General features: G+C 43.3%; 3 protein-coding genes across 3 annotated transcripts; 2 read left to right on the forward strand and 1 right to left on the reverse strand.

Moving 5' to 3' along the window:
* Window positions 1–30,916: 30,916 nt before the first annotated feature.
* Window positions 30,917–50,794, forward strand: LOC139418792 (sodium/hydrogen exchanger 9B2). Its single transcript, XM_071168502.1, has 13 exons — window positions 30,917–31,328; window positions 35,744–36,141; window positions 41,678–41,858; window positions 42,509–42,679; window positions 44,233–44,375; window positions 44,794–44,921; window positions 46,566–46,741; window positions 47,225–47,331; window positions 47,519–47,668; window positions 48,192–48,300; window positions 48,467–48,603; window positions 49,067–49,250; window positions 50,048–50,794. Exons 2-13 carry the CDS (start codon window positions 36,040–36,042, stop codon window positions 50,104–50,106), a joined length of 1,647 nt encoding a protein of 548 aa, XP_071024603.1. The 5' UTR covers window positions 30,917–31,328; window positions 35,744–36,039; the 3' UTR covers window positions 50,107–50,794.
* A 5,503-nt stretch (window positions 50,795–56,297) lies between these two features.
* On the reverse strand, window positions 56,298–60,848 carry LOC139418794 (CDGSH iron-sulfur domain-containing protein 2A). The gene is made up of 3 exons (XM_071168504.1): window positions 60,610–60,848; window positions 57,948–58,162; window positions 56,298–57,416 (listed from the first exon to the last, which is right to left on the reverse strand). The coding sequence occupies exons 1-3, from the start codon at window positions 60,710–60,712 to the stop codon at window positions 57,327–57,329; spliced, it is 408 nt and encodes a 135-aa protein (XP_071024605.1). The 5' UTR covers window positions 60,713–60,848; the 3' UTR covers window positions 56,298–57,326.
* A 2,752-nt stretch (window positions 60,849–63,600) lies between these two features.
* On the forward strand, window positions 63,601–84,742 carry LOC139418795 (succinate--CoA ligase [ADP/GDP-forming] subunit alpha, mitochondrial). Its single transcript, XM_071168505.1, has 9 exons — window positions 63,601–63,694; window positions 67,294–67,394; window positions 69,099–69,215; window positions 69,375–69,587; window positions 69,782–69,839; window positions 71,168–71,251; window positions 74,369–74,520; window positions 81,131–81,319; window positions 84,248–84,742. The coding sequence occupies exons 1-9, from the start codon at window positions 63,661–63,663 to the stop codon at window positions 84,272–84,274; spliced, it is 975 nt and encodes a 324-aa protein (XP_071024606.1). The 5' UTR covers window positions 63,601–63,660; the 3' UTR covers window positions 84,275–84,742.
* The last annotated feature ends 59,437 nt before the right edge of the window (window positions 84,743–144,179 follow it).

Raw genomic sequence — 144,179 nt, forward strand, 5'->3', positions numbered from 1 at the left:
TAAACAATACACCAATAATAATAAGAAACTTGCTTAGGCCAAGAATCACGAACAATGGACATTAGACCGGTGGATATATGTTAACATTTGTTTGAGTCTTTGTGAGACGCGGTGTGGGTGAACGGATGATCTCCGCATGTGTATTTACCACCATAAAGCATGGAGGAGGTGTTATGGTGTGCTGGTTCTTTGCTGGTGACACTGTATGTGATTTATTTAGAATTCAAGGCACACTTAACCAGCATCGCTACCACAGCATTCTGCAGCGATACGCCATCCCATCTGGTTTGGGCTTAGTGGGACTATCATTTGTTTTTATACAGGACAATGACCCAACACACCTCCAGGCTGTGTAAGGGCTATTTGACCAAGAATTAGAGTGATGGAGTGCTGCATCAGATGACCTGGCCTCCACAATCCCCCGACCTCAACCAAATTGAGATGGTTTGGGATGAGTCGGACCACAGAGTGAAGGAAAGCAGCCAACAAGTGCTCAGCATATGTGGGAACTCCTTCGGTTGGAAAAGCATTCCAGGTGAAGCTGGTTGAGAGAATGCCAAGAGTGTACAAAGCTGTCATCAAGGCAAAGGGTGGATACTTTAAAGAATCTCAAATCTAAAATATATTTTGAATTGTTTAACACTTTTTTGATTACTACATGATTCCATATGTGTTATTTCATAGTTTTGAGGTCTTCACTATTATTCTACAGCATAGAAAATAGTCAAAAATAAATAAAAAACCTGGAATGAGTAGGTGTTGTCAAACTTTTGACCGGTAGTGTATGTCGATCATTATTTTAATATGTTGGTAACCCGGTGTATAAAAGTGATAATGCCCTTGAAGTCGGTGTTTGTTGAATATATTGGCACGGTTTGCCTAACAACACCCAAGCTAATAAATTTTAAAAAAACAGTCTTCTAGGGCATCAACTCTTAAATATACCACGGCTTCAGCTAATCAGCAATCAGGGCTCAAACCATCCAGTTGAATACAGCATTTTGTTCATGCTATTCCACCACATATTGTCAGTATCAGTGAAAGCATAAAGGACATGCTACATAATACACATAGATGGCAGGGACAGAGGAGTTGAGGGATGGAACGTGTAGGATTCTATCACTCGACTACAGACAAGGTAAGTTGGGATGCATTTTGAGTGGAACATCGTAATATCTTAATATATCTTAATTATACAATTACTTTGTAACGATCTTACTTTACTTACTTTGCCGTAAAATGTAGAGGTAACGTGCTGTACTGCAGTGTGGCGAGTAATGTCCATAGGCATTGAAACCTTTTCTAGGTCAAATGCAAAGCATTATCCAGTCTTGTCGCCATTGAGAAAACGGGGGGGGGGGGGGGGGGGGGGGGGGGTTGTTTTTAGTATTGTAGTGTTCCCTTTAAAAATATATATATAAATAAAGACCCAACAGCCATGTAATTATCTCACAACAAGGAAAGATGACAGCATAACTTAGAATTCCACCTAGCCCTCTTTACCATATTTCCATGGCTGTGGTTCAAGGGGCCAACACTAAGAGGCTTGGCCGAGGCCAGCTGGACTAGAGATTCTCTCCCTCAGGGTACATAATAACTCCTCTGAAATATGGTTCGGAATAGAACATGAAAAAGATGGGTCTATAGCTACACTGCCATTTGAGTGGAGGAAATACTCTAATAATTTAAACTCCAGCACTTTAACAATAAATTGTGTCTTCTTATACAAATTGTGAGATGGAATAATATACAATATAACGCATTATTGTTGTTCACAGTTCACTTTTACACTAACAATGAACTAAATTGAGCCTATTATCATCTGAATCAATCAATATAACTATAAGAGTGTAGTGATTACATGTGTTACGATCTCGATACTGTATGCTTGTTCAGTAAAATGTGTCATGTTTAGAACACAATGAATAGGGGTGTCACGTCCTGACCTTAGTTTCTTGTTTATGTCTCTGTTTAAATTTGGTCAGGCGTGAGTTGGGGTGGGCATTCTATGTTTTGTTCTTGTGTTTATATTTCTATGTGTTTGGCCTGGTATGGTTCCCAATCAGAGGCAGCTGTCAATCGTTGTCTCTGATTGAGAACCATACATAGGTAGCCTGTTTTCCCTCTTTTGTTTGTGGGTGGTTATTTTCCATTTCAGTGTTTTCACCATACGGGACTGTTTCGGTTTTCCTTTATTCTCGTGTTCGTTTGTATTCCGTGTTCAGTTTATTAAAGGTATCATGAACACGTACCACGCTGCGCTTTGGTCTACTCCTTCTTTCACCAACGAAAATCGTTACAAGGGGCCATCTTCAGAAATATAATAGCACTTGAGGGTGATCCATGCTAATTCTGTCCCTGTGAAATGTGAGCGATGTCTCACAGGGTTCCAATCAAGGTGTAATTAAATCAATCGCAGGGGATCTGATTAATTAAAGAGGGGGGACAATGCATCTTTCTATTCTATCATAACACCCACACCATCATACACACAAGCGAGCACACACACACCTTTAACATCCCCATTCCAACTTGCTGTTCAGACCTCCTTCTGTGATTAAAAGCTGCATTGAAACTTCTGAACAGCAATTTAAACATTGTCACACAGAAGGGACCAGATGCCCACTGAATTATTTAATGGACAGCGGCTTTGAATAGACACTATTTGTTCCAAAGTCAGGTAGTTATTTAAATGATAATGCTCAAGAAACAGGTATTTGGAGGATATATTGGCACTGGTGTTGTTAGGCCTGAGACATGCCAATATATCCTCCAAACACCGGCTTCTAGGGCATTATCACTTTTATACAACGGGTTACCGACATAGTCAAATAATTATTAACATATTTTCATTTAAAACAGTATTCTGATTAATATATTCATACTATTTCATCCTTTCACAAGATATAGTCCTAACACAAATCTAGGGTTGCTACTACCCAAGCTAGCTAGTCGTTTGTTCTATCGGTTTGGTTGCCAGAGAAGTGACCCAGCCGTTACGTCTTTTTGTTCTGTATCTATGGAAGCAAACCAGTCATTCGTTCTAAATGTTTCATTGCCATACTGGCTGGCAATGTTCTTATCCCATGCTTGCTAGATAGCCAACTACGGCTAATGAGGCAAACTTTTGCCTGGCATAGGAAATCAATTGAAATGTCTTTGTATATATCCATGACAATATATGGGCCAAGTCGTTCGATCTAAATGTTCCATTGCCATGATGGTTGGCAATGTTCTTATAACTTTAGCTAACAGTCTTTTCAAACAGTGCAGCTATAATAACAGCAAAGTTGTTGCATTTACGTTTGTTTAAGCTGTTTTCTAGTGATTTTCTTTGGATACAACCATAACAATGAACTAATTATGTGTGATTTTTGCCTTGTATAAAACATTTGCTCTCTCGCCAGGCCACTGTTCAGAAGAGATAGCAAACTACACATCTAACGCAATGCCTTCAAACCGAAGCTGGAATGACAGCAAACTAGCTGCATTTCAGGTTTTTCTATTGACATTTCTTTGTATATATCCATAAAAATGATGTTAATTCATGATTTCGAATGGCTGAGAGAAGATGCCAGCCTATCTCTCTGTTCCGACTCCAGATATGTTCATTACCATAAGACATCTGGAGACTGAATTTCAATATTGAAACAATGTTGCAAATATCGGAGAGACAGACAGCAAGGTTATTACAAATCTCCACTGTTGAAAAACAAATGCTAACCTAAAAGAAAAATGGGATGTAATGTCTAGATGCTTTTTACAGTGTGGGTCTGGTTTATAAATTGCCTGGCTGGGCTGATGAGACAGGGGATTGCGCAGTCAGATGGAACAGAGTAAATAGGCCTTTCAACATCATAGATTTAACCGGTGGTAACTTGTGGAATACACACCGCCTGGAATGAGGTTTTAACCAATCAGTATTCAGGATTAGACCCATCCATTGTATAATTGAACATAACAAGGTCTAATCGCCGAATTGCTTTGTAAGCCATTGTCAATCGACATTTCTATAAAGCTTTTATACCTACCGTCTGCTAATTACATTGATTCTTTTTCCTTTTTAAAAATGTAATGGCGGAAATGCCTATTCAGTCCCTCGTGGATTTCACAGGGATTTTTTTGTGACATTTGCGGGCAAAAATGCTTGCTTTTGCTACAGCAATTTTTACATTTTGCATGGCTATATGCAATGAATTTGTCAAATTTGTTAAGTTTGTTAACGTGTGGTGATGGGTCAGATTTTATGAGATAATGTTGCGATGATTTGTGATGACTTGTTTCTACAGACAGAAGTTGACACATCGATCATTCGGACGATACAAATGCTTTTGTGAGAAGACCGATCTTCGTCCACCACAGATGCAGGAAGGCCGACATCAGCGGATGCGGTGGATTGAGACACAGCCCATGCACCTGATATCTCTAGCTTAATAAACCGACAGGTTTTTATGGGGATAAAAAAAAAAATCAAGTTATTTAGATTGATGCACGGGTGATTAATGCAAGATTAATGCAAGGAGAACAAAATCATTACAGTAAGAGTTTATTTTTACTCATGTCCCCGATAACAGACATTCAGTGTGGAATGATGTTCCAACTGTAGTGGCTGGTTAAGGTGAGGGTCTTCTGAAAGTTAAACATATGTGTGTGCACGTGTGGGTGTGCGTCTGACAGTGCAAGTCCATGCTTGTAAGCGGTGTGTTTCCTTAACATTTTTTAAACACCAGTTGCAATACAATTTTGTTGCGGAAATGTAATCGATTTTTGGTCCGCCCCCCTCAAGTAATAACACAGGGCTTTTTTCTCAATGAAGCAATTACGAAAATGACACGTATTAATTCATACTCCGTCCCCTTATACAGACGTGATGGAACAGCTGCTCCAACAGTTCTCTATGGATTTTCAATTTCTTCTCTCTTTGCATCCACCTCACAGCATGTTGTGGCTTGCACTAACAGCAATGAATAAATGTAAAAACGTGTTTGAATCCAAGAAAATGTACTTTGTAGAAAGGCATGACAGTCAGCTTGCTTTGAATGAATGAAATGGCACCCTGTTGCACTTTATAGTGCACTACTTTTGAAAAGGGCCGTAGCCTATGGCGTCAAGCCATCTACTCATCGGTTTGATAACGGAAGGGTATACCCTGTTTTTCACCACTGTCGTTCATCTGTGTCACGGCCAATGATGTTGCATGTCAACTGGCGCCTCTGTCCTTTTCCCTTTCATGTATTTCTTCCCACTGTTTCATTAGGTCCCCTATTAGGGAGTCACTAAAATTGATTGGGCTGCAGAGCTCAAGACTATGAATGTGCACCTATGACGTCGTAGGCATGACAGGCCTGTCTTGTGTATTTAGTCTTGAGTTCAAGAGGGCACTTAGGTAACTGACCATGTTCAGGAGATGAACCATTTCCTTCTGTGATGGAATTTTGTCCTTTTAATGCATATACTTTGGTACTTCCTCTATTTTGACCCCGATAACACAAGTGGATATGACGTCTGGTCCTAGCAAACTATACACCAAATATCCTCATCACAAAAAAAAAATGTTTAAACAGTTTGTTATGTTTAATCTGTTAACGTGATTTTGAGTTTGTATAAGAATAATATGACATTTAAAATGTTAAAGTATGTTGAAACCAGAGAAGGTTGAAAACCACCATTTGTATTAACACCATTTTTTAAAATTCTTTGATATTCTCTGGTACTTTTGTATACTTTTAACCAGGAGTTCTGAAAGTAACCCCACAAGCCAAAAGTGGTCCCCGAAAATTGTGTACTACACCCCTAACTAGCAGATATGAGCACCACGTCATTGCTCTTTCTTTCGCTCAACGTGTTTTCATCTTGCTTGCATTCAGTCAGATAGCGAGGGTCGTTGTCTGGAACTCGAATTGCTGGGGGCTGGCCCACCTAGGGGTTAATGTAGGGAAAATGGTGCCGCACAGATTCCAGAAAACAATCGCTTTCAAACTAGGGATTTGATGGGAATGTAGAAAAAGGAACAGGTCAGGCAACTACCTCTGAGGCAACTCCTGTCCTGACAGCTCATAGGTGAAGTTTTCCATAGACACAGATCTAGGATCAGCGTCCTCTCCCCAGGGTAAGCTGACACCAGATCAGTATCTAGCCGTAATTTCACCCTACAACATCCTGACATTGACATTAAACTTGTCAAGTCTGGTGTCTTGGCAGAGCCTATGTAAGTTGTTTCAAGTCCTACAAAGTTATTTTAGGCCTGTCTAGACGTATATGATTCATGCAAATGAATGTTAAACATTCATTCATTGAAAATGTAAATTTATCTTCCTTGCACACACTTTACTGCAGATCAAAATAATGCCTTTGCTTGCAGTGACAGTTTGACAAACTGAATAAGTGAAATAAAACTTTTGATCTTATTTACTTTTAAGTGAATAGAATTGAAAGTGTTTTGAAGTAGAACTGTGTGGAAATGTCATGGTAGGCTAGTAAGTAAAAAGAGGTGAGAGCTTCTGAAAACATATGGCTTCAAGGGTTGTCAAAGCATTTATTCAGTAAGCCAGCCCTTCACAGATTAAATGGAACTTTGATGTGGTATGTCTTCGTCGTGACTTTGTCATGAATGATGGCACTTCAGTGGCCAGAGTGTTGCATAGTCAGCATTGAGGCAAAGATGAATGGAGCAAAGTACAGAGAGATCCTTGATGAAAACCTGCTCAGGACCTCAGACTGGGGTGAAGGTTCACCTTCCAACAGGACAACAACCCTAAGCACACAGCCAAGACAAAGCAGGAGTGGCTTTGGGACAAGTCTCTGAATGTCCTTGAGTGGCCCAGCCAGAGGCCGGACTTGAACTCGATCGAACATCTCTGGAGAGACCTGAAAATAGTTGTGTAGCATCGCTCCCCATCCAACCTGACAGAGCTTGAGAGGAATACAGAGAAGAATGGGATAAACTCCCAAAATATAGGTGTGCCAAGCTTTTAGTGTCATACCCAACAAGACTCGAGGCTGTAATCGCTTCAACAAAGTACTGTGCAAACGGTCTGAATGCTTATGTTAATGTGATATATCAGTTGCTGTTTTTTTAATTAGCAAACTTTCTTTCTTTTTTTTATTGTTGCTTTGTCATAATGAGGTATTGTGTGTAGAACCTAACAAAATGTGGAAAAAGTCAAGGGGTCTGAATACTTTCCAAAGACACTGTAAAAGATGATTGGGCAAGTTGGTCCATCGTGCATCCATCGTAACAAGCCCAGTGAAGACAGTCTCCTGTGTTATGCTACTTATTGTTTCATTAAAGTCACCCAAAGTGATGTTCACCTCCGGATTCTTCATATAAAGCATAACACTACAACAGGGAGAGGATCAGATGGCTGTATTATATCGCTTGCAGATCTACCAGTATCTGCTCATATGACAGGGAAGGTCTTGGAGATCTACTTTTCAGGCTTTCGTTCCAGCCCAGCACGAATACACCTGATTGATATAATCAAGGTCTAGACTGAAGACTATGTTAAAATAAGCTACATGTTAATTTAGAACAAGCCTTTATTTTACCACAACAACAACATCAACTTCACCATACTGACTGCGATTTTTAACAGTAATAATAATAATAATAATGTTGTTTTTATTCATCCACAGTATTACCATTTGCACAACCACATTTCATACACAATTATTTATAGATGATATATTTTCTGGCTTATAATGTTCATTCATCTTCCCTGGTTCTTGTTGTGAACATTTAGGCCCTTTAGGCTGATTCCTGCTATTACTGTACCCTCTCCGCGGGGAAAATATGGAGATAGATAACTGGTTTGTTCAGGATGGTAGAACCAACACAGCTTTCTATTGTAAAGGCTGGTGTATACTAGATCTACTGACTGCCTGTAGACATATTCTAGTGGTCTACAGACATGTTGTTAGAACAGTTATAAACCAGCCTTAACTCAAATAAATGTTAGGCATATGTCACTTTGGTGAATGAATTGTTATTTCTGTACATGGGCTCCACTATCCTGACGTGCACTCTCTTTTTCCATTGATGAGCACTCTCTTTCCATTGACGTGCACTCTCTCCCTCGCCAAGCCCCCGCAGTGTGTGTGTGTGTGTTTGTGTGTTTGTGTGTCCAGTACCGACAGGTTTGTTTGTGAGGGTTCCTATCAGCCAGAAACATGAGCAAAGTTATGCAAAGCACTAGAGTTTACAATAGTGCTGCAAAGTGAAGTGTCTATTTATTTTTTTAAAGTCCTTATTTCTAAAGTTATGGAACGAGTCAAGTTCCCAACGACTAATAAAGTCCAAATTTGCTTAGCCGGTACTTAGCTTACAGCTATTGAACACACGTAGTGTAGCGCTGTAGCCTCCGTGGAATATTATAAAGGCAATTGAAACCAAGGCCTTGCAGCATCTTACCATGACATGCTACCTCTTCAGGGATCTCAAGCTACAAAGCTGTATATTTTCAGAACAAAGATTATCTGCCTACCAAATAATATCCTGTAACACTTCTCTCCAGACTCCACACTCTGCTTGCACATTAATGATTAATTACATTCATCCAAGAGTTCCTGTGGTGCAATGTCTTGCCAGAAAAGAAGGGCCTAGCTTATAGGTAATTAGTAATCACTGCTGGGATTGGATCATATTGCCCATGTCTTGATTGGGTTCTTTGAAGCAATGCTTCTTGAGGGGTGTGTGTGTGTGTGTGTGTGTGTGTGTGTGTGTGTGTGTGTGTGTGTGTGTGTGTGTGTGTGTGTGTGTGTGTGTGAGGTAAAAAGCCATTACATTGAACACACTGAGAAGAGTGAGGGAAGGAAAAAACCTACGTACAGTCTCCATCTGTCACTTACTACTGACAAAGTGAAGAGATCATACAAAAGTAAAGTCTTTTTCAGGAAACACTGTTCTCAAATGGTCTGCTTTATGGCTAATGATGCAGCTGAGGCCCGAGGAGATGAAGGGATTTGAAAGGGGAATGGATTTGGATGAGAAAGGGTTGAATGTTGATGTATTTACTGTTCTTTCTCGTCTTGATAAAGGGACCTTTTATGCAGTCATCGTGCATTTGATATCCACTCTACGAGTTGTACAATCTACGTCATCACGTATTCATGATGTGTGGTATAATATGCTTTCATTCGAACATTTTACCGATATGTTGTGTGGAAAATCATGATCGTCTATCTTTATACATTGTAGGCCTTTGTCAAATAGTGAACCCAAGCTACAGTAACAGATATCCATGTAGATTGAAGGAACTCAATGGCCTCCCCAGTAGTTTCTTATGGTTTACTACTGCCATCTACTGGGCACCTTGAGAATGAATGAGTGCCCCTTGTTCATATGTAAATGATGTTTATTAAACCGATTTGAATGGTTCCCAGAACTACCCAATGATGGTCCACTAACTATATGCCTAACCGTGGCCCTTAACACTAAATCTAATCCTAACCTATCTCTAACCTTGACCACTTTTATGATTTGAGAGCAATTGACTCACATTAACACACTGAGAGTGTTAAACTCATTCATGCTTACCTCTCAGGGTAGTAGAATACTGGTGTTTTCAAAGGCTGCATAAAAACACAAGTCAAGGCTTTATCTCTTGCTAACCTCTTTCTAACCTCCCACCATACATTTCTGGCCTCAATGTATTTCTATGACATGGTCTATGATCATAGTAGTTTGTAGTCCACAGCCATACTGATTATCTAGCGTATAGATCAATGGTCGTTCAATAACCATGCCTAACGTATATATAGACTAGATATTCCTCTCAGATAGTACGGTCCTACTGCTCTTTTCCGTGCATGCTCCTCTACCCAAACCTACTAATCTAGGCACAAATGTTAATCCTGCAATACATCCCCCTATGACACATCTTCTTGTACTAGGTTGGGCTTATTGAAGCTAATCACATGTTTATGTAGCCAGACTAAACGCTGTGCTCACCAGCATGCAGTTTGGTTTAACTGATGTGTATCTAAAATAGCTATCGAGACCAAAGTGGAGGATGTGACCAAGAAGGGCCAAGTGGAAGGTCTGGCCATGGAGTTTGACCATGTCGAGGTATTCTTCAATGTTGTTTCAAGTTGAGCATTTGATTTGCACCCACTGTCCCTAAATAGCTATGGCACTGGTGTTAATCATTGTAAACCTACAGCAACAACAACTGCTTACATGTTTTCATCTGCACAGCACCTTGCTCAGGCCCTGTAAATAACCACTCTTGTCTCCCTCAACGTTGATACTGGTCTGGAAGTGGAAGAGGGTTGACTTGAATGAGAATTTGGTGGTGCAATGTCTGGTACAGGTCAACAGGTAGATGGGAAAAGGTGAACAAGAAGCCTTTGGTGGGGCTCCATGTCGTCCTTTTATGCAGTTATATTTCACACCTAAAGAACCATATTAATATGAAAGCAATCTAAGATTCACAGAGCAACTGCAAAAATGACAACCTGGAACACTGCCATTTTGGATCATCAAATTGCCCACCACCCATCATCATCCTCTCCCAGGTTCGTCCATTTCGGCTCCAAACTGGACTCAAACTGGACACCATGGACGCCAATGCCTGCAGCATATACCTCATGAGCAGGGCTTCCTGCCCAAGCTGACCCCCATCATCAACCCCATCTCTCCACTGAGTACACTCCACATGACCTCTGACCTAAGGATTACAGGAAGACATATGTCCATTCGGCCCCTGTTGTTCCCTGATTATCCGATTATCCTATTGTGTGTGAGAGAGAGAGAGAGAGAGAGAGAGAGAGAGAGAGAGAGAGAGAGAGAGAGAGAGAGAGAGAGAGAGAGAGAGAGAGAGAGAGAGAGAGAGAGAGAGAGAGAGAGAGAGAGAGAGAGAGAGAGAGAGAGAGAGAGAGAGAGAGAGAGAGAGAGAGAGAGGGGTGCTGCGATCAACATGTTGTTTTTCCTTCCTCTGCCCTTCCACCCAGATTAACTGCATTGCATTGAGCCATATGACACTAACTTCTAGCCACTCCTCTTGGGTTTAACCATAAACTGATCAAATTACCACAAAGTGTAGTCTTACTTAGCGCTCCTTAGCATACAATGCATCCCTCCACTCTGAAATCTCAGTCAATCATGAGTTGGTTTTTATTATAATCAGCTGTCTTTTATGTAAATTGGGAATGCACCAGCATCTTCAATTTAATAGTGAGTAGTTAATAGTTATTACTAATATCTGAATAATTTGGTGAAACACTTTTTGTACACAAAGTCAATAAAGTTCATCCTCCCACTCCCCTTCTTGATCAGCTTTGTAAATTCAACTCAGATCTTGGCCAAGAAGTCTGGAAAATATCATTAACAATGCATCAGTGGCCCCAAAGGTAAAGCATCAAAATCATGTGATTTTGTGTGATATGATATGAATAGACAGTATAATTCCTGGACAGCCACTGAGATGGGGCCACAGAGTCCATATCCACTCTATCTGATCGTCTTATCTCTGACCATGTATTTTGTCAAGCAAAACGTAGGCGTGACTATTCGCTGTGTGTCACCACATCTACCCTGAGTGTACAACATATTAGGAACCCTTAAAGTTGATATAGACTGACCAGGTGTATCCAGGTTAAAGCTATGACCCCTAACTTATGTCACTTGTTAAATCCACTTTTTATTTTTATTTTAACCTTTATTTAACTAGCCATTTGGGACGCATTCCTTCTCCATTTGAATCATATACTCTTCCATGACTCGAGGACAGCACATACTGAGTTAGATTATGATTTACTTTTAGTCCTTGACTTGACCCAAACATAGACATCCATCTCTTGCAGACCACCACGCAGAAGCAGAATCAAAAGCGCATCTATTTTGGTACTGTCAGTCTGTGGCTTGTTTTTGGAGTCAGGTCCAGGAATGGTTGTTATGTCATAATATCAGATCGCATTTGGACCTGCAAACTGTAATGTTGGGGGATTTGAAGGACCACAGTCCTTCAATAGGAAATATCATGTTTTTTTTGGTGGGGCAATTTCGGCATAAATGTTGCAGATTGGGAGGTTCAAGTCCCTAGTGAGACAACATGATAGAATGGAGGGATGTATTTGAAGAGGAAACGGTAGAATGATTATTTACTGGGAAAGATGGGTTGATATGTGGCTGTGTGAAGGTTTGACTGAATGATTGTGGGAATGAATGCATATACAAAGCATAACTGCGTGAGGTCCTCCAATCAGAGGTGAGGGTGGGAATGTGATTATTGTATGTTTTGTGTTTAGTTATTTATGTTTTGTGTTTGGGTTTCACGCTGTGAGCACTGTGTGTGCTGGTCCGGGTGGCGCATTGCCAGCGTCTACGGGTTGGTGATGAAAGGACACTGACCAGAGCACTCACTGAGGGGAGCGGCCATTCGTATTGTATTGCTGTTGTTCTAATTCAAATGATATATATATATATATACATATGTCACTTTCCATCCACTCATGTTATTCTCCATCACACAGAATTGTCAGTTCATTGTAACATATGAATTTCTTTCTAAAATACGGATGTGTTTGATTTCATTGTGCGTTTTAGCAGTGATGTAACGGCAGATTTCCTCCTCTTCGTCTGAAGAGGAGTAAGGATCGGACCAAGATGCGGCGTGGTAAGTGTTCATGACGATTTTAATAAGAAAAGCACTGAACACTATGAAATACAAATCAATAAACGATAACGTGAAATAAACCAAACCGAAACAGTACCGTGTGGCGAAAAACACTCACACGGAAACAAACACCCACAAACCAACAGTGAAACCCAGGCTACCTAAATATGGTCCTCAATCAGGTACAACAATAAACAGCTGCCTCTGATTGAGAACCATACCAGGCCGAACACTGAAATAGAAAAAACATAGAAACATAAAAATAGACTGCCCACCCCAACTCACGCCCTGGCCATACTAAATAAAGACAAAACAAAGGAAATAAAGGTCAGAACGTGACAAGTGATCTGTTTTCTTTTTCTTTCTTTTCTTTCTGGAATTTATTTTATATACAAGTAATACACCTCCATACACAAACACCAAAGAGAAGAGCATGCAACATTGAAAACATAACATTTTAGACAGTTAACAGAACCGATAACTATATTTACATATGACAAACAATCAAGTACAGTTGACAATAATTAAAAGCAATCAACAGTGGGGGTTGGGGGTAATCAAAACAAGTTGCCTAGGACAGACGAGCAAATTGGTAGACTTCTGAGAGAGAGAGAGAGAGAGAGAGAGAGAGAGAGAGAGAGAGACAGAGAGAGAGAGAGAGAGAGAGAGAGAGAGACAGTGAAATTAGCCTACATGAAAGGGTTGAATTGATTAGGTGGAGATGAAATTCAGATTAGCTAGTAATGTTTTCCAGAACGTACTCGGTTTTTGATAGGTTGTTGACATTGTGATTTGTTCCACGTGTATATATTCAATGATCAGTTGGTGCTAATGCTGTATGGAGTTATTTTTGTTTATCCAGTTTTGAAAGATGCATTTCTTCCCCAGAGCAAAATAAATACAGAAAAGTTTGTTTTGTTGGGGTAGAAGGTCAAAGTTGCCTAGGTCGCCAAGGAGACAAATGCCCTGTGTATAGGCTACCTGGCTCTAACATACATTCTTTGTCCTGATCTTGTCCACATTCTGATTGTGCCCACATTTCCAGACATGTGTAGACGAAATAAGCTGCCTTTACATAGGCAGCCCAATTCTGATTGTTGTTCACTAAATGGTCTTTTGACCAATCAGATCAGATCTGAAAAACATCTGATTTAAAAATATCTTATGTGATTTTTCAAAAGACTGTTTAGTTGAAAAAAAGATCGAAATTGGTCTGCCTTTGTAAATGCAGACTAGAAAAGATGTGTGGGAACTCCTTCAAGACTGTTAGAAAAGCATTCCAGGTGAAGCTGGTTGAGAGAATGCCAAGAGTGTGCAAAGCTGTCATCAAGGCAAAGGATGGCTAATTTTGAAGAATCTCAAATATAAAATATATTGTCATTTGTTTGACACTTCTTTGGTTACTACATGATTGCTGCATGTGTTATTACATAGCTTAGTTGAAATTGAAGCAGTGAGTTTTATTTCTCCCCATATGGCCTTTTGTTTCTGTTCTGTTCTCAGGTTGAAGCACATCCCACCCCATCACCCAGACAGATGTAGAACTTGGGCACCTCCAGTCCAGCAGGAAAATCACCCTATCCCAGGAGTTTAATCAGCAGTTTTCAACATCACTACTGTATAATAGAAGTAGAGACACACAATTGCTATGTGGTCTCCCGATTAAATGTCCAGATGGTGCAGTTGATGTAATCTGTCCATCTATATGAAAATTAACCTGCTTAATTGTCTAGTGATATTGCAGTTTACATATCTATTTATGGCTCTACCGACTCCAGGACATTCTTTTTTCAAGTAATGTGAGCAAAAAAATATTTCATTTTATATGGAATGGCAAACCAGATGAAGTTAAATGGGAATATTTTTATACGAGTTTGGAGGGCTAAAACTATGAAATATTAAGACATTAAACCTCTCTCTTAAAGCTTCTATTATACCGAAATTGTATCTAAATACATCCAACTTTTTAAAGGGGGCTCTTTGCTGTTATACAGATGAAAACGATTCATTTGATTGATTCTGGTTGATTGACAACGGAACCCTGTTTAAAGTATCCTGCTTTTTAAATGAAACGGTGAAATTGTCACACAAGTAATTAATCAAGGTGAAGGAAATGTATGCTCTTTCCAAAATTATAACCAACTCGTCGCAGCTCTGCCACAAAAAGGAAGAGGCGGTGACTGAAAAGAGAAAGCAATGAATTAGTTTGTCTGTTACCAATTAAAAATGATAATGGCTTAAAATGACCAATTTAGTGTACAAAAAATTAAGGACACCATCTTAATATTTAGTTGCATACACCCTTTTGCCCTATGAAAACCCTCAATTCGTCTTGGCATGGACTCTACAAGGAGTCGAAAGCATTCCACAGGGATGCTGGCCCATGTTGACTCCACTGCTTCCCACAGTTGTGTCAAATTGTCTCAATGTCCTTTCGGTTGGTGGATCTTTTTTTTTTTTTACACACAGGAAACTGTGAGTGGGAAAAATCAGCAGCGCTGCAGTTCTTCACACAAACCGGTGCACCTGGCACCTACTACCCCTACTACCCCATTCAATGGCGCTTAAATATTTTGTCTTGACCATTCTCCATCTGAAAGGCACACATTCACAATCCGTGTCTCAGTTGTCTCAAGGCTTAAACATCAATATTTGACTTGTTTCCTCCCCTTCATCTACACAGATTAAATTGTATTTAACAAGTGACATCAATAAGGAATCATAGCTTTCACCTGGATTCACCTGGTCAGTCAATGTCATGGAAAGAGTAGGTGCCCTTACTGTTTGGTACACTCAATGTAAATCGTAGAATGTATCAGTGTCACCTACTGTCAAGAGGGTTCACAACTATTTTGCATAAAATTCAAGATAGTTGGGAACAGATTGTCGAAGTCTCAACACCATCCCATAGGATTTATGAACTGATATACAAAACAACATTTGATGCATCAATCAGTGCTTTTCATTTTAAGATATTATAGAACATTTGCACTACAAACGTAATGCTCAGTATATGGTGCATTCAACTGTCATCTCTGTGCAGACCTCCACGCAGAAACAGAATCAAAAGAGCATCTCGAATGGTACTGTCAATCTGTGGCTTGTTTTTGGAGTCAGGTCCAGGAATGGTTGTTATGTCGTAATATCAGGTCGCATTTGGACCTGCAAACTGTAATGTTGGGGGATTTGAAGGACCAGTCCTTCAATAGGAAATATCATGTTTTTTTGGTGTGGCAATTTTGGCAGAAATGTTGCAGATTGGGAGGTTCAAGTCCCTAGTGAGACAACATGGTAGAATGGAGGGATGTATTTGAAGAGGAAAGGGTAGAATGATTATTTACTGGGAAAGATGGGTTGATATGTGGCTGTGTGAAGGTATGACTGAATGAATGTGGGAATGAATGCATATACAAAGTCTATGGTCCTCCAATCAGAGGTGAGGGTGGGAATGTGATTATTGTATGTTTTGTGTTTAGTTATTTATATTTAGTGTTTTGGTTTCACGCTGTGAGCACTGTGTGTGCTGGTCCTGGTGGCGCCCTGACGGCAGTATGGGTCAGGTGGGGACAAGGCACCCACTGACCAGAGCACCCAATGAGGGGAGCGGCCATTCGTATTGTCTTAGTATTGTATTGTTGTTTTAATTAAAATGATATACATATATATATATATATATATATATATATATATATATATATACAGTATATATAATTTTCCATCCACTCATGTTATTCTCTATGACATAATTGTCAGCTCATTGTAACATATGAAGTTCATTCTAAAATACAGAAGTAGGTCATTTCTTTCCCAGGAAACTGCACTCTGTGCACATTTGTATTGCTGCCCAGGACAAACACCATGTTCAACTATTCTTGGCCTACAATTTAAACCACAATTAGTTAATTAAATGAGGTGTTAGTGATGGCTGGAACAATACAATTACATTTATCCATATTCTTTATCTCTTAAATTTGCTGACTTCAAATAGTTATCTTAACATTGCTTATTTTTTGGTGTACCATCTCACAATCTTGCAGGCAAAGGAATACCCAATCACTTGGCAGAGTATGGATGAGGATGCCCTTAAAAGACTGGGGAAGAGTTGGTGCATTGCGCCACAGTACAGGCAGACATGTATAGGGAAGATGTGGGATCTACGTTGATCAGGGTATCAATCTTTGGGACCGATCCCTTCTCATCTGAAGTAAACAGTATTTATGTTGCAATAGTTTATGTGTCGGGGGGCTAGGGTCAGTTTGTTATATCTGGAGTACTTCTCCTGTCTTATCTGGTGTCCTGTGTGAATTTAAGTATGCTCTCTCTAATTCTCTTTCTCTCTCTCGGAGGACCTGAGCCCTCGGACCATGCCTCAGGACTACCTGGCATGATGACTCCTTGCTGTCCCCAGTCCACCTGGCCGTGTTGCTGCTCCAGTTTCAACTGTTCTGCCTGCGGCTATGGAATCCTGACGTGTTCACCGGACGTGCTACCTGTCCCAGACCTATTATTTGACCATGCTGGTTATTTATGAACATTTGAACATCTTGGCCATGTTCTGTTATAATCTCCACCCGGCACAGCCAGAAGAGGACTGGCCACCCCTCATAGCCTGGTTCCTCTCTAGGTTTCTTCCTAGGTTTTGGCCTTTCTAGGGAGTTTTTCCTAGCCAACGTGCTTCAACACCTGCATTGCTTGCTGTTTGGGGTTTTAGGCTGGGTTTCTGTACAGCACTTTGAGACATCAGCTGATGTATGAAGGGCTATATAAATACATTTGATTTGACTAAACAGAGCAAGTGCACTTTGCTCAGCAGTATCCTGACATGTCAGTACTATTTGATAATGCACTAAACTACAAAGATGGTCCTCTTCATGATGCCCTCTGATATCTTGTAAACACAACAGAGAGATCTGCTACTAGTTAGTGCTGCTGTGCGTTTTAGCAGTGATCTGTTTTATTTTTCTTTATTTTTGTAATGGAATGTATTTTATATACCTGTAATACATCTCCATACACAAACACCAAAGAGAAGAGCATGCAACATTGAAAACATAACATTTCAGACAGTTTACAGAACCTAGAACTATATTTTACATATGACATAAACAATTCAGCACAGTTGACAATAATTAAAAAGCAATCAACGGTGTGTGTGTGTGTGTGGGGGGGGGGGGGGGGGGTCATCAAAACAAGGTTCATAGGACAGACGAGCATATCGGTACACTTCTGTGAGAGAGAGAGAGAGAGAGAGAGAGAGAGAGAGAGAGAGAGAGAGAGAGAGAGAGAGAGACTGCAAACTGTATTGTTGGGGGATTTGAAGGACCACAGTCATTCAATAAGAAATATAATTGTGCTCTTGGGTAAAGTGTTTATTTTGGGGGCAATTGCAGCAGAAATGTTGCAAATGGGGAGGTTCAAGTCCCTAGTGAGACACATTGGTAGAATGGAGGGATATATTGGGATACAGTATATTGGAGGGAAATGGTAGAATGATGATTTACTGGGAAAGATGGGTTGCTAGTGGTTGTCTGAAGGTTTGATTGAATAAATGTGGGAATACATGCATACACAAATACACAGTATAACTGCTTGAGGTCCTCCAATCGGGTGTGAGGGTGGGAATGTGATTATTGTATGTTTTGTGTTTAGTTATTTATGTTTTGTGTTTTGGTTTCACACTGTGTGTGCTGGTCCTGGTGGCACCCTGCCAGCGTCTATGGGCGGGTGGGGACAAGCGTACCCAATGACCAGAGCACCCACAGTGGAGTGGCCATTCGTATTGTCTTTATATTGCATTGTATTATATTGTTGTCATTTTAATTTAAACTATATACAGTTTAAATATATACATTTCAGTCCACTCATGTTATTCTCTATCACGCACAATTGTCGGCTCAACGTAACATATGAAGTTAATTCTAAAATACAGACGTTGGTGATTTCTGTCCCAGGAAACTGCACTCCGTGCACATTTGTATTGCTGCCCAGGACAAACACAATGTTCAACTATTCTTGGCCTACAATTTAAACCACAATTAGTTAAATTAGGTGTTAGTGACATCTGGAACCAAAATATGACATTTGTCCATATTCTTTATCTCTTAAATTTGCTGACTTCAAATAGTTATCTTAACATTGCTTCTTTTTTGGTGTACCATCTCACAATCTCGCAGGCAAAGGAATACCCAATCACTTGGCAGAGTATGGATGAGGATGCCCTTAAAAGACTGGGGAAGAGCTGGTGCCTTGCGCCACAGTACAGGCAGACATGTATAGGGAAGATGTGGGATCTACATTGACCAGGGTATAAATCTTTAGGAGTGATCCCTTCTCATCTGAAGAAAGCAGCAAGTGCTGAGCAGCACTTTGCTCAGCAGTATCCTGACATGTCAGTACAATTTGATAATGCACAAAACTTCAAAGATGGTCCTCTTCATCTTGTAAACGCAACAGAGAGATCTGCTGCTTGTTAGTGCTCCTTAGCGTTTTATGAGTAATCGCACCTCTCTGATTCAGAGGGGTTGGGTTAAATGCAGAAGACACTGTCACGCCCTGACCTTAGTATTCTTACTTTTCTTTATTACTTTGGTTAGGTCAGGGTGTGACGAGGGTGATATATGTGTTTTTACCTGTCTAGGGTTTTTGTATGTTTATGGGGTTGATTCTAGTCTAGGTGTTTTTATGTCTATGATTGCCTAGATTGGTTCTCAATCAGAGGCAGCTGTTTATCGTTGTCTCTGATTGGGGATCCTATTTAGGTAGCCATATTCCTTGGATATTTCGTCGGTTATTGTCTATGCCTGTGTCAGCACCAGTGTTTATAGCTTCACATTAGTTTTGTTAGTTTAAGTGTTCTTCGTTTAATAAAGAGTATTCTCATCACGCTGCGCCTTGGTCTCCTCGTTACAACGAACGTGACAGAATACCCCAACAAAAAAGGACCAAGCAGCGTGAAAAGGAGGAGCAGCGTATGATGGAGCAGACAGCACGGACATGGGACGAAATACTGGACGGTAAAGGATCCTGGACGTGGGAGGAGATACTGGCAGGAGAGGATCGCCTACCATGGGGGCAAGTGGAGATAGCACTGGAGGAACGGCGACGATATAAGGGAACACAACTAGCACGGAAGCCCGAGAGGCAGCCCCAAGATTTGTTTTGGGGGGAAGCACACGAGGAGATTGGCTGAGTCAGGTAGGAGACCTAAGCCATCTCCTCGTGCTTACCGTGGGGAGCGTGAAACTGATCAGGCACAGTGTTATGCAGAGATGAGCATGGTGTCTCCAGTGCGCTATTCTAGCTCGGTGCGTTCTATTCCAGTAGAATGGGCATCCAGCCAGGAAGGAGGGTGCCGGCTTAGCGCTCCTGGTCTCCAGTATACCTCCTTGGACCAGGATATCCTGCGCCGGCTCTGCGTACTGTTTCTCCGGTGAGTCTGCACAGCCCAGTGCGTCCTGTGCCAGTGCCCTGCATTTGCAGGGCGAAAATAAACATCCAGCCAGGACGGGTTGTGTCAGCTCTACACTCCAGACCTCCAGTACACCTCCACAGTCCAGTACGTCCTGTGCCTGCTCCCCGCACTTGCCCTGAGGTGCATGTCCCCAGCCCAGTACCACCAGTGCCAACACCACGCACCAGGCTTTCTGTGTGTCTCCAGAGCCCAGTACTCCCGGTTCCTGCTCCTCGCACTCGCCATGAGTTGCGTGTCCCCAGCCCGGTACCACCAGTGCCGGCACCACGCACCAGGCCTACAGTGCGCCTCGCCAGTCCAGAGCGTCCGGCGACAGTACCCAGTCCAGAGCGTCCGGCGACAGTACCCAGTCCAGAGCGTCCGACGACAGTACCCAGTCCAGAGCGTCCGGCGACAGTACCCAGTCCAGAGCGTCCAGCGACGGGCCACAGACCGGAACCTCCAACGACGGGCCACAGACCGGAACCTGCAACGACGGGCCACAGACCGGAACCTGCAACGACGGGCCACAGTCCGGAACCTCCCACGACGGTCCCCAGCCCGGGGTCCCCAGCCCTCAGTGTAAAGAAGGGGGGCGGCGTCCAGAACCTAAGCCGCCACCAAAGTTAGATGCAACCCAGACCCTCCCATATAGGTTTAGGTTTGCAGCCGGGAGTCCGCACCTTTGGGGGGGGGACTGTCACGCCCTGACCTTACTGATCTTAGTTTTCTTTATTATTTTGGTTAGGTCAGGGTGTGACGAGGATGATATACAGTGGGGCAAAAAATTATTTAGTCAACCACTAATTGTGCAAGTTCTCCCACATAAAAAGAGAGGCCTGAAGAATTTTCATCATAGGTACACTATGACAGACAAAATGTGAAAAAAATACATAAAATCACATTGTAGGATTTTTTATGAATTTATTTGCAAATTATGGTGGAAAATAACTATTTGGTCACCTACAAACTAGCAAGATTTCTGGCTCTCCCAGACCTGTTTTTAAGAGGCTCCTCTGTCCTCCACTCGTTACCTGTATTAATGGCACCTGTTTGAACTTGTTATCAGTATAAAAGACACATGTCCACAACCTCAAACAGTCACACTCCAAACTCCACTATGGCCAAGACCAAAGAGCTGTCAAAGGACACCAGTGTCACCTACTGTCAAGAGGGTTCACAACTATTTTGCATAAAAATTCAAGATAGTTGGGAACAGATTGTCGAAGTCTCAACACCATCCCATAGGATTTATGAACTGATATACAAAACAACATTTGACGCATCAATCAGTGCTTTTCAATTGAAGATATTATAGAACATTTGCACCACAAACGTAATGCTCAGTATATGGTGCAATCAACTGTCATCTCTGTGCAGACCTCCACGCAGAAACAGAATCAAAAGCGCATCTATTTTGGTACTGTCAGTCTGTGGCTTGTTTTTGGAGTCAGGTCCAGGAATGGTTGTTATGTCGTAATATCAGGTCGCATCTGGACCTGCAAACTGTAATGTTGGGGGATTTGAAGGACCACAGTCCTTCAATAGGAAATATCATGTTTTTTTGGTGTGGCAATTTTGGCAGAAATGTTGCAGATTGGGAGGTTCAAGTCCCTAGTGAGACAACATGATAGAATGGAGGGATGTATTTGAAGAGGAAAGGGTAGAATGATTATTTACTGGGAAAGATGGGTTGATATGTGGCTGTGTGAAGGTATGACTGAATGAATGTGGGAATGAATGCATATACAAAGTATATGGTCCTCCAATCAGGGGTGAGGGTGGGAATGTGATTATTGTATGTTTTGTGTTTAGTTATTTATATTTAGTGTTTTGGTTTCACGCTGTGAGCACTGTGTGTGCTGGTCCTGGTGGCGCCCTGACGGCAGTATGGGTCAGGTGGGGACAAGGCACCCACTGACCAGAGCACCCAATGAGGGGAGCGGCCATTCGTATTGTCTTAGTATTGTATTGTTGTTTTAATTAAAATGATATACATATATATATATATATATATATATATATATATATATATATATACAGTATATATAATTTTCCATCCACTCATGTTATTCTCTATGACATAATTGTCAGCTCATTGTAACATATGAAGTTCATTCTAAAATACAGAAGTAGGTCATTTCTTTCCCAGGAAACTGCACTCTGTGCACATTTGTATTGCTGCCCAGGACAAACACCATGTTCAACTATTCTTGGCCTACAATTTAAACCACAATTAGTTAATTAAATGAGGTGTTAGTGATGGCTGGAACAATACAATTACATTTATCCATATTCTTTATCTCTTAAATTTGCTGACTTCAAATAGTTATCTTAACATTGCTTCTTTTTTGGTGTACCATCTCACAATCTTGCAGGCAAAGAAATACCCAATCACTTGGCAGAGTATGGATGAGGATGCCCTTAAAAGACTGGGGAAGAGTTGGTGCATTGCGCCACAGTACAGGCAGACATGTATAGGGAAGATGTGGGATCTACGTTGATCAGGGTATCAATCTTTGGGACCGATCCCTTCTCATCTGAAGTAAACAGTATTTATGTTGCAATAGTTTGTGTCGGGGGGCTAGGGTCAGTTTGTTATATCTGGAGTACTTCTCCTGTCTTATCTGGTGTCCTGTGTGAATTTAAGTATGCTCTCTCTAATTCTCTTTCTCTCTCTCGGAGGACCTGAGCCCTCGGACCATGCCTCAGGACTACCTGGCATGATGACTCCTTGCTGTCCCCAGTCCACCTGGCCGTGTTGCTGCTCCAGTTTCAACTGTTCTGCCTGCGGCTATGGAATTCTGACGTGTTCACCGGACGTGCTACCTGTCCCAGACCTATTATTTGACCATGCTGGTTATTTATTAACATTTGAACATCAATCAACGGTGTGTGTGTGTGTGTGTGGGGGGGGGGGGGGGGGGGGGGTCATCAAAACAAGGTTCATAGGACAGACGAGCATATCGGTACACTTCTGTGAGAGAGAGAGAGAGAGAGAGAGAGAGAGAGAGAGACTGCAAACTGTATTGTTGGGGGATTTGAAGGACCACAGTCATTCAATAAGAAATATAATTGTGCTCTTGGGTAAAGTGTTTATTTTGGGGGCAATTGCAGCAGAAATGTTGCAAATGGGGAGGTTCAAGTCCCTAGTGAGACACATTGGTAGAATGGAGGGATATATTGGGATACAGTATATTGGAGGGAAATGGTAGAATGATGATTTACTGGGAAAGATGGGTTGCTAGTGGTTGTCTGAAGGTTTGACTGAATAAATGTGGGAATACATGCATACACAAATACACAGTATAACTGCTTGAGGTCCTCCAATCGGGTGTGAGGGTGGGAATGTGATTATTGTATGTTTTGTGTTTAGTTATTTATGTCTTGTGTTTTGGTTTCACACTGTGTGTGCTGGTCCTGGTGGCACCCTGCCAGCGTCTATGGGCGGGTGGGGACAAGCGTACCCAATGACCAGAGCACCCACAGTGGAGTGGCCATTCGTATTGTCTTTATATTGCATTGTATTATATTGTTGTCATTTTAATTTAAACTATATACAGTTTAAATATATACATTTCAGTCCACTCATGTTATTCTCTATCACACACAATTGTCGGCTCAATGTAACATATGAAGTTCATTCTAAAATACAGACGTTGGTGATTTCTGTCCCAGGAAACTGTACTCCGTGCACATTTGTATTGCTGCCCAGGACAAACACAATGTTCAACTATTCTTGGCCTACAATTTAAACCACAATTAGTTAAATTAGGTGTTAGTGACATCTGGAACAAAAATATGACATTTGTCCATATTCTTTATCTCTTAAATTTGCTGACTTCAAATAGTTATCTTAACATTGCTTCTTTTTTGGTGTACCATCTCACAATCTCGCAGGCAAAGGAATACCCAATCACTTGGCAGAGTATGGATGAGGATGCCCTTAAAAGACTGGGGAAGAGCTGGTGCCTTGCGCCACAGTACAGGCAGACATGTATAGGGAAGATGTGGGATCTACATTGACCAGGGTATAAATCTTTAGGAGTGATCCCTTCTCATCTGAAGAAAGCAGCAAGTGCTGAGCAGCACTTTGCTCAGCAGTATCCTGACATGTCAGTACAATTTGATAATGCACAAAACTTCAAAGATGGTCCTCTTCATCTTGTAAACGCAACAGAGAGATCTGCTGCTTGTTAGTGCTCCTTAGCGTTTTATGAGTAATCGCACCTCTCTGATTCAGAGGGGTTGGGTTAAATGCAGAAGACACTGTCACGCCCTGACCTTAGTATTCTTACTTTTCTTTATTACTTTGGTTAGGTCAGGGTGTGACGAGGGTGATATATGTGTTTTTACCTGTCTAGGGTTTTTGTATGTTTATGGGGTTGATTCTAGTCTAGGTGTTTTTATGTCTATGATTGCCTAGATTGGTTCTCAATCAGAGGCAGCTGTTTATCGTTGTCTCTGATTGGGGATCCTATTTAGGTAGCCATATTCCTTGGGTATTTCGTCGGTTATTGTCTATGTATAGGGGCCTGTGTCAGCACCAGTGTTTATAGCTTCACATTAGTTTTGTTAGTTTAAGTGTTCTTTGTTTAATAAAGAGTATTCTCATCACGCTGCGCCTTGGTCTCCTCGTTACAACGAACGTGACAGAATACCCCAACAAAAAAGGACCAAGCAGCGTGAAAAGGAGGAGCAGCGTATGATGGAGCAGACAGCACGGACATGGGACGAAATACTGGACGGTAAAGGATCCTGGACGTGGGAGGAGATACTGGCAGGAGAGGATCGCCTACCATGGGGGCAAGTGGAGATAGCACTGGAGGAACGGCGACGATATAAGGGAACACGGCTAGCACGGAAGCCCGAGAGGCAGCCCCAAGATTTGTTTTGGGGGGAAGCACACGAGGAGATTGGCTGAGTCAGGTAGGAGACCTAAGCCATCTCCTCGTGCTTACCGTGGGGAGCGTGAAACTGATCAGGCACAGTGTTATGCAGAGATGAGCATGGTGTCTCCAGTGCGCTATTCTAGCTCTGTGCGTTCTATTCCAGCTCCTCGCATTGGCCGGGCTAGAATGGGCATCCAGCCAGGAAGGAAGGTGCCGGCTTAGCGCTCCTGGTCTCCAGTATACCTCCTTGGACCAGGATATCCTGCGCCGGCTCTGCGTACTGTTTCTCCGGTGAGTCTGCACAGCCCAGTGCGTCCTGTGCCAGTGCCCTGCATTTGCAGGGCGAAAATAAACATCCAGCCAGGACGGGTTGTGTCAGCTCTACACTCCAGACCTCCAGTGCGCCTCCACAGTCCAGTGCGTCCTGTGCCTGATCCCCGCACTTGCCCTGAGGTGCATGTCCCCAGCCCAGTACCACCAGTGCCAACACCACGCACCAGGCTTCCTGTGTGTCTCCAGAGCCCAGTACGCCCTGTTCCTCCTCCCTGCACTCGCCCTGAGGTGCGTGTCCCCAGCCCGGTACCACCAGTGCCGGCACCACGCACCAGGCCTCCAGTGCGCCTCCAGTGTCCAGTACTCCCGGTTCCTGCTCCTCGCACTCGCCATGAGTTGCGTGTCCCCAGCCCGGTACCACCAGTGCCGGCACCACGCACCAGGCCTACAGTGCGCCTCGCCAGTCCAGAGCGTCCGGCGACAGTACCCAGTCCAGAGCATCCGACGACAGTACCCAGTCCAGAGCGTCCGGCGACAGTACCCAGTCCAGAGCGTCCAGCGACGGGCCACAGACCGGAACCTCCAACGACGGGCCACAGACCGGAACCTGCAACGACGGGCCACAGACCGGAACCTGCAACGACGGGCCACAGACCGGAACCTGCAACGACGGGCCACAGTCCGGAACCTCCCACGACGGTCCCCAGCCCGGGGTCCCCAGCCCTCAGTGTAAAGAAGGGGGGCGGCGTCCAGAACCTAAGCCGCCACCAAAGTTAGATGCCCACCCAGACCCTCCCATATAGGTTTAGGTTTGCAGCCGGGAGTCCGCACCTTTGGGGGGGGTACTGTCACGCCCTGACCTTACTGATCTTAGTTTTCTTTATTATTTTGGTTAGGTCAGGGTGTGACGAGGATGATATACAGTGGGGCAAAAAATGATTTAGTCACCCACTAATTGTGCAAGTTCTCCCACATAAAGAGAGTCCTGAAGAATTTTCATCATAGGTACACAATGACAGACAAAATTTGAAAAAAATCCATAAAATCACATTGTAGGATTTTTTATGAATTTATTTGCAAATTATGGTGGAAAATAACTATTTGGTCACCTACAAACTAGCAAGATTTCTGGCTCTCACAGACCTTCTTTAAGAGGCTCCTCTGTCCTCCACTCGTTACCTGTATTAATGGCATCTGTTTGAACTTGTTATCAGTATAAGAGACACCTGTCCACAACCTCAAACAGTCACACTCCAAACTCCACTGTGGCCAAGACCAAAGAGCTGTCAAAGGACACCAGAAACAAAATTGTAGACCTGCACCAGGCTGGGAAGACTGAATCTGCAATAGGTAAGCAGCTTGGTTTGAAGAAATCAACTGTGGGAGCAATTATTAGGAAATGGAAGACATACAAGACCACTGATAATCTCCCTCGATCTGGGGCTCCATGCAAGATCTCACCCCGTGGGGTCAAAATGATCACAAGAACGGTGAGCAAAAATCCCAGAACCACAAGTTGGGACCTAGTGAATGACCTGCAGAGAGCTGGGACCAAAGTAACAAAGCCTACCATCAGTAACACACTACGCCGCCAGGGACTCAAATTCTGCAGTGCCAGACGTGTCCCCCTGCTTAAGCCAGTATATGTCCAGGCCCGTTTGAAGTTTGCTAGAGAGCATTTGGATGATCCAGAAGCAGATTGGGAGAATGTCATATGGTCAGATACAACCAAAATATAACTTTTTGGTAAAAACTCAACTCGTCGTGTTTGGAGGACAAAGAATGCTGAGTTGCATCCAAAGAACACCATACCTACTGTGAAGCATGGGGGTGGAAACATCATACTTTGTGGCTGTTTTTCTGCAAAGGGACCAGGACGACTGATCCGTGTAAAGGAAAGAATGAATGGGGCCATATATCGTGAGATTTTGAGTGAAAACCTCCTTCCATCAGCAAGGGCATTGAAGATGAAACGTGGCTGGGTCTTTCAGCATGACAATGATCCCAAACACATCGCCCGGGCAACGAAGGAGTGGCTTCGTAAAAAGCGTTTCAAGGTCCTGGAGTGGCCTAGCCAGTCTCCAGATCTCAACCCCATAGAAAATCTTTGGAGGGAGTTGAAAGTCTGTGTTGCCCAGCAACAGCCCCAAAACATCACTGCTCTAGAGGAGATCTGCATGGAGGAATGGGTCAAAATACCAGCAACAGTGTGTGAAAACCTTGTGAAGACTTACAGAAAACGTTTAACCTCTGTCATTGCCAACAAAGGGTATATAACAAAGTATTGAGATAAACTTTTGTTATTGACCAAATACTTATTTTCCACCATAATTTGCAAATAAATTCATTAAAAATCCTACAATGTGATTTTCTGGAGACTGGCTCCATTTTGTCGGTCATAGTTAAAGTGTACCTATGATGAAAATTACAGGCCTCTCTCATCTTTTTAAGTGGGAGAACTTGTACAATTGGTGGCTGATTAAATACTTTTTTGCCCCACTGTACACCTTAGCCAAATACATTTCAAATCGGTTTTTCACAATTTCTGACATTTTAATCCTAGTAAAAATTCCCTGTCTAAGGTCAGTCAGGATCACAACTTTATTTTAAGAATGTGAAATGTCAGAATAATAGTAGAGAGAATGATTTATTTCAGCTTTTATTTCTTTCATCACATTCCCAGTGGGTCAGAAGTTTACATAAACTCAATTAGTATATGGTAGAATTGCCTTTAAATTGTTTAACTTGGGTCAAAAGTTTTGGGTAGCCTTCCACAAGCTTCCCACAATAAGTTAGGAGAATTTTGGCCCATTCCTCCTGACAGGGCTGGTGCAACTGAGTCAGATTTGTAGGCCTCCTTGCTCACACACGCTTTTTCAGTTCTGCCCACAAATTTTCCATATAATTGAGGTCAGGGCTTTGTGATGGCCACTCCAATACCTTGACTTTGTTGTCCTTAAGCCATTTTGCCACAACTTTGGAAGTATGCTTGGGGTCATTGTCCATTTGGAAGACCCATTTGCGACCAAGCTTTAACTTCCTGACTGATGTCTTGAGATGTTACTTCAATATATCCACATATTTCTCCGTACTCATGATGCCATCTATTTTGTGAAGCGCACCAGTCCCTCCTGCAGCAAAGCAACTCCACAACATTATGCTGCAACCACCGTGGTTCACGGTTGGGATGGTGTTCTTCGGCTTGCAAGCTTCCCCCTTTTCCTCCAAACATAATGATGGTCATTATGGCCAAACAGTCTCCTTCCTGAGCGGTATGATGGCTGCGTGGTCCCATGGTGTTTATACTTGCGTACTATTGTTTGTACAGATGAACGTGGTACCTTCAGGCATTTGGAAATTGCTCCCAAGGATGAACCAGACTTATTGAGGTCTACATTGTTTTTCTGAGGTCTTGGCTGATTTATTTTGATTTCCCCATGATGTCAAGCAAAGAGGCACTGAGTTTGAAGGTAGGCCTTGAAATACATCCACAGGAATACCACCAATTGACTCAAATTATGTCAATTAGCCTATCAGAAGCTTCTAAAGCCATGACATCATTTTCTGGAATTTTGCAAGCTGTTTAAAGGCACAGTCAACTTAGTGTATGTAAACGTCTGACCCACTGGAATTTTGATACAGTGAATTATAAGTGAAATAATCTGTCTGTAAATGATTGTTGGAAAAATGACTTGTGTCATGCACAAAGTAGATGTCCTAACCGACTTGCCAAAACTATAGTTTGTTAACAAGTGGAGTGGTTGAAAAACCTAAGTGTATGTAAACTTCCGACTTCAACTGTAGGTACGTACTTCAACCGTAGGTACGTGGTTGCAACAGCATGATTTGCCAAGGCAGGATACTGCGAGTGCAGCCCTATCCAGACATCTGGCTGGTATTTTGGCCCATCTGATTAAATTCAATTTTCACAGAACCGCTTGTTGCGATTTCGATGAAGCTCTCTTGTTCAGATATCGGTAAGTGGACTGGAGGCAGGGCATGAAAGGGATAACGAATGCAGTTGTTTGTGTCATCCGTTTCGGGAAATTACCTGCGCAATTGCGCACCTGACTCACTCAGGTGCTTCGCTATATCATATTTGACATTGTCTGTAATGATGGAAAGAACTGTGTGTTGTCCTTGTTAATGCAGACAGAGAAGAGCTCCAACTTCATAATCATAGCCTCAATTTTGCCCCGCACATTGAATATAGTTGCGAAGGTTCCCTGTAATCCTAGATTCAGATTATTCAGGTGAGAAAAAACATCACCCAGATATGCCAGTCGTGTGAGAAACTCGTCATCATGCAAGCGGTCAGACAAATGAAAATTATGGTCAGTAATGAAAACTTTAAGCTTATCTCTCAATTTTTAAAAACTGTTAATACTTTGCCCCTTGATAACCAGCGCACTTCTGCATGTTGTAAAAGTGTTACATGGTCGCTACCCATGTCATTGCATAGTGCAGAACATTCATGAGAGTTCAGGGGCCTTGCTTTAACAAAGTTGACAATTTTCACTGTAGTGTCCAAAACGTCTTTCAAGCTGTCAGGCAGCAAGAGCCTCTCGGTGGATGCTGCAGTGTACCCAAGTGGCGTCGGGAGCAGCATTGTCCCAGCCATATCCGCGGCAGCAGGAAGAAATAAGTCCTCCACAATAGTATGGGGCTTGCCTGTCCTAGCCACTCGGTAGCTCACCATATGAAATGCTTCTAGCCCATTCCTATTAATGGTATCTGTTGCTATACATTTATTACTACTCAAAAGTCTTCTTAATTCTTGCTCAAAAAATTCCTGTGGCTTATTTTTCAAATTGGCATGTTTTGTTTGTAAATGTCTTCGCAGGAGTGAAGGTTTCATTGAGTTGTGAGATAGTACTTTTGCACATATAACACACTGTGGTTGAGGAAAGGCACTACTCCCAATATAAGTGAACCCCAAATCAATGTAATTCTCATCATATTTGCGCCTCTTTAATGGTCCAACGTCCCTGTCTGTTGTTTGGTGCTTTCCCGGGTAAGGGGGCAGTAGCTCTTCGGCTGCATCAGATTCACAACTGTCAATGTCCATGCTGGCTGGGCTAACAACAAATGTAGAATTACTGATGCTAGCATTGGATGTGCTTGTGGAATCAGAACAACTTGTGTTGTCGTCAGGTGTAGTACTGCTGGTAGTAGCAGTACTACCAGTAGAGCTGGAATGTGTCTCTATGGACTTACTTTTTTTAATCATTTATCTATTTTCGAGCAAATGGAATGAGCAACATCTAAGTTTGGCTACATACGGACGGTTAGTGGAATTCCAACGAGAGAGTAATGGTTAATGTGATTGGATGTTAATTATTTAACTAGGCTACCTGTTTTTGACATTGTGTTGTTATTTCGCTGAACACTAGATAATAACATTTTCATTTTTGGCAGTGAAAGGAGGCTACTGATGCGAGAAAAAAAACTCACCCAAATGTATAGCCCTGTTGGAAAATATAAATGGACTGTTTGAAAATGTGAAGATTTTTATATTTTTTATTAAAAATAAAAATGTGAATTTGGCGTACCCCCGACGGCATTGCGCGTACCCCAGTTTGGGAATACCTGGTTTAGCGTGACACATGGGAGTAAACTACGGCTGTACCCTAACCAGGGGCGTGGCCACATTTAGCCACGCCTCTCCGTGTGTATTTATCCAGTTTGTAGCCACTGCTCTCCACGCCTTTCTGTTATTGAGGAACAATTTGTGGATGAGATTAGAAAACAATGGAAATTCATATCCGTCTTCGATGTTTAAATTCGGATTTTGATTGAACGAACAGTATACGGATCCGATCAATAGGTCCAACTACTATTGCTATGTATGTTTCTTTTTTTAAATTATGTACTTTTTATTTTATTTTGTTGCTTAGCCTTGTAGCAGTCAAAATACTGAATTAAAAACGGTGTGTTACTGTAATAATACACACTGATCTCATGTGGATGGTCTTGTCAGCCCTCCTGCCCATCATCACGTACCAACTCCGTGCAGGAGTGGACATCACTAATCCTGTGGAATCCGTTAGCAGGCACACACAGTTCATACAATGGGCATGGCAGTTATTGCGTTTTGAGGTGAGTGACAAGTCATTGTGACTACTTTATGGTGTGATTTATAAAACAACAGTTGGTAGCTATTTTTCTGAAGGTTTGCGCGCGGTAATTCAGTGCGTTTTTAGACCGCCGGGGCATAATAGTTAGCCATAGTGTTAAGTAGTTATGTTTTAAGCTTCTACGGGAATAAATACTTTTTAAAGGCCGTCGATATCAATCATGTGAATGTAAAGATACGATGAAGCCAACTAGCTAGTTTGTTGCTAATGCGCGAGACCATATGCCATAGGCTTGAGAATAACGTTAGCCAGCTAAAGTAGCTAGGTTCCAAAAGATGCCATATGGGCTCGCGTTAAACCTAGCATTGATTAGTGTTTTCTTCTTCAAAATTGGATTAACTAACGTCGGTCAGTGTAGTTTACTGGCATAAACAACGTCATATATTTTTGGCGGTATTGGTTATAATTTTCACTATCCCGATGGCTGCTTTGCAATAATGTGTCTGTGTGGTAACTTTGCAGTTTGACGTCGAGACTCGAGGACGGTTACATGCACACAACAATAGTTCGGACATATAAAGTTTGCATGTGAAAACGATTTCTAAAACGTATACTTCCCGTTAGCTCGAGCTACCGGTGCTGGCACATGCGCATATCAATTACAGTGCTTGAACGCCAATTAAGCGTTAACGTGCCCTAATAATTCCAAAATTTGCTTAGAAAACCCGGTGTTTTAATCGGTGTATGCTTACTTCGATTTTGACGTTACGCCGATTTAAGATGGTCATGTAAACACTTAACGCCATACTCGGCCTTCTCCTATAATCTGTTGAATATCAAATTATTAGTGTTAATGAATGTATGAGCGCATGTTTATTTTGATTGGCGATTTTCTGCTTTATTTTTTTAAATCCCATCATGTAGCCTGATTTCAAATGTGTCCATGTAACGTTAAACAGGATTATTAGCAAAATCATTATTCCGGCAAAACATGTATACGTTTTAAACTAACTATTATATTAATCTGATGATCCACAATAATCGTACTATTGTGTAAATATAACCGTACTTGGTGAGGTGAGGCAAGGTAACTCGCGTGAACTAACGTTATGGAATCACTTTCTATACTGAACAAAAATATAAACACAACATGTAAAGTGTTTCATGAGCTGAAATAAAGGATTCCGTAAATGTTCCATACAAACAAAACGCTTATTTCTCTAAAATGTTGTGAACAAATTTGTTTACGTCCCTGTCAGTGAGCATTTATCCTGATTTTTAAACAGCATGATCATTACACAAGTGCACCTTGTGCTGGGGACAATAAAAGGCCTCTGTGCAGTTTTGTCCCACAACACAATGCCACTGACGTCTCAAGTTTTGAGAGGGTGTGCAATTGCCATGCTGACTGTAGGAATGTCCACCAGAGCTGTTGCCAGATAATTTAATGTTTGTTTCTCTAACGTAAGCCACCTCCAACATCGTTTTAGATAATTTGTCAGTACGTCCAACCGACCTCACAACCGCAGACCACGTGTAACCACGCCAGGCCAGGACCTCCACATCCAGATCCTTCACCTGTGGTTGCTTAGGTTTCTTTCTGTCTGGGAAGACTGAATCTGCAATAGGTAAGCAGCTTGGTTTGAAGAAATCAACTGTGGGAGCAATTATTAGGAAATGGAAGACATACAAGACCACTGATAATCTCCCTCGATCTGGGGCTCCACGCAAGATCTCACCCCGTGGGGTCAAAATGATCACAACTACGGTGAGCAAAAATCCCAGAACCACACGGGGGGACCTAGTGAATGACCTGCAGAGAGCTGGGACCAAAGTAACAAAGCCTACCATCAGTAACACACTACGCTGCCAGGGACTCAAATTATGCAGTGCCAGACGTGTCCCCCTGCTTAAGCCAGTTCATGTCCAGGCCCGTCTGAAGTTTGCTAGAGAGCATTTGGATGATCCAGAAGAAGATTGGGAGAATGTCATATGGTCAGATGAAACCAAAATATAACTTTTTGGTAAAAACTCTACTCGTTGTGTTTGGAGGACAAAGAATGCTGAGTTGCATCCAAAGAGCACCATACTTACTGTGAAGCATGGGGGTGGAAACATCATGCTTTGGGGCTGTTTTTCTGCAAAGGGACAAGGACGACTGATCCGTGTAAAGGAAAGAATGAATGGGGCCATATATCGTGAGATTTTGAGTGAAAACCTCCTTCCATCAGCAAGGGCATTGAAGATGAAACGTGACTGGGTCTTTCAGCATGACAACGATCCCAAACACACCGCCCGGGCAACGAAGGAGTGGCTTCGTAAGAAGCATTTCAAGGTCCTGGAGTGGCCTAGCCAGTCTCCAGATCTCAACCCCATAGAAAATCTTTGGAGGGAGTTGAAAGTCCATGTTGCCCAGCAACAGCCTCAAAACATCACTGCTCTAGAGGAGATCTGCATGGAGGAATGGGTCAAAATACCAGCAACAGTGTGTGAAAACCTTGTGAAGACTTACAGAAAACGTTTGACCTCTGTCATTGCCAACAAAGGGTATATAACAAAGTATTGAGAAACTTTTTTGTTATTGACCAAATACTTATTTTCCACCATAATTTGCAAATTCATTCATTTTATTCATTAAAAATCCTACAATGTGATTTTCTGGATTTTTTTTTTTTCTTCTCATTTTGTCTGTCATAGTTGAAGTGTACCTATGAGGAAAATTACAGGCCTCTCTCATCTTTTTAAGTGGGAGAACTTGCACAATTGGTGGCTGACTAAATACTTTTTTGCCCCACTGTACATATATCTATTGCATCTTGTCTATGCCGCTCATCCATATATTTATATGTATACATTCTTATTCCATTCCTTTTCTTAGATTTGTGTGTTAGGTAGTTGTTGTGGAATTGTTAGATATTACTTCGCTGTCGGAACTAGAAGCACAAGCATTTCGCTACACTCCCAATAACATCTGCTGACCATGTGTATGTGACCAATAAAACACATTTTGAAAACAAAAATAAACTACAGGAATGGTGGAAGTTTAATGTGAAAGGCTCAGCGACATTAGGATTTTTAAAGTCCACCCAGTTTAACCCATTTTAAGGAAATCCACAATTAGTTGGCTAGTAGCTCACTGGCCAGGTAGTAGCCACTATCTACATTTTAATAATTTAATTAGCCTCCTAAATGCAGTGGTCAGTGGCTAAACTAACTATGAGTTGAACATATTTAACCTAGTTCGTTTTCATACATTGTTGCCATCATGTCTAACCAGGTGGCTATTTTAGGCTATTTTAGTTTGGCGTCCACTATTAGCTAACTGTTAACTAGCGAGATGGCTTCTGCCTGGCCCATGTGAGCCAGCATGCTACAATTCAATCAGTAGCTATCCTTCTAAATGTGGTGATCACTGGATAAACTAGCTATGAGTCTAACATTTTTGTGAAAACGAACTAGTAGACAGTTGTTGCCCATGGTGGAATCATATCTAACCAGCTGGCTCCTATGTGACATGTCTACTATGTGCCCATGAGCTCCTGAGTCTAGACAGTCTAGCTAGCGTTGCTAGCTGAGCTGTTTAATAATAAAACGTCTGTGGTGACTCAAACCCTGTAGCTAGCTAACAAGCCCTCCTCGGCGACAATGTTATTGGGGTGCGGGAATATTAGATAACTGTCATTGAAGTTGGTCGTTACTACTGGTTTTAGGGTTGTCACTTGTCAACCAAGTTTTAGATAAGAGGGGAGAGAGATTGTCCGCCATTGTTTTGGTAAGGGCTCAAAGTGATGTCACGCCTTCAAATAAGGCTCAACTAATCACCCGATGGATAAGAATTACTTTGGATCTGGTTATCCTATGAAAGGAAGTTCCGCGTGCGGGTAGGCTTGTCTACATGATGAGAATATTTGTATTTTTTGTCGAACTGCAGTCAAGCACCGATCATCATGTCACCAGAATAAGGCCCAGGATATGTATTGGAAAGCGGCATCAAGCGCATCACCGTGCATTGTCGCCACCCTGTGAAGTTCAAAAAGATCCAACCATGTTGAACGAACAAATGATCTGTCGGCATTTTATAAAATTGTACCGAAACTTCCTGTTTCCATCACAGCTGTCACAATTTATTTTTATTCAGTACGACTTTACTCGCATAAAAACTGGGTGGAACGTGTTTATATAAAGTAATTGAACTTCAGCTTGGTTCCGATAAAATGGATACTGCTGTAGTTGAAATGATTAATAATTATATTGACTGCCTTTATCATAGGAGAAGGAGATTGGTGGCAATGTAGCTAATAACATAGTATGATTTCTATATGAAGTTAGAGGAAATTCTTAATTCATGCATTGATGCCCTTTATTCCCAGTCTCAGTCCATACTGATAGAAGAATGCTGAAATTTGAAAACCTCAGTCTTTATTGTCTGTTTTACAGTTACTGTTTACCTTCACCTTTGATTGCTCCTGCATTTGGCTGGTTTCCACCTCCTATCTCTACAGCCGTGTTTGCCTCAAATGCCTCTCTGGCCAATTCCACCAAGCAAACACTCACTCTTTCACTGCCTTTGACTGAGGAAGAGGTGACGACTCACTGAATGGGAGCTAGTGCTGGACAGTCAGACCTTGGGATACAACAGGAACAGAGCAGCAATGCACCGATGGCCAACCCTCCACCGCATTTGCTGTGAGGTTAGAGAAGTGAGGAGGAGAACGTGAACTGTACTAGATGCCATGATGGAGGACGACCAGCCCAAGTCGAAGCCACCTACATCTTCTCCCTTGCTGGACCTAGAACACAGTGACGGAGCCTCGCCAGTAACGAACCATGCAGAGGTATAGTATATCTAGTGCTTTAGCCAAACTGCAAATAGATAGCCTTTACATCAGTTAATGATACTGAGTCACTGAATCTATGAGAAATGGCTGACCGGAAGCTTTGGCATAATACCAGTTCCGTTCCATACATTGATCTAGAATCAGTTTTGAAGGCATTAGTTTACATTTCCTATTGGCAGTGTACTGTGCACTCTTATTTGGCTTTATGCATTGATGGCGTCAATTATTTATGGGAAAAGAAAAGTAAAATCATTGCTGACGTTTTGTTAGGTCATTTGAAACATACCTCGAGATGTACCCTACCAGCAGATTTTCGCCAGCCTCTTTATTTCACAGAGTGTGGTATAAGTTGAAACAACAGCCTTTTTCATGACACTAACTGTTCTCATTGTGGCACACTCTTTGTAGTAAAAGTCTGTATCTACTCTTTATGATAAGCATGAGAACTATTACTTACTGGGAACACAGTAGTGTTTTGTTAGTATGACTAACCTCTTTGTCAACAATGAAGAACCACTTAACATAGGTGTGTCAAAGAAATGGAGGCAAAAAAGCCAGTAGCGTTGGCATTTGCTCCAATACTTCTTATTAGAGGTCGACCGATTAATCGGAATGGCCGATTTAATTCGGGCCGATTTCAAGTTTTCATAAGAATCGGAAATCGGTATTTTTGGACACCAATTTGGCAGATTTATTTATTTTTTTTCACTTTTATTTAATCTTTATTTAACTAGGCAAGTCAGTTAAGAACACATTCTTATTTTCAATGATGGTCTAGGAACGGTGGGTTAACTGCCTCGTTCAGGGGCAGAATGACAGATTTTTACCTTGTCAGCTCGGGGGATTCAATATTGCAACGTTGCGGTTAACTAGTCCAACGCTCTAACCACCTGCCTTTCATTGCACTCCACTGGGAGACTGCCTGTTACGCGAATGCAGTAAGCCAAGGTAAGTTACTAGCTAGCATTAAACTTATCTTATAAAAAACAATCAATCAATCATAATCACTAGTTAACTACACATGGTTGATGATATTATTAGTTTATCTAGCGTGTCCTGCGTTGCATATAATCGATGTGGTGCGTATCGTTGTTCCAATATGTACCTAACCATAAACATCAATGCCTTTCTTAAAATCAATACACAGAAGTATATATTTTTAAACCTGCATATTTAGCTGAAAGAAATCCAGGTTAGCAGGCAATATTAACCAGGTGAAATTGTGTCACTTCTCTTGCGTTCATTGCACGCAGAGTCAGGGTATATGCAACAGTTTGGGCCGCCTAATTTGCCAGAATTTTACGTAATTATGACATAACATTGAAGGTTGTGCAATGTAACAGGAATATTTAGACTTGTGGATGCCACCCGTTAGATAAAATACGGAACGGTTCCGTATTTCACTGAAAAAATAAACGTCTTGTTTTCGAGATGATAGGTCATTAATATGCTCAAATCCAGAAACTAAGGTTCGTATTTCTGTGTGTTATCATGTTATAACTAAGTCTATGATTTGATAGAGCAGTCGGACTGAGCGATGGTATGCACCAGCAGGCTCGTAAGCATTCATTCAAACAGCACTTTCATGCGTTTGCCAGCAGCTGTTTATGACTTCAAGCCTATCAACTCCCAATATTAGGCTGGTGTAACCAATGTGAAATGGCTAGCTAGTTAGCGGGGTGCGCGCTAATAGCGTTTCAAACGTCACCCGCTCTGAGACTTGGAGTAGTTGTTCCCCTTGCTCTGCAAGGGCCGCGGCTTTTGTGGAGCGATTGGTAACGCTGCTTCGAGGGTGGCTGTTGTCAATGTGTTCCTGGTTCGAGCCCAGGTAGGTGCGAGGAGAGGGGCGGAAGCTATACTGTTACACTGGCAATACTAAAGTGCATATAAGAACATCCAATAGTCAAAGGTTAATGAAATACAAATGGTATAGACAGAAATAGTCCTATAATAACTACAACTTAAAACTTCTTACCTGGGAATATTGAAGACTCATGTTAAAAGGAACCACCAGCTTTCATATGTTCTCATGTTCTGAGCAAGGAACTTAAACGTTAGCTTTCTTAAATGGCACATATTGCACTTTTACTTTCTTCTCCCACACTTTGTTTTTGCATTATTTAAACCAAATTGAACATGTTTCATTATATATTTGAGGCTAAATTGAATTTATTGATGTATTATATTAAGTTAAAATAAGTGTTCATTCAGTATTGTTGTAATTGTCATTATTACAAATACATTTAAAAAATCGTCCGATTTAATCCGTATCAGCGTCCTCCAATAATCATTATCGGTATCGGCGTTGAAAAATCATAATCGGTCGACCTCTACTGTAACGGCTTTCTTCTATCTCCTCCTCGGACGAGGAGGTGTAGCAAGGATCGGACCAAAATGCGGCATGTAGATTGCAATCCATGTTTATTAAACTGAAGCAACATGAATCTAAATACAAACACTACAAAACAATAAACGTAACGAAAACCGAAACAGCCTAATACTCGTGCACATAAACACGGACATCAGGACACTAAGGACAATCACCCACGAAACACCCAAAGAATATGGCTGCCTAAATATGGTTCCCAATCAGAGACAACGATAAACACCTGCCTCTGATTGAGAACCACTTCAGAGCCATAGACTTCACTAGAACACCCCACTAAGCTACAAACCCAACACACCACATACAAAAACCCATGCCACACCCTGGCCTGACCAAATAAATGAAAATAAACACAAAATACTTCGACCAGGGCGTGACAGAACCCCCCCCCCCCCCCCCCAAGGTGCGGACTCCCGGACGCACACCAAAAACCATAGGGGAGGGTCCGGGTGGGCGTCTGTCCATGGTGGTGGCGCGGGACGTGGACCCCACTCTATCAAAGTCTTAGTCCCTCCTCCTCGCGTCCCTGGATAGTCCACCCTCGCCGCCGACCATGGCCTAGTAGTCCTCACCCAGAACCCCACTGGACTGAGGGGCAGCTCGGGACTGAGGGGCAGCTCGGGACTGAGGGGCAGCTCGGGACTGAGGGGCAGCTCGGCACTGAGGGGCAGCTCGGCACTGAGAGGAAGCTCGGCACAGAGGAAGCTCAGCACTGAGAGGAAGCTCAGGCAGGTAGTTGGATCCGGCAGATCCTGGCTGGCTGGTGGTTCTGGCAGATCCTGGCTGACTGGCGGATCCGGAAGAGTCTGGCTGACTGGCGGATCCGGAAGAGTCTGGCTGACTGGCGGATCCGGAAGAGTCTGGCTGACTGGCGGATCCGGAAGAGTCTGGCTGACTGGCGGATCCGGAAGAGTCTGGCTGACTGGCGGATCCGGAAGAGTCTGGCTGACTGGCGGATCCGGAAGAGTCTGGCTGACTGGCGGATCCGGAAGAGTCTGGCTGACTGGCGGATCCGGAAGAGTCTGGCTGACTGGCAGATCCGGAAGAGTCTGGCTGACTGGCGGATCCGGAAGAGTCTGGCTGACTGGCGGATCCGGAAGAGTCTGGCTGACTGGCTGCTCCATGCTGACTGGCGGCTCTAGCTGCTCCATGCTGACTGGCGGCTCTAGCTGCTCCATGCAGACTGGCGGCTCTGGCTGCTCCATGCAGACTGGCGGCTCTGGCTGCTCCATGCAGACTGGCGGCTCTGGCTGCTCCATGCAGACTGGCGGCTCTGGCTGCTCCATGCAGACTGGCGGCTCTGGCTGCTCCATGCAGACTGGCGGCTCTGGCTGCTCCATGCAGACTGGCGGCTCTGGCTGCTCCATGCAGACTGGCGGCTCTGGCTGCTCCATGCAGACTGGCGGCTCTAGCGGCTCCTTGCAGACTGGCAGCTCTATGCAGACTGGCAGCTCCTTGCAGACTGGCAGTTCTGAACAGGCAGGAGACTCAGGCAGCGCTGGAGAGGAGGAAGGCTCTAACTGCGCTGAACAGGCGGGAGACTCCGGCAGCGCTGGAGAGGAGGAAGGCTCAGGCAGCACTGGACAGGCGAGGCGCACTGTAGGCCTGATGCGTGGTGCTGGCACTGGTGGTACTGGGCCGAGAACACGCACAGGAAGCCTGGTGCGGGGAGCTGCCACCGGAGGGCTGATACGTGGAGATGGTACTGGGTAGACCGGACCGTGCAGGCGCACTGGAGCTCTTGAGCACCGAGCCTGCCCAACCTTACCTGGTTGAATGCTCTCGGTCGCCCTGCCAGTGCGGCGAGGTTGAATAGCCCGCACTGGGCTATGCAGGCGAACCGGAGACACCGAGCGCAAGGCTGGTGCCATGTAAGCCGGCCCAAGGAGACGCACTGGGGACCAGATGCGTAGAGCCGACTTCATGGCACTTGGCTCGATGCTCACTCTAGCCCGGCCGATACGCGGAGCTGGAATGTACCGCACCGGGCTATGCACCCGCACTGGAGACACCGTGCGCACCACAGCATAACACGGTGCCTGCCCGGTCTCTCTAGCCCCCCGGTAAGCACAGGGAGTTTGCGCAGGTCTCCTACCTGGCGTAGCCATACTCCCTGTTAGCCCCCCCAAGACATTTTTGGGGCTGACTCTCGGGCTTCCATCCGCGTCGCCGTGCTGCCTCCTCATACCAGCGCCTCTCCGCTTTCGCCGCCTCCAGTTCTTCTTTGGGGCGGCGATATTCTCCTGGCTGAGCCCAGGGTCCTCTTCCGTCAAGGATCTCCTCCCAAGTCCAGAATCCCTTATTTAGTATCTCCTGCTGCCGCTGTTGCTTCTCCTGCTGCTCCTGCCTGTTGACACGCCGCTTGGTCTTGGTCCTGTTGTGGTGGGTGATTCTGTAACGGCTTTCTTCTATCTCCTCCTCGGACGAGGAGGTGTAGCAAGGATCGGACCAAAATGCGGCGTGTAGATTGCGATCCATGTTTATTAAACTGAAGCAACACAAATCTAAATACAAACACTACAAAACAATAAACGTAACGAAAACCGAAACAGCCTAATACTCGTGCTACGGACATCACATCTCAGTGCAAGAGGCGCCACTACAGTCCCTGTTTCGATTCCAGGCTGTATCACAACCTGCCATGATTAGGAGTCCCATAGAGCAGCGCACAATTGGCCCAGCGTCGTCTGAGTTTGGCTTGTGTTGGCCGTCATTGTAAATAAGAATTTGTTCTCAACTGACTTGCCTAGTTAAATAAAGGTTACACATACACTATACATTGCTTGATTTGTTACATAAACTGAAATTAAGCGATCTATTCAAATTTTAGCAACCTGGAAATGGAGGAGCTATTTCTACGTGTTGTACCTTTTTAACGGGGATCAGAGTACGATGGAGTCGTAAGGATGCTTTTTGGAAGCAAGTTTTGGAAAAACATTGAAGTGACCCTTCTTGTCTCTTTGGCAAAATAATAAACAAATATCCAATAGGGTGTTACTTTTTCAGAGGATTTTATTGAAATGTCATTTTTGTAGTAAGAAAGTTGAATTAAAAGGTATGGCTACTGACACATTTTCATTTGGAGCTAAGACCCTTTTTCTCTACGTCTCTGCCCCCCTCCCCCGGTTGTTCCTGGGTGTGAACCAGATTCAGGTGGTGGTGAGCCGGAGCTGCACCCCCCAAGTCACGGAGGAGACCTACTTCATCCCCCGTAACCCGGTGGTGGATGCGGGCACCAACACCGACCCCCCGGTCATCTGCTGTGGCAGGCTCCGCCGGGAATGCCCCTGCCCGCCCCGAGGCCTCCTGTCCTCCCTCATCACCAAGGGTGGGCACCAGCATAGAAATAGGCCACTCTAATATTGTGTCTCTATGCTGGTGCCCATAGAAATGGAATTCTACTTCTATGGACACCAGAATAGAGATACAATATTTGCCTAATGAACCTTCACAACGCTACAATGTGCTGATAATGCCATTGTGGTCTGTGTTTTATTTAATTCCGGGCACCAGGGGGGGCTAATGCTACCGTAGAAATGTTACCTTGGTGACATTGCTATGGGATCAGGGGTTGGCATCTTGTAGTGTTTTGTGCTTGGGTGAGTGGAAAATGGAGAGAGCGGGTAATATGTTAGGATGGAGTTTGTAGAACCAGTGTGTGTGTCTGTGTGTGTCAATAAAGGGCACAAAGGTCCTCTAGAATTGCTGATTTTTATCCAGTGCATGCTGTTGAACAGTGCCACAGTTATACCCTGAGGCATTTATATAGCACAAATGGAGTAGATTTACAGCTGGACTAAGGCACCTGTCCCTGATGTACTGAAATATACAACATTTAGGCTTAGTAGTAGACCTTTGAATCCATTATACCTTGAAAATCAAGTACAGCACATTTAATTTTATTTGGCAGGTGAAAGGCAAAAACGAACAAACTGCTAACTGGCCACGTACTGACTTCTGACCTCTCCTCCCTCCCAGTCCTCATTGCGTTAGTGCTGTTTGGCGTGGTGTGGTCCATCACAGAGAAGGAGTGTCTGCCGGGGGGGAACCTGTTCGGCATCACCGTGCTCTTCATCTGTTCCGTCACCGGGGGCAAACTGGTGGGCCTCATACAGCTGCCCAAATTGCCTCCCTTTCCCCCGTTACTGGGTAGGTAATGCGAATGGAGAGTGTGTGTGTGTGTGTATATATATGTGTTTGTGTGTTGTAGGTGAAAGGCTCTGTCTTGTCCGTGACCGCATGTGTATGTGCACTACAACAGGTTATCTTCTGTTACCTCTACCTCATTTCACTTGTTGAGAGTGAGACAATATGGCATCTTCAGGGTGTTGCGTGCCATACATGTTCCTTAGTAACAGTCAGAGACGCCATCTTTTTCTTTGTCTTTGATATGGGAGTGGTGGCCTGGCTGCTGGTAATATATATCTGCTGTTATCGCAGATAGAACACACACACACACGACTACTTACTATAATAAGCCCACATTCAGATTAAACACACCCACTCACTATATTTAGCATGCATGCACTTGCTTGTCCCCTCACTACTGCTCTTTACTATACATGTCAAATGGGACTGTTTCAGCTGCATGTAACATGGTCAAACAGTCTTTTATTATTCTGTCTGGCTTTGCCAACACTGCTACTTCGTGTGTAGTACGTCATACATGTGTTACTACCATACCTAGACAGTGGCGTGAGTTTATATCCCACCTTATTCCATTTCTAACCAAATGAACAACCTTGTTGACTTAGACTGATAGGGAGTGAATTCAAATGTATTTGCATTTCTTAACATAATATAGAGACTTGGTTGAGACACGGCGCAGCTTTGACCAAAGTCTTGATGCCGGTAGCCACATGACAAGTCCTGTAGTTTGCATAGACCCCTATAATAAGACAGTGGCCACTCGTTCAGCCCACAAGTCAGACGTTTAGATTCACAACCTACTCCTCGCTTTCAACAGTCCAGAAAGGAGATTGGAGATAATAAATAGGTTTTGGTGGGTCTTTTGATTTGCCATCTTTGTCGGATAGACACTACACTAACGATCAGAGGCCACTCCCATAGTTCAGTTCAGAAGTAAAGTCCTGATTGTTGGATGTACATCTTTGATAGTTATTGTCTCTCCAACCCCTGTTTTTCTTTTTGTAAACCCAGAGGAACTCTGTTTCCCACAGACAAGAACAGACCTTTTTTGGCCTACGTTGCCTCAAATCCACACAACCCTGGCGTTGGCTAATGCCACTCTCTTACCAACTGAACCACACAGGACCACATTGATCTTTCTGACCTTCAAAAGGCAATTCAATTTCATACAGTAGATTAAAGACTCCAATGTTTGCATTATCCCTACTTGGAAACGTTTTTCCTTTACTCCCAAAAGACTCCTATGCCTAGAAGCTTTTGAAATCTTAAACCAATTGATCTTCAACCTTTTTAAAATTCAGTTCCATAAAAGGTGTATTTCTTGGCATTTGAACCATTGTGAAGATGGGAATAATATCTTAGCCTGAAGTTTTCTGTTTAACTCTTAAAAAAACACGGTTGTCTTCAGAACAACAGAAAGACATTGTCGTCGTCGTCCCCCCCCCCCTTTGCTGTGAGAAAGTCCAAAGAATAACACCATGGTTGTTAATAAAAGTATTACTTTATCATACTATTATATTAAAGTTATCCTTGTTTTCTGTCATTCTCTACAGGTATGCTATTGACGGGCTTCCTGCTGCGTAATATCCCCGTGGTAACGGACGGCGTGTACATCGACTTCCGATGGTCTGCCTCCCTGAGGAACATTGCCCTCGCTGTCATCCTGGCCCGAGCAGGCCTGGGATTGGACGGCTCGGTAAAGTCAATCAAACACTCATCTCTCTCCATAGGCCGATGCTTTTAGTGTTTAGTACTTGTCTTTTATTATTTAAGTTCCTGTGTTAAAGGAAAAATCCCCTCAAACTATAAATGTGTATCTTTTTCATTAGTTCACTGTTGATACAGTCCCAAAATGTTTTGCATTTCAGCAGTTAAGTTTTCATGACTTTCAGGAAGCAAAGTGTCACTTGCCACGTCGTCATGGTGCAAAGTACATCGTATGATGCAAAACTCATCATCATGATGATGTAGCAAGTGACACTTTGCTTCTTGAAAATCCTATTTCTTCAAAACTTGACTGCAGACATGCAAAACATTTTGCGACTGTATCCACAATGGACTATTGCAATGTGGATTTTTCCTTTTAATTTGTGTGTGTACATGTGTGTTCCCAGGCTCTGAAGAAGCTGAGTATGGTGTGTGCGCGCGTGGGAATGGGACCCTGCATCATCGAGGCCTGCACCGTCGCCATCGTCTCCCACTTCCTCATGGGCTTGCCCTGGATCTGGGGATTCATCCTAGGGTAAACTCTCTTTCTCTGTCTCGTTTTATCTCTCTCTTTCTCTCTCGATCTCTCCGCTGTCTCTCTGTCGTCCTCTCTGAGCCTTCTACTTCTAAATCCCATTCAGTATTCTGCGGCCTCCCGATGCATTTGTAAAGCTAAAGGGCTACCTAACACCGCTTACATTCCAATAAGACGGGTGTAGAGTATTTGGCAGCTGCCTCACCGTGAACACTTGAAGTATCCTTTATACCAGGGCTCTCCAATCCTGTTCCTGGAAAGCTACCGTCCTGTAGGAGTTCACTCCAACCCTAATCTAGTGCACCTGATTCTAATAATTAGCTCTAACCAGGTTAGTTCTAACTGGGGTTGGAGCAAAAACCGACAGGACGCCTTTATACATTTTAATTTCATCCTGACACTTAGCCCTTTGCTCTCTTTCTTTCTCTCTCTCTCGCTCTCTCCCTCTCTTTTGTTATATCTCTGTCTTCTCTATTTCTCTCGTCCTCGCTCCTCTTGCTCTCTCTCTTGTCCTCTCCACTTTTATGGTCTCTCACTCTGATCTGTCCATCATTCTATTCATCCATCCCTCTAAATATACTACATGACCAAAAGTGTGTGGAAACCTGCTCGTCGAACATCTCATTCCAAAATCATGGGCATTAATATGGAGTTGGTCCCCCTTTACTGCTATAACAGCCTCCACTCTTCTGGGAAGGCTTTCAATTTGAATTTGGAACAATGCTGCGGGGACTTGCTTCCATTCAGCCACGAGCATTAGTGAGGTTGGGCACTGATGAGCTTTACACCACACCAGCCGACGCTTGGGATTGCGCATGGTGATCTTAGGCTTGTGTGCAGCTACTCGGCCAAGGTAATTCATTTCATGAAGCTCCAGACGAACAGTTCTTGTGCTGATGACAGGTGATTTTTACACACTGCGTGCTTCAGCACTCGGCAGTTCCGTTCTGTGAGCTGGTGTGGCCTACCACTTCACGGCTGAGTCGTTGTTGCTCCTAGACATTGCCAACAGCACTTACAGTTGGCCGGGGCAGCTCTAGCAGGGCAGAAATGTGATGATCTGCCACGTTGATGATCTGCCACACTTCAGTAGGGCCATTCTACTGCCAATGTTTGTCTATGGAATATTGCATGGCTGTGTGCTTGATTTGATACACCTGTCAGCATTGGATGTGGCTGAAATTGCCAAATCCACTCATTTGAAAGGATGTCCACATATAGTGTATATCTCAAACTAATCCCTATTAGTAAAGCTGCATCATTAAACACTTTGTCTTTACTCATTGTATTCTCCCCTCCCCTGTCCCTTCTAGGTTTGATGTCTTCAAATCAATCAATCAAATGTGTTATTTTTATTTAGAGCCCTTTTTACATCAACAGTTGTCAAAGTGCTTTTACAGTAACCCAACCTTTGAAAGCATCTTCCACGGGCCCATATTATATGATGAACTCTCATAATGTGTCTCCTCTCCTGTAGGTTTGTACTGGCTATCTGCTAAATGGTCATATGATCATTATTCATATGACAGGTTGTTACTTCGGAGGTCGTTCTTCAGCCTGGCAACCCAAACTCACCCATTCTGGCAACCCAAACCTGATGAATATGATGATTAACCCTCACTTTGGCTCTCCCGTCTCTTGTAGATTTGTGCTGGGAGCCGTGTCCCCGGCCGTGGTGGTTCCCTCCATGCTGCTGCTGCAGAAGGACGGCTACGGCTTGGAGCAGGGCATCCCTACCCTCCTCATGGCCGCCGGCAGCTTCGACGACATCCTGGCCATCACCGGCTTCACCACCTGCATGGGCATGGCCTTCGCCACCGGTAGGGATCCAATTAGTCGGGAGAATGTTGATTTGTGCCTCTGCTCTGAGCCAATGATGAGAGGAGACCACTATGAAAAAAATAGAACTTTATTATCTGTTTTTGTTGCAACGTTACTAGAGATCTTCCTGCAATCCGTGCTGGATCCAATAGATGGCGCCCTCACACTTCGGGAATCAAACCTACAAACCATGTTGTTGCAAGCGCCATGCTTTACCAACTGAGCTTACACAGGACCATTTCGTATGAGCTATTACGGTGTCTTCCTCTGTATTGCATGATTTGTATTATTGACTTCCTGCTGCATACTGCTTCCCTAATGGCATCCCATTCCCTATTGAGTGAACTATTTTTGACCAGGGTCCACATAGGACTCTGGTCAAAAGTAGTGCACTCTATAAGTAACAGGGTAACATTTGGGACGATCCCATCTGTTTTGATATTAACTTCATATGTTTTGTTGTGCTGTGTCTCCCTCTGCAGGATCCATGTGGTACAACCTGCTGAGAGGTATACTGGAGGTGGGAGGGGGAATGGTAGCTGGGGTACTGCTGGGATTTCTGCTGCGCTACTTTCCCAGCAAAGACCAGGTAGGAATCTCCATCGAAAGCACTTAGCTTTTAGTCTAGGAGTAGGCCAGGTCTAGGAAACTAGCTTGTAGAGTTGACCTATAACGGAGCTCAGTTTTCTCAGTAATGTTAGTCCAGAGACATAGTCCTTGTTTGGGAAACTTTATTAATGCGTCCTTTCTTCCTTCTCTCGCTCTCTCTCCTGTAGGACAACGTCGTGATGAAGCGCTCATTCCTGCTGCTGGGCCTGTCGGTGTTTGCTGTGTTCGGCAGCAACGTGGCTGGCTTCCCCGGCTCGGGGGGCCTCTGCACCCTGGTCCTTGCCTTCCTGGCTGGCCTGGGCTGGAGAAGATCAAAGGTCAGTCAACGACCCCATCCCGTGCCGACCCCTCACTCAACCCTCCGTACCCTGCATCTTCTAGCTAGGCACTTACTCTCTCACCCAACACCCAAATGCCCCTCTAGCCCTTACCTCTAACACAGTGGACTAAACTAAAGCATCGGATAGCAGCTGGACAGCTTGAACGTTCCAGTGTAGCACAAACTGTTGTCTTAAGACACAGTGGGACCCTTCCAGTCAGTATACAGAGGCCCAATCCTAAATATACAGTCACAGAGTCACATCTGATATTGTCTCTTTGGGAGGCAGATTCTCTAGTAGAGAAACAAAGTAGTGAAGTCTTGGTGTTTGCTGAACTCTCTCTGTAGTCTGGTTTGTGTCTGGTAAGTGTTTTTTTGTTAAATGTTTTTGTTATCACTTGTCTTGATAGTGCTTCTCAAACCCTTCCATTTGACTACTTTCACAAATTGTGTTTGAAAACGTCAGTAATTTGAGAAACCGTAACGTGTGTGTCTGACTGACTCTGTGTGTTTGTGTGCAGGTCCCTGTGGAGGACATAGTGGGTATTGCCTGGGAAGTGTTCCAGCCACTGCTCTTTGGCCTGATCGGGGCTGAGATCCAAATCTCAGAGCTGGACAAAAACACTGTCGGTGAGAACACAAACACACGCATAAACACACAGTCAGTAAGAACACACACACCACATATACCTTTATACCCCGCTCTTTGGAGATCTTCTATCAGGTGTGTTTTCCTACTTTAACCTGAGTAAAGTGTTTATCATTCTATCCCCTATTCCCTTCCCTGTCCCACCAGGCCTGGGCATAGGCTCTCTGGCCATTGGTCTGCTGGTGCGTGTTCTCTTCACCTTCGTCTGTGTGCTGTGTGCCGGCTTCAACTTCAAAGAGAAGCTCTTCATCGCTCTGGCCTGGCTACCCAAAGCCACCGTACAGGTACTTAATGTTAAACAGGAACCAAGGTGGCCTGGAGTGGTCTAAGCCGCTACCTGTGGAGCACACATACGATTTACCTCTGCCAGCACGGGCTCGAATCCAGCTTACTGCCCTTTCATCTCTCTATTTAAAAAAAAAAAAAACAAGAACAAGATTCTAAGGCTGAAATTGTCCTGACACAATAAAAGGTTTCAACAAGCAAAATAACCATAGCATTTGAATATTGTAACTAACTTGTGATTGCAACACGTTTTTGTCTGTAACAATATTAGTATTGCGAGTAAAAAAATAAAAATTGCACACTCTGGTGCTGCTCTGCATGAGAAGGGGAAGGGGTTGGGCAAAATCTGTCATGTCATTCCCAACGTCGGCGTTTTCCAACAAATTGTAGGTGCTTTAACTCACAATGTTGAGGGTAACGTGGCCAATGTGTCGATCTCCTCCCTTCCTCTTTTCTCCCCAGGCGGCCATCGGCTCCACAGCGCTGGACATGGCCCGCACCAAGGAGGATACAGAGCTGGAGAAGTACGGCATGGACGTGCTGACAGTGGCCGTGCTCTCCATCCTGCTCACCGCCCCCATAGGAGCCCTGGTCATCGGACTCACAGGACCTCGCCTGCTACAGAAACCAAAGAACCCTGCCTGGGGTGAGAACGCACACACAGAATGTGTAAACACATTGTCTGCATAAATGCACAGACCGAAGTGTACACACACACACACACACAGTAATAGGAAGGACTGCCTCACCATCTCAGTGCTTTTAAAATCGAAGTGCACACAAAAACCCACAACTACTACTAATCTTGCTTGAGTGACAGCTGTCATCCCCCACATGACATAAACGGTGACCTTATACAGCACATTATGGTTTTAACCTCCATTCCTATTATACACCATTGTGCTTTTTTGTTTTTAAACCAGCTTGTCATAGCTTTGTCCACACAGCATCGGGAAGGAAGCGTGTTTATGAAAAGCAGTGTCCCTTTATGACGGAGATGATCTTTATTTGGAAAACCTGGAATCCAAACTGTAATGCTTTTGTTTCAACATTGTTGACAGTGGTGAAACAGAGCTTATCAGTCAGAATCTCAGGCTAATAAAGAGAAGCCGTGGGTTGGAGAATGATTTGCATTGTGGCTTCAGGTAGTCTTTTGTTTCCTGCGTCATGCTTCGTCTCAGCCCTGTCACCAAACAATGGTGGCTTTTTTTGCTCTTCAGGTTTGCAGGGAGATGACTACACTGTGTGTCCTGGTGAAACGTGTTACCTGCCCATCGCTGTGTCTCAGACTACACTCACTGAGACATTTTCCATGTTGACCATTTGGCCTATAGTCATATTTTGTTTATACTCAGAGGCACTTCAGTTACACACACACACACACACACACACACGGTAAAAAAATAAATAATAATTTTCTACCCTTTTTCCTTGGATATGCAGAGCGGGAGCAAAGCGGAACTATGACCGAGTCCCCAATCACCTACGAGAGTACCCTCTGATACCAAACCAACGTCAGTGATGGGAACCAGGAAGAACACTTCACCAAGGAGGAAATTACATGGATGGATCATAGGGAAAATGGGGGCACTTCAAAAGTGCATCTAAATGGCATCCTATTCTAGTGTAAAAATGCCACCCTATTCCCTTGAAAGTGCTGTACTGTATTGAGAACAGGGTTCCTATGTCAGACTCTTGTGACACCCAGGATATTGCCTTTCGGACAGTGGGGTTTTCAGAGGGCCTTTGCCACTTCATCTGTGTATCTGTCCTTGGTGTGTTTGACACCCTGCCATGTTTATTTATATCTCCCCTGAGGGTAGTTTTCAGGCCTCGAGCTACAGCTGCCACTCAACCAACAAGCCACGATATCCAAGCATTCTGCACTATACTGTAACGTTACGATACAATGGCTGAAAATTCAGTAATGCTACTACTAAAATTATACCCGATCATTAAAAGTGGTTCGAAGAGTGGAGCCACTGGAATTGAATGTGTTTGACATTGACCATCAGGCATATGTTGTGTTCATTATCACACAGTCGTACACTGTATGTACGCCCTCACAACATTTTTTGTTGTTGTTGTCCTTAGGCCTTATGCATCAATTTACCAGCTGTTGATGTTGTATTCTGTGTGAATGTAATGTATTTGAGAAGTGTGTTGTACTGTGGTTTGATACAGGGAAAATATTATATTTAGCGATGGACGGTTGTTGCTAGCGTGCTAGCTAGGACGCAGGACAAAGGCAAGACAGTTTTATTTATTGTACGTTTCCATTTAAGCAATATTCAAATCATGTGTGCACTAAATGTGAACGTCAGAAAAAAACATGAATAATATGGGCCCCTAGCTAAGATATATTTAAGACTCGTCTTTAATGCAAAATCAGTGTAGCTCAGATAATAGCATCACATTCCGAGCAATATAACTGTAAAATCAATGTTTTTCATTTCAAATGTTTTTCAATGTTTTTCATTTCAAATCATTTGTTTTTATTATTTTATTATTCTTATTATTCAGTATTTATAGTTTTGATTCCATAAAGAGTTAATTATGCAGTTGATTTAGATTTTCATTTTTGTTACGTTTTGTATGGACTCTTAAAAGGGTCCCTTAGGTTTTTCAGTAGTAATTTGTAGTGTAAACCATGTAAAAGTCCTGTATAGCTTTTGAAACTTGAACTTCAAAAAGCTCAATGCCAATTTGATCTGTTACAAAATAATTCCATTATAATTTGCTCCGGAGAGCATATACAGTGCCTTGCGAAAGTATTTGGCCCCCTTGAACTTTGCGACCTTTTGCCACATTTCAGGCTTCAAACATAAAGATATAAAACTGTATTTTTTTGTGAAGAATCAACAACAAGTGGGACACAATCATGAAGTGGAACGACATTTATTGGATATTTCAAACTTTTTTAACAAATCAAAAACTGAAAAATTGGGCGTGCAAAATTATTCAGCCCCTTTACTTTCAGTGCAGCAAACTCTCTCCAGAAGTTCAGTGAGGATCTCTGAATGATCCAATGTTGACCTAAATGACTAATGATGATAAATACAATCCACCTGTGTGTAATCAAGTCTCCGTATAAATGCACCTGCACTGTGATAGTCTCAGAGGTCCGTTAAAAGCGCAGAGAGCATCATAAAGAACAAGGAACACACCAGGCAGGTCCGAGATACTGTTGTGAAGAAGTTTAAAGCCGGATTTGGATACAAAAAGATTTCCCAAGCTTTAAACATCCCAAGGAGCACTGTGCAAGCGATAATATTGAAATGGAAGGAGTATCAGACCACTGCAAATCTACCAAGACCTGCCGTCCCTCTAAACTTTCAGCTCATACAAGGAGAAGACTGATCAGAGATGCAGCCAAGAGGCCCATGATCACTCTGGATGAACTGCAGAGATCTACAGCTGAGGTGGGAGACTCTGTCCATAGGACAACAATCAGTCGTACATTGCACAAATCTGGCCTTTATGGAAGAGTGGCAAGAAGAAAGCCATTTCTTAAAGATATCCATAAAAAGTGTTGTTTAAAGTTTGCCACAAGCCACCTGGGAGACACACCAAACATGTGGAAGAAGGTGCTCTGGTCAGATGAAAGCAAAATTGAACTTTTTGGCAACAATGCAAAACGTTATGTTTGGCATAAAAGCAACACAGCTGAACACACCATCCCCACTGTCAAACATGGTGGTGGCAGCATCATGGTTTGGGCCTGCTTTTCTTCAGCAGGGACAGGGAAGATGGTTAACATTGATGGGAAGATGGATGGAGCCAAATACAGGACCATTCTGGAAGAAAACCTGATGGAGTCTGCAAAAGACCTGAGACTGGGACGGAGATTTGTCTTCCAACAAGACAATGATCCAAAACATAAAGCAAAATCTACAATGGAATGGTTCAAAAATAAACATATCCAGGTGTTAGAATGGCCAAGTCAAAGTCCAGACCTGAATCCAATCGAGAATCTGTGGAAAGAACAAAAAACTGCTGTTCACAAATGCTCTCCATTCAACCTCACTTCGCTCGAGCTGTTTTGCAAGGAGGAATGGGAAAAAATGTCAGTCTCTCGATGTGCAAAACTGATAGAGACATACCCCAAGCGACTTACAGCTGTAATCGCAGCAAAAGGTGGCGCTACAAAGTATTAACTTAAGGGGGCTGAATAATTTTGCACGCCCAATTTTTCAGTTTTTGATTTGTTAAAAAGGTTTGAAATATCCAATAAATGTTGTTCCACTTCATGATTGTGTAGCACTTGTTGTTGATTCTTCACAAAAAAATACAGTTTTATATCTTTATGTTTGAAGCCTGAAATGTGGCAAAAGGTCGCAAAGTTCAAGGGGGCCGAATACTTTCGCAAGGCACTGTAAACCGTAGGTCTAGCTCAGCCAGAATATTATACCCGGAAATTATATATTCAGACCAGAAAGGATTTGATATTGAGAGAGACATGTCTGCACTGGCCTTTTAACGAAGGTGGTAGTCTTTTGACACTGTGTAAGAGAACATGAAGGACACCTTCCTAATATTGAGATGCATCCCTTCCTTTTTCCCCTCAGAACAGCCTCAATTTGTCTGGGCATGGACTCTACAAGGTGTCAAAGTGTTCTACAGGGATGCTGGCCCATGTTGACTCCAATGCTTCCTACAGTTGTATCAAGTTGGCTGGAATGTCCAGCACTCAAAAGACATTCTTGATACACGCGGGGAAACTGTTGATTGTGGAAAAACCCATCAGCGTTGCAGTTCTTGACACAAACCGGTGCCATACACTTTTCAAAGGCAACTCACCCTCTGAATGGCACATAAAGTGCATTCAGAAAGTATTCAAACCCCTTACTTTCCCATATTATGTTATTTTACAGCCGTATAAAGTTGATTCAATCAAAAATCCTCACTCTACATACAACCCCATAATGACTGAAACGGGTTAAAACCTTTTGCAAATTTATAAAAAATACTTATTTACGTAAGTATTCAGACCTGTAAGAATATTTTGAAGATAAATGTACAACACAGAGGACTAAAGGTCAAGAGGGAATTAACGATCAATGGAAATAGTGGGTTTTCTGTAATAGGGCATTAATGATCAATGGGTCAGAGACATGGGAGGAATTTGTCTATATGTTGTCTGAAACAGGGTACTTGTTATTTGGCCATTGGCCCAGTTTTATTGCAAGGAATTCTAATGTGTCAACCACAGGCTAGGGTTAGGTTATAAATTACATCCTGTCACTTGGTTCTGTGGAGAGAATCACTGAGGACAGGGGAGAATGAACATCTGCCTCTCAGCATAACATCTATGATTTGTCCTCTTTGAATAAACCTATTTTTCTCCGCCTGATTTGCTTTGGGGTCTGTGTTATTGAAGCGTAACATCAACTGCTAACAGACCCTTTGCTATGAGACTTGAGCTAAGGCGCATCCTGTTTCCATTGATCATCCTTGAGATGTTTCTACAACTTGATTGAAGTCCACCTGTGGTAAATTCAATTAATTTGAAAGTGCATGTCAGAGCAAAAACCAAGCCATGAGGTCAAAGGAATTGTCCGTAGAGCTCCAAGACACAATTGTGTCGAGGCACAGATCTGGTGATGGGTACAAAAAATGTCTGCAGCATTGGCATTGAAGGTCCCCAAGAACAGTGGCCTCCATAATTTTTAAATTAAAGACGCTTGGAATCACCAAGACTTCTAGAGCTTGCCACCTAGCCATACTGAGCAATCAGGGGACAAGGGCCTTGGTCAGGGTGGTGACCAAGAACCCGATGGTCCCTCTGACAGAGCTCCAGAGTTCCTCTGTGGAGATGGGAGAACCTTCCAGAAGGACAACCATCTCTGCAGCACTCCACCAATCAGGCCTTTATGGTAGAGTGGTCAGGCAGAAGCAACATCACAGTAAAAGGCACATGACAGCCCGCTTGGAGTTTTCAAAAAGAGACCTAAATAACTCTGACCATGAGAAACAAGATTATCTGGTCTGATGAAACCAAAATTGAACTCTTTGGCCTGAATGTCAGGCGTCACATCTGGCAGAAACCTTGCACCATCCCTACGGTGATGCATGGTGGTGGCAGCATCGTTCTGTGGGAGCGGCAGGGACTGGGAGACTAGTGAGGATCGAGGGAAAGATGAACAGAGCAAAGTACAGAGATCCTTGATGAAAACCTGCTCCAGAGTGCTCAGGACCTCAGACTGGGGTGAAGGTTCCCCTTCCAACAGGACAATGACCCTAAGCACACAGCCAAGACAATGCAGGAGTGGCATCAGGACAAGTCTCAATGTCCTTGAGTGGCCCAGCCAGAGCCCGGACTTGAACCTGATCGAACATCTCGGGAGAGACCTGAAAATAGTTGTGCAGTAAAGCTCCCCAGCCAACCTGACAAGACTTGAGAGGATCTGCAGAGAAGCATGGGAGAAACTCCCCGAATACAGGTGTGCCAAGCTTGTAGCGTCATACCCAAGAAAACTCGAGGCTGTAATCGCTACCAAAGATGCTTCAACAAATTACTGAGTAAAGGGTCTGAATACTTATGTAAATATTGATATTTCAGTTTTATTTTGAATAAATGTGCGAATCTGAAAACCTGTTTTTGCTTTGTCATTTGGGGGTATTTTGTGTAGATTGGGGGGGGGGGGGTTAAATCAATTTTAGAATAAGGCTGTAACGTAACAAAATGTGGAGACTGAATACAAGGAGTCTAAATACCTTCCGAATGCATACAATCCACATCTCAAGGCTTAAAAATCCTTCTTTAACCCGTCTCCTCCCCTTCATCTACACTGATTGAAGTGGATTTAACAAGTGACATCAATAAGGGATCATAGCTTTCACCTGGTCAGTCTGTCATGGAAGGAGCAGGTGTCCTTAATGTTTGTTATTTTTCAGTAAAGGAGAGCCGCACACTCTAATATTTATTTCCAACGTTGACAGACAAGCGGTCTTATACCCTGATAAAGACAGCTTGTCTGTCGAAACGTTGGACATAAATATTTTTGCATCCGAGCGGCTCTCCTTTATTTTAAGTGTTCTACTCCACTAGCCAGCACCTCGCCTAAATAGGTGTTTCTTTCACCTCTAGATTGTCCTTAATGTTAACACTCAGCGTAGAAGCTACATTTTATTTTACCTTTATTTAACTAAGCAAGTCAGTTAAGAACAAATTATTATTTTCAACGATGGCCTAGGAACAGTGGGTCAACTGCCTGTTCAGGAGCAGAACGGCAGATTTGTTTTACCTTATCGGCTCAGGTATCCGATCTTGCAACCTTTCAGTTACTAGTCCAACGCTCTAACCACTAGGCTACCCTGCTGCCCCACACGTATTGTAGTCGCCATGTTTTTGTTGTGTGTTAGAGGTGAGCAAAGATCTTATCTTTAATGTGGTGATATTTTATTATAAAGGGTCAGATTTTCCTATCACCATCAGAAAGCACAGGTCGGGTCCTAGCGTCAATGTTTTGGAATGGAAAACAGATGCAAATAGTAACTGGTGCTGCACAGGTTATATGTTGGAGTATGAAAACACCACCCAATAGTTGTCAACATTTTTGTTCAGACAAACCAATGGAAAATGTTTCAAATGATTGTAAATCACTTGTCTAAACAGTTCCCAAAACTTCAAGGCCTACCTGTTTCTTTCTTCTTGCCATTTGACAGCACTAATTTTCTGAAACAAAGTAACTCAGGTCAATTTTTTTTTATTTTACAAAAGTACGCAGGCGGGCACAGTTTGCCTAAATTCCAGTAAAACATGAAAAATACAGATCTATGTACTGTAATTGGTCATTAATGTAAGGATCAGTAACCAAAGGAGCAGATCCCTTCTTCAAATCTTATGTTGTTGAATGAATTAGGAAATATTTGCATGACATTGTCTGAATGCAAAGGAAATTGGACAACTGACATGTTTGATACTGTAAAGGCAAAAAAATGAATTACTTAAATATTTTGGTGTAGAAAAACAAGGGTTCATTGTTTCTTGAGGGGAGGAGTTTAGTGAAATTAAGATGTTCTGAAATGTCTTAAGATCTTCAGTTTTGAATATGAGGACACACAGTATAGTATGAACACAGAATTAAGGCATGTTTTATAAGGTTATGAACAAAGAGAAATGGCAGGGGGAAATCCTGTAAGTGTTTTTGTATGCAAGTGAAAGACTTCAAGCTTACAGTAAAGTTTCTTTCAACCTAACAAAATATACTACTACCCGAAATAGCAAGTTGCTAGCCTAATTGCAATCGTGATTGAAGTTCAAATTCCCCTCAATGTGGTCCCAATAGTTTGGAACCGAGCGGCGCTACCAAGGAGACCAAGGTTAACTGTTGTTTCTAACGAGAGAGTGAGAGATAGCCGGACTGGAAAATGGCCACTGTACAAAAACTTGTCAGGAGACAATAAGAGGGAGTGGTGATAACATAAAACCTTTCAAACCTTCTCACTTATTGCCCATTATTGGCAAGTTCAAATAAATAGGATTCACAAAAGTGTTGATGGTAAAGTCTTTGAGGAGTTAAGGCGTCACCAATTTCTCCAGCATATCATTACCAAAAGCAAAGTATGCGCCACATTTTTTTTAACCAAAAAAAAATACAAATTGGCAGAGTGCAAAAGGCCATGCCCTAAAATACAGACAAAAAAATAAATGGATTTTAAAAAGTAACTAAAGACAGAAGGGAATAAAGGCGACGACTCCCTTAGTGTTAAAGATGGATTATAAGATCTTCTTCTTGAGTATGAGAGGTCCCACGTTGTCTCCAGTCAACTCGTTGTGCTTTATGTGTGATTTGTCACAAACAGGAAACTGCAACAGGAAACAACTTAATATTAGCTGATACACATAGTACGAAGAATTGCTTATAGATAGGCTAACTAGAGCCCCCCCCCCCCCTGCATAGTTGACCATTTATTTAGTCTTATTGCTTCCCCTTGGCCTCAAAAGACCGTGAGAATGGAAAAAGAAACTGCTGACATCCGCATAAATTGCGGAGGTTAGAAGACCACTAGCTATAGCAATAAGTCTTTGCGTCTAACGTGATCTAAAATCAATCTCAAGCCAACCCCCCCATCCAATTTCCTTGGCCCCAACGCATAAAGGCTGATCGGGGCCTGTATTCAAAAAGCGTCTCAGAGTAGAAATGCAATCTAGGATTAGGTTCCCCCTGTCCATATAGTCTTATTCATGATCTGTCTGGCAACATTGATCCTCAGCACTCCTACTGAGAGACTTTGTGAATATTTATTTTTTATTTAACTAGGCAATATGGGTGCCGAAATTACTAAGAAGGTGTAGTGTTAACAATAACCACTCTACTCTACTTCTAGTCCAATTTACCGTTTTGGAGCGCCAACAGCGGCAGTAGCAGACGTTTGTTCTATTCAAGTCCTCAATATCGATCTCGTTGACCACTTTGGGGTTCTCCTTCTGGATCTTCAGGTTGATCAGGCTGTCCTTCTGCTTCTTCTTCTTGGGCAGGAAGGGCCTGATGGTGAGGTAGCCCAGCAGGGCCAAGATTCCCAGGAGAGGCAGCAACCGGAGCCAGTCAGAGACTGGGAAGAAAACACACACAATCAGATACACACACACACACACACACACAGATGTTGGATCTCCTCAAATTGTTCCACCCCAGCGGTTCCCATAACATTCTGCCTGGGGTGTCCTGTATCAGTGTCCGATGCTATGACGTCTATGGCACCTTTGAGGGCTATGTATTTGAATCTCACGACAATCAAATGAAATGGCTTTTGATTCAAAAGAAGGGTGCCTAATGGGAGAATGTTGATCTCATTATACGATTTATCTCTAATTCAAAAGGCAAATGTAAAAACACCATCAAATCCAAACAAAATAATAAAATAATTGAATGAGGCGCTCATCCTTGAAGCTGCTAGACTGAATTTGGCTGTACGGAGGCATCGTTTACACAGGCATCCAATTCTGATATTTTTTTCACCAATCACATCAGCTCTGAAAAAAATCTGATGTGAAAGATCGGATCTGATTGGTCAACAATTAGTGAAAAAATACCAGAATTAGTCTGCTTGTGTAAACACAGCCTTTTATATTTTTTCCACTATTTGGTCTTTTGACAGTCTAAACACAGCCATAGTGCCTTTAGATTCCTGCAGGGACATTTCACTTGACTCCCATCTTTTCCTGAGAGTGAAAACATTAAAATGACAAATATAATATAGGCCTGGAAAAAACCTCAGTACTTATGCTACCGACTTCAGGCAATTTATAACTTCAAAGCTACATAGCAATGAAATGAACTATAATTGAGCTTCCATTGCCATGCCAATTATTCCAGTCGCTTCATGTTCATGCATCTCCTATAGATTTGCTAGCGAAGACTTATTAAATCAATGTTTACAACGTCAATGATTCTCAGTATGGAGCACCTCAGGGCAATGGGAGAAACCATAATTTACCACTACTGCTTTCCAGACCTGGTTTCAAATCCTATTTGAATTCATTTCAAATATTGTCTGTGCTTGATTGAGCATGCCTGGCTTAATGGACAAATAGAATAGTCCCAAAACTGCATACCCCTCCCATCTGGCAATCCAGACAGAATAGGGGAAAACACTAAAAGCATTTGAAAGATTTGGAAATATTACTTGAACCCGGGTCTGCTGCTTTCCTTAGCAAGGGGCATGTAATCTCCACACTCAAGGATATCTGGTATGAAGGCCCAACTCAGAACCCCAGCCACTAGTTTAGGGCTATTTTTAGGTCCCAAATCTGACACTTTCTACAGGGGTGCATTCAGCGTTCACCCCAAAGGTCAAACTTAAGCGTTTCTTCAAGTTGTCAAAGCTTGAAACAACTAAGAGGTCTCATAGCTCATTTAAAGCCAACACTTACAGTGGGTTTGTCATAGTACTTAAATTCAAGGCATAACTTTTCAATGTTGTGCACTGACAGCTACTGTCGTCAGACCTTTTTTTTTCTCTCACAACTACTCAGAAAAGCTAGTGTGTGAGCCTTGTTCAGGTGTAGGGTGAGAGGAATCTGTTCTCCATTGAGTAAGCATGCCGTCCTATATATACACTGCTCTATGGGAATACTGTGAGAGCGTATTTAGGGTTTTGCAGCTAAGGCAAAGGAAAGGTTTGTAGACGCACTGTTTAGTGACATCAAATTATATTAGCAGCAGTTTCAAAAGGAACTTCTATAAAGTCTTGTTCAGTGAGTCTGATTAGCCTACATGTGACTGGTCGATAACGTTTTACTTGAAGCAGCTTCTCAAGTTTTATTATCGTCTTATAAACATTTAGACCGCCAATAGGCCTATAGTTGGTTCCCTCTGTTTTTAGGTGACTTTCAGAAGCGAGACACTTTTGCTTCATTGACTGACTGGTCTCAATGTGCCTGCCTGCCATGAGAGCAAGAATCATCACTGCTAATAGCATATACTTTGCTCATGTCAAGCAATGAGCTCCATCAACTGAAGCTTGGAGATTGTTGCTTATGCACACAGGAGTATGTCAAACACACATCACTGTAGCCTGTATATCAAAGTATAAAAGCCTCAACTTGGATTTTAATTTGTACATCTATTTGTTGTAGCCTCATGTTTCATATGCTTGGAATAACATGGCTTAGTTCCCTTCCATAGCCAAGAGAGGAAATGTGCTACATACACCTACACCTACCTACCGTACAGTACAGTACACTTTATACAATGTTTCCACTCTGAGTCTGATACGTTTGCTTGTACGGTTACAATGTATCTCAAAGTAGTGCACTGTTAAACTACCCTTCAATGTTCAATCAACTTGACTTGAGCCAAGTAAGGAACTTTATTCAATATGAAGTGGATTAGCACTTTAACAGCCACACAGAAAACCCCGACAATCTCTAATAAATTTGAAGAAAAAAACACATTAAAACTGGCGAACTACTGTGGCTAATCTTGTAGGCGTGCATGCATGGGTACAAGCTTTTCTGTCTTTCCTGTTTTCACCATTGCAACATTGTAACCATTTACCTGTTAACCTCGCAAATCCTCCAATCGTTTCGGGAAGGGGGAGCTTCTTGAGGTAGGCTGGAAGCTGGATTTTTATGATCCTTGAAATCGTTTCTAAAACCATCTTGAATGAAACTATAGGCAGGTTTTAGTTTGAGCTGGATATTTCCTGAGGTCCGTTTGCGTCATTACGCTATCTTAGAAGCTCAAGTCTTGACCGGTGCGTAAAAATTGTCCGTGCAATAGAAATAAATAGAGAAGACGCGTAGATGTGTTGGTGAATAGACGCAATTGCGGAAGATCACGCTAAAACATGTAGCCAATGAACGTTGGCAGAGTTGGTGTCATCTGATTGGACAGTTTATAATGGAGCAAATACATAGAAAGTAGCTAATTTAAGCAAACGTGTAAATGTTTGTATACTCATAATTTAACTCATATAATAATAATTTGATTAGAACTTCAAGAGGAAATTAAACAGGCTGGGATGTATATATTTGCATAGTCATCCAGTCTGTGTATTTGTGCGTGTGTGTGTGTGTGTGTGTGTGTGTGTGTGTGTGTGTGTGTGTGTGTGTGTGTGATGTGGGTAGTTGGCTACAAATGGGATCCACTTAAAGGTTTAGGGGCAATTTAAATCATATATCTATGTCTTAGGCATCGTTCATAATCTCAAATTATTTCAGTTTAAAAGATGGCCTTTTCTCTCTCTCCATAGGACACAATGGTTTGTCCTTGTCTCCTCTGTCATGCAATCTGTGGTGATCTAAAAACACAGAAGAGGTGAAGTCTTTGTGAATGATGATGTGTTCAGAGAATTTGCTTACGCCTGTCAAATTATTTCAACTCACCTTTGATGAATGGAAGGACTATTGAAATGCACAGAGGAAAAGCATGCATCCCGTTGTACTTTCCATATCCAGTTGATATTTATTTCCTCATGAATCCCCCACCAAAATATAAACTTAACATGTTATGTGTTGGTCCCATGTTTCATAAGGTGAAATAAGATATCTCAGAAACTTTCCATAAGCACAGAAAAACTTATTTCTCCCAAATGCTGTGTAGCATATCAAAAAGCTGATTAAAGAGCATGATCATTGTGCTGGGGAAAATAAAAGGCCACTGTAAAATCGACAGTTTTGTCACACAACTCAATGTCACAGATGTCTCAAGTTTTGAGGGATTGTGCAATTGGCATGCTGACTGCAGGAATGTCCACCAGAGCTGTTGCCAAAGAATTGGATGTTAATTTCTATACCATAAGACCCCTCCAACGTTGTTTTAGAGAGTTTGGCAGTACGTCCAAACCGCAGACTACATGTAACCATGCCAGCCCAAGGCATTCACACCCGGCTTCTTCACCTGCGGGATCGTCTGACACCAGCCACCCGGACAGCTGAGGAAACTGTTGGTTTGCACAACTGAAGAATTTCTGGACAAACTGTCAGAAACCGTCTCAGGGAAGCTCATCTGTGTGCTCTTCGCCCTCACCAGGGTCATGACCTGACTGCAGTTTGGCGTCGTAACCGACTTCAGTGGGCAAATGCTCACCTTTGATGGCCACTGGCACACTGGAGAAGTGTGCTCTGAATCCCAGTTTCAACTGTACCGGATAGATGGTGTCGTGTTGCGAGCGGTTTGCTGATTTCAACGTTGTGAACACAGTGCCCCATGGTGGCAGTGGGGTTATGGTATGGGCAGGCATAACCTATGGACAATAAACACAATTGCATTTTATTGATGGTAATTTGAATGCATGGAGATACCTTGATGAGATTCTAAGGTCCATTGTCATGCCATTCATCCGCCGCCATCATCTCATGTTTCAGCATGATAATAGACCCATGTCTCAAGGATCTGTACACAATTACTGGAAGCTGAAAAAAATTCAAATTTCTCCCATTTCCTGTATACTCACCAGACATGTCACCCATTGAGCATGTTTGGGATGTTCTGGATCGATGTGTACGACAGCATGTTCCACTCCCCGCCAATATCCAGCAACTTCACACGGCCATTGAAGAGGAGTGGGACAACATTTCACAGGCCACAATCAACAGCCTGATCAACTCTATGCGAAGGAGATGTTTCGCACTGCATGAGGCAAATGATGGTCACACCAGATACTGTCTGTTTTTTTTAATCCATGTCCCTACCTTTATTTTCAAGGTGTCTGTGACCAACAGATGCATCTTGAGAATTCCCAGTTGTGGTCCTCTGTAGCTCAGTTGATAGAGCATGGCGCTTGCTATGCCAAGATAGTGGGTTTGATTCATGGGACCACCCATACTTAAAATGTATGCATGCATTTTACCTTTATTTAACTAGGCAGGTCAGTCAAGAACAAATTCTTATTTACAATGACGGCCTACCCCTGGCCAAACCAAGATGACGCTGGGCCAATTGTGCGCTGCCCTATCGGATTCCCAATCCCAGCTGGATGTGATGCATTTGAACCAGGGACTGCAATGATACCTCTTGCACTGAGAGGCAGTTTTACTCGGGAGCCCATGACATGCATGACTGTAAGTCGCCTTGGGTAAAAGCGTCTGCTAAATGGCATTTATTAAATTATGTGAAATACATAGATTAGGGCCTACTGAAATCATTTAAATTTCTTGATTTCCTGGTATGAACTGTAACTCAGTAAAAAAATAGAAATTGTTGCATGTTGCTTTTACATTTTTGTTCACCCTAAGAATCACATTTCCATAGCAGGTTTTACCCTTGGGATTTCTATGATGGGCTTAACACGCACTCTAGTATATGAGGCATGCAGGCCTCATCCGAGTTCATGATGAAAGTGATTGAACTCCACTATCCAGAATTCTTTGCTGTTTAAAGCCAACCTTGAATATTTGCCTTGAGAAAATTCCATCTCACTGGTTGTACTAATTTTGTCAGAGACTTAAATAATTGGTATAATGACAACATATTTCATTGGTATCTCGGTTGAACAAGTCCAAACATTTTTGCAACACATTTTTTTAGTTGGGCATATTTATAGTCAGCCCTTTGCCTTCTACGTTTAGGTCCCTAGCCTCCGGTGTCATTGGTGAATGACCGGAGATGTCGCATAGTAGATTGTTTGCCCGGCTGCTCTGTAAGTAGAACAACATATGTGTTCTCCTTAAAAGTATTCAATGTTTAGTTTCTGGTAAATTAAGTGCTTCACGGAGCACGTTTTGCACGGGATTTGTTGGTTCTTGCTCATAGGGTAGCCATGGCACTCAGCCCTCGTACATCTATACTGGCTAACTCTTTTAGCATGCTGATAGCGCATCAATTTCCAGGCCACAGTCCGAACTACTGAACTTTGACCGTGCTTGTCCTTTAGGCTTTATATTTAGCATGTCAATTATATAAACGAGATTAGGACATGTAGTTAGCTATACTGTATCTGTCATGTAGTTGTTTTGGTAGCTTGGTAAGCTAATGCCACCTAACGTTACTCCCCCGTTGTATTGTACGCTGCAACCAGCTAGTAAAGCTTTCCATTTGTGATTTACATCTCTTTATATGGAAGTAGCTACAGGGTATGTTGGTTGCAGTGTTGGGGGAAGCTACTAGTACTCTGAAAAGAGTTAACCAAGCTACCAATGATTTCACTCTGAAAGAAACAGCTTTAGTATACATTAAATTTAAATGGTTTACTTAAATGGAGACTCATCTCCATCACCAGCTGTCAGAGCAGCTCTCACATCACTGCACCTGTACATATATGATATCATAGATGATATGATATGTTAAGTGTGTGATTTAGTGTAACAGTATAACTTTAGATCGTCCCCTCGCGCGAACCAGGAACCCTCTGCACAACAGTCACCCACGAAGCATCGTTACTCATCGCTCCACAAAAGCCGCGGCCCTTTGCGAGCACTGTTGTTGATGTGTGCAGAGGGTCCCTGGTTCGAGCCCGGGTATTGGCGAGGGGACGGTTTAAAGTTATAATGTTACATTGATGCTGTTGACCCGGATCACTGGTTGCTGCGGAAAAGGAGGAGGTCAAAAGGGGGGTGAGTGTAACGAATGTGAAATAGCTAGCTAGTTGGCGTTGGTGCGCGCTAAATAGCATTTCAATCGGTGACGTCACTTGCTCTGAGCTAAATGCTATTTAGCGCGCACCACCGCTAACTAGCTAGCTATTTCACATTCGTTACACTCACCCCCCTTTTGACCTCCTCATTTTCCGCAGCAACCAGTGATCCGGGTCAACAGCATCAATGTAACAGTATAACTTTAAACCGTCCCCTCGCCAATACCCGGGCTCGAACCAGGGACCCTCTGCACACATCAACAACAGTCACCCACGAAGCATCGTTACCCATCGCTCCACAAAAATCGCGGCCCTTGCAGAGCAAGACACTTCAAGGTCTCAGAGCAAGTGACGTCACCGATTGAAACGCTATTTAGCGCGCACCACCGCTAACTATTTCACATCCGTACATTAGCATATTAAACACAAAGCTGTTTAGAGTGGGAATTAGGCAGGTCTGATGCAGTGATGCCGAACAATTAAGGAAATTATTGACTACTGAACCCATTTACTTTTCTTTTTGCTAAAAAAGTACTGACGTTTTAGTAGTTAGCTACACTGCCACATGGGAAAAAAATTAACTGATGACAACTCTAACGTTACCTATATTTGAATTTAGTACAACTAACGTTACCACCAAAATGTAGTTCAATTACTAGTTGAACTACATGTAGTTCACTACTCCAACACTGGTTGGTTGGTATGGAACGACTTAAGTCACCCATCCATTCCGTCTCTTCTCTTTACTCAATTGTTTCTAGCATTTCATTGCTATACAATAGCAATAGGCTAAGGCAATGCTCCATTAACCGTTACCGGATAAGTAAGTTCATGTTTGGCATAGCACAGATAATTTTCGACTTAACTTGGCGATACGTTTGGCCGAATCGAGAACGAAGATGGTATCGTTAAGGTTGGTTTCAAATTCTGTGCTACGCCAAACAGCACCTATCCTGTAACGGCTAACGTAGTATCACATTAGTAGTATCACATAAACCTGTTATAATCTGCTAGCTACACATTGACCAGCTCATAGAAATAGCATAGGTCAAAAGCTCATAGGATTCTTGGCTAATTCTGTGGACCAGCTGCTCCTGAGCAGAAGCCTGAAAATAACCTTATCAATCAGTAGCCTATCAGATCCTATCAATGTTTTTAAAAATTTATTTTCTGCCTCAGTTTAGTTCAATGCTCAACACAAATGGAGGACAAACAACAACATGAAGTGTTAACTGTTAGCTAGCAAATGAACGTTACATGCAACCATGTTGCCCTCTGTTTAAGCAACCCTTCATGGCCAAATAGCAGAATTTCCGCTTCCACTTCTGAGTCTCACAAATGTCTGTAGATTACTATACACGTTCATGGTCATTTGTTTCATTTCCCTTATTTATAACTTGCCTTTTGTGAAATAATAATCTCACCATGACTGTCATACAGAACTGTACAGACTAATGCCATTCATAGGCTTATTATGGCGGGTAGGAGCATTGTGCCAGTAACCAAAAGGTTGCTGGATCAAATTCCCGAGCTGACAAGGTAAAAATCTGTCTTCCTGCCCCTGAGCAAGGCAGATATCCACACCTGGGGAACAGCAGGTTGTCGATTAAGGCAGTCCCCCACACCTCTGATTCAGAGGGGTTGGGTTAAATTGTTTATTTTTATTTATTTATTTCACCTTTATTTAACCAGGTAGGCTAGTTGAGAACAAGTTCTCATTTGCAACTGCGACCTGGCCAAGATAAAGCATAGCAGTGTGAACAGACAACACAGAGTTACACATGGAGTAAACAATTAACAAGTCAATAACACAGTAGAAAAAAAGGAGAGTCTATATACATTGTGTGCAAAAGGCATGAGGAGGTAGGCGAATAATTACAATTTTGCAGATTAACACTGGAGTGATAAATGATCAGATGGTCATGTACAGGTAGAGATATTGGTGTGCAAAAAAGCAGAAAAGTACATTTTAAAAAAACAGTATGGGGATGAGGTAGGTAAAAATGGGTGGGCTATTTACCGATAGACTATGTATAGCTGCAGCGATCGGTTAGCTGCTCAGATAGCAGATGTTTGAAGTTGGTGAGCAATTCGTTCCAGTCACAGGCAGCAGAGAACTGGAACAAAAGGCGGCCAAATGAGGTGTTGGCTTTAGGGATGATCAGTGAGATACACCTGCTGGAGCGCGTGCTACGGGTGGGTGTTGCCATCGTGACCAGTGAGCTGAGATAAGGCGGAGCTTTACCTAGCATGGACTTGTAGATGACCTGGAGCCAGTGGTTCTGGCGACGAATATGTAGCGAAGACACATTTCAGTTAAATGCGTTCAGTTGTACAACTGACTAGGTATCCCCCTTTCCCTGCCTTTCAATATCAATCATGAGAGAAAAGAGCAAAAACACGCTACATAGACCACTATGCTTGGATAATGTATGTGTGTTTTACTGCTGACAGTTCTACTGTAAGTTTTGGAACATAGGCCCAGAGCCTATCAGGTCTGTTTGATTTAAAGTAATCAGAGGCACATGTGACAACAGCTCAGGCAACAACACTGGACTGTCTCCTAGATGGCAATCCTTCTCCCCTTTCCATCATGACAATAGAGTTTTTTGGAAATGTCACCTGTGTGTGTGAAATGTCACCTCTCCTCCTGTCTCCGTTTGCAGTGCAGCAAAATGGAGTAAGGAGCTGTTATACTGCTTCAAGAAAGAACCTCTACATTGATAAAGACACCAAGGTCATTTGCCAAGGCTTCACAGGGAAGCAGGTATGTCGGCTACACAACACCTGGCCGACACCGGCTGCTGTCTGCATTCAACTGGGTTGTGTTCGTTACGGCACTCAAAGGAAATTATTGAAAATGTGCATTTCCTATTGAACAAGTCCGGGTAGTCCCTCTGTCTGTCTGCTTTCATCCGTTTGGTGCAGAATGAACACAACCCTGATTGGGTTATTGTGTTTCACTGTCAATAGATAACCCAATCAGGGTTGTGTTTCACTGTCAACAGACATAGTTGACGATCTACCTACAGTAGCACAGTAGCTAGTTTATCTGCAACTGAGCACTTTATCCCCGGATAAATGACAGCATAATCTCGTTCCCCAATATTGTCTTATGTGAGGATGGTAGGCCCAGTCAAAAGAAGAGTATCGGCATCATTGTCCAACAAGCGAACAACTCTCTCCTCTTCCACCTTGTAGGTTAATACCCCCCCCCCCCAACAACTCTTAATATAGGGTTATTAAATATAGTTATTCTAATGAATAGTCATGCTAATTAGAAAGGGCTGAGCAATGACTCAAGTGTTGCTGCTGCTGCGCACTGACTTTCCTCCGTGGCTTGATAAGCAAACCATACTTCAAATTCATTGTCCGCTCATTAGTGGATGATCGCTAGGACCGCCACCACCAGAGAAAAGAGCAAAGTGAGCAGACGTTGCATTATAAATGAACAGAGGAAGAAAAAAGATGAGACTGGCGGAGGGAAGAAATATTGAAATGTAAAGATATCTGCGTTGCGAGGGGAAAAAAAGTGCTGGCTCAGTCTTTCCTTTCTCTTTACTGCTGGTAATTATAGTTTTAACATTAGGGTCATTGATTTGGACGTGTCGTAGTTGGCCCTCGTAGCCACTTATCTATAGCGTTTCTAGACAGCCTCTGTAATTATTAACTGAGAAGGCTGATGGAACTTGGCAGGTTGAAAATTAATAATATTACGACACATTATTGGACTCGGTGTCCCTGAAAAAGTAAAGTTGGGACTGTGAGTGATTTAAAAAGAAAAAATGCTTTTTTATTGATGACCTCTTGAAATACAGAGACAAGGCCATTGATTATGGTCGTTTAGTGTGCCTGAGTTAGATTTAAACTGATTGTATGTGATGCCAACCTAAGCCCCTTTCACTTACAGGCGAATCCTAACTTACATTTAAGTAGAATTTTTACTTAGTCATGCATTTAGGTCAGTGGGAAACTAAGTGACAATTAGACAAAGTCTAATACTTGAATATCATTTACCAAATCTCCTCTCTGACAACCATTCACATAGTCCTTGATTTACCTGCTGTTGTACCTAGTTTTAATATGCTGGCAGTGTCCGTGTGCCCATCCATGTCAGCTTGATTCCCGTGCCCCCTCCCTCAGCGGGCACTGGGCACCATTCTGCCCCATTGATTAATGGTGGATGGCAGGCCTGTTCTCCTCATTCCCTTATACCTGGCTTTAATGATATCTCAAGGTTTGCGATTGGTGCCGCAAGTGACCTGGACAACTCCCCGCTCCATCTATCACAGTCAGCCGCTGCCTCCCATCCCCTTGGCCCTAATCCTTTGAACTGAAGGAACTCCACAATATTGCTTCCATCTTACAGATCTGCAATCAAACATTGAAGTGGGCTAAGGTCAAGTGAGAAACGACTGGGTGGATTGGGACTAGCTGATTCTCTCTGATTCTTCCTCCTCTCCTTCTCTAGGGGACGTTTCACAGCCAGCAGGCAATCGACTATGGCTCCCGGCTAGTCGGTGGCGTATCCCCCGGCAAGGGGGGGAGGACACACCTCGGCGTGCCCGTCTTCAACTCTGTCAAGGAGGTTAAATGTGTTCCGCTATTTCTTGTCTCTTGTCTTATTCAGCCCTAAGCGAGACCTGGTTCTCAACTGACTTGCCTTGTTAAGAAATGGTTAATTAAATGCATACATTGATGAATAGCAAGCCCTAAATTCACCATGTCCCTCTGTCCGCACCTACAGGCAAGAGAGGGCACCGGGGCAGAGGCCACAGTGATCTATGTGCCCCCTCCGTTCGCGGGTGCCGCCATCATTGAGGCCATTGATGCCGGCATGCCCCTGGTGGTGTGCATCACAGAGGGCATCCCCCAGCAGGACATGGTCAAGGTCAAACACAAGCTGCTGCGCCAGAGCACCACCCGCCTGATCGGCCCCAACTGCCCTGGAGTTATTAATGTAAGAACACATATATATATATATATATATATATATATATATATATATATATATACATACACACACACACACACAAGCTGCTGCGCCAGGGCACTACGCGCCTCATCGGCAGACACTGCTCTAGAATGATCAACGTAAGAGGCTAGAACACACACACACTTTTGGTATCAACTTTGTGTTTTCCTATTTTGCAGCCGGGAGAATGCAAAATCGGGATCATGCCGGGCCACATTCACAAGAAAGGAAGGATTGGTGAGATATTTTTGCCTGGCTCACTTGCATTCATCTCAGTGACTCATTGAATAAAATCCGCTTTTACTTGGCAGCAGTGTCATAATGTTGACAGACCAACGGCTTGTTCTGTTTCTTATGGAAAGTTACCAGTAGGTTAGAGATCCCACGATACATGCTTCAGTCTCCAAAATGACATGCGTGTAGTTGAATCGGGAGAATGAGAAGGAGAAAGGACCTCTGCCCATGTGGCTATCCACGCTAGTTGCTCGGCGAGCGAACAGGCGGTTTATTTTCTTCACTGTCTCACGGCAGACAGTTTGTGAAGATGTCAGTGCTGCTGCCCTGTAGGCACTAGGCATCAGACGCAGCCATAGCAAATGTTTCTCCAGGTGCGTTGGAGGCTGGTGGGAGGAGCTATAGAAGGACTGGCTCATTGTAACGTCTGGAATGGAATTAATGGAACGCTATCAAACATATGGAAACCACATATTTGACTCTGTTCCTTTTTATTCCATTCCAGTCATTACAATGAACCCATCCTCCTCTAGCTCCTCCCACCAGCCTGCACTGGTGTAGTGATGGAGTGACTGCTGGGGAGCTGCATCGCTGCACTGACATCCTCGACCACTTGCTGCTCATTGCAAAGGCATACAGTGTGCGTCCCTAATGGCACCCTATTCACTATAGTCTATGGGGCTCCAGTCAAACGTATTGCACTGTATAGTGTTGGGTTTGACATTTTGAACATTGAGATATTAAATAGATGATAGAGAAGAAGCCTTGAATAGAAAGAGTGGGAGAGAATGGGCTTTATGTCAGAAGTTAAGGGTTCTCTGTAGAAAGCCAGAAGGCTTTGACATGTGTTTGATGGAGGAGAGGAGAGCAACGTGTTGATATAGGGAAGACAGGTGGATATCTGTGGATTAGGTGAAGGAGGGGTTGAGGTGAGGGGTGAGGTCAGTTCCCCTTAAGGGAGTAATCATGGTTTAGTATCTGGTTACCTTCTTCCTGTTGGGCATAAACTAAGGATTGGAGAGAGGGAGTGTCTTAAGTAGGATGTAAATAACTTTGATGGAGAGAAATGTTTTGCTGTCGGATTACAGCTGTACAGAACCTTTGGGAAGAATTAACTTGGTTAAAGCATCTCTAGTGTCCGTGGGTTATTTACTCTGGACAAATAAGAACCTGGCAATAGGGTGCAATTTGGGCCGCACCCATACAGTATAAATACAGGTCCTTTCCCATACTTAAATGCATTCTTCCTCCTTACCGCTCAAGAAGGGGAAAAGGGAAGGATGCTTGTTAAGAGAATTGGAACTTGTCCTCATTCTCTCCTTATCTTTCAGGCATTGTCTCAAGGTCGGGAACTCTCACATACGAAGCTGTGCACCAGACTACACAAGTTGGCCTGGGACAGTCTCTCTGCATCGGTACGTGGGACTAAACGTTATGATATAAATATACTGCAAATTTATAAACCATCGATATACAACTTTGATGGGGTGGGAGCCACTAACACATCTGAACTGATAATGAGGAGCCTCAGTGGCTCGCTGGTCTGCGTACCCACCCATGCGGTCAAAGCCGGCCCTAGCCTTTTGAGAGCCCAAAGGAAAATTTCAGCAGAGAGAATATTCTGACGTTTTAGAGTAATTTAATGCAATTCTACACTTTGCCATGAGAGAAGTTTTTTTCTGCGGGACTACAAAAAGGTCTGCTAGTTGTCCACCCCTGGTATAGACAAAATACAGCGCCTTCTGACAGAATTCAGACCCCTTGACTTTTTGTTACGTCACAGCCTTATTCTAAAATTGATTAAATCCTTTTCCCCCCCCTCCTCAATCTATACACATTACCCCATAATGACAAAGCAAAAACAAGTTTGTATACATTCTTGTTAATTTATATATAAATATATATATATATATATATATAAAAAATTTACATAAGAATTCAGACACTTTACTCAGTACTTTGTTACAGCTTCTTTGGCAGCGATTACAGTATTGAGTTTTCTTTGGTATGACGCTACAAGCTTGGGGACACCTGTATTTGGGGAGTTTCTCCCATTCTTCTCTGCAGATCCTCTCAAGCTCTGTCAGGTTGGATGGGGAGCATTGCTGCACAGTTATTCTCAGGTCTCTCCCGAGATGTTTGATCGGGTTCAAGTCTGGGCTCTGGCTGGGCCACTTAAGGACGTTCAACGACTTATCCCAAAGCCACTCCTGCGTTGTCTTGGCTGTGGGCCTAGGGTCGTTGTCCTGTTGGAAGGTGAACCTTCGCCCCAGTCTGAGGTGCTGAGTGCTCTGCAGCAGGTTTTCATCAAAGATTTCTCTGTACTTTGCTCTTTCTCTTGATCCTGACTAGTCTCCCAGTCCCTGCCACTGAAAAACATCCCCACAGCATGATGCTGCCACCACCATGCTTCACCATAGGGATGGTGCCCCGTTTCCTCCAGATGTGACGCTTGGCATTCAGGCCAAAGGGTTCAATCTTGGTTTCATCAGACCAGAGAATCTTGTTTCTTATGGTTTGAGAGTCTAGGTGCCTTTTGGCAGACTCCAAGCAGGATGTCATGTGTGTTTTGCTGAGCTGCTGCTTCCGTCTGGCCACTAACATAAAGGCCTGGATTAGTAGACTGTTGCAGAGATGGTTGTCCTTCTGGAAGGTTCTCTCATCTCCACAAATGACTCTGGAGCTCTATCAGAGTGGCCATTGGGTTCTTGGTCATCTCCCTGACCAAGGCCCTTCTCCCCTGATTGCTCAGTTTGGCTGGGCGGCCAGCTCGAGGAAGAGTCTTGGTGGTTCCAAACTTCTTCCATTTAAGAATGCTGGAGGCCACTGTGTTCTTGGGGACCTTCAATGCTGCAAAAAATGTTGGTACCCCTCCCCAGATCTGTGCCTTGACACAATCCTTTCTCGGAGCTCTACGGACAATTCCTTCAACCTCATGGCTTGTTTTTTGCTCTGACATGCACTGTCAACTGTGGGACCTTATAGACAAGTGTGTGCCTTTCCAAATCATGTCCAACAATTTAATTTACCACAAGTAGACTCGAATCAAGTTGTCAAAGCATCTCAAGGATGATCAATGAAATCAGGATGCACCTGAGCTCAATTTCGAGTCTCATAGCAAAGGGTATGAATAGTTATGTAAATAAGTGTTAAGGGATTTTTTATCAATAATGACTAATTATGTATACATTTCAATCAGGACTGACTAATCAGAATACCATTATGTTACTGTATAGATGTATGAATTTTCTTTTTATCCTAGTACTGAATATAATGTGTGTAATTACAATCAAGAAATATAACAATGACTGTCTGTTCCTTGGTAGAAATGAATGAACTTATAGTCAGACTGGCTATAATGCCTATCTACACAGGCAGACCTTGGCTCGGTCGTAAATGATCTAAGTAGGGAGAGACGATGTGGGAAGGTCTATACAGCCTTTGTACCAGGGTGAAGAAGAGACGGGACAGTTCGAAAACTAATGACGACATTTTCAGTTTATAACCTGTGGTAAACTGTATCATGTTCAGTACTCTCGAGAATGAATGCTGCTGATTGATTTTGAGACTGGTCTCTGTCCATTTTATGCAAATAAGAGTCTTACAAATTCTTAGGAATTGACAGTGTCTAATTTTAAATGGGTATTAAAACAAATAGGAATTTAATTCCTGTAACAATAAGGTATTGTTTTTTTTGTATTTCAAATACATTTCAAAAAACTTGGTTTCGCTTTGCCATTATTGGGTATTGTGTGTAGATTGCTGAGGATTTATTTTCTCTATCCATTTTAGAATAAGTCTAACGTAACAAAATTTGTAAAAAGTCAAGGGGTCTGACTGAATACTTTCTGAAGACACTGTACACTAAGTTTACAAAACATTAGGAACGCCTGCTCTTTCCATGAGACTGACCAGGTGAAAGCTGTGATCCCTTGTTGAATGCTCCTTGTTAAATCCACTTCAACCAGTATAAATGAAGGTGAGGAGACAGGTTAAAGAAGGATTTTTAAGCCTTGAGACAATTGAGACTTGAGGGTGAATTGGCAAGACAAAATATTTAAGTGCCTTTTGAACGGGGTATGATAGTAAGTACAAGGTGCACTGGTTTGTGTCAAGAACTGCAACACTGCTGGGTTGTTCATGCTCAACAGTTTCCCGTGAGTATCAAGAATGGCCCACCACCCAAAGGACATCCAGCCAACTTGACACAACTGTGGGAAGCATTGGAGTCAACATAGGCCAGCATCACTGTGGAATGCTTTCGACACCTTGTAGAGTCCATGCCCTGACGAATTGAGGCTGTTCTGAGGGCGAAAAAGAGTGCAACTCAATATTAGGAAAGCGCTCCTAATGTTTTGTACACTCAGTGTAGTTATTTTTAATGCGTACATAACACTTTCCTAGTGACATATTAAATCAAAAAGAAAAATGACAAGTACATTGTACTCTATGCCTACGGTCACATCTGACATCCATCTTATGGATATAAGCAGCGTAACTGTGTTCTAATGGTTTGTGTGGTTTTTGTTCAGGCATCGGTGGGGACCCCTTCAATGGGACAAATTTCATCGACTGCCTGGAGGTGTTCCTGCAGGACCCCAAGACTGACGGCATCATCCTGATCGGCGAGATCGGCGGCAACGCCGAGGAGAATGCTGCCGATTACCTCAAACAGCACAACTCTGTAAGAGGAGACACACACATTAACATGCTACCAGACTGTTAACACTTTGTCAATGGTCCACCAGTGCTTTCGTGAATCATTCAGACCCTTTTGGAAAGATGAGTGGTTCTGTCAGGTACTTTCATCGCTTTGATTCTGCCCTCAGGAGGGCACACACCGAGCCCCCAGTTCCAAAACTTGTTTGCGAGTGGACGCATTTCTACTATACTTCTGAGTACCAGAAGTCCTCACAAGAATGGTAAACTAACTACAATTCAGAGAAGTGAGGCATTTTGCCGGTCCTCACTTGTAAAAAGGCTATTTTATGGTTAGAATTAGTGTTAGGGAAAATAGGATTGTCAATAGGAAACAATTGTTGGTTCCCAAAAGTCCTCAAGTATAGTAAGACACTGTATTTCCACCTGATAATGGACCTTGGGTTCTGGATAGGCTGAGGGTGTGAGCTAGAGTGCATGTACTTCCAGTGAGGGAGAGGGTTAAGGGTTCATGGTGCAGAATACGGCACACACCTTTGATTGACACTTTCCAGGCAGGTGTGTGAGAGACTGACGATTGGAGCATGGCTGGTGAATTATGCAAGGCTTGAAAAGTGGTTAAGTGCCTTTCAGCGACAGTTATTGCCAAGTGTGTGTGTTGCCCTCTAGATTTGTCAAGACACAGAATTTTGATTGAGCAAGGAGATTTTTGTGACGCGTATGTGTGCACACACTATGCGGTTTGTCTGTGTCAGGTGTTCAGCAGATAAATATGAATTTGATGTGCTTTCTGCTGCCCTAATGCATGCAAATCTCTCTCTCACCACCCTCTGTGTCGGGAGAACAACTCTTTGGCCAAGGCCAAAATGGCACCCTATTTCCTAATAGTGTTCTTCTTTTGACAAGAGCCCTTTGGGACCAGGTCAAAAGTAGTGCACTACATGGGGATTACAGTGCCAGTTGGGACGCAGCCTCTCTCCCTTCCTCATGTACAAACCGGCTCATCCAATTTGAGCGTGTAAGCCGCGGGTAGTTCTCAGAAAGTCGATTGGTGTTCAACGCTCCACACAGAGGCAGCAGTTTAACCAAAAGCCTGAAATTGTTTCATCTGGGCTGCTGTTCTGTCAACGTTGAGAAATGAGAACACTGAATGCAAAGCCAGCCCTAAATTGACGTTCCTCTCTTTAGATTCTCATTGAACAATTCCATGCATCAGACATTTTCTTTTCTAGGATTGCAAAATGTCGGTAGCTTTCCCAAAATTCCCAGGTTTTTCAGAAAACAAAGTTATAACTAAGTTAACCATGTATTTGCCAAGTAAATTAAATCCAGCTCAGGGCTCCATCTATGCATTTGGTTTGCTAGCTAAGTGGCTAGATGGCAAGATCCATATTGCCTAAAAAAATTTTAAAAAATGTTGTGCTTCAAAAATAAATACAAAATGTATTTATTTAGAAATAGAGCTCCCTGTGTGCACTTCCAGTAATACGGTATGAAAATCTGAATACTGCCCAACCCTAACACAAATACTATTGTCAGTATTGCATTTTTGAATCTACAACATGCACACAAATACATTTATTTGACTCTAATTCGTCATAAGATCAGCTCGGCATATTTTCAGACACTTACATGAAAAGTACAATACAATTACACTAGGGAATAGGGTGCCATTTGGGACTGATGAAAAGTAGAATACAATATCACATTGGTATGCCCTTACCAGTATAGATTGACATTTCAAAATGATCTCTTTCTGCACAGATGAAAAACCTTCAAACCCGTCAATCTATTAGTTACAGCAGACACATCATCCTAGGATGCATCCCAAATGGCACCCTATTTCCTATATAGTGCACTACTTTCAACCAAAGCCCGGGCCATGGTCAAAAGTAGTGTGGTAGGGAGTAGGGTGCCATTTGGGACCGCCCCTTAATGAATTTCATCACACTGGACAGATTACAAATGAGGGTTTGGTGTGAAATATGCAGAGGACATGATCAATGAACGGTCAGGCAACATTACATGAATTGAACTTTATCTTCCTGGAAGAGATGTAGTAGATGTCCCCTGAGTGCATCCCAAATGTAACCCTATTCTCTGTATAGTGCACTACTTTTGACCAGGGCTCATAAGACTCTGGTCAAAAGTAGTGCATTATTTAGGGACTAGGGTGCATTTGAGACGTCGCCACTGTTAACGACGGCCTCGTATCGATTCCATTACGGAAGACAGGGCAGACAGCGGAGCTCTTGGTCTTAAATTGATTTTGAGTCAGTTGACATTTTGATACATAGACATAAGATAATGTCACTTAAGCCTTATGAAAACACGTTATTACATCTAGTAAATTCTCATAAGTTGTACAACATTTTACCTGCATGTTTTAAGTAATTTGTCTATAAATATTCTTTAAGGTTGGCAGAGGTTTGGTTGTGCTGGGTAAAGACTGTTGAAATAGGGTTGGTATAAAGCAGTGATCACCAACCTTTTCTGAGTTAAGATCATTTTCCCAGTCAAAAAGAAGGCAGAGATCTACTTCTCAGATTTAAAAAAAACCTTTCTCATTCATTGGCCTGTCTACAGACATTTTTGGAAATGTCTTGAAGATCGCGATCAGCCATTTGGTGAGCACTTGTACACGATTGAAGTTTAGGGGATGGAGATCAAATTGTCGAATCAGTCTTTATTAAAAGTGTAACACTTGACATAATGTGCCAAATACAAGGGATGGGATGGATTAAAAATAGACAATCAACTCATTTACAAAAGAGGAGCTTTAAAAGGGAGATCTATGCACCCAAAAGTTGCACTGATGTTTTTCATTTCGCAGAGCTAAAATTAGTACACACTTTAGAGGTCATTGCATGGCCTACATATTAAAACTATTCCTCTAACTGTGGGCTGCTTTCCAACCTGTCTGTTTTAATATACTGAACAAAAATATAAAGGCAACTTGTAAAGTGTTGGTTTCATGAACTGAAAAAATAATAATAATAATTGCACATTTGTTTACATCACCGTTGGTGATTGTTTCTCTTTTGCCAGGATAATCCATCCACCTAACAGGTGTGGCATATCAAGAATCTGATTAAACGGCATGACCATTACACAGGTGCACCTTGTGCTGGGGACAAAAGGCCACTCTAAAATGTGCAGTTGTCACACAACACAATGCCTCAGATGGCTCAAGTTTTCTTATGATTTTTCTTTAACACTTTTTCTCCCCATTTTGTGGTATCCAATTGGTAGTTAGTCTTGTTCCATTGTTGCGAAGGTCGAGAGCCATGTTGTCCGCCAAAACACAACCCTGCCAAGCCGCACTGCTTCTTGACACACTGCTCACTTAACCCGGAAGCCAGCCGCACCAATGTGTTGGAGGAAACGCCGTACAACTGGTGACAGTGTTGTCGCTAGAGTGCAACCGTACAACCGCCACAGGAGTCGCTAGAGTGCGATGGGACAAGGACATCCCGGCTGGCCAAACCCTCCCCTAACCCGGACGACGCTGGGCCAATTGTGCGCCGTTTTCTGTTCTCGGCTGTCTGCGACAAAGCCCGGGAGGCAGATGTCTCAAGTTTTGAGGGAGTGTGCAATTGGCATGCTGACTACAGAAATGCCCAACAGAGCTGTTGCCAGAGAACTGAATGTTCATTTCTCTGCCACAAGCCGCCTTCAACGTCATTTTAGAGAATTTGGCAGTATGTCCAACCAGCAGACCACGTGTAACCACGCCTGTCCAGGACCTCCACATCTGGCTTCTTCACCTGTGGAATCGTCTGAGACTAGCCATCCGGACAGCTGATAAACTGGGTTTGCACAACCCAAAAATTTCTGCACAAACTACTGGAGAAGTTCTCTTCACTGATGAATCCCGTTTTCAACTGTACCGGGAAGATGGTGTCGTGTGGGCAAAGCGGTTTGCTGATGTCAACGTTGTGCCTCATTGTGGGGTTTTGGTATGAGCAGGCATAAACTACGGGTAACCAACACAATTGCATTTTATTTATGGTCATGTCGCGAGGATCTGTACACAATTCCTGGAAGCTGAAAATGTTTCTGTTCTTCCATGGCCTGCATACTCGCCAGACATGTCACCCATTGAGCTTGTTTGGGTTGCTCTGGCTCGACGTGTACGACCGTGTGTTCCAGTTCCTGCCAATATCCAGCAACTTCACACAGCCATTGAAGAGGAGTGGGACAACATTCAGGCCACAATCAACAGCCTGATCAACTCTATGAGAAGGAGAGGTGTCACACTGTATGAGGCAGAAGGTATCTGTGACCAACCGATGCAGATCTGTATTCTCAGTCATGTGAAATAGATTTTGGCTTTATTTATTTATTTCAGTTGACTGATTTCCTTATGAACTGTAACTGTAAAAAATGCAGAATTGTTGCATGTTGCATTTTTTATATTTTTATTCTGTGTAAGTCGCCTTTACAGAAGGTCTCATTCTCTTGTTTTCTTTTTGAGACTTCTAAATCCCACCTAGTATTATTCAGTCTCCATGCATTTGTAAAATGAAACGGCTAACTAAGACCCAACACCGTTGGGCCCATGCTTTCCAATGAGACAGGTGTAGAGTATTTGGCAGCTAACCCTCCGTGAACACTAAACGTATCCTTTAATCCTTTTTCATTTTATCCTCTGACTCTTAGCCCCTGCTCTTGCATTCTCTCTCTCTCCTAGGTGCTTTACGCATGACGCCAAGCCCTTGTAATTCACTAGCACACTCCAATTGTTGTCTAGGAGGGCAGGGGAGTGATTTTAGAAAGAGGTGAGGCAGCAGACTCATTCACATCTAGTGTGTGAACAGGGGGCCTCGTACATTTTGTAATTGTCTGTTTGTCTTAATCTGACAAGATTGAGGCTCTACCCTCGAGCATACAGCAAGGCTTCCTTCCCCCTTTCGAAACAACCCCTGTCTCCTGCTCCACCCCTCCTGTGGGGGAACAACCTTCTCCTCCTCTTCTCTCTCGTTCCATTACTAAAGTAATGCATCTCCCCGGTTAACAATGGAGGACAAAGGCGGTGGGAACATTCAAATGCTAATTCAGCTTCTCTTGTTATGCACCGACTTCTTCTCTGAGGGAAGACTAACATTAATTGACTAATTACAGCCTAACATGTTTAGGTAGATTTAAGTGTTGATGCACACGGGGATGGTTCATTTTGTCAAAGTTGTGAATTCATTAGGACGGGACAAGCGAGTGCCGGAACTGGAGTCTTGAGGGCCTAGCTAGAGGAACGGCATTGGGCTTGCATTGATGAATCCAGGATCAGTTTTGACTTGTTGATCATAATGAATAAGATTGTATGGACAGGGACAGGCATTGTGAATAGAGATTCTGAAACTGAGGTGGCCATCCCTCCACCTGGAGAGCTACTGAATGTTCAGGCTTTTGCTCCAGCCCTGCTTCAGCTCGTCAAGGTCCTGAAAAGCAGCTGAGTAGTAGATTCAGGTGTGGAACAAAAGCCTGCAGGACGGCATGGCCACCCTCGATCTCACCCATTTTAAAGGGAAAAATGTTGGGCCACCTTACAAGAGGAAACATTCACCTCTAATAATTAGAATCCTCTCGGCACCTTTTTTTCCCTTGATTGTAGTCATATTCCCCCGTTCAGTGAACATTTGCTTTCAGAGCCATCTCTTCTTAATACTGTACGTTGTTAGCCAGGTTTAAAAATAAAATAAAACTTTTTAAAATTGATTTTCTTGGCTGAGAGACGAGCGGATTGGCTGCTCTGCTTAAACAATTATCCAGTGTCTTCAAGCGTGTTGAAATGAATAGGAGTCGTCTTGCTGTACCTACCTGCCAGTTTCAGGAGCGCTCCATTTTGGAACGCCTGTGCTGAAATGGTAGAAGTGAAGTAAAGCCATAGGCAGGAGGCCCACCTTCCCTGGCTTGTCAGCCAGTTTGTTTGACACGCCGTGTTAACGGAATGAGGGAGAGAAAGAGGGCGCAAGAGAAAGATGGAGGGAGAGCCTTATCACAAGGCAAGTACCCGAGAAAGAGCATCTGAAGAGAGGCCTGGATTGTGTTCATTTGGATTTTTTTTTTACCGAAATGGGTAGTTACGACAGTACCTGGTCTAATAGGAAACGCTAATTTTTCAAAATGTTTTCCTTCGCGTGCCCTAATGAACAAGCCCCACCCTTACGTCTTTCATCCCCAGTATGATGTTATTCCTGAGTGTGAAATATTAGCTCTCTCTCCACTCCCGCCAGCACTGGAAGATTATCTCGAATGTTGAATTTAGCCATCCATCAGGACGAGCTGAGCGGACGGGGCCAGAGCTAATCAGTGTCCGTGTGACTAATTACCTGCTTCTGCAAGAATGAGATCATATGAAATGGCAGGGAGGGGTGTGTGTGTGTAGGGTGTATGTGTGCCCATCCATTGACTCTTTCACACACATCTGGACAGAGCATGTAATATCGTATTGACATGAATGTGAATAAAACATTTACTTTACACTATCTGTTTTAATAATAATAATCTAAGAATGCCTATTTAAGAGGGGCTGTTAACAGGAAGACATTTTGTCTGTTTTGCAGCGTCTATTCTGTTATTTGTCTGAGAATACAAGAGTGACTGGGGCTCTTTCTCCCCCCCCCCCCCCCCCCCAGGGAGCGAATGCCAAGCCTGTGGTGTCTTTCATCGCCGGGCTCACTGCCCCGCCGGGCCGTAGGATGGGTCACGCCGGTGCTATCATCGCAGGGGGCAAGGGCGGAGCCAAAGAGAAGATTGCCGCCCTACAGCAGGCGGGTGTTGTGGTCAGCATGTCCCCTGCCCAGCTGGGCAGCACCATGTTCAAGGTGAGACTAGAGATATGGATTAAAGAGCTCATCTCTCTTTTCCATGGTTCAAGAGCCCTCTAGCCAACTCTATGGGTGAGACCAGTAGAGAGAGAACATTTGTCATTCAGTGGTGCAACGGACCGTACCGTTCTCGCATCGCAGCTGGGGGAGGACGGCAAAAGGGTTACTTTAGTCCCACATCCCAACTCTGCCTCTTCCCTCAAATATACTAAAAAACTACGAACTAAACAGAGTTTACTGTTTGTTGAGTACGTTTTGAGTTTTTTTCTACTTGAGTCTGTTGATGTTTTCAGTGTTTGGGTTCGTTAACAAGCAAGGTTGTGGGACTTGGGATTGAACTTTTTTTAATACGTAATAAACAAAAGGCAACAGCGAGGTGAAAGGGGGAAATTAATAACCATGGCTGTTGATGCCGGGGCGGGCAATTTAGCTCCGCTGCTGCTGCCTGTTTATTTCAATTTATCACCGGAGGACGGCAGTTTTAACAAGACGTATAAAAAGTTAAAGTGTGTATTACACCCATTCATCATCTTATTCTTTCATTACGAGCGAGCACAGTGTGGCAAACCCGAACACACAGATATGGATTTGTGCGGTGGTAGCACTGTTTTGGTTTAATTCATAATCATTGCGCATAATGATGAAAAACTCTTTCCCGGCCTGTTAATTTCCCAGCCCATTGTGTTCATACGTCTCTGTTAATCTCATTGGCGGCTGCTGTAATCGGCGTAATAATACACACGACACACCAGAGCAAACAAAGAAAGTAGTGCCCGTGGGGGGTAGTTTGGTTTGGTATAACATGCTCAGCTCTCAGTACAGTACAATGCCCAACCCTTTAGTGTTTTTGCTTGGTCAGTGAAGCTCCCCTTGTGTCCACACCTAGATTCAAGTATTTATTTTCTTTCAAATACTGTAACTGCGCTAGATTAAGCTTGCTTGTCACCGATAGAATAGATCCAAAAGTGCAAACTCCACTCCCCTAGCATTCCACGCAGACTCTGTCAAGCCCACATAAACCTCCATTCACCCATGTGTGCTGCTCTCTCCATTTTTCACTCTTTCTCATGGCCTCCCTTCTTGACAAAATGTCCCTGTCGCACACCAGCACTCTTCATCCCTCCCTCTCCTTCATCCTGCCCTCATCTCTCATCTTGCTCCGCTTCGCCCCTTCTTTCTGTCTTGAGCACCTTTGACACTCTCCCCTCCTGACTATTTGTCACACACAAGGACGATCCTTCTTGCATCTCTCGCTCGCTCTCTCGCCCTCTTCAAATCTAATTTTATGTCACATGTTTTGTAAAAAAAAACTGGTGTAGACCAACATTGAAATGCTTACTTTACAGGCCCTTCCCAACAATGCATCAAAAAATAGAAAAGTAAAATAGAAAAAGAATGACACGAGGAATAAATCCACAATGAGTAATGATAACTTGGCTATATACATGGGGTCCCGAGTCGATGTGCAGGGGTACGAGTTAATTGAGGCAGATCTGTACGGATGACTAGGCAAGGGGGTCCCGAGTCGATGTGCAGGGGTACGAGGTAATTGAGGCAGATCTGTACATATAGGTACGGATGACTAGGCAAGGGGGTCCCGAGTCGATGTGCAGGGGTACGAGGTAATTGAGGCAGATCTGTACATATAGGTACGGATGACTAGGCAAGGGGGTCCCGAGTCGATGTGCAGGGGTACGAGGTAATTGAGGCAGATCTGTACATATAGGTACGGATGACTAGGCAACAGGACAGGTAATAAGCAGTAGCAGCGTATGTGACGAGTCAAGCGTAAGTTTGAGTAGCTATTGGTAAACTATTTAGCAGTGGCTTGGGGTTAGGAGCTGATCAGGGTCCTGTCGGGACCAGACTTGGTGCATCAGTGCCACTTGCGGTAGCAGACAGAACAGTCTCTGAGTGGACCATTTTTCCATCCTTTGCCTCCTTTCATCCATCAGAGAGTGCCTGATGCCTCGGGGCCACCATGAAGCCCTAACACAGCCCCGCTCAACCCCATGCGCTTTCTCCTCCAGCTCTCTCTCCTCTTTCTCAGAAAGTCAAGGGCCTGACCTTGATCAGCGCGTACAGATCCACTTAACCCATCCCTTAACACTCCTGAGCATTACATTACAGATGACACATGCACACCCCGCCAAGTTGCTCTAGCACTGTGTCAAAGTTGAGTGTTGAGCCAAAGTAGATCTGTTCAACCACTTGGTGGCAGTAGACATCCAGGTATTTTAAAAGTAAGGCCTTTTCCAATGTGCAGCAACATGCATCTGTTGTTGCAGACCTGATAAATGACATTTGCATAAAATAAGCTTTTTCCTCTGTGAAATTGGAAATTCTAGGAGGAAGGGAAGGAGAGTATTTGTTCTATCGCCCTTCCTCTGCTGATATTTAGGAAATGGTGTATGTAAATGGTGACATCCCATGCGTGATGTTCTCCTTCATCCTTTTGGTTATGTGCTTTCACATTTTTTTCCCTGTCATGTCACATGCCTATGGATTTTGATGCTTTGGTGTGAATATACATGTTTTCTGTGTTTGGACTATTCCACACTGTATATGAGCCTTGCATAGCGCCTTATTCGGTCTGTAAGGTATTTATCTCTGCATCTGAAATAACAATTCTGAATGTATTTGTACTTCATTAATCCCCGATGAGATAAATATATTGTCTACATCCCAAATGGCACCCATCGGGCTCTGGTCAAAAGTAGTGCACCATGTAGGGAATGGGGGTGCCATTTGTGATGAAGACATTCCTCCCCCCCAACCCCCGGGAAGAAAGGAAAGTGCGTTTTTGGGGACTACTAGCACCCATCATCCCCTCCCCCTGTAGCTTCCAGATGTAAACAAACTGTGTGAATCCACATGAATAAATAATCTCTCTTTCCCCCCTCTGTTCTGTCCCTCTCTCCACAGGAGTTTGAGAAGAGGAAGATGTTGTAAACGGCGAGAGGCAACACCCCCCCCCATCTCCCCAAACAAAGCCGAGCACCCTGATTTTGAGGTCGCACTGCCCTCCAGCGTCCTACAACTTGCAGACCCGCCCTCTCCTGCAGTTCAGTTAAAACTACCATACGCACACTCACTACGCAGTATTTTTAATTTCAGCTATGAATTCATACCTTTACACGAGAGTAATTATATCAGTATGTCTTGATGGTGTCTTTTTCAAAACATGACAACATGCTTGTCGTAGACTTAAGTAAAAGTGTCCTTTAGAGGACAGTTATTGCCATCCGTTATGGTAGCTTTTGATGTGTCTATCTTAGTTTGACTATTGAGGGATGCCATGGTAACTGAGGTGGTCTGGTGTCTGTCTTTCTACTGCTCTCCTACTGTAACCAAGTATTCCATTAAAACGTCTGTTCTCACTGGCTATACATCTGAATAAGAAAATATTTCTCAAACACAGTTTTGGTTGTGGGTTCATTTTTATGCTGGTCTCTCGCTCTTTTGCGCGCACACACAGGTTGGCATGACAGTGTGAACGTGTTATTGGTTTTATGAGGTATGGATGGTTCTGCTAAGCTTTACAGTGTAAAAGCATTACATACAATGTCTGTTTGGAAATGGTATGTAATACTAAACTATATTTGGAAGATGTTTTTCTTTTGTTCCAATATGAAAAGGTCTCCACTGAACTGAATTCATCCAATCACACTCCCCCGTCATGCAGTGTCACTCCCTGGTGAGGCCAATTAGGAGGCAGTGTATATACAATCCAATAATTTCAGGTGCTATAATAGAGCTCACATGTCACCCAATACAGGATTTGCATTTGCACACTTGTTCTCTTTGCCTCATTGGAAAGGGAAAGTGTGTAGGAGGGCTTTTCTTGGTCCTAAAGTACAATTGCATTGCTTCATTACATAATGACAAATGTTGAAACTATACCAGATGAAAATGTTAATTCCTTCTCAATTCACATTTCATAACTGCTCTTGGAGCTGTGGTTTAAGGGATGAATACTAAGGCTGTGTTTACAGAAGCAGCCCAATTCTGATTCCCCCCTCCCCCAACTAATTTGTTTTTTGACCAATCAGATCTTTTGAGATTTTCCGTTTAGTCAAAAGACCAATCAATGGAGGGGTTTATGGGCTTGTTTGACAGTGCAGGTGCCTACAAATCCCCTTGCATCATAACTACTCATTATTTGTATATCAGCCTGGGTAAGCATTCACCATAGTAGTATTGTATGAATCAGGCATTACATTTTGATCATCACAGCCTCAGTCAATTGGCCCACTTGTAGGCTACATTCAATTAATGAATTGTGTACCTTGTCCAGACTAGTAGAGCGTTACAGTAACCTTCAGAAAGTATTCATACCCCTTTGACTCATTCCACATTTTGTGTTTCAGCCTGAATTCAAAATTGATTAAATCTTTTTTTTTCACCCATCAACATACAATATCCCATAATGACAAAGTGAAAACATGTTTTTTTTAGAAACTTTAACAAATGTATTGAAAATGAAATACAGATCTCATTTACAAAAGTATTCACACCCCTTTGCTATGCCACTTCAAATTGAGCCCAGGTGCAACAAAATTTGATCATACTTAAGATGTCACTACAACTTGATTGGCTTCCACCTGTGGCCAATTCAGCCCAAACCCAGTGCATGCTTTGCAGGCACATGAGAAGGAAAGCGAATGGAGAGGACTGTAGGGAAGATGCTCTCAAAATCTTGGCTCCTAGAGGAGACACTTTTCGGAGGTGGGCAGGATGATTATGAGATGGGAGTTGCATTGGGATGCCACTGGGCTGCAAGTGAAGTCTGGAGAAAAGGAGTGTTGGGACAGGGACGCAGAAAGGTGGATTTCAAGTGAAGTCTGGAGAAAAGGAGTGTTGGGACAGGGACGCAGAAAGGTGGATTTCTGAGGAATGGGGGAGGAAGAAAATAATTAGGAAAGCAGAGAAAGCAGAGATTGGATTTCAATTTGAGACATGGAGTTAGGATGTTGAGTGCAAACAGTGAGCAAGAACAGGTTCTGGAGGTGAAAGTGAGGAGCTCAGAACTCAATGGGCATGAAGAAGAATCTGGTCCAGTAGGAGTGATATTTTTGGAGAATGTGGCTCCTTGCCTTTCTGGTTTCATTTGTGGTTTCACAAACACAAATGTTTGTGTTTCTTCTGACCAGAGGGAATGGGCACAAGGTGTCACGCAACTTGTCAAGATCGGTTTCTTGCTTTGCTCTTAGGACACAATTGTAAGGAGTTTTTTAAACTGATTTTACCTTTATTTAACTAGGCAAGTCAGTTGAGAACAAATTCTTATTTTCAATGACGGCCAGTGGGTTAACTACCTTGTTCAGGGGCAGAACAACAGATTTGTACCTTGGGGATTCGAACTTGCAACCTTTCGGTTACTAGCCCAATGCTCTAACCACTAGGCTACCCTGCCGCCCGAGTGGTTAGAGCTAAGTGTGGAGCTGGAGCAGTTGAAGATTCCTGGTGTTTGTGATACCTGCTGTTTGGTGCGACGCAGATCCGGTGGTGTCAGTCCTTTTTGAGTCAGTCTTTACCTGACAAGGTCATGTTAGTATATATCAGTTATCCTGTTAGCTTTTGTGCCGAATCCATTGCTCTGTTTCAGGTGCAACGTTTATGGTCATGTCGCAGCAGTGTGTAGGAGGGAGATTCCAAGATGTGGGAAGTGTGCAGGAGGGCATGGGATAGAGGATTGTGTAGTTTCTGTGGATAAAGTTGTTGCTCATGTTGCTGGGGGATTGGAAGTGAGGGAAGTGAGGGATCCTGAGAGGACACCTGTGAGTAGGCCTGTGAGAGAGGCAGGTTGAAGTGGTCAAAGTAGTGCAGGTTTCATTTGTTGAGGCAGTGAAGAAAGTGGAGGAGGATGGGTCATGGGTGAGGGATCCTGAGAGGACACCTGTGAGTAGTAGATCTGTGACAGCACAGAGGGATAGGCCTGTAATATTTGTGTTGTGGAGAAATGACCAGGCAGGAGACGGGAGTACAGTTAGTTTTGTTTAGTCAAAACCTCTCGTGCTCTTACAGCCCCCGGCCCAATGGTGCGCATGTGCATTTCCTATTAGGTGTAGTAACATAACACTGCTGTAAAACATTACTGCTTAGTAACAGCATAGTAACTAATATAAACCGATGTAGATCCCAGATACTACATGGCCAACGCATGATATATGCTTCAGTAAGGTTGGCTTCTTAGAAATGGTTATCAACTGTACTACAGAAATGGAATGGAAATCACAGAAAATGGTGAAAATGGTGGCAGCTGCAGAGAAGTTATGAGGTTTGACTTCAGAAGAGTTACAGGGTGTGTTGAGTGGTGGTCCGTCCTCCCAGGCCGATGGCATGGTGCAGGAGCGGATAGGGTTCAAGTTGTGGATGAGGTATTGGGTTTTTAAGGAGTGTAGTTAGTTGGTATGGTCATAAAAATACATGTTTATTTTAGTTGTCCTATTTTGTATAACAAAGTGTAATAGATTTATACTATAGTTTAGTTTGAGGTGGTAATGTAACATATTGGATGCCAACCACTGTTAAACTCCGCCGAATAAGAAATGCATGTCAGACTGGTCTTGACCGGGCACCGAGGTAGATTGGCTGACTGAATTTGAAGTGGAGGTAGTACAGGGCTTAGCATGTCTTTCTGGGAGGATAAAAATACATTTTGGTTTGGAAAAGTTGAATATTTTCAGAAGCAGTCGGGTAATTGGTTAAGGGAAGAGCATTGGAGGGAAGAGAGAGGGGGTTGAAAATGATGGGTTTGAATCTCTTGAAGTAAGCAATAACAAGGGAGACTGTATGTTGAGGAAGATTGGTGTCAAGTTAAAACAGAGTGAGCCGGAGACCAGTATGAGTTCTGGAGGGGTGAAATGGAAAGGGGGAAAAGGTGTTGTGAATAGCTCGGAGCCCTAGCCTTGCATTGATGGACATGTCTATGATAAAGATACATTTGGTCATGTGGGAGTAAGACTTTTGAAGAGGGTGGAACCAGGCCTTTTGGCTGATCCATGGGTGGTTTCAGGTTGAGTGCAGATCAAATCAAATGTATTTATACAGCCCTCCTTACATCAGCTGATATCTCAAAGTGCTGTATAGAAACACAGCCTAAAACCCCTAACAGCAAGCAATGCAGGTGTAGAAGAGGAGAAGAAGTGGACTTGTGATGTTTGTTCAGATCAGAGGGTGCAGGCGCTCTGTGCGACCCAACTTGGGGAAAGATATGTATCTTGCTTTGTGGTTCGGCACAGGGCACCATTTGAAAGAAGTGATTTCTGGGGTAGCATTATGTGTGGAGGTGGAGCAGTTGAAGATGGTGGAAGTAACAAACACCAGGAGTTTGGTGCGACGCAGACCCAGTGAAACAGAGGTGACTCAGTCTGTTGGTTTGAGCTTTGATTGAGTATTTACCTGACAAAGTCATGTTAGGATATATAGTGGGGCAAAAACGTATTTAGTCAGCGACCAATTGTGCAAGTTCTCCCACTTAAAAAGATGAGGCCTGTAATTTTCATCATAGGTACACTTCAACTATGACAGACAAAATGAGAAAAACAAATCCAGAAAATCACATTGTAGGATTTTTTATGAATTTATTTGCAAATGATGGTGGAAAATAAGTATTTGGTCAATAACAAAAGTTTCTCAATACTTTGTTATATACCCTTTGTTGGCAATGACAGAGGTCAAACGTTTTCTGTAAGTCTTCACAAGGTTTTCACACACTGTTGCTGGTATTGTGGCCCATTCCTCCATGCAGATCTCCACTAGAGCGGTGATGTTTTGGGGCTGTTGCTGGGAAACATGGACTTTCAGCTCCCTCCAAAGATTTTCTATGGGGTTGAGATCTGGAGACTGGCTAGGCCACTCCAGGACCTTGAAATGCTTCACTCCTTGGTTGCCCGGGCGGTGTGTTTGGGATCATTGTCATGCTGAAAGACCCAGCCACGTTTCATCTTCAATGCCCTTGCTGATGGAAGGAGGTTTTCACTCAAAATCTCACGATACATGGCCCCATTCATTCTTTCCTTTACACGGATCAGTCGTCCTGGTCCCTTTGCAGAAAAACAGCCCCAAAGCATGATGTTTCCACCCCCATGCTTCACAGTAGGTATGGTGTTCTTTGGATGCAACTCAGCATTCTTTGTCCTCCAAACACGACGAGTTGAGTTTTTACCAAGAAGTTATATTTTGGTTTCATCTGACCATATGACATTCTCTCAATCTTCTTCTGGATCATCCAAATGATCTCTAGCAAACTTCAGACGGGCCTGGACATGTACTGGCTTAAGCAAGGGCACACGTCTGGCACTGCAGGATTTGAGTCCCTGGCGGCGTAGTGTGTTCCTGATGGTAGGCTTTGTTACTTTGGTCCCAGCTCTCTGCAGGTCATTCACTAGGTCCCCCCGTGTGGTTTTGGGATTTTTGCTCACCGTTCTTGTGATCATTTTGACCCCACGGGGTGAGATCTTGCGTGGAGCCCCAGATCGAGGGAGATTATCAGTGGTCTTGTATGTCTTCCATTTCCTAATAATTGCTCCCACAGTTGATTTCTTCAAACCAAGCTGCTTACCTATTGCAGATTCAGTCTTCCCAGCCTGGTGCAGGTCTACAATTTTGTTTCTGGTGTCCTTTGACAGCTCTTTGGTCTTGGCCACAGTGGAGTTTGGAGTGTGACTGTTTGAGGTTGTGGACAGATGTCTCTTATACTGATAACAAGTTCAAACAGGTGCCATTGATACAGGTAACGAGTGGAGGACAGAGGAGCCTCTTAAAGAAGAAGTTACAGGTCTGTGAGAGCCAGAAATCTTGCTTGTTTGTAGGTGACCAAATACTTATTTTCCACCATAATTTGCAAATAAATTCATAAAAAATCCTGTAATGTGATTTTCTGGATTTCTTTTTCTCATTTTGTCTGTCATAGTTGAAGTGTACCTATGATGAAAATTACAGGCCTCTCTCATCTTTTTAAGTGGGAGAACTTGGTGGCTGACTGGTGGCTGACTAAATACTGACTAAATACTTTTTTGCCCCACTGTACGTTTCAGTAAAGTTGGCTTCTTAGCGTTGATTGCAATGGTTATAACGCAGAGATGGAAAGTATAGTCACAGAAAATATATGTTGTGGTGGCAGCTTCAGAGCAGTACTTTGGGGTACGAGATTTGACTTCAGAAGAGTTACAGCGTGTGTTGAGTGGTAGTGTCCTGTTCTATCATGCCGTTGGCCTGGGGTAGGAACACATAGGGGTAAAAGTAGTGGAAGAAGGGGATGGGTTTTAATGAGTATAGGGTTAGTTGGTAGTGTAATTAAACAAAGATGTGTGTATATATATATATATAATTATTTTTTTATTTTATTTTTTTCCTGCTTCCCCTTTCCCATTTTGTATCAAAGTGTAATGGATCTATACCTGAGTTCAGTTGGGGGCAGTTGGGGGCTGTAATGCAACAAGCATTTCTCAACAGCATTTACTTAAGCACCTTATACCACCCACCACTGCGACCTGTATGCTCTAGTCGGCTGGCCCTCGCTACATATTCGTCGCCAGACCCACTGGCTCCAGGTCATCTACAAGTCCATGCTAGGTAAAGCTCCGCCTTATCTCAGTTCACTGGGCACGATGGCAACACCCATCCGTAGCACGTGTTCCAGCAGGTGTATCTCACTGATCATCCCTAAAGCCAACACCTCATTTGGCCGCCTTTCCTTCCAGTTCTCTGCTGCCTATGACTGGAACGAATTGCAAAAATCGTTGAAGTTGGAGACTTTTATCTCCCTCACCAACTTTAAACATCTGCTATCTGAGCAGCTAACCGATCGCTGCAGCTGTACATAGTCTATCGGTAAATAGCCCACCCAATTTACCTACCTCATCCCCATACTGTTTTTATTTATTTACTTTTCTGCTCTTTTGCACACCAGTATCTCTACCTGCACATGACCATCTGATCATTTATCACTCCAGTGTTAATCTGCTAAATTGTAATTATTTGCCTACCTCCTCATGCCTTTTGCACATAATGTATATAGACTATTTTCTTTTTTTTCTCTACTGTGTTATTGACTTGTTTATTGTTTACTCCATGTGTAACTCTGTGTTGTTGTCTGTTCACACTGCTATGCTTTGTCTTGGCCAGGTCGCAGTTGTAAATGAGAACTTGTTCTCAACTAGCCTACCTGGTTAAATAAAGGTGAAATACATATATATATTTTTTAAATGCCAACCACCATTAAACCTCGCTGACGAAGTGCAAGTCAGAAACTATTCCATGAAGTCCAAGGAAATGTCTGTAGAACTCAGATAATTGTAATGAGGCCTTCAGAAAGTATTCACACCCCTTGACTTATTCCACATTCTGTTGTGTTACAGCCTGAATATAAAACAGATTACGTTTAGATTGTTTTTGTCACTGGCCTACACACAATACCACATAATGTCAAGATTGTTTACAAATTAATTAAGAATGAAAATCAGAAATGTCTTGAGTCAATAAGTATTCAACCCCTTTGTTGTGAGAAGCCTAAATATGTCCAGGAGTAAATATGTGCTTAACAAGTCACATAACACGTTTAATGGGTTCACTCTGTGTGCAATAATAGTGTTTTAACCCCCCTAGAGTTGTCAATCTGAGTAACATCATTTGAAAAAATCCCCATTTAAAATCCATCAGTTTAAGCTTGTGATTTAGTTTAAACTACAGATATGATTGCTTTGGATGCATCTTACTCCACCTCTGATGTCGCACTTGAAAGGTTGCAGAGCTAGAACGGTGTTATGAAAAAAAAGTCAATAACAAATGTTGGACCAAATGCAGTTACTGCTATTGTTACTGGTAGGGCAGTATACTGGACATCCGTGTAGTTTTGTCTTCAACCCGTAAGTGGCCAAGACGTATTATGTATACATTGTTAGCAATTACTTTATAATCTGCATTAAAGAAATTACCATAATACAAATTGCCTGTGGAATTTCAATTTTATTGGTTTTGGGGTTCAGGAGTTTCTACTTGTTATTCTCCTTCTACTAACTGTTGCCAAGTGAGCACACAGCCACAGCCAAGCTTTTTATCTCGCTGCGCATATAATGAGACAGGCGAGAGGAACGGCCGCCACCCTCCGAGCGACAGCTTCGATCGCGGAGGTCAGAAAGTGTACGTGCATCGCACTGTGCCGGTGTGACAGGCGATGAGGCAAAAATAGCCTCAGGTTTCTACCTCGCTGACTCTTTCCTATTTTGTTGAAGCACTCTTTTCTTTTGAAATTGCCAACTTTAAAGAAATACATCGTACATTCTCTGCACGCATGCACACCCAGGAGCGGCGTTAGAGGTCCTGGCCCGCACTGCCGTACCTCCTTGCCTGTCCAAATAAAATATTGAAATATTGATCATCATGCCCCGTGCAGAGGCGCGCGGACAGAAAGACGCGTCGAGCTCAGATAAAGCCCCTCTGTCTAAGTATGTGCAGAGCATGTAGATTATGTTGTCTGGATAAGAATAGTATATGCCATACTATTTATGTCCAGACAGAATCGGACACATGGCCTACATATAGTAACACAGAGGGGCGCAGTTTTGCTCGCTCGGATGCTTTCTCTGGTTAGATATTTTCAGCAGAGAGGAAGAGGGGAAACCAGAGTGTTCACGCGCCAAAATCTGTCCAGAATAGACCCAATAGATTTCTATGGGCTGAATATGCAGACCAAAGCTTGTTGCCTGCCTTCCCGTCTTTAGGACAACTACTCCCATTGTTAGGGTGGAGACATGAGTATCTCGTAAGTAATTTAGCAGATACTCGTATCCATAGTTACTAACCATTTGTGAATTCATCTTAAAATAGCTAGTTGAGACAACACATTACAATTGTATTAAGTATATTTTCACTCAACATATTGTAATGAAACGGCAGGGAGCAGGTCTCGAACGCTCGACGTTCTAGCCCGAGGTCCGGCGCGCTATCGACTGTGCCGTAAAAGCATGCCCAGGGTCGTTACACTATGTATGAGCAAAGTCCGTGCTAGTGGGACAATAGAAGTGCCTGTTACAAATAAAACAATTGGGGGAAGTTGGTCCTTGGGGCACCAGATCTCTGGTTTCAGCCACTTTGGAATGGAAAGTTGTCAGTGTACTGTTCAGATGCTGTTTTCCCGCCAAAATTACATAATTACTCCTGTCTAAATAAAATAATTCTAAATACTTCACCAGAGAGCATGACTTAGCCACAGAGGATCATTTAGCTTCTTATTTTTTTTGCTCTGGATTATTTCAAATCACAAGTGCACAGGCCTATGCCTATTTGGGAAGCCTGCAATTTGGGCAGCGCATGTGGCAATAGGCCTGACTGATTATTGAGTTGTGGCTGTCAGGGAAAAGCATCTAAAATATGTGTGAAGATAATTTGTCTTGAGTATAATTTAAAATGTTGAGAGGGGAGGAGTGTGTGGCAAAGATATGTAGCATCTCTCTCCAGAATGCATGCACTCAGCCAATTCATTGTGTGAATTGTTTGCCTTATGATTGTTTTTTAAAATATGTTTTTAATAAATTCCCCATTACATATGTCACCAGTAGGCCTAGTAAATGTTAGATCATTTGGTTGCATAAATTATGTTAATGCATGTATTAATTTCAGCTACAGTCACTTGCAATTCTCATTCTCTGAGTGGAAACATTGTTTGCATAATTCATAATCTGCTACATTTGTGAGAAACAAGTTTTGGTTAATTTCATAACCAGCATTTACGAATGTATTAATGCAGGCTAACTCAAATGAGCTAGCTAGTTGGCTCGCTAGCTATCTAGCCAACTTCACATACTGTATAGATGGCTAAGTGAATGAAATATCACCATCTACCTAACTTCATATTAGCTAGCTATCTTAATGTATTTATCACTGTAAAAAAAAACAACTCCAAATCCATTTGTAGGTAGCTAGCTAACAGCCATGGAGGAGGGTGATAGTATAGTAGACCCAACTGTCAGTGAGAGAGCAGGCTATTCTGGATAGGGCAGGTACTTTTGTGTAGCTCCTGTCCCTAGAAGTGAGGATGGAGATAATGGTAACATAATATTTAGTGCAGTGTAATTTGACTATAATGAAGTCTTGTGAGGTTTTCTGTCCTCAGATAAAGAGAGCCATGAAACCGGTCTACATGTGAAGAGGTCCCGATGAAGAGCAGTGGTTCTCAGTCCTGGTCCTGGGGACTCAAAGGGGTGCACATTTTTGTTTTTGCCTTAGCACTGCACAGCTGATACAAATGATCAACTCATCATCAAGCTTCAAGTGGTATTTCTGTATTCATTTGTGATGCTATCCTTGATATGATCCTGTTATTGTTACATGCTACACATGCACATAAACTCAGCAAAAAAAGAAAGTCCTCTCACTGTCAACTGCGTTTATTTTCAAACTTAACATGTGTAAATATTTGTATGAGCTTAACAATATTCAACAACTGAGACATGAACTGAAAAAATTCCACAGACATGTGACTAACAGAAATGGAATAATGTGTCCCTGAACAAAAGGGGGGCAAAATCAAAGTAACAGTCAGTATCTGGTGTGGCCACCAGCTGCATTAAGTACTGCAGTGCATCTCCTTTTCATGGACTGCACCAGATTTGCCTGTTCTTGCTATGAGATGTTACCCCACTCTTCCACCAAAGGCACCAGCAAATTCCCTGACATTTATGGGTGGAATGGCACTAGCCCTCACCCTCCTATCCAACAGGTCCCAGTCGTGCTAAATGGTATTGAGATCCGGGCTCTTCGCTGGCCATGGCAGAACACCGACATTCCTGTCTTGCAAGGAATCACACACAGAACGAGCAGTATGGCTGGTGGCATTGTTATGCTGGAGGGTCATGTGAGCCTGCAGGAAGGGTACCACATGAGGGAAGAGGATGTCTTCCCTGTAACGCACAGCGTTGAGATTGCCTGCAATGACAACAAGCTCAGTCCGATGATGCTGTGACACCGCCCTAGACCATGACGGACCCTTCACCTCCAAGTCGATCCCGCTCCAAAGTACAGGCCTCGGTGTAACGTTCACTCCTTCGACGATAAACGCGAATCCGACCATCACTCCTGGTGAGACAAAACTGTGACTCGTCAGTGAAGAGCACTTTTTGCAAGTCCTGTCTGGTCCAGCGACAGTGGGTTTGTGCCCATAGGCGACATTGTTGCTGGTGATGTTTGGTGAGGACCTGCCTAACAACAGGCCTACAAGCCCTCAATCCAGCCTCTCTCAGCCTATTGTGGACAGTCTGAGCACTTATAGAGGGATTGTGCGTTCCTGGTGTAACTCAGGCAGTTGTTGTTGCCATCCTGTACCTGTCCCGCAGGTGTGATGTTCGACTGTACCGATCCTGTGCAGGTGTTGTTACACGTGGTCTGCCACTGCGAGGTTGATCAGCTGTCCGTCCTATCTCCCTGTAGCGCTGTCTTAGGTGTCTCACAGTATGGACATTGCAATTTATTGCCCTGGCCACATCTGCAGTCCTCATGCCTCCTTGCAGCATGCCTAAAGCACGTTCACGCAGATGAGCAGGGACCCTGGGCATCTTTCTTTTGGTGTTTTTTAGAGTCAGTAGAAAGGCCTCTTTAGTGTCCTAAGTATTCGTAACTGTGACCTTATTTGCCTACCGTCTGTAAGCTGTTAGTGTCTTAACGACCGTTCCACACGTGCATGTTCATTAATTGTTTATGGTTCATTGAACAAGCATGGGAAACAGTGTTTAAACCCTTTACCATGAAGATCTGTGAAGTTATTTGGATTTTTAAGAATTTTCTTTGAAAGACAGGGTCCTGAAAAAGGGATGTTTATGTGTGCCCATGCGTCTATCAATCCAAAATTATCATGATTTGTTATCTGGGATATTATACTTTAGTAATCCACAATGAGCTGGTGATGTTAAAGTCTAATAATTACATTGTCTTCCATATTCCTACAGATACCTTGTAACTGGAGATTCCTTCAAAACGATTGCCTACAGTTAACGTGTAGGGCACTGCAAGGTTGGGTGATCAGGGCCATCTGGGACTGCCTGCTGGAGGAATTCAGGTTTGTGAAGGATACCTGTGTCCTGCATAACTTCATGAGGATGGACACGAGGACCAGCAGGGGATCTGCAGCTCGCCGCCATGTGCCAGAGGAGAAGTCTCCTGCTCTGCAGGATGTTTCAAGGATGGGGTTCAACAACGCAGCAAAAGGCAATCCGTGTGCGGGAGATCTTTACCTCCTACTTCTTCGAAGAGGGTGCTGTTCCCTGGCAACACTATGCACAACCAAAAGCTCTTAAGAGTAATTCACATTGCAATAAGAGTACCCTTCCATTTACTTAGCTATGTCAACTACAGTTATTCAATTCCCAGTTTCTCCCCCTTTGATTTCTACTTCTCAGGTGAGGGTGCTATTTAGGTAAGGGTGTGATGTCTATACAAAAGCACAACGGGCTATTTTAAATCTACACTCTCCTGTATAAATGTGATTGATGGATTGTGTTGTGCAGTAAGCAGGCTAAGGTGTATAACTGTGGCACCTTTCACCTTCAAAGAATAGGCAAGAGGGCCAAGCATGGAGAATAACAAGACACTTCATTATTTCCATAATTACGCTATATTGTTTGTCCTCGTGTGTCCGTTCAAGTTTTTATACCTAATATAATATAATTATACCTAATATGCCTTTTCACCTGGATCATCACAGCTAGCTAGCTGCAATCTGAATGGCTTCTCCTAGCTAACCTCTCTGTCCCAAAGCAAGCACCAATTAGCCTGGAGCTAGCCCATGCTAGGCCCATCTCCCGGCTAGCTGAAGGGGTCCATCAGCCACTCCCGGGCTACAATACCTATTTTGCCAATGGGCGCCATTTTACTGCCGGTTCGGAGCCCCACCGATCCTTCATGACTGGACTACCGACATAATCTGCCCGAGGGGGTACTTCAACTGGCTACATCGTCGTGACGTCCCCCGAATGCCCATCTGCTAGCTGTCTATTGGACTGTTAGCTGAAGAGATCCAACAGCCAATATCTTAAAATTAACTGCCGAAATTGTTGCAACCCCTATCACTAGCCTGTTCAACCTCTCTTTCATATTGTCTGAGGTTCCCAAAGATTGCAAAGCTGCCGCGGTCATCCCCCTCTTCAAAGGGGGAGACACTCTAGACCCAAACTGCTACAGACCTATATCTATCCTACCCTGTCTTTCTAAGGTCTTTGAAAGCCAAGTTAACAAACAGATTACAAACCATTTCAATTCCCACCATACCTTCTCCGCTATGCTATCAGGTTTCAGAGCTGGTAATGGGTGCACCTCAGCCACGCTCAAGGTCCTAAACGATATCATAACTTCCATCGATAAGAGAAAATACTGTGCAGACGTATTCATCGACCTGGCCAAGGCTTTCGACTCTGTCAATCACCACATTCTTATCGGCAGACTCAACAGCCTTGGTGTCTCAAATGACTGCATTGCCTGGTTTGCCAAGTACTTCTCTGATAGAGTTCAGTGTGTCAAATCGGAGGGCCTGTTGTCTGGATCTCTGGCAGTCTCTATGGGGGTGCCACAGGGTTCAATTCTTGGGCTGACTCTCTTCTCTGTATACATTAATGATGTTGCTCTTGCTGCTGGTGATTCTCTGATCCACCTCTACGCAGACGACACCATTCTGTATACTTCTGGCTCTTCTTTGGACATTATCTTAACTAACCTCCAGACGAGCTTCAATGCCATACAACTCTCCTCCCGTGGCCTCCAACTGCTCTTAAATGCAAGTAAAACTAAATGCATGCTCTTCAACCGATTGCTGCCTGCACCTGCCCGCCCATCCAGCATCATCCTCTGGACGGTCCTGACTTAATCCAATCCAGCTTCCTATTTCGCAACAAAGCGTCCTTCACTCATGCTGCCAAACATACCCTCGTAAAACTGACCATCCTACCGATCCTATATTTTGGCGATGTCATTTACAAAATAGCCTCCAGCACTCTGGATGCAGTCTATCACAGTGCCATCCGTTTTGTCACCAAAGCCCCATATTACTACCCACCACTGCGACCTGTACGCTCTCGTTGGCTGGCCCTCTCTTCATACTCGTCGCCAAACCCACTGGCTCCAGGTCATCTACCAGTCTTTGCTAGGTAAATCTCAGCTCCCTGGTCACCATACCAGCACCCACCCGTAGCACACGCTCCAGCAGGTATATTTCACTGGCCTCCTTTGGCCGCCTTCCCTTCCAGTTCTCTGCTGCCAATTACTGGAACGAACTGCAAAAATCACTGAAACTGGTGACTCATATCTCCCTCACTAACTTTAAGCACCAGCTGTCAGAACATCTCACAGATCACTGCATCTGTAAATAGCCCATCCAACTACTGAATCCCCATACTGTATTTATTTATTTATCTTGCTCCTTTGCACCCCAGTATCTCTACTTGCACATACATATTTTGCACATCTATCACTCCAGTGTTTATTTGTTATATTGTAATTACTTCGCCACCATGGCCTGTTTCTTGCCTTTACCTCCCTTATCTTACCTAATTTTCACACACTGTATATATACTTTTCTACTGTATTATTGACTGTATGTTTGTTTATTCCATGTGTAACTCTGTGTTGTTGTTTGTGTCACACTGCTTTGCTTTATCTTGGCCAGGTCGCAGTTGTAAATGAGAACTTGTTCTCAACTAGCCTACCTGGTTAAATAAAGGTGAAACAAATAAAAAAACATTGAAATGCAGATAGAGATGCAGTAGTCACAGAGTTAATGATCCAAGGTCAGTTTTGCATTTCACCTCTTTCTCCCTCGGTTTTTATAATGCACAACAGATATTCATTGAAGTACAGATTGAACTTGTATTTATAATATTACAATTATATTTATGCATGTATTTAGAACACTTTGATAATGAACTTCTTTCAATAAAGTGTTTCACATTCTCTACTGGTTAAAATTAAGTCTCATTTGATGAAATACTACACCTATCCTGTGTTTATCAGATCAATGCAGATGAAGGGCAATAGATGTTGCGATGAACTGGTTTTAGAGTATTTACATGATGCATAGGAAGTGTACTGTACAGTTTAAAATATATATTTTTCTGTATATAGGAATTACAAATTAGCCTTTAACTAGTTAAGTCCTGTTTCTAGTCTATTCGTTAGAATTTGTAACCATTGATGTCCCAGGACCAAAATTGTAATACATACATGCAAACACAGTGTCATTCAAAGACTGGAATTTGATACTCCTGGTATTGGATATGACTGAAAAATAGTCTAAAAATACATTCATACCTGTACTGCACCTTTATTTGCCAAGGTAGAGTACATGATCAGTGAATATATTAAATGTACAGGCTACAATGTGGGGATCTCATGCATAGTAATAACTACATGTATATACAACTTGCATTCTTGGTGTTACCGATGTGAAATGTCACTTGCTCTGAGACCTTGAAGTAGTTGTTCCCCTTGGCTTTGCTGAGGCTTTTGTGGCGCGATGGGTAACGATGCTTTGTGGGAGGCAGTTGTTGATGTGTGCAGAGGGTCCCAGTTTCAAGCCCAGGTAGGGATGAGGAGATGGACGGAAGCTATACTGTTACATTGGCACAAAACTATATTATATTCTACTCAATCCATGGGCTTCATTAATGTCATTTAGACTGTTTTGAAGTTGATACAACTGGCTATGATAGCTGAGGTTCATAGCTAGGTTCTGAACTAATATGTATACCAAATGTTTGGGTCCATACGCAGATTGGCTAGATAGCTAGCTACACATCCATAGGCATACAGGTATTTTTTATAATCCAATGCACAATAAGCAAGAACATAGTTAGCTAGTTACGTTATTTCATCTATCTGCATTTCATGGCAAATATCAGCAAGGCAAGCTTACAAAATTGTACATTCAAATTCCAGTAAATGCTTTAGCTAGCTAGATTCTTTATATCCACTGTTTCACTTGACGACAGCCTGGTTTGCTGGTAAATTAACTTTCTGATTAAAAAAATATGTATAATCGTTTGTCTCTACATTAACTAACATATTCCTGTCAACTTGACATTTTTTGCATGATTCGTTATGACGTTATAATCACTTACATTTGCTTCCATCCTAGTATTTTTGTCAGACATCTTTGCTGAAGAACGTCTCCAGCCTTGGGTCGCATATTGTTAAATTTGTCATGGGAACCACTCGATATGATTGGTCGCCTCTGCCGATTTGCATAAAGTTGGGAAAAGTTTATATTTTTCACTGCCTTCCACGCCACCTTCGCACCACCCAAAGGTCCCCCGCCCTCTACACCGCTTTCCTTCCATTGAAATGAATGGGAAGCGGTGTTTCACCACGCGGCATCCTGTGCTAGTGTATCATGGCAGCCCCCCGCACCTCTCTGATTCAGAGGGGTTGGGTTAAATGCGGAAGACACATTTCAGTTGAAGGCATTCAGTTGTACAACTGACTAGGTATCCCTCCCTTTCCCAATGTGTCTGGTTTCTCTGTCCTGATTGTGAATTATAAAAGTTCCTCACAGTTTTAGAAAATATTTTCAACACACTCCAGGTCTTGCTAATCACCAAGTCTTGATGTGAAAGAACCAAATATCATGATCTGATGATCCCATATATCAAGCGGCATCATCCTAATGAAAAACAGCTGTCTGTCCCGTGCTCACTGGTGCAGGAAAGTCTGAGGGCCCGGAATAAGATAGTTGATACAATGTTGCAAGTTCGCTAGCTACAGCTTCAGGCCTGACCCAGTTGACAGATTTTTTATATTTGTTATTATCATTTATTGAACTAGGCAAGTCAGTTAAGAACAAATTCTTATTTACAATGTCGGTACTACCCCGGACTCCCGATCACGGCCGGTTGTGATACAGCCTGGGATCGAACCGGGGTCTGTAGTGATGCCTCTAGCACTGAAATGCACTGCCTTAGACCTCACTAGAGGTAGAGAGATGAATGTGATTAAAATAACCTGATTTTTCATCAGGATATTTTCTACTGTTTTTATTTGTCAGCTTTTAGGCCTATGTATTTTACTTAGTTGAGAATGGGAGGGATAGGTCTACTGTTGCATTGGCCTATAGGCACTCATTTCTTTAACCACCAATGAATGGTTCAATGTGTCCATATGGCAGAGGCTGGTTCTCTCACATTAGTTGAATTTGAACTTTTAGATTTGTATCATTTTAATGATTAACCACGTGACAATAATTTTGAGAAACGAAAACATTATTATTCAAATATAAAAATAATCATAGCTGGCACGCAGATCAGTAGAAAGAGTAGGATAAATTGTAAGCTTCCCCAAACTTGAAACTCATGAGCCACCTATGGTCTTTGCAATAACACCCATTTAAAAAAATAGGAGGTCCCGTGAAACACATTGGAGGACCCGTGAAAAAAACATGCCATATTCAACTGATTCAGTCTGGCGCTGGCCCTGCACACATTATGAGCCTGTCCTCCCTGATTTCACCCTGCACCAGCCTTCACTGGATCCTGCACTCTTGAGCTAATTGCACACACCTGTTTGTTTGAAAGGACCTGGATGGACCTGTTGAACTGTAAAACAAATTCTTTGAATTTTTGAAAACGGTGGATGGGAGGAAGAGAGACACGTTCTCGGTTGAACTGTGTAAGGAGGCGACTAGAAACTAATGAGACCGATTGTTTGGCCACAAGTGAGAGTTTGGTATCGTTGAATCTTGTTTTGCTATTGCAGAAATGTGGTAAGAGGTTAATGGGAAATGGAGGTGAATAGTGCGGATGAAATGTAGAAAAAGTTTGCGAAGCAACAGCTGTGCTGGAATGAGAACAATATGGGTGTCAGTTCTGACAGTATGGAGGATGAGGGTCAAGGGCCAGAATGGTCGGTAGTGGAAGAAGAGATCATGATATAGAAAGCAGTGGATCGTCTAGTAAAGAAAGCCTAAAGAGGGCCAAGGTAGGAAGCAGGAGTAGTGATGTGTTGGAGGGGAAAGTGGTGATAGTGTTTGATGACACCACAGGGTGTAAATGAGGCCCTATCTAACTAACTAATGCCTTAGAGAAAGAGGCAGGTGAAATGAAATTAGCTTGGTTCATTGGAGCTGGTAGATTGCTAATATTGTGTGGTAGCCAGGCTAAGCAAGGGTAGATTTTGAAAATGGGAAGAAGATTAAAAGCCATGTCCCTGGTGCTTATGCTAGGTTAAGGGGAGTCATCACTGGGGTCCCAATATCTATGTCCACAGATGATATTAAAGAAAATGTGAAGGGGGGCAGAGTGATTGAAGCCAAAAGGTTGATCAGTAGGAAAGAGGGTCAAAGAACTGAAAGCTAATCAGTGATGCTGAGCTCTGAGAAAGTCCTGCCGGGAAAAGATTCCTCAGTTTCAATGTTAGAGAATTTGTCCCATATGCACTGCAGTGTTTTAAATAACAAATAATGGGACATGTATTTTGGGCATTTGATTTGGCTTGTTATTTCACGGGTCCTCCAATGTGTTTCACAGGACCTCCTATTTTTTAAATGGGTGTAATTGCAAAGACCATAGGTGGCTTGTGAGTTTCAAGTTCGGGGAAGTTTACAATTTATCCTACTGTTTCTACCAATCTGCTTGCCAGTTATGATTATTTTTACATGCGAATTTGAATAATAACGTTTACAGACCCTGGTTCGATCCCAGGCTGTATCACAACCGGATCGGGAGTCCCATAGGGTGGCGCACAATTGGCCTAGCATCGTCCGGTTTAGGGGAGAGTCTGGCAGGGGTAGGCCCGTCACTGTAAAATAATCAGTCAACTGGGTCAGGCCTGAAGCTGTCGCTAGCGAACTTGCAACATTGTATCAACCTAGCTTATTCCTGGCCCTCAGACTTTCCTGCAACAGTGAGCTTGGGACAGACAGCTGATTTAAAAAAAAAAATAATTTTAAGGATGTTTCCACTGGATATATGGGATCATGAGATCATGATATTTTGCTTTCAAAATCGAGGCTTGGTGATTAGCATGAGGTGAAGAAAAAATGACAGAAGCTCAGCTTATTAGTGGTGGACGTGGTGAGTTACTCAGTCTTGTCTCAGGATGGTAAGTTGGTGGTTGAAGATATACCTCTAGTGGTGTGGGGACCCTGCTTGGGCATAGTGGCTGGGGTTATATCCTACCTGGTTGGACCTGTCCGGGGGTATCGTCGGATGGGGGCACAGTGTCTCCCGACCCCTCCTGTCTCAGCCTCCAGTATTTATGCTGTAATAGTTTGTCGGCGGGCTAGGGTCAGTCTGTTATGTCTGGAGTATTTTTACTGTCTTATCCAGTGTCCTGTGTGAATTTAAGTATGCTCCCTCCCCTCCCGGAGGACCTGAGCCCTGGGACCATGCCTCAGGACTACCTGGCCGGATGACTCCTTGCTGTCCCCAGTCCACCTGGGCATGCTGCTGCTTCAGTTTCAACTGTTCTGCCTGCGGCTATGGAACCCTGACCTGTTCACGTGCTACCTTGTCCCGGACCTGCTGTTTTCGACTCTCTCTTTACCGCACCTGCTGTCTCTAATTCTGAATGATCGGCTATGTAAAGCCAACTGACATTTACTCCTGAGGTGCTGACCTGTTGCACCCTCTACAACCACTGTGATTATTATTATTATTATTCATCTATGAACATTTGAATATCTTGGCCATGTACTGATATAATCTCAACCCTGCACAGCCAGAAGAGAACTGGCCACCCCTCAGAGCCTGATTCCTCTCTAGGGTTCTTCCTAGGTTCCTGCCTTTCTAGGGAGTTTTTCCTAGCCACCTCACTTCTACATCTGCATTGCCTGCTCTTTGGGGTTTTAGGCTGGGTTTCTGTACAGCACTTTGCGACATCGGCTGATGTAAGAAGGGCATTATAAATGCATTTGATTGATGGATGTAGTTTCTCAGTGTGAAGGAAAGAAAATATGTGCCAAGTGTGGAGGAGCACATGATTACAGTGAATGTGGAGGCAATGTGAAGGTTAAGTGCTGTAATTGTGTGGGGGAACACAGTGCAGCATTTTGGTGGATGCCAGGTACAGAGAGAGGCAAGAGCCGCTCAGAGATATAGGATCAGTAGTGATGAATTGTATGCAGAGGCCATAAAACAGATTGGTAGCACTACAGTGCAGAATGATGGATCTTACATGGGGATGTACCTGTAGTAAGTGGACCTACTGTCGGGGCTGGTGCTTCTGATAGTCCTGGCATGGTTTTGAGGCCTGTTCAGAAATCTTGTGCCTATGAATGTGCAGGGTCAAAGGACACTTTGATCATTAATAAAGTTGACTCAATAGATTTTATTGGTACGACTAGGGTTGTGGAAAGCAAAAATGCCAGGTTGAAGGTTATTCTGGAGATATTCGGGGGCAACACATGTTACTGTTGAGATATAGATCAATTTTATTGGGGGTGGATAGGAGTTTAGGGATTTATTTGGTTCGGAATTATATTTTCATGGTAGTACAGAATTGGGCAGATCATGATTGATCGTGCGATCCAGCACAGTAGGTGGCGGCATGCACTTAAACGATTGTTTGCGGACCGCCATGATATCAGATTCTTCTATGTATACTTTTCTTGGATAACGTAAGCAGAGTATATTGCAAAAGTATATTATTTTAGGTAGGTTGCAACTGATTTGAAAATCTTCTAATTAGCATTAGCTCCACCGTCATCTGTCATGTGCATGCAACTGGAGAGCCTAACAACGTCTCTTTTCATTTAGTTCTAACCTAGTGTAACGGGATTCTTCCTGGGAAGGAGAGGCAGACCAAAATGCAGCGTGGTTGAAGTTCATGTTTTTTAATAGGAAAACTAAACATTAACATAATACAAAACAATAAACGTGGAAAACCCGAAACAGCCCTATCTGGTGCAACAAAGACAGGAAACAATCAACCACAAAACCCAACACCAAACAGGCTACCTAAATATGGTTCCCAATCAGAGACAATGACTAACACCTGCCTCTGATTGAGAACCATATCAGGCCAAACACAGAAACAGACAAACTAGACACACAACATAGAATGCCCACTCAGATCACACCCTGACCAAACAAAACATAGAAACATACAAAGCAAACTATGGTCAGGGTGTGACACCTAGGCAAATAAGAACATTTACAATGTAAATTGCAGTTATGTCTAAAAAATGAGCCCTAAATTAATTCAGCCATTTATCTATGGCAATTGAAGATTGCACGGCCCATATCACATAGGGCGGCGCACAATTGGCCCAGCGTCGGCTGGGGTAGGCCTTCATTGTAAATAAGATTTTCTTATTGTTTTTATTACTCAAAAGTATCAGTGTTAAATCTGCTAATGTCTTGCTGATGTTATTGATAAGATGAAGGAAAAGAGAACAGTCATTTGGCTAGGCAAAGGCAAAGTATGTGTTTGGTGCTTCATGGGCATGTTTTTATTAAACATGACGTGGATGAATAAAATACTCATGTCCTGTATATTATGATGCAAGAAGGCTGAAAGATACAGTTCATCAACAGGCCGGCCTAGGTTTCACACCTGGGGTTTTCTTCCATTACTTGTTTCTCTTTTGTTCCTATTTGAAATGAATTGCACCCAGGAAACCACTTTGTCAGTTGGTATCCCAATGTGCTCAATAATTCGAAGGTAGTCTCTTTAGACTTCTTACAGCAGCTGTCTGCATGCAGAGCGCTTTGAGTCTGGCAAGAGATTATTTCCAACGTGACTTTTCAACCATAAATGAATTAAATGACAATTGGGTTGTTGAGTTAAGTGCAGCTGCATGAAGTGCAGCTTGGAAGATATCTTATTCAAATAGCTGCTATTTCAAAAAGGAATCATCGATTGTAATTTGAACATTTCTAGTGATGAAACAAACCTGATAACATATTTGTGCTATGTTCAAAATGAGTTAGGATCACCTATGAGTTGGGATCACTACCTAGGTACTGCTGCTGTGAAGTTCTATGAGGGACTTTTCAGAAGGTCTGTTGTTCGAAGCCTCTGCAGCCAGTCAGAGCAGCAGAATGTGTTCCATTCAACATCCAGGTGAATTCCTGAAATGTGTGCTATCTCTACGGGGCCTGTCCATCTTCATGAATACAGTCATCGTGATTGAGACCCACCCATGGACCGACCCCGAGGCATGGACTTCATTACCTGTCGAGTGGACACTCTTCGACTCCATCGGAAAGACACACACTGAGCGGCAATATTTAGAAAAATATATAACTCCCCCCTCCTCCCCAAACTCCTTTAAACAGACGGCCCCTCATGAACTCGACGGATTGCCCTCGCAAGTGCTCTCCGCACACAATACTACACCTAATGAGTAATGTATGCAAAGAATATGCAGTCGGAATGTGCCAGGAAGTGCCTTGCATGCAAATGAGGTCCCAACTCATTCATTAAAGGCTTCAGCTATTAAAACCGGTATGATTTGCTTTCTCTCTTACTGTTCCGAGAGCCGCAGCCTGGCGGTATTTAGCTAAATGCCCAGAGTGTATTCCAGGGGATCTTGTATAATGAGGAGAATGTTGACGGGATACTAGGTGGGTGGTTAACTCTGACGGTTTGCTTCTCAAACACAACAGTAACAATAACGCAGAGGTGCCATGCCAATCAATTATACAAGACTTTCATTTGGGTCTTCCTGGTAATAATCTTCCTGGACACATACAGGTGGTGTTTTAGTTGAGCGTCATCCCCTGACCCCCAAATGGTAATTAGCTGGTTGTAAAAGGAACCATACAATTACCAGACTATATGTTTTTCTGATTGCTCTATGCTCCCTCTTGTATGTATGGCTATTATGTATGGCCCAAAGTGGCAGAGATTACTCTTAATTGCTTTGACAGTCTTGACTGTACCTGACAGCGCAACAAGGTATGATTGTCACACGCTCCATGAATGAATACATATGAGAGAGGTAGAGCGAGAGAGTCAGAGAGGTGTTGAGTGGGGTAACTCAAGGGAGGTGTGTGGGAGAGAGTGAGAGAATGCGAGAAAACAGAGGCCTTGACAATATGCAATTTGCATGAGGTAGTATTGTTTTAATGGAGCCACTGTCTCTCAGAATTACCCTGGGAATGGGAAAAAAGAGTGGGGTATGAAAAATACTAGAGGAGCTCGGCTCTCCTTTTTCAAGACAGTTTAAGATTATTTCTTCTTGCAATGGGGGAAAGGTTTCATTTTTCACCCTTGCTCGGATGCTGGTGTTGACTACAGAGCAAGACTTCCTCAGAGAACAAGCTATTGTTTTTCTTGTCTGTGACACCTTGCTAGAACAAATGTTCAGAACCGTTTAAAAGAGAGGAATCTAGTACTTATGCTCCTATAACAGGTGGTTTGAAATGCATTTGTTTCCTTTTCCTACACTATTTAAAGCTTGTAGGCCTATGATGTATTTGGACAATGACAACCATAAGTGTTGTCTAGTGGCGGTCGGTACCATTTCAGATGAGGGAGGACAATGTTTTTTTCATGAACATGGCCTTATTTAGATTACAGCGTATTGGATGACTTATTCATATTCCATTCACCCAGTTCAACGTAACAGCGGTAGGTTTAGGCTACTATATGATACTCAAATTGTCCCTATACCCATCATGAGGTTGCTACAACCTAGCCTATTCATTAGTTTATAACGTAGGTCGAGAGACACATTTCATGTGACAGACAGTGACACATGGACAGACGGTGACATTCAGTACCGCCTTGCACACTCTTGCCTGCATCTACCTGATAGTGGGTGTAATCATTAGTCCAACAGTTGCAAACGAAAGTTTCTATTGAACAAATTCATGTATGTTTATCCCCATTTTGTTCCATTTGCTTCTATTTAAGTACTTTTTTTAAACAGAATGGGGCAGAATGAATACACCCCTGATCCCGCGTAAACACAGTTCACAGTTTCATAGCAGCCACGTTGTATTCCTTTTTGCATCTATGTTATGCGCTCTCCTCCTTTCACCTCTTCCATTTTGCTTGTGGACTTCAATGCACAGCACATCAGCTGTATGTGACCAGGTGAAAAAGGTGACCAAGCCAAACCGCTACACACAGCCTACATCGTTGTCACCATATTAGCTAAAGTAACGTCATAGTCAGTATAGCTAATAGAACATACGCGTTAGTAAACCCGCTACAATCATGCAGTAACGTTACAGTGTATAGTCAGTAAGCATTTACACAGACTGGCCTCGGTGGCAATACATTTGTCAAACTTACCTTGACTTTGAAGAGTTCCAGTGTTGTGTTGGATATTCATAGCTAGTTAGCTAACATAGCATCCCTCTGTTTGAGTAGGGTGTTTCAGTAGGCTAAACTAGCTATCTAAATAAGTTAAATTGAAAGTGAGAAAAAAAATACTCTATTTCCATCTTGCTTCTCCTTCATTAAGGAAGAAATTCCTTTGTTCAAAACTGTTTAAGTATTTTATTTCTCTCTCTTTGAGTCAACTACTCACCACATTTTATGCACTGCACTGCAGTGCTAGCTAGCTATAGCTTATGCTTTCAGTACTAGACAAATTTGCTGATCCTTTGAGTGGACATGTCAGTTCATGCTGCAAGAGCTCTGATAGATTGGAGGACGTCCTCCGGAAGTTCTCATAATTACTCTTGAGAACCAAAAGCCTCCTAGGTTTTGTATTGAAGTCAATATACTCAGGACGGAAGGTCGCTGTCCTCCGGCTACACCAGGGTGCTACAATACAGAGTGCTTTTGAGGCTACTGTAGACCTGCACCCAAAATAGGGTGTTTTAATCAATTATTTGGTGACGTGATTATATTAAGTACAGTTTTATCTAAAAAGGATAACTTTTTAAATGTTTTAAAATTACATTTTTTATGAAATTCACTGAGGAGGATGGTCCTCTCCTTCCTCCTCTGAGGAGCCTCCACTGGTGTAGTCACTTTTGTTTTTGGTTTTACCGTTTCGGACTTCACAGAATCCGATGATAGATGTGCATAGTTCCCCCACATTCTACTATGATTTGTTTTTTTACAATTATATATTGACATTATGTAACATTGAAAGAAATGTGTGTTTCTGTAGCACGAGGCAGCTTGATGTTCAAGTCCCATGCCATTACAAAAAGGAAAGTTGCATGAAAGTTATGTCTCGTTATCGTCTAATCATTAGACCCTTCTTTCTAAACGGTGCATGGGGGCCTGTGGAGTTGTTTTCCAACACTTCTCCTTAGTAGAATGTGTAATGATTGCTGGGGAACGGCTGTCCCGCTGTGCAATGATGTCCAAACCACCTGGTGATGGGTGCACTCCTTGGAACCTCTCCCAGTGTGTATGCGTGTGCGCCATTCTGTTGTGTGTATGTACTAGTGGGGATTCTGACACTGACATTCTCAGGAATGGGTTCCCATAGAAATACATTTCTAGCAGTTGATACTGCACAAATAGGCATTAGGATGCAACTAAGGGTACAATTTAATGCAATCGTTTGTAAATGTTTATTCAGCTCAAGGTTGAATAACTTTACATGTATACATTTCCCCAAGGTTAGATAAAAACACACTTCCGCTTTGCTGAGGTGAAAAGGTGTCTCACTGCTGGCTTAACTAAGCCCCTCTCCCAAAAAGAGAAGTTCCATCTTAATATCGAACCAAGTGGCGGGCCTGTCTGTTTTTCAAATTCATTACTAGGCCTTTAACCTAGAGTATGTTGACCTATTGGTCTTTTATTGCTCTAGTGGATGGTCTTTTGGCAAAGTTGAGGCTAATACAGGAAGCAACGTAATCCATATTTTGTTCACCAAAGCCTAGGGCTGTCAGACTTGAGAATAGCCATTAAGCTCCTCTTCGCAGCAGGTGCCTAGCTCTCACTTTGTTCCCATCACTCAAACTCAGTGGGTCTGCAACTCTACTCAAAAGTGACCAGAGAAAGATAATGATCCTTTGAGAGTTCATGGAGGATCATCTTCTGAGAAGATGCCTGATCTGCCCAGTCTATTAAAGGGTTCACAGAGCAAGGAACTGCACCTGCTGTCTGTAGATTGATCCAACCTGTGATTCATACTGTACCCCCCTGTGGAGCCTAGGTGGTTCACATCGGCTCTGTCCCAAATGGCACCCTATTCCCATATGAGGACGTTTAATGACGGGCTCTGGTCAAAAGTAGTGCACTATATAGGGAATAGGAAGTCCATTTGGGATGCACCCCATGTGGCTCACCGGCTCTTTGATGGTGATAAAGGGGAAGGAGGGAGGAACATCTGCGATTCCCCTCGTAGGCCCTTCCTGGCTCCCCTGCAGTCTGGTATATCTCATCAAAAGACAAATGATCTCAGCCGTTGGATCCCTCGAAACATGGATTCATCCTTCCAGTGCATTTGGTCTAGTGAGCAGCTTCACAGGTCTGGAGGACCACTTCACAGTGCCTCAGTCTGTTAGTTTTTACTGCAGTTTGTGATGGTTAAGAACATTTTTGTGATGGTTTTGCAATGATACACAGAGATCAACTATTTTATTTCATGGTACCGTGCCTTGCAAAAACAGCTTATGGTCACGACTTTCTTCACCATCAGCAGAGCGAAGGAGCAGACGAAATTCGGCACTGACGAATCTCTGGCTGATGCAATCGCACGCAAAGGACGTTTCCCGTCTCCTCTCGTAAGTACGGCTGACTTTCCTGTTAGAGAAAGTAAATGGCCCAGGCACGGTTGAACGTCTTGCAAGGTGGAATTACGTCAATCAACAACACCATAAACACCACGAGACAAGCCAGCAACAGCAACCCTCAACTCCCCTCAAGGAGAGTGTCCATCTTTATTCCTCCACCTGTCTCTCCTCCCCCCCTTGTCTGGCGGCTCTAATATTATCCCAGAGTTTTGAGCCAGCGTAGTTGTTGATTTAAAGCAGCTTCATTTATCATTGCCGTGGCAACTCGCGAGAGCTTTGAGGGGAGAAGGAGGGAGAAAAGGAGCGGGAGGGAGGGGAGCGAGGGGGGAGAGAGAGAAGAAAAGAGACAATCTTTTTATTATAAACTGTTTACTATCAGTCATTCATCCATGTCGAGTCCATCACTCATTCTCACTTGGTGATCTCCCGATCGCATCAGAAATGAAATAGAGATGAACACTTGTTTTTCTGCTCGTCCCCCTCGAAAATACGTAATAATCCAAATGAATTTATTCCAATACTGTCTCTCTTTGGTGTGGAGAAAGGGAGAAACCCATACATTTCAATTGAATCGAATCACACTTGTTTTTCCAAGGATACGAAAATTGTAAGAATGTTTGGATGCGTTTCGGTTATGTTCTCCCCAGTATAATGATTGTTGTCCCTAGAAAAATAATAACCGCTGTGTTCATCTTTATGGCTGTAGTTGTTACACTAGTTGTATTGTTTTTTTTATAGTAAAAGAAGGAGTTATAATTGTATGTTTGTGTAAGGCTAGTTGGTACACTGTGATTGAGTCACAACTTTAGGTTTTGTAGTGATAGTTGTTACACTATAGGCATATTGGCTTTATAGTTGTGCAGTGAGCGTTGGTACACTGTAGTCATTGGTGTATAGTCACAGCACTTATTTGAATAACTCAAGCATCCATTCAATGCATTTTGTCCTCTCAGCTGAAAAGACATCATTTATTCATACACCAGTGGTGCTCATTGAGGCGTGGGACACAAATCCCTCAACCCCCCCCCCAGAACAAATATTTATTTTTCCAATTCTTTCCCTCAAACTTCTTCTTCCTCAGAGATAGTTTACCCTCGAGGCAGCAGACATATGTATCTCTTTCTTTCAAACTTTTAAAACATTTTGTTTTTACATCCCTCAACGTTTTGTTGTTATGTTGCTTCTCAGAATCTATTGGCACCGCTTGCATATGAAAGGCATTCTGGTTTGCTTCCAGTGTTTGATACTGATCTGTTCAGACAGTACACAGAGTTGTGATGCTTGTTGGTTTGGCATCTAAATTGTCATTGTGGGATTCATTAATATACTCTTCGGGTGGGGCAGTTTAAGAGAATACTTGTAGAGCAGTTTGGTTCAATAGCCAGTTACCCAAATAAACCAACTTAAAAAAAGGACCAATCAAATTCTTGGAATTGACTGAACAACTTTGGGATTGTTGTTCTTTGGATTCTCATCAGAACCGTCGATTGGGATCGACAATCCAAATCTCATCTTTTGTAATCTTTCTCGTTAGACTTGGCTTTCTTTTGTCCATACCTGCACTCTCTCTCTACCAACTCTCCCTCTCCTCGAATCACAGTCCTTCTGCAGTGTGGGCCCAGTACCCACCTTAATGCATGGAATGCATGTGCCACGGGAGCATGACAACTCTGCCCACAATACTCTGAGAAATTGAAACTTTATTTGAGTCTGTCCCTGACGGGTTACTTTGGAATTAATTGAAATATAAATGCTGCGACGGTGAATTTTCAACCATTTCAAATTGACAAGCGCATGACTTCTACTAACTACAAACTGAATTTTTTAAAATTTCAAATGCCATGCCATGGTGAGTTTACAAGTATTACAAAGTTCACTTCAAAATAAGGTCAATCTTGATATGCCATTATGTCTTTCACTATGAGTTGATAAGGAAGAAGGCTAGATTTCATCCCAGTCTATAGAATATCAAATTGGGTGCTAATACCGAGGACAATATTGGAAATGTGTTTTATCACTTTCATGTGTCATCCTCTGGGGTTCTTTGTACTTTTAAATTGCTTTTAACTGTGAAACATTTTTTTACCCAAATATATAAAAAGGTAAAGTATTTATAATTTATACTCAATGTGGATCCCATGTTTTTTGTGTGTGTATGTGCGTGTGTGTGTGTGTGTGTATATTTATATACAGTGCCTTGCGAAAGTATTCGGCCCCCTTGAACTTTGCGAACTTTTGCCACATTTCAGGCTTCAAACATAAAGATATAAAACTGTATTTTTTTGTGAAGAATCAACAACAAGTGGGACACAATCATGAAGTGGAACGGCATTTATTGGATATTTCAAACTTTTTTAACAAATCAAAAACTGAAAAATTGGGCGTGCAAAATTATTCAGCCCCCTTAAGTTAATACTTTGTAGCGCCACCTTTTGCTGCGATTACAGCTGTAAGTCGCTTGGGGTACGTCTCTATCAGTTTTGCACATCGAGAGACTGACATTTTTTCCCATTCCTCCTTGCAAAACAGCTCGAGCTCAGTGAGGTTGGATGGAGAGCATTTGTGAACAGCAGTTTTCAGTTCTTTCCACAGATTCTCGATTGGATTCAGGTCTGGACTTTGACTTGGCCATTCTAACACCTGGATATGTTTATTTTTGAACCATTCCATTGTAGATTTTGCTTTATGTTTTGGATCATTGTCTTGTTGGAAGACAAATCTCCGTCCCAGTCTCAGGTCTTTTGCAGACTCCATCAGGTTTTCTTCCAGAATGGTCCTGTATTTGGCTCCATCCATCTTCCCATCAATTTTAACCATCTTCCCTGTCCCTGCTGAAGAAAAGCAGGCCCAAACCATGATGCTGCCACCACCATGTTTGACAGTGGGGATGGTGTGTTCAGGGTGATGAGCTGTGTTGCTTTTACGCCAAACATAACGTTTTGCATTGTTGCCAAAAAGTTCAATTTTGGTTTCATCTGACCAGAGCACCTTCTTCCACATGTTTGGTGTGTCTCCCAGGTGGCTTGTGGCAAACTTTAAACGACACTTTTTATGGATATCTTTAAGAAATGGCAAATCCGGCTTTAAACTTCTTCACAACAGTATCTCGGACCTGCCTGGTGTGTTCCTTGTTCTTCATGATGCTCTCTGCGCTTTTAACGGACCTCTGAGACTATCACAGTGCAGGTGCATTTATACAGAGACTTGATTACACACAGGTGGATTGTATTTATCATCATTAGTCATTTAGGTCAACATTGGATCATTCAGAGATCCTAACTGAACTTCTGGAGAGAGTTTGCTGCACTGAAAGTAAAGGGGCTGAATAATTTTGCACGCCCAATTTTTCCGTTTTTGATTTGTTAAAAAAGTTTGAAATATCCAATAAATGTCGTTCCACTTCATGATTGTGTCCCACTTGTTGTTGATTCTTCACAAAAAAATACAGTTTTATATCTTTATGTTTGAAGCCTGAAATGTGGCAAAAGGTCGCAAAGTTCAAGAGGGCCGAATACTTTCGCAAGGCACTGTATACAGTGGGGCAAAAAAGTATTTAGTCAGCCACCAATTGTGCAAGTTCTCCCACTTAAAAAGATGAGAGAGGCCTTAGGAACACTTAAACTATGACAGACAAAAGGAGAAAAAAAATACAGAAAATCACATTGTAGGATTTTTAATGAATTTATTTGCAAATTATGGTGGAAAATAAGTATTTGGTCACCTACAAACAAGCAAGATTTCTGGCTCTCACAGACCTGTAACTTCTTCTTTAAAAGGCTCCTCTGTCCTCCACTCGTTACCTGTATTAATGGCACCTGTTTGAACTTGTTATCAGTATAAAAGACACCTGTCCACAAACTCAAACAGTCACACTCCAAACTCCACTATGGCCAAGACCAAAGAGCTGTCAAAGGACACCAGAAACAAAATCGTAGACCTGCACCAGGCTGGGAAGACTGAAACTGCAATAGGTAAACAGCTTGACTTGAAGAAATCAACTGTGGAAGCAATTATTAGGAAATGGAAGACATACAAGACCACTGATAATCTCCCTCGATCTGGGGCTCCACGCAAGATCTCACCCCGTGGGGTCAAAATGATCACAAGAACGGTGAGCAAAAATCCCAGAACCACACGGGGGGACCTAGTGAATGACCTGCAGAGAGCTGGGACCAAAGTAACAAAGCCTACCATCAGTAACACACTACACCGCCAGGGACTCAAATCCTGCAGTGCCAGACGTGTCCCCCTGCTTAAGCCAGTACATGTCCAGGCCCGTCTGAAGTTTGCTAGAGAGCATTTGGATGATCCAGAAGAAGATTGGGAGAATGTCATATGGTCAGATGAAACCAAAATATAACTTTTTGGTAAAAACTTGTCGTGTTTGGAGGACAAAAAATGCTGAGTTGCATCCAAAGACCGTGAAGCATGGGGGTGGAAACATCATGCTTTGGGGCTGTTTTTCTGCAAAGGGACCAGGACGACTGATCCGTGTAAATGAAAGAATGAATGGGGCCATGTATCGTGAGATTTTGAGTGAAAACCTCCTTCCATCATCAAGGGCATTGAAGATGAAACGTGGCTGGGTCGGTCAACATGACAATGATCCCAAACACAACAAAGGAGTGGCTTCGTAAGAAGCATTTCAAGGTCCTGGAGTCCTGGTCCTGGCCAGTCTCCAGATCTCAACCCCATAGAAAATCTTTGGAGGGAGTTGAAAGTCCGTGTTGCCCAGCAACAGCCCCAAAACATCACTGCTCTAGTGGAGATCTGCATGGAGGAATGGGCCAAAATACCAGCAACAGTGTGTGAAAACCTAGTGAAGACTTACAGAAAACGTTTGACCTCTGTCATTGCCAACAAAGGGTATATAACAAAGTATTAAGATAAACTTTTGATATTGACCAAATACTTATTTTCCACCATAATTTGCAAATAAATTCATAAAAAATCCTACAATGTGATTTTCTGGATTTTGTTTTCTAATTTTGTATGTCATAGTTGAAGTGTACCTATGATGAAAATTACAGGCCTCTCTCATCTTTTTAAGTGGGAGAACTTGCACAATTGGTGGCTGACTAAATACTTTTTTGCCCCACTGTATATATACACCAAACAAAAATATGAGCACAACATGCAACAATTTCTAAGATTTTACCTATCAGTTTATCAATCAATCAATTGAAATAAATTCAGTACGCCCTAATCTATGGATTTCACATGACTGGGAATACAGATCTGCATCTGTTGGTCACAGATACATAAAAAAGGTAGGGGTAGGGATCAGAAAACCAGTCAGTATCTGGTGTGACCACCCTTTACCTCATGCAGAGTGACACATCTCCTTCGCATAGAATTGATCAGGCTGTTGACTGTGGAATGTTGTCCCACTCCCATTCAATGGCTGTGCAAAGTTGCTGGATATTGGCAGGAACTGGAACACGCTGTCGTACATGTCATGGGGCCATGCATTATCATGCAGGACAATCGGCTTCAGGATCTCCTCACTGTATCTCTGTGTATTCAAATTGCCATTGATAAACTCTGTTCACAATGTTGATATCAGCAAACCGTTTGGCCACACGACGCCATACACACGGTCTGTCATCAGCCTGGTACAGTTGAAACTGGATTCATCTGTGAAGAGCACACTTCTCTTGCGTGCCAGTGGCCATCAAAGGTGAACATTTGCCTACTGAAGTTGGTTACGACGTCAAACTGCAATCAGGTCAAGACCCTGGTGAGGATGACGAGCACGCAGATGAGCGTCCCTGAGACGTTTGTGCCAAAATTTGTGCAGTTGTGCAAACCCACCGTTGCATCAGCTGTCCGGGTGGCTGGTCTCAGACGATCCCGCCGGTGAAGAAGCCAGATGTGGAGGTCCTGGGCTGGTGTAGTTACACGTGGTCTGCGGTTGTGAGGCCAGTTAGATGTACTGCCAAATTCTCTAAAACAACATTGGAGGTGGGTTATGGTAGATTCTTTGGCAACAGCTCTGGTGGACATTCCCGTAGTCAGTATGCCAATTGCACAATCCCTCAAAACTTGAGACATCTGTGGCATTGGGATGTGTGACAAAACGGCACATTTTAGAGTGGCCGTTTATTGTCCCCAGCACAAGGTGCACCTTTGTAATGATCATGCTGTTTAATCAGCTTCTTGATATGCCACGCCTTTCGGCTGGATGGATTATCTTGGCAAAATAGAAATGCACACTAACAGGGATGTAAACTAATTTGTGCACAACATTTTGAGAGAAATACGATTTTTGACCGTATGATAAATTAAACATGGGACCAACACTTTGCATTTATATTTTTGTTCAGTGTAGTTTGTACATTAGTCCTCAGATCATTTCAACGTTTTAGGAACCGTTTAACAATGAACTATCTAGACTCCCACAACGGAGGATTAGTTTTCTTTACTTCTGAACATTGACTTCAAAAGACCAACTTGGATTCCCTGTTGCATTTCTGTTATGGATGGTGCCATTACCTACATTTACCTGTTAGTTTTTTGTTTGTAGCCTCTCCTCTGTAATGTCTAATATTCCTCCTGTGTACCAGCGCTGACCCAGCAGCACGATGAGTCTGCTGTAAATAGAATACCACCGGTATCCCCCTGTGAGCTTGTCGAGATTAAAAACAAAAGAGATGGATATCATTTTGAGGCAAGGTTACAGAAGTACTCGCTTGTGCAAAGACATCATTCGTCTGAAAGCCCGACGCCTTTGTGCCTTTGATTGCTGTTTGTTAGACTTCATGTCTTCCTCGCAGACTATGAGTATTTGCGGATTGAGTCTCTTAACACTGTTTTGGTTACTACATGATTCCATATGTGTTACTTCATAGTTTTTAATGTCTTCACTATTATTCTACAATGTGGAAAATAGTAAAAATAAAGAAAAAACCATGAATGAGTAGGTATGTCCAAACTTTTGACAGGTTCTGTATATGTCAGCTAGAAATGGATTAGTATGCCAGCTGAGCATTTCATGATGATGTCAGCTAATGAACTGCCTTCTGCCCACTCATTGACTGACATGGTGTCGGTGTTGAATGGAAGACAAGACTATCAATAGCGGCGCTGCATAACGATGGCGACCCCCATGCACTTACCACGCAATGTCTTGTTTGCTAAGTTCTCTGTACTGTACATTGCTCCCCTTTTACTCTTATTGTTTAATTTGGTCATTAGCACAGTATACGCGATCCCAATTCTAGCTCCAAAACGCCGGCAATTTGAAAAAAAAAAAAAACATTTAGATTGTGCTGATTTATTGGCATGTTGAACCAATATGTTGCACACCATAGTTTAAAAACTCCGTGGCTAGTGGTAAAACAATGACGTCATATCTGAATTCCAACATCTTTATGCACCTTCGCCATTGGTCTGCCAGAGGGAGTGTTTACTTCTAGGAACGGCTGTCATTCAATATGAGCATGAAGAAAAAAACACCTGGACCCGTGTCCGCAAAGCATCTCAGAAATGGTCCTCGGAAACCTGTTTTTAAGACAGAAAAACTCCCAGCTCCGAGTAGGTTTTTGGATGATGTTTAACACTGCCCAGACAAACTGAGCCATGAGTAAAATCAACTTATACAGTCTCAACTGGTAATCATAACAGTTTGATGTACTGTAAATAAAAAATGGTGATGACGCTCATTGGTATTGTTGCAAAAGATGGGGAATAACTAATCGCGATGAGACATCGCCAGTTTTTAACTGTATAGGGACACTTCAGACAACCATGGTGAATGTGACCACATGAAATGTTTTATATAATTTCTGACACAATCACTTTGCCTACTCTTAATTATTCTTTGATATGTTGGCATGCATAGGCAGGCACAGTAGGAATCGAGTAACATGCCGATAACGTTGTGTACAACGTTAGAACTTTCAATCATTTTCATCGAACACAATCAAAGTTAACATAGGCCCTAAATGCTTTCATTTAACATAGGCCCTAAATGCTTTCATTTAACATAGGCCCTAAATGCTTTCAATTGCTCATCTTACAGGCATGCCCAATTTAGGCATTTTTTTAAAACAATATGGTGTTGCACTCCAAAGGGATATCTGTAGGTAATCAAATTTTATATATATAGTATATGTGTATATCTATTTACATCCATCTATCTTCACCCAGAAGAGTAGGAGTAAAATGTCTCTTCTCAGCACCAATTTCCTACTCTTAGGTGCCTTGTGGATACGGCCCCAGTGCCCAGTTTGAATACTCATAAAGGGCATCCTTTTTCCCTTCTTGAAAGTAGCCTTATCACGGACTAATCATCTGTTGTGACTGGATTGGTGTAAGGAAGCTTCCCATTGTCTTTGCTTTCGCCTATTGAAATGTCAGATGGTCAGTTACTTCAAGGAAGGATGCATTTTGAGAGTATTTTCGAACAGGGCCCTGGCCTATTACTTAAGCTTGTATCCATACAAGTCAAATTCTAGTATTCTATCTATGTATGACATGGCAACGATAGAAGACTAGAGTTGGCTACATTACACACAGTATGTAGACGAGGCTAAGACAGCGGCAGTACAGCCTTTTCTCTGATGAATAAAGAGCAGGCCTATCCCGTAAGTGGCTGCTGCTGCAAAGCTTCAAAACTTGCCGGGAGGCATAACCCTTAGTGCTGGGGCAAAGCAGTGCGAACTGGAGTGATGAAGACAAGTGTTTTTTTTTTTTGCTTCAGACTCTGCGAGGCATCGTAACCTAAAGGAAAGAAAAGTGTGGGAAGGGGGGGGGGGGGCAAGGACATGAATTGTGAATGACAGATTTGGTAGAGAAGAAGAAAAGTCTTGCGTAGCAACTTTTTTTTTGACAGTGATAATACTCCATAGTTAGATTGGGGAGGACGCAGCTAGGGATGTTTTGAAGACAACTTGTCAGACTTCTTTTTTCAAGTAAAGAAAAAACAGAACTTGCATGTACTGTAAGGCTGACTGTTCCTCAGTGGAATTGTTCTGAAACTTTGGCTATGCCAACATAGTATAACTTGTTGAATAGTGCTGTGACTGGGTTGCAAATGAAATTCAGGCATCTGGCACATTTTATGCTGAAATGCTGATCAATGTGCATTGTGCCTGTCAAATAACCATTACATTACCTTGGACTGTGAGAGGGATAGTGAAAAAGTAGTGAATTGAATTTCAAACGTACAGTAAATCTTATGCTGCCCAGTCGTCTCTCACCATATTAGCTTTGTAGCTTGCAGTTTTCCATGTACAGTACTATAGTTGTTTTGAGTGTTATTGCTTTCAAACAGGTAGACGTGCGCGCCTTGCTACATTTTTATTGTGCAATGTATTTGACTGCTTTTGAGCCTTACTTCTTATATTCAGATCACACACCGTTGGATTCAGAACTGCAAATGAGAACTATATTAAATCTCTGGTCTGTTCCCGAGCGAAGACAGGCAGCTACATAAATATGGTGGGTTAAACTACCCAGGCAACATTTTGAGAGGTATTAGTCTGAAGAATGCTGAATTTATATCAGTTAATTACTGCTCCTGAGCAATCAGAAAGCAAATGCAGTTCAAGACGGGGCCTCACTGTACTGTATATCTACGAGGATTACTTCTCCTCCCCACAGTTGCTAAGTGCTGTTGGAGAACTGCCTGGATCTTAAATCATTTTGCGGCGTTTTTTTCAGATCAATAACTCCCAACTTTGGAGGGATGGAGCTTGGTGTCTATTGGATTGATGCTTCTTCCCAGGGCAGGCGAACCCTCTCAGTAAATACATCTGCATTCACGCAGCTCTCTGTTCAATCACAGAGCTTTGGCTCCAGCATTACAAGATAGCCTCGCTTGGAACACCCACAGGGAGTTATTGGCATATCCTGCAAAGGAAGAGTCTTACTGACTGCTCGAGAGCCTTCATCGGGCATTGCAAATTGGCAAGGGGTGTCGGTCTATTGGTGTCTAGATGTTTCATGTTAAAATGAGGATAATGTTTAAAGAGTGCCTTTTTTGTGTCCCCATCGACCTCATTAAGAGTAATTAAGTCGCCCCAGAAGTTGCAAACAAAACTAAAATGGATGAATTGTATGAGATTTTAAAACTCTCCTCCACTCTAGAAGAACTGCTTAGCGTTACACAGTAGCATCCATTGGAAGTTTTTGTTTTTTTTTAATCTTTGAAATTGTATAAGCTGCCAGTAGGTATCACAGCTCTATGCCTGTGTAATACCTATCCTGTAGTACAAAATATGTATACCTGACTTGATGTAACTACCCTATAAATACATATTCTGATGGTCCTTAGTATAAAGTGGAACTGTTGAGTGTTTTCATTCCAAATCCTCTGCATACATTACACAATAGGGTTGTTTGCCCAATATTGTCTGACCCAACACCCTCTAAATGTTGTCGACTGCATGCATTGTCATGATATAGGCCTGGCATTTTCTTGTTATGTGTGGATGTTGAGGCCATTGTCTTTATATTGACCTACTGTACACATGACTCATTTCCATGTATATGTAGCCTCTAATAGCTTTGTCCCAATTAGATTATATTTGCCTTACCTCTTAACCCCTAAATCCTGATACCTAATTATTTAGAGACTTTTACCTCTTCACCGACAGGGCCTCTTTAGGCTTTTATCCCTCCAGATAGTCCCCTACTCTGTTTTCACCCGAGCAGACAACTAACCAATGGATTTCTATCAAAATATAAACAGAATGCTGTTAAAATTAGTAATAACACGTTTATGTCCTCAGCTTGTTTTATGACCGCGCTTGCTGGCTTCGGGCTCGTCCGCTCTCAATCTTGCCAAAAATAGAAGTTACACTGTCATTTGCTTGAAACGACATTGGCAAGCACTTAAAAAGAGGAATATTAAAAAGTGTGTTTTAATCAATGGCTGTGATGGGGAAAGGATGGCGACGGGGATGGGGACGGTGTTATGATTGCGCATCCTGGTGACGTGTCATGAATTACCGGCCCCTCCTTCCACATAATTATTTGAGGGGTTCGCCACGTCGTTTTTTTGTCTTCATTTTGCCCGCGTCATCCTAATGGTCACACACACACACCCTCTAAATGTGTGCCTTCAGCATTGCAGCCCCCCTAAACTGTCATTATCGGGTCATCCACGCCGCAATGCCACCTGTGGTGTTTAATGTCGCCATTAAACACCACACAAAAATGTAATCTTTGCATTTCTTTGCCATCATATAATTCAAAACATCAAAAAGAAGTGGCTTTAGGTGTACTCCAAATAATGTGTTTCATCTCTCCCTCAATCACCTTCCATTCAAAGCCATAATAACATAGTCACATTCCAGTCATATTTCTCCGGTAAAAGCGGACCCTCTTTGACATTGAATTATACTGTGACAACGCCAGTGAATGACAGTGTCCTTGAGTTTGACAGGAACCATCCTGTATATTAGTTTTGCCTGTGGTCCTGTCTATTCAGAGTGTCTTTAAAGACCAACCACCTCATTGTCCTCCACTCAGGCGTCTGCTCATCTGCTGTGAGGTGATTGGTAGTTCTCCTATCGCTGCTCTTTGGGCTCTTTGGTGTGTGTGTGTGTGTGTGTGTGTGTGTGTGTGTGTGTGTGTGTGTGTGTGTGTGTGTGTGTGTGTGTGTGTGTGTGTGTGTGTGTGCGATCGTGCTTGTGTTTTTGTTGTTGTTGAGAGCATCGAGTGTGTTTTGGGGTGTCTGTGCGTGGTTAGCTGAATGCATTGATTAAGCAGGACCTGGACTAAATTGAGTTAGGACTGGAGCAGATGTTTGTATATTAAACTCTGGGGCTCGAAGGCATTCTGGCACGGCACACCACGCTGCTACTCTCTCTAAGTACTGGCAGATTAAGGCGTTCATAATGAATGCATCTTAGAAGCTCTCTTCCAGACCCAGGATACGTCCCAAATGGCATCCTATTCCCTATATAATGCACTATTTTTGACCAGGGCACAATTAGCCCGATTGGCCATTGTCGCCCAGGTGGTGTAGTGTGCGATATAACAGGAGTATACTGCACCCTCAGGCCTGAGCTAGTGTGTTCCAAATATATATAGAGCCCTATGGGCCCTGGTCAAAAGTAGTGCACTGTACAGGGAATAGGGTGCATTTTGGATGGTATATGGTATGGTATAGCTGTCAACATGGCTCCTATAGCCCAGCCCCACAGGTTGGTGCATATGGGGAGAAGCTCACAACATCCTCAATGACTTTTATATGTAAAACCCCAGACTCCCGGCCACCCCATTTTACAGCAGAACCTTTGGTATGATGAGAAGCACATTTATAATATCACAGCATAATCAAGGATAGTTTAAGTCTCAAGCCTCTCAAGGCAACCTTGCGGTGAGAGCGATGACGAGCTCCTAGGAAGGGCCCCCGCCGAAGATTAGGATGAGTTTTATTTAGTTGCGAGATTGATCAGCTTGAACTTTTTCCTGACAGTAATTATGTCGGCTCTCTCTCTCTGTTCCCCCCTCTCTTCTTGCCCTCTCTCTCAGGGCCCTGTCTGAAATCTACAGCTGGCCACATTACCACCTCTACGGATGGCAGGGCTCCCTGAGGTGATTCTTCTCTGAGCGCCCTGGCTCTCACACTCTCTATGCCCTCAAACCAAATACTATTTGAACACTGTTCTGAGTTCCTCAGTATCATCCCTGGCCCCATAGGTGAACCAGGGTCCCAGGTACGTGTGTGTCCCTTTGTCACCCCCTATACTCTTCTCTTTCCCATCACCACCTGTGTGTGTAGTTTTAGTACCTGGTCCCGCCCCCTCTGGGCCTGACCTCTGTAAATCTCTGGAAGTGTATTTCCCCAAGTGCACTCAACCCCCACCGACGCCTCGCCAATTAGTCTCACACCGCCTTGAGCGTATACCAAGGATGCGGGCGCGTGCGTGTGTGTGTGCGCGAGAGGGAGTGAGTTCAAGAGGGATAGAGACTGTGCTAGAGTTTGCGTGTAATGTTGTGCCGACTGCACGCAGCTATAAACATTTGGCCCGTGCAAATCAATATTTGCAATATTTATTCATATAGTCGCTTGCTGGAACACATTCATTTTAAGTCTAGCCCACTGTCGGTGTTACGTCATCATTTTTATTTGCTGTTCCTTTTTTTTCGGGGCAGAAATGCATGAACGTGTGCTAAAGGAATGCTTACTTTCCCTGTATCCAATTCCGTGTTTGGTGCATGGGTGGATGCACCGGTGGCATTGTCTCCCAACGGGATAAAATGTTATTTCTCTCCAGAAATGCATTTTGGTTCTTTCATGCTTGAAAAGGATTTAGCTCCGTTAGCCAAGTGGCTCAGCGCCGTTCTCTGAGAAAGACATTTCAAAACTCTGGGCACACATGCAGAGAAGTTAACTCCCGTTTTCTGTGTGTGTGTGTGTGTGTGTGTGTGTGTGTGGTGTGTTGGAGCATTCAGTTTGGGTGAGTGTGGTGTTTGAAACTCGATACAGTGAGTACAAGTTATGCAATGTGTAAAAAGTATTTTTAGGAAGTGTGTGTGTGTGTGTGTGCTCGTGTGTGTGAGGGATTTGTATGGGCTTAATAGAAAATTATTCCAATAAAAGTGTTACCCAGTGAAATGCTACTTGAGTATAAGTCAAAAATAAATCTACAGTGTCTTTATTGAACACACTGCGTAAACATTCACAGTGCAGGGTAGAAAAGGGTAGAAAAAATATTGAACCCATTATACAGTATATATTAACTGGTTGACCCTCCTTTGGCAGCAATAACCTCAACCAAATGCTCTCTGTAGTTGCGGATCAGACCTGCAAAACAGTCAGGAGGAATTTTGGACCATTCCACTTTACAAAACCGTTTCAGTTCAGCAATATTTGTAACGGTTTTCTTCTGGTGAAAGAGAGGCGGACCAAAATGCAGTGTGGTTAGTTTTGTACATCTTTAATAAAGATGAAAATACAACAATCCACAAAACAAGAAACGTGAAAAAAACGAAACAGTCCTATCTGGTGCCACAAACACAAAGACAGGAACAATCACCCACAAAACCCACACAAAACAGGCTACCTAAATATGGTTCCCAATCAGAGAAAATGACTAACACCTGCCTCTGATTGAGAACCATATCAGGCCAAACATAGAAATAGACAAACCAGACACACAACATAGAATGCCCACCCAGCTCACGTCCTGACCAACACTAAAACAAGGAAATCACACAAGAACGATGGTCAGAACGTGACAGTACCCCCCCCCCCCCCCCCCCCCCCCCCCCCCAAGGTGCGGACTCCGACCGCACAACCTAAACCTATAGGGGAGGGTCTGGGTGGGCATTTGTCCGCGGTGGCGGCTCTGACACTGGACGTGGACCCCACTCCATAATTGTCTTAGTCCACCTCCTTAGCGTCCCTTGAGTGGCGACCCTCGACGCTAACCTTGGCCTAGGAACCCTAACAACGGGCCCCACTGGACTGAGGGGCAGCTCCGGACTGAGGGGCAGCTCCGGACTGAGGGGCAGCTCGGGACTGAGGGGCAGCTCGGGACTGAGAGGAAGCTCAGGCAGGTTGATGGATCTGGCAGATCCTGGCTGGTTGGTGGTTCTGGCAGATCCTGGCTGACTGGCGGTTCCGGCAGATGCTGGCTGACTGGCGGTTCCGGCAGATGCTGGCTGACTGGCGGTTCCGGCGGATCCTGGCTGACTGGCGGCTCCGGCGGATCCTGGCGGCACTTGCGGCTCCTGGCTGACTGGCGGCACTGGCGGCTCCGGGCTGACTGGCGGCTCCTTGCAGACTGGCGGCACTGGCGGCTCCTTGCAGACTGGCGGCACTGGCGGCGCTGGGCAGACTGGCGGCACTGGCGGCGCTGGGCTGAAGGGTGGCTCAGGCAACTCTGGGCTGAGGGGCTCTGGCGCCTCTGGGCTGAGGGGCTCTGCCGCCTCTGGGCTGAGGGGCTCTGGCGCCTCAGACTCCGGCAGCGCCGGACAGGCGGGAGACTCCGGCGGCACTGGACAGGCGGGAGGCTCCGGCGGCGCTGGACAGGCGGGAGGCTCCGGCGGCGCCGGAGAGGAGGAAGGCTCCGGCGGTGCCGGAGAGGAGGAAGGCTCTGGCAGCGCTGGACTGAGGGGCTCTGGCGCCTCTGGACTGAGGGGCTCTGGCGTCTGTGGACTGAGGGGCTCTGGCGCCTCTGGACTGAGGGGCGGAAACTCTGGTAGCGCCGGACAGGCGGGAGCACCTGTGTTGATGGGACGGAGAGACAGCCTGGTGCGGGGTGCCGGCACTGGTGGTACCGGGCTGGGGACACACACACCTCAGGGTGAATGCCTTGCATACTACGCCAAATCAACTGCTCTCTCTCTTCACACTCCCCCAATTCTATTAACACCTCCTCGAGTGTCTCCTCATCTCCCATCCGTTCACTCTCCTCCATTCTGTCCAATAAGTCATCGACCCTCTCAGACTCAGCCCTCAGCTTCGCCGATAGCTCCGATAACATCCATGGCTCCTTACGGTAAACAGGGGGAGTTGGCTCAGGTCTGGCTCCTGACTCTGCCACACTCTCCCTGTGCCCCCTCCAATAAATTTTTGGGGCTGCCTCTCGGGCTTCGAGCCGCTCTGCCGTGCTAACTCCTCATAATGCCGCCTCTCTGCTTTCGCTGCCTCCAGCTCGGCTTTGGGGCGGCAATATTCCCCTGGCTCTGCCCAGGGTCCTTTCCCGTCAAGGATCTCCTCCCAAGTCCATTTCTCCAAATAGTGCAGCCTCTCCCACTGCTGCTGCTGCTGCTGCCTCTGTTGCTTCTCCTGCTGCTGCTTTTGCTGCTGCTGCTGTTGCTCCTGCTGCTGCCTCTGTTGCTTCTCCTGCTGCTGCTTTTGCTGCTGCTGCTGTTGCTCCTGCTGCTGCCTCTGTTGCTTCTCCTGCTGCTGCTTTTGCTGCTGCTGCTGTTGCTTCTCCTGCTGCTGCTTTTGCTGCTGCTGCTGTTGCTCCTGCTGCACCTGTCGCTTCTCCTGCTGCTGCTGCCTCTGTTTACCACGCCGCTTGGTCCTTGTTTGGTGGGTGATTCTGTAACGGTTTTCTTCTGGTGAAAGAGAGGCGGACCAAAATGCAGCGTGGTTAGTTTTGAACATCTTTAAAAAAGATGAAAATACAACAATCCACAAAACAAGAAAAAAACAAAACAGTCTTAACTGATGCCACAAACACAAAGACAGGAACTATCATCCACAAAACCCAACACAAAACAGGCTACCTAAATATGGTTCCCAATCAGAGACCATGACTAACACCTGCCTCTGACTGAGAACCATATCAGGCCAAACATAGAAATAGACAAACCAGACACACAACATAGAATGCCCACCCAGCTCACGTCCTGACCAACACTAAAACAAGGAAAACACACAAGAACGATGGTCAGAACGTGACAATATTCTTGGGATGTCTGGTGTGAACTGCTTTCTTGAGGTCATGCCACAGCATCTCAATCGGGTTGAGGTCAGGACTATGACTGGACCACTCCAGAAGGTATATTTTCTTCTGTTGAAACCATTCTATTGTTGATTTACTTCTGTGTTTTTTCAGGTTGTTGTCCTTTTGTATCTCCCAACTACTGTTGAGCTTCAATTGGTGGACATTTTCAAGTTGTCCAGGCCCTGAGGCAGCAAAGCAGCCCCAAACCATGATGCTCCCTCCACCATTCTTTACAGTTGGGATGAGGTTTTGATGTTTGTGTGCTGTGCATTTTTCTCCACACATAGTGTTGTGTGTTCCTTACAAACAATTCAACTGTAGTTTCATCTGTCCACAGAATATTTTGCCAGTATCGCTGTGGAACATCCAGGTGCACTTTTGTAAACTTCGGACGTGCAGCAATTTTTTTTTTGGATAGCTGTGGCTTCTTCCGTTGGTGTCCTCCTATGAACACTGTTCTTGTTAAGTGTTTTACGTATCGTAGATTCGTCAACAGAGATGCTAGCATGTTCCAGAGATTTATGTAAGTCTTTAGCTGACACACTAGGATACTTCCTTAACCTCATTGAACATTCTGCGCTGTGCTCTAGCAGTCATCTTTGCAGGATGGCCACTCCTAGGGAGAGTAGCAACAGTGCTGACCTTTCTCCATGTATAGACAATTTGGACTGATGCACATACAGGCTTTTAGAGATACTTTTTTAACCCTTTCCAGCTTTATGCAAGTCAACAATTCTTATTCTTCTGAGATCTCTTTTGTTCAAGGCATGGTTCACATCAAGTCATGCTTCTTATGAATAGCAAACTCAAATGTTGTGAGTGTTTTTTATAGGGCAAGGTAGCTCTAACCAACATCTCCAATCTTGTCTCATTTATTGGACTCCAGGTTAGCTGACTCCAATTAGCTTTTGGAGAAGACATTTGCCTTGGGGTTCACATACTTTTTCCAAACTACACTTTGAATGTTTAAATTATGTATTCAATATAGACAAGAAAAATACAATAATTTGTGTGTTATTAGTTTAAGCACACTATGTTTGTCTATTGTTGTGACTTAAATTGATGACCAATTCAGGTAATTCCAAAGGGTTCACAAACATTTTCTTGCCACTTTACCTAAGTATCAAAAGTAAAAGTAATTTCTAAAAAATACTTTAGTATCAAAAGTTAAAGTAAATGTATGAATAATAAAAAAATCCTTATATTAAGCAAACCAGACGGCACAAAAAAATACTTAAGTAAAAATACTTTAACGTACAAAACATTAAGAACACCTTCCTAATATTTAGTTGCCCTTTCCTGCTTATTATTTATTAACCATCATTTTTTCACTTTAATAAAAAAAAATAATCTTGATGACTTTATTTAATTCCAAATCACCTTCTCATCTGACAAAATCACAATTTTAGTAGTTATTCAAAGTAAATAAGGCATACTTTTATCAATCACTAAGATCATGTATTTTCAGCTAGATACCTTGCAAAGCAACTGCTCTTTATCCCTCTCAATCATTCATCTATCTTTCTCTCTCCCACACTTTATTTTAATTTAACCCATATTTTACCAGGTAAGTTAAATGAGAACACATTCTCATTTACAGCAACAACCTGGGGAATAGTTACAAGGGAGTCTGTCCTCACTATGTCAATCCTAGAGGAGTCATTTGGGGGATGAATGAGCCAAATGTACACTCGGGAAGATTAGGTGACCATGATGATGTGAGGGCCAGATTGGGAATTTAGCCAGGACACCAGGGTTAACACCTCTTCTCTTAGTGCCATGGGTTCTTTAATTACCACAGAGAGTCAGCACACCCGTTTAATGTCCCATCCGAAAGACAACACACTACACACAGCAATGTCCCCAATCAGTGCCCTAGGATAATAAAAAGACCAAATGAAAGGGTGCCTCCTACTGGCCCTCCAACACCACTTCCAGCAGCATCTGGTCTCCCATCCAGGGACCAACCGGCACCAACCCTGCTTAGCTTCAGAAACAATTCAGCAGTGGGATTCTGTAGCTGGTGGTATTTTCAGGCTTGTGAAGCAACTGCTTTCTATCCCTCTTGATCATGCAGTCTCTCTTCTCTCAGTCTCGGTGTCTGCTCCGCACAGACTGGAAAAGTTTAAGCGGACGCTCAATGGATTATGGTTATTGTAGTTAATTACCACGGTTTCTGCACTAAACTAGAATACTGGCCTGTTGGAAACTAAAACTCCCTAATACATCGCACAGTTCAGGTTTCATCTGATTTATCTGTAGAGAAACTGAACATCGACCTCACAGAAAACCCCCGAACTAAATGGAATTCAAATAATTTAACCTACCTTGGCCAATTTAGTTGTTTAAAGAAACGAAAAATAACCGACATTCCGGTTAATTGCTCAGCACTAGTAGGATAACACGAAGTTGTTTCTATTTTTGGATATGCACAGTGTATAAGTGCATATTATTATCGCATATGGGCGAGGTTAAAGGTTAATCTGTTTATTAGCTAGTACCAGGCAATTAGATGCTGAGTTGTACAGCATCAAACTCCTAGAAGAATGTCCCTTTCCTTTGCACCCCCCCACCCCACACACACACACTCATCGCCTTTGCATTGAATAACCTGACATTTATGTCTATTAGACAATCTTGCAGTGTGACTAGAAGAGAGGGGGAAAGTTGAATTAATATTAATGATTGTGATGACCTGCCTGTTCCACCTCTCCCCGGCAATTCATTTGATTCTATTTGTTTGGAACGAGGGCTGGGACGAGAGACTGGAGAGAGACTGGAGACGTGGCACTTTGAAGAGACAACTCCTTCCGACGAGGAGTCCTTTGATGCCGCTCGCGCCCTTTGAAATAATTATGAATCTGAAAAGAGAAAGAGAGAGAGAGTGGGGGGGAAAAGAAGAGCGAGCAAGGGAAACAACAGCAGTGTTATTTCTCAAAGACAAGGACAGCAAAGACATAATGAACCTCAGATCTCTGTTTTCTATCAGAAAGAAGAGAATGAAGTCTGAAGGCGGGGTTGGGTTGGGTTTAGTTCTAACTCTACCCTCGATAGTTTAACAGACAGCGGAGAGAGATAAAAGTATAGTCAAAGAAAACAGCAGTCCTTTTAAAACAGAAAAACACTGTCACAATTAGATGTACATATAAGAAATGAAAGCTAATATTTCTACATGTAACCCAATCTCTACATACTACGAGTGTGTCCCAAATGCCACCCTGTTCCCTATATAGTGCACTACTTTTGACCAGGGCCCAAAGGGGTCGTTTGCCACTGCCATCTGTTGTATGTCACACATTGACGTTTTTTGTGGAGATCCAGCATTTCACAGCCACTCAAAGTAACAATGTTTGTGATGACCATAAAGCTTTAGCTGCTAATCCATTTGATTGGATCCCCTTTCAAGGTATATGGTCTCTTGCCTTTGAAAGCCAAGTATGCATACCTAATGGAACCCTATGGGCCCTAGTCAAAAGTAGTGCACAATGTAGGGAATAGTGTGTAATTTGGGATCAGACCAAATATCACTGACTCTCCCCATAAAAAAAGAATCAGCATTTCCCTTTTCATCCAGACTACACTTTCCACAAACCCCCAAACAGTCCTTTTGTTTAAGAGTTGGGACCATTAAGTACAGATGGATTCTGACTCCTAAACTTGAAATATTGAGTGCCATAGTCTGGTTTCTACACCAGAAGTTAATGGTTATCTGTAGGAGGAATATATATGGTGGATGCAATTATAAGGTTGGAATGTATTGAGTAAAGGAAAGGCCATCACAGGGTTGCAGGCACTACCTCTGAGGGTTTAGAGCTTGAGGTAGTCACCTCATACAAGTACTCTGGCGTATGGCTAGACATATCAAAGCTGCAGGCTAAAGTTGCATCTAGACTTGGTTTCCTCTGTTGTAATCGCTCCTCATTCACCCCAGCTGCCAAACTAACCCTGATCCAGATGACCATCCTACCCATACTAGATTATGGAGATAATTTAAGGATCGGCAGGTAAGGTTGCTCTCGAGCGGCTAGATGTTCTTTACCAATCTAGGAACAGTGGGCAGAACGACAGATTTTTACCTTGTCAGCTCAGGAATTTGATCTTCCAACCTTTCGGTTACTAGTCCAGCGCTCTAACTAGGCTACCTGCCACCCCCGCTTAACTTCCTGCCTAGCAATAAAGTTAGAGAGACGGAGGATACTTCACCCCAAAAATTGGTGGTGTATGTATATATGCTTATGCTGGTGGCAAAATGTCTTTGTCCGTTCAACTGTTCGATCCTTGGCTTGAGCTTTTATAGTTATTTACTCTTATTTAGAACCTAACAGTACAGTACATGTAGCAGCTGTTGCAGCTAGGTCTGAAATAATTGAAGGTATGACATTGCAATTATCTGCTGACAAGAATGATCAGGGACCATCTATCATGTGCTCTTTATCAATCCAATCCCTTTTCAAGCCTGTTATTTTTCTCTCCCAAGGCTCTGGCTCTGTTTATCCAACAGCTGTTTTGTTGCTATCCCAATATACCATTAACAATGATAGCTTTCCTCACGATCCTGTGCAGATTAAGTCCCAATCCACAGAAGGGTCTAGAATTACGTCGGAGCGCAGGTGCCACCGTTCTTACTCATTTATAAACTGTGTATTTGTAGAGTTTAACTCATCATCAAAAATATGATTTATGTTTTTGGTCCATTACTGTTGCCTGACTACCCAGACTCCTTGCACTGGCTAAACGCTACACCACTCCCACGGACGTTAGTTTCTTCTCCTCAGCGAGGCTGGATCAGAGTACAAAGCCAGACCCTTGACCGACTGCGAACACATTCGGGGTCATCTATTTGGTTCAGAAACCAATGGGTTGGGCCAGAGCCAGAACACACGTGGGTAAAGCGACAGTTTAAACATGTGTCATTGTCTTTGATACTCTGATTGGTTAGAGATGATCCAATCGATGATGACCTTGTTTTGTAAAATTCCTCTCGTGCCCCTCTGCCGTTATTAAAGTCATTTGTGGTGGTCTCAGACTAAAGTATGTAGTGAATGAGGAGCAAAATAAACAGAGGAGCGAAATAATTTAGTGTGAGTCGTCGGGATACTATTACCGCTAATGGGAATGCAATTATAAGAGAAGATTCCCCCTGTTTCTAGAACAAACAGCAGCTCCAAACACGCAGATGTACTAACAAGTTCTTTGCTATTGTTATCTGCTTATTGCATATTGTACACATCTTCCTCTCCTTTAGCTATGAAACCCTTATTTGTTATTAGGCACATTACACTGACTTGTGTGAGCTGTATCGCATTACGACATAACATAGTGGCTTTTTGGACCTTGGGGGGGGGGGGGGGAGTTTGAGTACTGAGTGATTGATCATTGCTGTACTGTGAGGGGACTCAGTCAGAGGAAATGCCTCCCTTTTCCAATGTTAGATATTTGGATATAGTCCTTAGAACATTAAAGTCCTGGGGCCGGTTGTACCTGTTGGTCGTAAGTGGGTCGTAACTCAACGTCCCACATGAGATGCGCAACCTGGGTGTAAGCCTTCTATGAGCCACGCCTAGGTGTAGAGTCCACGCCTAGTAGGGAACAGGTGTAGGCTGTTAGTCCCAAATAATCATTATCATACTGATAGAAAATGAATCACTTGTTCATATTTCACAACCTCTGCAGGCTTTTGGAGTTGCCTATGTGCAAGTCATTAGTACAATAATACTCTTGATTTAGGCAACATTATAGCATCCTACATGTTTCTAAATCAGTGATAGATGTGCAAACGAACAGATGAGCGTTCACCTCCACTTATTTATCCAGCCAGAGATTAATTATCCATGTTTACAGATGGAGATTCAGTGAAACAAAAGTTTCTGTGCGAGAAATAAATATTCCAAACGAAGTCTGGGACAGTTGTGGGATGCGATAGATCCCATGTTAATACGGCCACAAGCACCAAGAAAACTTTTTTACGCAATGTGGCTGACGCGACAGATCAGAACGTTTAGCTTAAAATGTTGATAAACTATTAGGTGTAAAGTACTTAAGTAAAATCACTTTAAATTACTACTTAATTTGTTTTTTTGCGGTTTCTGTACATTTCTTTACTATTTAAATGTTTTTCTACTTTTACTTCACGACATTCCGAAAGAAAATTCTGTACTTTTTACCCCATACATTATCCGCGACACCGAAAGCTACTCGTTACATTTTGAAAGGAAAATGGTCCAATTCACACACTTATGAAGATAACATCCCTGGTCATACCTACTGCCTCTGATCCGGTGGACAAAAAAACAAACACATATTCCCATTTGTAAATTATGTCTGAGTGTCTGCGAATGTAGCGAAATGCTTGTGCTTCTAGTTCCCGGCGATGCAGTAATATCTAACAAGTAATCTAACAAATTCACAACAACTACCTTATACACACAAATGTAAAGGGTTGAATAAGAATATGTCATATAAGTATATGGATGAGCGATGGCCGTGCGGCAGAGGCAAGATGCAGTAAATGGTATAGAAAACGTGGCTTGCAAAAGTATTCACCCCCTTGGCATTTTTCCTATTTTGTTGCCTTACAACCAGGAATTAAAATGGATTTTTTGATTTCATTTGATTTACACAACATGCCTACCACATTGAAGATGCAAAATATTTTTTTATTGTGAAACAAACAAGAAATAAGTCAAAAAATGAAAACTTGAGCGTGCATAACTATTCACCCCCCCAAAGTCAATACTTTGTAGAGCCAACTTTTTGCAGAAATTACAGCTGCAAGTCTCTTGGGGTATGTCTATAAGCTTGGCACATCTAGCCACTGGGATTTTTTGCAAGGCAAAACTGCTCCGGCTCCTTCAAGTTGGATGGGTTCCGCTGGTGTACAGCAATCTTTAAGTCATACCACAGATTCTCAATTGGATTGAGGTCTGTGTAATATGGGATGACGATGCGGGAGAGACGAGAGACGATGCGGGTACGGGGAGTAAAACATTTAATATAGAACGGACGTGGAACGAGACAGTTACAGCGTCAGCAAACAGGTAACACAGACAAAAACACTCGAGTGGGAGCAGACGTGGCAGTCTGGGCTTTGACTAGGCCATTCCAAGACATTCAAATGTTTTCCCTTAAACCACTCGAGTGTTGCTTTGGCAGTATGCTTAGGGTCATTGTCCTGCTGGAAGGTGAACCTCTGTCCCAGTCTCAAATCTCTCGAAGTCTGAAACAGGTTTCCCTCAAGAATTTCCCTGTATTTCGCACCCGAAAAACTGTTTTTCAATCTCAAGGCCATCAGACTGCTAAAAAGCAATCATTAACTCAGAGAGGCTGCTGCCTTCATCAATCAATCAATCAATCAAATGTATTTATAAAGCCCTTCTTACATCAGCTGATGTCACAAACTGCTATACAGAAACCCAGTGTCACGGCTCTCGTCGTAATGAGGATCGGACCAAAACGCAGCGTGGTAAGTGTTCATGAGTCTTTACTAACCAAAACACTTGAACAAAATAACATAGTGAAAAAAAACGTAACAGTTCTGTAAGGTGCATAAACTATATAGAAAACAACAAAACACAGGTGGGAAAAAGGTTGCCTAAGTATGATTCCCAATCAGAGACAACGATAGACAGCTGCCTCTAATTGGGAACCACACTTGGCCAAAAACATAGAAATAACGAAACTAGAAAGCCCACCCTAGTCACACCCTGGACTAACCAAAATAGAGAATAAAAGCCTCTCTATGGCCAGGGTGTGACACCCAGCCTAAAATCCCAAACATAGACTCACTAGTCACTTTAAACAATGCCACATTAATAATGTTTACATATCTTACATTACTCATCTCATATGTACTATATGTTACAAGGAAAATCTATAGGCAGAAGTAATGACATGTACGTTTCAGGATTGATAAGGTACAGACCCCAAAGCAAACCTGAGGGCAGCCAGTGTGAGTGCATTTTTGTTCTACAACCATGTCTCATCAAATGTTTTAAATATTATCCAGCAAAGGCCAGGGCCAACCAGATCTAAACTCAGAAAAAAAGAAACGTCCTCTCACTGTCAACTGCGTTTATTTTCAAACAGACCTCGGCATAACGCTTATTCCTTCGACGATAAACGCAGATCCGACCATCACCCCTGGTGAGACAAAACCACGACTCATCAGTGAAGAGCACTTTTTGCCAGTCCTGTCTGGTCCAACGACGGTGGGTTTGTGACCATTGTTACTTTGTTGCCGGTGATGTCTGGTGAGGACCTGCCTTACAACAGGCCGGACAGTCTGAGCACTGATGGAGGGATTGTGCGTTCCTGGTGTAACTCAGGCAGTTGTTGTTGCCATCCTGTACCGGTTCCGCAGGTGTGATGTTCGGATGTACCATGCAGGTGTCCGTCCTGTCTCCCTGTAGCGCTGTCTTAGGCGTCTCACAGTACGGACATTGTAATTTATTGCCCTGGCCACATCTGCAGTCCTCATGCCTCAATGCAGCATGCCTAAGGCACGTTCACGCAGATGATCAGGGACCCCGGGCATCTTTCTTTTGGTGTTTTTCAGAGTCAGTAGAAAGGCCTCTTTAGTGTCCTAAATGTTCATAACGGTGACCTTAATTGCCTACCGTCTGTAAGCTGTTAGTGTCTTAACGACTGTTCCACAGGTGCATGTTCATTATTTGTTTATGCTTCATTGAACAAGGATGGGAAACAGTGTTTAAAACACTTTACAATGAAGATCTGTGAAGTTATTTGGATTTTTATGAATTATCTTTGAAAGACAGGGTCCTGAAAAAGGGACGTTTAATATTGGGAGGGACACCCACACTATAAAAATGGGAAATGCCACCAAACCTAATATACACTTATAGCTAGGCGAATAACTGGTGGTGTTTTTCTCTCTTATTTATCTATCAAAAAAATGGACTTAATATTTCTCTCTCTACCTAAGTAATGAGGAAGGCAAATAGTAATTATTACTTTTTCATATGGCCTTTTCTTCAATAAAGATACCTCTTTTGCAGTGATGGACCACCCTAATCATTTTCATTCATGTAAAACCCATGGTTTGAAAGACGGTTATTTTTTTACGAAGAAAGGGGAGGAGAGCAGGAAAGGCAGCGCTTGAGAAAAGCAATTTATTTAGTTGATTTAAAGTTTCGTAGTGCATTTAATTATGTCTCAGTGAATAATTCCTTTGTTTCTCCCCCCAATACTGTTGCTTCCAGTTGCCACGGCGCCTGCCCGTTGATTGACGTGTGGAGAGATCTAAGCGAACGCGCCCCAGTTAGCGCTGATTGACACCTCTCAGGTGTGCTTTACCCCACAATCAGAGGCAGTGTGGGGCCGGGCGGGAAAAAACAGGGGGGCTTTACTATTGATGGGCGTAAGCGCGCCAGTGGGAAGATTAGAGATGGGTGTCAGAGCTCCGCAACACCCAGAGAATAGCTTCTTGATTACACTTGAAATCAGCTTGCAAATCATGGGATCCTCGTTTTTTCTCCATTCTCTCCTCCTCCTCTTCTTTTATCATAGGCCTTTTCTCAATTGGATTTGCTCAACTCCTGCATTCTCTCTCCTTCCTCCTCTCTCACCTTCTTTTGAAAAAGGTCGAATTGCGCGTCATCAGGCAATATATGTTTACAGGGTGGTATACCAAAATAAATGTATAAAGTGATAAAAACTAATTTAGCAAGTTGTGCAAAACATTGTAGAGATAAAAGGATAAGTAACATATCGCTTTTAATTGTTTGCATGCTTTCTCCTTCAAGAAAATAATAGCTGATTCAAAGGGGGGGTGGCAGATTTCAAAACTGATTTCCTTGAAGGACTCGGGTATGATACACTTGTGCTTCCTCGCCAAAAGGAGGCTGTCAAAGAGGGGAGGACCATCTTCCCTTTGCCTACTAACAAATTGGCACTCTCCTCGACCACTTGTTGGTTTCCTCGTCATGGAGAAGAGAGGATGGAGGACAGACTTTTGCCCAAATGAGAAAGGCCTTAGTGTCTGCATCAGTCTGGCAGTGGAAGGATGGAGGGGAGCAGGGGTGGGGGGGGGGGGGGGGGAGATGAGGGAGATGGGAGAGAGGGAGATGGGAAATGCAGACGGGTGGTGAGGGGGGAATCATTGGGAGATGTCGCTCCACTTCACCGTCACTCGATGTGGCTAATGTGTTTCTTGTGTCACTCTGTAGGAGAGGAGTTGCGGCGTACAAGAGGGCTCGGCTGTCATAACAGGGGTACATTTTCATAGAAGTGCTGCAAGTCTGTGACTGTGCCATTGAAACCAAGAGGCCAATTGTTTTGTGCGGGTCCAACTCCTTATCTCCCCTTGACTCCACATCAATACCAGAATTCCAGTCGTTGTTTTCAAGTACTTGTTTGTTCATGCCATTTAAAAAAAAAACTCCTTCGCCTTTGTGTTGACTTTGCTCTCTCTCTCCTCCCCTGAATGTGATTACCGACGGCTCCTTGAGAGCCCATCACCGTAGACGCCACCATCCATCTGGACGTGTGATCCATTAACGACGTACGCTGTCTGCTGGGATGGAGTCTGTTATAATATCAGACAGAACTTTGCTGAAGTCGGCACCATCATATTTCAAATCAACGGTCTGGAGTGTTGAGAGAGGGACAAGCAGCAGCAGGAAGAGATACTTAGATTAGAGGTTTATTTTGTGTGTTCCTTTGTTTCTGTCAGGAGCAGGCGGCAGGCTGATGGATGTGTTATCTCACTGACTGTCTGTCTGGTTGATCCCCCACTTACAGCCTGTAGCCCCGGGCTGCTTGTGACCTGTCACTGAGGGCTGATCTGAATGACAAAACTGTACTTATGTTACAGGCCTCAGTACAGAGAGTCACTGTGTATAAAGAGTCACTGTGAGAGACCCCCTACCCCCCTCCATCTGGCACGCAAGCTTGAGCAAATGCTCGACGAGGCGTTGATTACACGTCCTCTGCTCATCTTAGCAGAGCTGCAAGAAGTTAACTTTAATGTGTTTTCATAAGGTTGACTGGAGGTAGATCAAATCAGAGGAAAGACAACCACCTTGTCGCTCAACTTGCTGGCGGCATCAGCGCCGGCCTCCCATCAAAGTGGGATTACCGATGTAAATCTGGCTAATTGAATTTACATGTGGATACAGGCCATGATTTAAGGCTTCCGCTTTGTGGACGACACTCCCCGCTCAGTGAACACTACATTACCTACATGTACATATTACCTCAATTACCCCAACTAATCGGTGCCCCCGCACATTGACTCTGTACCGGTACCCCCTGTATATAGCCTCCACATTGACTCTGTTCCCGGTACCCCCTGTATATAGCCTCCACATTGACTCTGTACCGGTACCCCCTGTATATAGCCTCCACATTGACTCTGTACCGGTACCCCCTGTATATAGCCTCCACATTGACTCTGTACCGGTACCCCCTGTATATAGCCTCCACATTGACTCTGTTCCCGGTACCCCCTGTATATAGCCTCCACATTGACTCTATACCGGTACCCCCTGTATATAGCCTCCACGTTGACTCTGTACCGGTACCCCCTGTATATAGCCTCCACGTTGACTCTGTACCGGTACCCCCTGTATATAGCCTCCACGTTGACTCTGTACCGGTACCCCCTGTATATAGCCTCCACGTTGACTCTGTACCGGTACCCCCTGTATATAGCCTCCACGTTGACTCTGTACCGGTACCCCCTGTATATAGCCTCCACGTTGACTCTGTACCGGTACCCCCTGTATATAGCCTCCACGTTGACTCTGTACCGGTACCCCCTGTATATAGCCTCCACGTTGACTCTGTACCGGTACCCCCTGTATATAGCCTCCACGTTGACTCTGTACCGGTACCCCCTGTATATAGCCTCCACGTTGACTCTGTACCGGTACCCCCTGTATATAGCCTCCACATTGACTCTGTACCGGTACCCCCTGTATATAGCCTCACTATTGTTATTTTACTGCTGCTCTTTAATTCCTTGTTACTTTTATTTTTTACTTATCGATTTTTTTACAGAACACTTATTTTTCTTAAAACTGCATTGTTGGTTAAGGGCCTGTAAGTAAGCATTTCACTGTAAGGTGTTGTACCTGTTGTATCTGGCGCATGTGACAAGTACAATTTGATTAACTGTTAGTTCGTCCTTAACTCAGTCCGAATGTCAAAAGCTACCAATGCCAGGGTCACGCAGCAATTGTCTGATGATGGAAAAGGGGGTGGGTGAAATATGCCGGGAATTGTGGGTAACCTTGTGCAAGGCTGAGGCGTTAATAACTCAAACGAGTTCTTTGCGCTGCGTCGGGTTGTTTGATTGATCTCTGATTGACAACTGCTGAATCTCTGTGAGTCTTGAAATGACACTGCAGCGTCATAGTCCCCCATAAACACATAACCAACTTGGAACAACAATGACTTGGGTGCATATCATATCCCAGGTCAGAGGGGCCGGCTCTGTTTTTCTTTGTAAGCTGATTGTTCTGGGTCTTGTATGTAACATTACGAGACCTTGGGACTATAAGGTTCTGTGATATTGAGCATGAAAGTTTTCACATTTCAGAACATTTTTGTAGTGAATTTCTTTCATAACCCAGGTCCTCACCTTAAAGGTACCAAAAGTGCAGACTATTTTTTAGGTGGGTGCAATCTGGGTTCAGCTATAAGGCTCTATCTGCCACAGAATGTTACAATTATTTCGATAGAAAAGTATAGACATTCAGTGACTTAAATAAGAGTATACCATTCTTTCTAATCACATCATCAAATATATTAGTTCATGTTCCTCACACATTTGTTAAAGTGATTATCCTATATCCTATGGAAAGCTTAGCTGTCACGGTCGTCCTCCTCTTCGTCTGAAGAGGAGAGGCGAGAAGGATCAGAGGACCAATATGCGGCGTGGTAAGTGTCCATGGTAAAATCTTTAATAAAGAAAGACTGAACACTATACAAAAGAGTAACAAAAACAATAAACCAAATTCGACCGTGAAGCTACAAAATGAGACCTGTGCTGACACAAGCCACTAACATAGACAATCACCCACATACAAACAGTGCAACCCAGGCTACCTAAGTATGATTCTCAATCAGAGACAACCAATGACACCTGCCTCTGATTGAGAACCATACTAGGCCGAAAACATAGAAATGCCCCAAAACATAGAAAAACCAACATAGACTGCCCACCCAACTCACGCCCTGACCATAATAAATAAATACAAAACAAAGGAAATAAAGGTCAGAACGTGACAGTACCCCCCCCCAAAGGTGCGGACTCCGGCCGCAAAACCTTGACCTATAGGGGAGGGTCTGGGTGGGCGTCTGTCCGCGGTGGCGGCTCTGGCGCGGGACGCGGACCCCACTTCACCATTGTCTTAGTCCGCCTCCGTGGCTTTCTCACCATGACCACCCCTCTCAATGACCCCACTGGACAGAGGGGCTGCTCGGGACAGAGGGGCAGCTGCTCTGGGCAGAGGGGCTCCGGCAGCGGCGCCGGGCAGGCGGGAGGCTCCGGCAGCGGCGCCGGACAGGCGGGAGGCTCCGGCAGAGGCGCCGGACAGGCGGGAGGCTCCGGCAGAGGCGCCGGACAGGCGGGAGGCTCCGGCAGAGGCGCCGGACAGGCGGGAGACTCCGGCAGAGGCGCCGGACAGGCGGGAGACTCCGGCAGAGGCGCCGGACAGGCGGGAGACTCCGGCAGAGGCGCCGGACAGGCGGGAGACTCCGGCAGAGGCGCCGGACAGGCGGGAGACTCCGGCAGAGGCGCCGGACAGGCGGGAGACTCCGGCAGAGGCGCCGGACAGGCGGGAGACTCCGGCAGCGGCGCCGGACAGGCGGGACCACCTGCAGGGAGGAGACAGAGAGACAGCCTGGTGCGTGGGGCTGCCACAGGAACCACCAGGCTGGGGAGACCTTCAGGAGGCTTGGGGTTAAGAGGAGGCACCTGAAAGACCGGGCTGTGGGGGAGCACTGGAGCTCTGGTGCGCAACCTTGGCACCACTTCCCCAGGCTGGACAACCACTCTAGCCCGGACCCTCCAGAGTGCAGGCACAGGTTGAACCGGGCTGTGGGTAAGCACGGGAGATCTAGTGCTTACTACACGCACCTCTCCCTTCGGCTCCATTCCCACATTCGCCCGGCACGAGCGGAGCGCGGGCAGAGGACGCACTGCACCCTCCCAGCGCCCCGGAGACACAGCACGCAGAGCCGGCGCAGGATACCCTGGACCAAAACTGCGTACCGGCGACCAGACCCGCTGAGCAGGCACCATACGCCCTGGCTCGATGCCCGCACTCGCATGACACTCTCGGGGGGCTGTCCTATAGCGCACCGGGCTATGGACACGTACTGGCGACACCGTGCGCTTAACCGCATAACACGGTGCCTGCCCAGTATCCCGCTGCTTATAATAAGCACGAGGAGTGAGCGCAGGTCTGCTACCTGGCTTAGCTCCACCCCTCGTGTGCCCCCCCCAAAAAAATTTGGGGCTGTCTCTCGTACCTGTCGCACTGCCGTGCTGCCTCCTCATATCGCCGCCGCTCAGCTTTCGCTGCCTCCAGCTCTGCTTTGGGGCGGCGATATTCCCCAGCCTGTGCCCAGGGTCCCTCTCCGTTCAGTATCTCCTCCCATGTCCAGGAGTCCTGTGATACCGGCCGCTGTTGTTGCTGCTGCTGCTGCTGTCGCTGTTTTCTACCACGCCGCTTGGTCCTTGGTTGGTGGGTGATTCTGTCACGGTCGTCCTCCTCTTCGTCTGAAGAGGAGAGGCGAGAAGGATCAGAGGACCAATATGCGGCGTGGTAAGTGTCCATGGTAAAATCTTTAATAAAGAAAGACTGAACACTGTACAAAAGAGTAACAAAAACAATAAACCAAATTCGACCGTGAAGCTACAAAATGAGACCTGTGCTGACACAAGCCACTAACATAGACAATCACCCACAAACAAACAGTGCAACCCAGGCTACCTAAGTATGATTCTCAATCAGAGACAACCAATGACACCTGCCTCTGATTGAGAACCATACTAGGCCGAAAACATAGAAATGCCCCAAAACATAGAAAAACCAACATAGACTGCCCACCCAACTCACGCCCTGACCATAATAAATAAATACAAAACAAAGGAAATAAAGGTCAGAACGTGACATTAGCTCTGGATAAGTAAACTGCTATATTTTTCTGGTCTCTGACACCGAAAGTCAGTAAACTACTTGCTAGTTAACAATAAAATGTGGTAAGTTTGTACATTTTGTGAAGTACCCCTTCATATGGATAAAGAACAAGACAAAAGCAGCAACGCCTCTCCTAGGGCCTTAACATGCTCTAAGCCACCTGTATTTAAAGAGCTTACGTTATGGGCATTCTTCTGGAAAAGTGGTGAAGAAAATCTAAGTAATGTAAGAAGAGGACCAGAACCTATGATAGGAATAACCAATATATGGTTCTATCTGCAAAATATAGTTTGGAGAATAATTTTTTTTCAAGTCTCAGATCTCATATCACTAAAAGTTGTCTTCCTCTTTCGTGACTCAATAAGTAACCTCAATAACCTTACATACAATTATTTTTGACAATCCAGAATTGTGTAATTGGATGGCAAATGGGACCTTAAAACAACAAGTTAAAAGGTGTTTGTGCAGAAAGAACTGTAAGAGTTTAAATTTTTTTCATTGTAAATGTACTTATTTATTTTTATATCTGACATATCTCACATGTAAAGGATCATAAAAAGAGCAACTCCATTCAATAACTATTTTTTTTTTTACCAACATTTCAAATAGAATGTCAGATAGAACCGAAGATCAAGATTAATTATTATAAAAATTGCCTCAGTGGTGGAAAAAGTACCCGATTTGTCATAAAAAGTAAAGATACATTAATATGAAATGACTCAAGTGAAAGTCACCCAGTAAAATACTACTTGAGTAAAAGTCTAAAAGTATTTGGTTTTAAATATACTTAAGTATCAAAAGTAAATGTAATTGTAAAATTGACTTTAGAATCAAAAGTGAAAGTATAAATAATTTCAAATTCCTTATCTTAAGCAAACGAGATGGAACAATTGTTAGTGTTTTTAAAATATGCAGATAGCCAGGGGCACACTCCAACACTCAGACAACATTCAGGAACAAAGCATTTGTGTTTAGTGAGTCCCCAGATAGGTAGAGGTAGTAGAGATGACCAGGGATGTTGTCTTAATAAGTGCGTGAATCGGACAATTTCTGTCCTGCTAAGTATTCAAAATGCAACGAGTACTGTTGAGTGTCAGGGAAAATGTACGGAGGAAAAAGTACATCGTTTTCTTTAGGAATGTAGTGAAGTAAAAGTAAAAGTTGTCAAATATACAGTTGAAGTCAGAAGTTTAGATACACCTTAGCCAAATACATTTAAACTCAGTTTTACTCCTACTAAAAATTCCCTGTCTTAGGTCAGTTAGGACCACCACTTTATTTTAAGAATGTGAAATGTCAGAATAATAGTAGAGAGAATGATTTTTTCAGCTTTTATTTCTTTCATCCTTCAAAGTGCCTCTTTGCTTGACATCATGGGAAAATCAAAAGAAATCTGCCAAGACCTCAGAAAAAAAATGGTAGACCTCCACAAGTCTCGTTCATCCTTGGGAACAATTTCCAAGCGCCTGAAGGTACCACATTCATCTGTACAAACTATAGTATGCAAGTATAAACACCATGGGACCACGCAGCCGTCATACCGCTCAGGAAGGAGACGTGTTCTGTCTCCTAGAGATGAATGTACTTTGGTGCGATAAGTGCAAATCAATCCCAGAACAACAGCAAAGGACCTTGTGCAAAT

The sequence above is a fragment of the Oncorhynchus clarkii genome, chromosome 10 (assembly GCF_045791955.1).
Source record: "Oncorhynchus clarkii lewisi isolate Uvic-CL-2024 chromosome 10, UVic_Ocla_1.0, whole genome shotgun sequence".
NCBI classification, from domain to species: domain Eukaryota; kingdom Metazoa; phylum Chordata; class Actinopteri; order Salmoniformes; family Salmonidae; genus Oncorhynchus; species Oncorhynchus clarkii.

Bases quoted from the DNA above. Each gene is read 5' to 3' on its own strand.
- LOC139418792 (XM_071168502.1), top strand. From the start codon at position 36,040: ATGATGGAGGACGACCAGCCCAAGTCGAAGCCACCTACATCTTCTCCC. The intron at 47,332-47,518 runs GTAGGAATCTCC...TCTCTCCTGTAG, and splicing joins ACTTTCCCAGCAAAGACCAG to GACAACGTCGTGATGAAGCG. The intron at 49,251-50,047 runs GTGAGAACGCAC...TTGGATATGCAG, and splicing joins ACCAAAGAACCCTGCCTGGG to AGCGGGAGCAAAGCGGAACT.
- LOC139418794 (XM_071168504.1), bottom strand. From the start codon at position 60,712: ATGGTTTTAGAAACGATTTCAAGGATCATAAAAATCCAGCTTCCAGCC. The intron at 58,163-60,609 runs GTAAATGGTTAC...TTTTCTTCCCAG, and splicing joins AGGATTTGCGAGGTTAACAG to TCTCTGACTGGCTCCGGTTG. The intron at 57,417-57,947 runs GTAAATTGGACT...TTCCTGTTGCAG, and splicing joins GCTGTTGGCGCTCCAAAACG to TTTCCTGTTTGTGACAAATC.
- LOC139418795 (XM_071168505.1), top strand. From the start codon at position 63,661: ATGTCGCATAGTAGATTGTTTGCCCGGCTGCTCT. The intron at 63,695-67,293 runs GTAAGTAGAACA...CTCCGTTTGCAG, and splicing joins ATTGTTTGCCCGGCTGCTCT to TGCAGCAAAATGGAGTAAGG. The intron at 67,395-69,098 runs GTATGTCGGCTA...CTCCTTCTCTAG, and splicing joins AAGGCTTCACAGGGAAGCAG to GGGACGTTTCACAGCCAGCA.